This window comes from Pelodiscus sinensis, unplaced genomic scaffold (genome assembly GCF_049634645.1).
Source record: "Pelodiscus sinensis isolate JC-2024 unplaced genomic scaffold, ASM4963464v1 ctg71, whole genome shotgun sequence".
Lineage (NCBI taxonomy): Eukaryota > Metazoa > Chordata > Testudines > Trionychidae > Pelodiscus > Pelodiscus sinensis.
In genome coordinates this window covers 1-110,301 of record NW_027465980.1, presented here as the reverse complement: position 1 = coordinate 110,301, position 110,301 = coordinate 1, and the positions used below count along the sequence as shown (strand labels likewise).

Here is a 110,301-nt window from a genome sequence, read left to right as displayed (position 1 = left end):
CACTCTGAGGGAAAGAGCCCAGCGCCACCAGACGGGAGATTAGAACACAGCCCGGAGTTCATGCTGCTCCTCCGCAGCACCCAGCAGCAAGGGGCGGGGTCTCTCCTGGGGCCTGGAATCCCGCCTGCCCAGCATCTCGGCTCTGCAGGCAAGGGACAAGCTCAGCCATGAGTGCAACGTCCCATCTGCCCCATTCTCCCAGGGCAAAATGGATTCCTGGGGCTTCCCTCACGTCTGGAACGGGCCCGTTGATGGCACCTCCCTCGGGGACGCGGTCCCTCCCGCCCCTGGCAAGCGTCAGGCAAGGTGCGGACTGGCCAGCATTAAGGACACTAACCGCAAGGCCCCAGCAGACAGACAGAGGAGAGTCCTGCAGGGACAGGCCTAAACTGGGGGCTTGCTCTTCTCCTGGCAGAGACCTCCGCGGTGCGGGCCCCTTTGCCTTACCTTCCTCCCGGCCTGGCTGCGGTGGCCTCCTTTCCTCTTGCTCCTCGATCCCCAGGCGGCTCCTCGAGAGGCGTTCCTGGAGCGCGTGCGGCTCCACGCAGGAATCCAGAGGCTGCGGGAAGACAATGCTCCCTGTTACTCAGCCCATGGTCCTTGTTCTGCTGAGACCTGCCCCCTTGGCAGCTCACCCGCTTGCGGCTGATGCGCAGCAGCTCCCCACGACAGCTGCCCCCGCCGGCGGATCCCCAGAAACACGGGCTCCTGCAGTCCCGCCACTCCTGTTCGCAGCCGCAGCCAAAGACGAAGCTGGCAAGAGCGTGGCAATGTGCCACCAGGACAACAGCATGCACCAGCTCGGCCAGGGACCAGCTCTGCTCACTGGTCTTCAGCAGCATCTGCGGGGAGGTCAGCAGGCAAACAGTCCGGGTTACTGGCCGCCCGTCCGTTCCCCAGCGCTCCTCCCTCACCACTCGGAGAAACAGGCAGCCCTGGGCCCCACCCAGGCTCCCCGGGCCCCTACCTCCACGTGCTCCTTGCTGATGAGCCACGGCCGATGAGCCAGGATCTTGTTGATCTCACTGAGCCTGCGGAGCTTGGGAGGGATGAAGTCCAGGCCCCGCAGCCACTGGGGATCTCCCCCCACGCGCAGGAACTGCAGCCTGTGCAGATTCACCAGATACCAGCACTGGTGCCGAGCAGCTGCCTGCAAGAGTGAGTGTGAAATGCCGCCCTCGCCACTTCTCCAGAGCGCAGTGCTGCAGGCGCCAGCCCGGCAGAGCTCGCAACGCTCCAGCTGAGCATGGAGTCCCACGCCACCCAGCCAGGCAAGGACCAAGCACCAAGCGGTTTGCCCAGCTCCTGCTCAGTGACACAGACCCTGACCCGGCCTGAGGCCACCTGCAGGGGAGGTGACCCGACTGGCAGCGCTAACGAATGGTGACCGAGGGGGGTTCACCCTTCCCCCTCTGAGCTTTCCATGGAGACGTAGGAGCCGGACAGCGGCCGCAGGGCCAGGAAGGAGGCGTTCCTAGAAGCGAGGGCGTGGCACCTACCATGAGGGCAATGTAGTGCCTGCAGTCAAACGGCAGCGGGCCGTCCGTGTGAAGCAGGTAGTGCTGCATCTTGAGGAAGCTGGCCAGGTACTGCGGGTGGTAGCCCATCTCCTGGGTCACTGCCTCCAGGCGGCCCCAGCTGGCCAGGGCTTTCACAAACAGGAACTGCACTCGCTCCGTCTCGCTGCTGCTCATTTTCACTCCCTGGGGGAGACAGAGCCCATCAGAGTGGCCCAGCCCAGCAGGAGCTGGGGTTCACTCGGCTGCTTGGAGTCTGCTGCAAAGTGACAGGCTGAAACGGCGCTAGTCCCAGCGTCGCAGCCATGGGCCCGTTAAAAAGGCCAGCTGCTAAGAGAGCTAAGCAGCAAATGGCAAAGGGGAAGCTGGGGTTCCCCTTGTTTCGGGACAGATTTTTTCTGTGTGGTCCTCTGACCTGAGCCCACTCCACCAAAGGCCAGAGCTCTGCACCACCGCCATGCCCACGGTGGGAGGCTGCCATGCAGGGGCTGGGGTTCCAAGCCAGGCGGAAAGAGGGGGCCGACGCTGGCTGTGAAGGGGGAGCTTGTGAAACAGGCAAGACGTAACCCTCTTGTTAAGCTGGAAGCTGCCCAAGTCACATCTAGCTCCAGTCTGCCCACTGGCAGGGCCAAAGGCACCAGTGTTGGGGCTCAACTAGTGGATGGAGCTCTGGAGAACGAGTAACCTGGCGTCTGACCCACGGGGCTAGAACCAGAGGGATCCGACAGGGCTTGTCCTGGTTGCAGGCGCTGCTCCCAGCCCAGAGCACTTTCAGCCCCTTGGCAGCAGCCCCGGCCTGTCTGGCTTTCCAGGGACAGTTAGTGCCTCTGGGGCTCCCGCCTGCTTCAGGGTACTGAAGCCCTGGGGGGCCAACAATCCCATCCAAGAGCAGCGACTCAGCTCCTTCTGGACAGCCAGCTAGAGTGCTGGCTGGAGGGCCCGGCCCCTCAGAGTAGCAGCTGACAGTCCACAAGCACGTCCCAGGACCCCTGCAGGCAAACCTGGCTCCGGCCGTTTGCAGACAAGCCAGTGCCCAGCTGTGCTGTTAGTGAGGAATCCAGTTGTGCGGGAGGTCGGGTGGAGGGCAGTGCACACAAAACCCCCTATCCTCTCACAGCAAGTGCTTTTTTCACCTCAAAAAGAGATTTTGGCCTTGGAAAGGGTTCAGAAAAGGGCAACTAAAATGATTAGGGGTTTGGAACGGGTCCCATATGAGGAGAGGTTAAAGCAACTGGGACTTTCAGTTTAGAAAAGAGGAGACTGAGGGGGGATATGATAGAGATATATAAAATCGTGAATGGTGTGGAGAGGGCTGATAAAGAAAAGTTATTTATTAGATCCCATAATAGAAGAACTAGAGGACACCAAATGAAATTAATGGGTAGCAGGTTTAAAACTAATAAAAGAAAGTTCTTCTTCACACAGCATGTAGTCAACCTGTGGAACTCCTTGCCAGAGGAGGCTGTGAAGGCTAGGGCTATAATAGAGTTTAAAGAGAAGCTGGATAATTTCATGGATAGGTCCATAAAAGGCTATTAGCCAGGGGATAAAATGGCGTCCCTGGTCTCTGTCTGTCAGAGGCTGGAGAGGGATGGCAGGAGACAAATCGCTTGATCATTGTCTTCGGTCCGCCCTCTCTGGGGCACCTGGTGCTGGCCACTGTCGGCAGACAGGCTACTGGGCTAGAGGGACCTTTGGTCTGACCCAGTACGGCCGTTCTGATGCTCTTATGCTTCCGACTCGGTGCGTCTCTGCACTTTTGAGCAGAGCATCTGGGCACCTTGGCCATTCACCCCCAGCAGGCGAGAAGCGCAACTTCTACTGCGGGTGTCTGAAGAGAGTCAGCCTCTCCCCTTATCTGGGGAGCAGCAAAGCTCCCCCTGTCTCCCTCTTTGCAAGCCGCCTTGGCTACATCCCCAAACTCCCTAACTGGTTCTGTTGGAGAGGAAGGAGAGTCTCACCCAGACCCTGTCTGAGCGCTGGCTCCTTCAGCAAGACCAATACCCACAGTCTGAAGATGCAGTGAAAGTCAACACAGAGGCATTTCTCTGCCCAGCCCTCCTGCTCCGAACAGTCTCCAGCTTGTGTGAGCATCAGGGCGACTGCCGGCGGGAGGCCTGGGTCTGTGCAGGAATCCAGGCAGCTCGCACTGAGCTGCAGCAAAGCCTAGGCAGATACAAGCCTACAGGCCTGTCCGGGCCATCTAGTGCAGGGACACCGCAGTCCTGCCAGTCGCCTCTTCCCTAATCAGCTTATTCTGCTCTCTTGCTGCCCTTACCTCCCAGCTAGAGCCGAGTGGGCAGCAGCTGCTCCCCATCTGCAAACTGGTGCTGGCGGGAAGGGACAGGAAGGTTGCATTTTTCTGCCACAGTCAGTATTGCCTGCTGTAGGCCCCATGGATCAGGTGGTCAGCCCAGGGCTCTCCAGTTCCTGGTACTGCAGTGGGTGTCTGAAGTTAGCTAAGGAGCCACCGAGCTAGACGTGAACCCACCATGCCCCTGAGTACAGACCTTTCCAGCTGGCCACTGTGTTTGCGCTTTTAGCATTGGGCTAATGAGATTAAAAGCCTTACAAATTCCTTCTTTCCAGCTCCCACCTTGCTTTGTCTTCCCACCTGCACCTCCCACCCCGCTTTAGCAGCCCGTCTCAGCCAAAACCTGTGCTTGTCCAAATGCTTGGAACGTGGCTTCTAAGTGCTCTGCAAAGTTACTCTTCAACTGTCTGAGAGAGCAACACCAGGGATGGAAAAGCCAGACTGCATCAGCAGCCAGTCACCCAACTGGCCGGCTTTTTACACTGCCGCTGCACTGAGTGGATGTTCTCAGGGAACTATCCACAGTGACTCCAAGATCTCTCTTGAGTGGGTATAGCCAACGTAGTCCCCATCATGTTGTATGTGTAGTTGGGATTATTTTTTTCCAATGTGAATTACTTTCCATTTATCAACATGAATTTCATTTGCCATTTTGTTGCCCAATCACTTAGTTTGGAGAGATCAAAGCTCTTCACAGTCTGCCTGGTCTTAACTATCTTGAGCAGTTTGGGATCATCTGCAAATTTTGCCACCTCACTGTTTACTCTGTTCTCTAGATCATTTATAAATAAGTTGAATAGGACTGGCCCCAGGACAGGCCCTTGGGGGACCCCACTAGTTACCTCTTTCCATTCAGGAAAGTTTACCATTTATTTCTACCCTGTTTCTTGTCTTAGAACCAGTTCTCAATCCATGAAAGGACCTTCCCTTTTATCCCATGACAACTTGCTTTATGTAAGAGCTTTGGGTGAGGGACCTTGTCCAAGGGTTTCTGGAAATCTAAGTATACTATATCCACTGGATCCCCTTTGTCCACGTTTGTTGACCCCCTTCAAAGAACTTTAGCAGATTAGTAAGGCATGAGTTCCCTTAACAGAAACCCTGTTGACTTTCCCCCACAAATTATATTCATCTGCATGTCTGACAATTTTATTCCTTACTATAGTTTCAACTAATTTGCCCGGTACTGACGTTCGACTTACCAGCCTGTAATTACCAGGATTGCCTCTAGAGCCCTTTCTAAATACTGGCGTGACATTAGCTATCGTCCAGTCAGTAGGTACAGAAGCTGATTTAAAGGATAGTTACAAACCACAGTTAATAGTTCCACATTTGATTCTTTCTGAACTCGGGTGGATGCCGTCTGGTCCCGGTGACTTGTTGCTATTCAGTTTATCAGTTTGTTCCAAAACCTCCTCTAATGACACCTCAATCCGGGACAGTTCCTCAGCTTTCACATGGGAACCAGCCCTCTTCAGAGCTCCTTTAATAGCCACTTACCCATTGCAGCAATATGAAAAAGCAAAATCCCAGGGGAGCCACCACGATGTGCACATAACCGTGGGGGGCTGGGACACCCCTGTGGGTTGGTTCCCTCCAGCTGTGCTCTGGCCAAGTTTAGTGTCAGCCCCAGATGAGGGTGCACACAAGCACACCTGGGACAGAGGATGCATAAAAGGTAGAACCCCAGCAAGTGTTCTGGCTGCCAAATGGAACCTGCCCTGACATTCCCAGAAGAACCCTTTGACCACAGCCAGATCAGGGGACACCCCCCATTGGACTCTCCTGTGATGGGCTGAGAAGACCAGACAGTTGGCCCTAGAGCCTGGTGCTCTCACTGGGCTTGGCGTGTTAGGAATGCTAACTGACAGCTCCTGGCTGGAGCAAGCAGCACTGAATGCCAGCTGCTTTCCAGCCATATATGCTATAAGCACCTCAGGACAGGGACGGCGTTTTGTCCGGTTCCTAGATGCCACTTCATCCAAGTCCACCACATCTCTGCCTCCTGTCCCAACCTTTACATTTCCTGGGCCTGGAGTCCTGCCAAAGCAGGGGCTGCCCAACTGGAAATGCACAAAGCAGCCAAGCAACACCGGAGCTAGGCACCGCTGCCCAACCCTCTGCCAGCAGCGTGCATGCAAGGAAGAGGCAAGCCAGCTGCCGCCCAGCAAACAGCCCCAAACCCAAGAGGAACAAGAACAAGATGTCTCAAAACATCTCCCACCCCGAGACCAGAAGCGGGACTGGAGAGTCATGGGAGAGCAGCAGCTCGCACAGCCTTGAATTCCTCCATCAGAGGAGATTGTTTAACGAGTGACCTTCCGGGAGCCAGTTCCCCGGCAGTGCTGGTGGCCCCCGAAGGTGGCCAGAGGATGGAAGCTGGGGGATGCGGCGGTTGCCCCAGCCCTGGGAAGACGTGCACGTGTTCTGGCTGAAGGTGGACAGGCCAGGCCTTCCGGATCCAGTTCACCATTTACAATCTTTAAATGCTTTTGCTGCAGCTCTTTGAGAAACGCCTCTTCTCCGTTCCTGCCCAGCAGCTCTCTGGTTACCAGGGCAGTTACCCAGCTCCTCATGGCGGGATGGAGCTTCCCTCTTCCTCCCGGCTTCCCCTTTGCTGGGGAGGAGCGTTTCCTAGCTCTGGCACAAGAGAGAGCTGGCTTTGGTGGAGCCTGGTGCCAATGCTTTGCCTCCCTTCCCCGTCTCAGGGCCATTGTCCCAGAGTAGCACATGCTGCTGCAGACACTTGCTTCCTTTCTATGGGCCTGACTCCCTGCTCCTCCCCCCAGAAGTGCCCACCTGCTTTTGGCCATTTGGGAGTTGCCTAGGGCCAGCCAGACACCCCCACACGTCCCTTTGGAAGACGCCCTGGGGCCTGGTTACTGTCCATTCATCCAGCCTACAGCAGCTCCTCCGTTCCAGGAGGTCAGCGCTGAGGGCAGGTGGGGGCAGCAAGAGCAGGAGGTTTGTTCTCTTCTCCCCACACCAAGTCCTGCCAGGTGTGGGGAGCCCTCTGGTTGCTGCACTCTGCTCAGGCACGGAGGGCAGGAGTGGGGCAATAGCTCTCCAGAGACCAGGCCCAAACCACCCAACAATGCACGTTGGGGCAGATACCACGAGGCCAGGCCCTCTTCCCCCACACTGCCCTGGCAAGGGACTGAGAGCCATTGACCCAACCCCTGCCCTGGAGAGACTGGAACCCCTTCAAGCCAGCAGGGTGCAGCAGCCTGTCCGGCCTGGGCGCCAGGAGCCCCACACCATCCTCTTTCGGCTCCCTGCTGCTCTCCTGGGCATTTGGTACCCAGATGCCTGGCTCCGTGAGCCATGGAGTGGCCGGGACGGCAGTGGAGTGCACCAGACGCCCAAAGCACTGCGGAGACCACGGGGGTGCTGAAACAGCAGGCCCAGGCACAGGACCCGGCACTGCCAGACCGCCCATCCGTCCGCAGCAGGGGCCCGGGCTCGCCAATGCAGCGCTGCTCCGGGCTCCCGAGCCAGGGGAGCAGCAGAGCCCGGCCCGGCCGGCCCCATTGACCGCAGCGCCCCTGGCGGCCGGCCGGGGAGGTGCGGCAGGAAGGAGAAAAACAACTTTGATTGGCAGCGCGGGGCTGGAGCATCCCGCATCCCGGACAAAGAGCCGCGGGCGCAGAGCGGACCCGGCGCCAGGAGCCCTCGGCAGCTTCCTGCCCCAACTCCCCGGGACAGCGCCGGGGGCCGGGCCGCGCAGGGTTGCAGCGCTCTGGGGCTGCGGGGCCGCGAGCCGGAACGGAGTCACGCGCGTCTTCACTCGGCCCCGCTGCCGGGGGAAGGGGGGCGCGCTGGGGCTCACCTGGCCCCGCTGCCGGGGGGAAGGGGGGCGCGCTGGGGCTCACCTGGCCCCGCTGGCGGGGGGGAAGGGGGGCGCGCTGGGGCTCACCTGGCCCCGCTGCCGGGGGCGGGGGGAAAGGGGGCGGGGCTCACCTGGGCCCGCTGCCGGGGGAGGAGAGGGGGCGCGGGGGCTCACCTGGCCCCGCTGGCGGGGGGGAAGGGGGGCGCGCTGGGGCTCACCTGGCCCCGCTGCCGGGGGAGGAGAGGGGGCGCGGGGGCTCACCTGGCCCCGCTGGCGGGGGGGAAGGGGGGCGCGCTGGGGCTCACCTGGCCCCGCTGCCGGGGGCGGGGGGAAAGGGGGCGGGGCTCACCTGGGCCCGCTGCCGGGGGAGGAGAGGGGGCGCGGGGGCTCACCTGGCCCCGCTGCCGGGGGAGGAGAGGGGGCGCGGGGGCTCACCTGGCCCCGCTGCCGGGGGGAGGAGAGGGGGCGCGGGGGCTCACCTGGGCCCGCTGCCGGGGGAGGAGAGGGGGCGCGGGGGCTCACCTGGGCCCGCTGCCGGGGGCGGGGGGAAAGGGGGTGGCGCTCACCTGGCCCCGCTGCCGGGGGCGGGGGAAAGGGGGCGGGGCTCACCTGGCCCCGGGGGCGGGGGAAAGGGGGCGGGGCTCACCTGGGCCCGCTGCCGGGGGAGGAGAGGGGGCGCGCTGGGGCTCACCTGGCCCCGCTGCCGGGGGGAAAGGGGGTGGCGCTCACCTGGCCCCGCTGCCGGGGGCGGGGGAAAGGGGGCGGGGCTCACCTGGCCCCGGGGGCGGGGGGAAAGGGGGCGGGGCTCACCTGGGCCCGCTGGCGCTGGTTCCCGCGGGGCTGCTCCGTGCGCGGCAGACACAGGATCATGGCTGGCGGGACCTGCCGTCGGACGCGGCGCGCGGCCCGGGCTACAGCTGGAGCCCGAACGGGGCGTGCCCGGCTCACAAGAACGACCAATCTCCGTGGAGATGGGCGGGGACGGCTGTAAACCCTCAGCCAATCGGAGCCAGGGCTGAGAGTCCGGCCGGAGCACGTGGAGGAGGCGGGCCCGGGTGCCCTTGTGCCGCGCCGGTGCGAGCGGAGGGGCAGCGATTCTGCTGAACCTGCCTCCAGCGCCGCGAGCCTGGAGACCTGCCCTTCGGGGCGAGACTCGACTCTGCTGCCCCGCTAGACCTGAGTCAGGGTCCTGGAGCGTCCGTCCTGCTAGCGCAACGGGGGATCCCAAGAGCAACGGATACATTTGGATACGGTTCTACAAGTGAGTGGAATCAGAGGGGCAGCCTGTGAGTCTGAATCTGCAAAATCCTAGAACCACAGAGCTGGAGGAGCCCTCAGGAGTCATCGAGTCCAGCCCCCTGCTCTAGGCAGGACCAACCCAACTAAATCAACCCGGCCAGGGCTGTGTCAAGCCGGGACTTAAACACCTCTAGGGTTGGAGACTCCACTACTTCCCTAGGGAACCCAGCCCAGCGCTTCCCCACCCTCCTAGGGAAAGAGTTTTTCCTAATATCCAACCTGGACCTCTCCCACCACAACTTGAGCCCATTGCTCCTTGTTCTGCCATCTGCCCCCACTGAGAACAGCCTCTCTCCATCCTCTCTGGAACCTCCCTTCAGGAAGTTGAAGGCTGCTCTCAAATCCCCCCTCACTCTTCTCTTCTGCAGACTAAACAGACCCAAGTCCCTCAGCCTCTCCTCATAGGTCATGTGCTCCAGCCCCCTAATCATTTTGGTCGCCCTCCGCTGGACCCTCTCCAATGCGTCCACATCCTTTCTATAGTGGGGGGCCCAGAACTGGACACAACACTCCAGATGTGGCTTCACCAGAGCCAAATAAAGGGGAATAATCACTTCTCTGGATCTGCTGGCAATGCTCCTCTTAATGCAACCTAATATGCCATTAGCCTTCCTGGCTACAAGGGCGCCCTGTTGACTCATATCCAGCTTCTCATCCGCTGTAACCCCCAGGTCCTTTTCTGCAGAACTGCTACTTAACCATTTGGTCCCCAGCTTGTAACTATGTTTGGGATTCTTCCGTCCCAAGTGCAGGACTCTGCACTTGTCCTTGTTGAACCTCGTCAGATTTCTTGTGGCCCAATCCTCCAATTTGTCTAAGTCACTCTGGATCCTATCTCTGCCCTTAAGGGTATCTACCTCTCCCCCCAGCTTAGTGTCATCCGCAAACTTGCTGAGGGTGCAATCCATCCCGTCGTCCAGATCATTAATAAAGATGTTGAACAAAACCGGTCCTAGAACCGAACCTTGGGGCACTCCACTAGAAACCGACCGCCATCCTGACATCGAGCCATTGATCACTAGCCGCTGGGCCCGGCCTTCTAGCCATCTTTCTATCCATCTTACCGTCCATTTATCCAATCCACAATCCCTTAACTTGCTGGCAAGAATATTGTGGGAGACCGTATCAAAAGCCTTGCTAAAGTCAAAGTATATAACATCCACTGACTTCCCCATGTCCACCGAGCCAGTTACCTCAGCATAGAAGCTAATCAGATTGGTCAGGCACGACTTGCCCTTTGTGAATCCATGCTGACTATTCCTAATCACCTTCCCCTCTTCCAAGTGCCTCAATATGGATTCCTTAAGGATCCCTTCCATGATTTTTCCAGGAACCGAGGTAAGACTGACCGGCCTATAGTTCCCTGGATCATCCTTCTTCCCTTTTTTGAAGATGGGCACTACATTTGCCTTTTTCCAGTCATCCGGGATTTCGCCCGATCTCCACGACTTTTCAAAGATAATGGCCAAAGGCTCCACAATGACATTTGCCAACTCCCTCAGTACTCTTGGATGCACTAAGTCTGGACCCATGGATTTGTGTATGTTTAGCTTTTCTAAATAGTTCCTAACCTGTTCTTTACCCACCACGGGCTGTCCATCTTCATCCCACCTTGCATCACTTAGCGCAGAAGTCCAGGAGCCGACCTTGTCTGTGAATACAGAGGCAAAGAAAGCATTGAGTACTTCAGCTTTCCCCACATCATCTGTCACTAGGTTACCTCCTTCATCCAGTAGGGGCCACACACCCTCTCTGATCACCTTCTTCTTGTTAACATGCCTGTAGAAACCTTTCTTGTATCCTTCACATCCTTAGCCAGTCACAATTCCGTTTGCGCTTTCGCCTTCCTGATAACCCCCCGGCATTCTCGAGCTAGACCTTTAAACTCTTCCCTGGTCATTTGTCCAAGTTTCCACTCTTTGTAAGCTTCCTTTTTGTGCTTAAGTTCACCAAGGATTTCCCCTGTAAGCCAGTCCGGTCTCCTACCATGTTTGCCTCTCTTGCTACGCGTCGGGATGGTTTCTTTCTGTGCCTTCAATAAGGCTTCTTTAAAATACTGCCAGCTGTCCTGGACTCCTTTCCCCTTCATGTTAACATCCCAGGGAATTCTGCCCATCAGATCTCGGAGGGAGTCAAAATCTGCTTTTTTGAAGTCCAAGGTGTGTATTTTACTACTCTCTTTTCTTCCTTTGGTCAGGATCCTGAAATCTACCATCTCATGATCACTGCTTCCCAGGTTGTCACCCACCTCCACTTCCCCTATTTGTTCCTCCCTGTTTGTGAGCAGAAGGTCAAGCTGCGCACGGCCCCTGGTCGGATCCTTCAGCACCTGTGTCAAGAAGTTATCCCCAACATTCTCCAAAAATGTCCTGGATTGCCTGTGTGCTGCCGTATAGGTTTCCCAGCAGATGTCAGGGTGATTAAAGTCCCCCACGAGAACCAGGGCCTGCGATCTGGAAGCTTCGCTCAGTTGTCCGAAGAAAGCCTCATCTACCTCATCCACCTGATTCGGTGGCCTGTAGCAAACACCAACCACAACATCAAGGCTGTTGTTTGCTCCTTTAAACTTAACCCATAGAGTCTCAACAGGTTTTTCTCCCTCTTTATACTGGAGTTCAGAGCAATCGTAGTGCTCTCTTACATATAGTGCAACTCCTCCTCCTTTTCTCCCCTGCCTGTTGTTCCTGAACAGTCTATACCCTTCCATGACAGCGCTCCAGTCATGCGAGTTATCCCACCAAGTCTCTGTTATCCCAATTAAATCATATTTCTTGGTCTGGGCCAGGGCCTCCAGTTCTTCCTGTTTGTTGCCCAGGCTTCTCGCATTAGTGTACAAACACTTCAGGTAACCAGTTGATCGTCCTATCTTCTCCATTCGAAACAGGGGTCCTCCTTTCTTGCCCCTTCCTCTCTGCATTTCTTCCCGGTATCCGACTTTCCCACTCCCCTCAGGGTTTTGGTCACCGTCTCCCGACGAACCTAGTTTAAAGCCTCCTCACTAGGTTTGCAAGCCTGCCCGCGAAGATGCTCCTTCCTCTTTTGGTTAGGTGGATCCCATCTCTTCCTAACAATCCTTGCGCCCGGAACAGAGTCCCATGGTCGAAGAAACCAAAGCCCTCTCTGCGACACCATCTGCGCAACCACGCATTTACGTCCTCAATTTAACGATCCCTGCCCAGTCCTTTCCCTTCAACAGGGAGGATGGAGGAGAACACCACTTGCGCTCCAAATTCTTGGATCCTTCTTCCTAGCGCTACATAATCCGCAGTAACACGCTCAAGATCATTCTTGGCCGTATCATTAGTTCCCACGTGGAGAAGCAGGAAGGGGTAGCGATCCGAAGGTTTGATCAGCTTGGTAAGCCTCTCAGTGACATCCTGAATGCGAGCTCCTGGTAAGCAGCACGCCTCTCGAGATTCCAGGTCCGGACGGCAGAGAGATGGCTCAGTCCCTCTTAGAAGGGAGTCCCCGACCACCACCACCCGTCGTTTCCTTTTGGGCGTGGTGGCCGTGGAACCCCCATCCGTAGGACTACGCATCCCATGCCTTCCAGTAGATGGTGTTCCCTTCTGGTTTCTTCCTTGTGAGGTCCCTTCCCAACTCCCTCTCAAAACTCCCTGTTAGCACTCACCTGTTCGCAAGCTCCTTGGTCGCTTGCCCACTGCCTTATAAAGCCCCTCTCCCTACCAAGGCTCAGCCAATCAGCAGAGGCTTCTAGAATTCAAACTTTAATTAGAAGCCAACAGTTTCTACCTGCCAATCACAGCACAAACTACATCAAGGGAAGAGGAGGAAAGAGGAGAGGGGGGGAAAAAAGCCTCACTCTCAAACACAAGGAGAAAATAAATAAACAAAAAACAAAAAAGAACACACACCAAGCCTCACTCACAAACACAAGCTCAGCACACAGCAAGAAAGCCCCAAACACAACACCCACATCTTCCAAGACTCCTGTATCTGCTTCTCCTCTACCTGGAGAACTCCCTCTCTAAAGCCTCACTCAAACAGGGAAAGGAATGAATAAATAAATAAATAAATAATTTTAAAAAAAGCACCGAGGAGTCCTGGGGCACCTTATTGACTAACCGAAGCGTCGGAGCATAAGCTTTCGTGGGCAAAGTCCCACTTCGTCAGATGCAGTGGGTCTTTGCCCACGAAAGCTTATACTCCAACACTTCGGTTCGTCTATAAGGTGCCACGGGACTCCTTGCCGCTTTTACAGTTGAATAGTCACATAATAATTGTAGCATCTTAAGAGGCAAGGCCGATGCTAGATTGTTTGAAATCGAGGGTGCGGTATGTTTGACACTTTCAATTTTAATACATAATTCGTTACTATTAAAATCATTTTCATATTTCATTGCCAAATTAATGGCATATTTTGCCAATTCAGAAATATCGATTTCTTGGAGAACTGATCCAGTTAAAAATGAAAAATCATCGGCAATTTCATTTAATGCACTATATCTCCAATTTAAGTGCGTAGTCAGGGCATCAAATACTTGGTTTATCTCCATTATGTAAGCTTGATTTGAGGTTAAATTAATAGTTTCATCATCGTCAGGATCTAATCTTTTAACTTGTCTTCTTTTTGTTGGGAACTCAGGTAAAATTAGTGATTTATTGACTAGTTCAGGTGTTTCTGTTTCTAATCTATGTTAAATAGTACAATCTCTGATTCTTTTTTGAGCAGCGTCCCCGTGGGTGCTCCACTGTAAGTGTAAGGCTTGTCCCAGTGCCTCAGATCGGAGATCTTTTCCAGCTGTAGTCTGCCGGACTATGCATACGCAACGCACGTCTCACGCCTTTTGCGCCATTTGTGTGCACGCAGTCTGGCTCCCGCCAATTCCTCCTGACTGTCCTCAGTGAACGCTCTCTCGTCGCAATCCTGTCAAGATTGAGAGCCAAAATTGTTATAGTTATTAGCTAGTTAGTCAGTTATAATCATTGTTCTCATAGTCGTAGTCTTTGTTAGTTTAACCGTTCTAGTTGATACCGTTAATTTTAAAAAAATAATATATAGTTAGTGTTTCTTAGTCTGCGTGTTAGTCATTCAAATTGAAGAAAAACCTTGTCCTCTCCGCTACTTAGAGGACAAGAGATACCGACGAATCATGCTGGGCTCACCCGGTTTTAAAAAGTGTGGCGCATGCCACAAGCTGATGCCCGCCTCAGACGGGCATGCTCTATGCATACGGTGCCTCAGCGAGGGACATATTCCCCATAAATGTCCCCACTGTTCTAAGCTCATGGCGCAAGCTAGACGGGACAGAGAGATGCGGCTTAAAATGCTCTTGTTTGACAAGGCATTACAGCCACCAAAGATGGACTCCTCCTGCTCAATGGAACTGGCCAAAACTAGTAGGCACCGGCCCCCATCGCCTAAGCCTACCCACACGAGGAGGAGGCCTTCTCCCTCATGCTCCTTACCCCCGATGAGTATTAGCAGGGGGGATAAGCCAGGCACCTCAGTCACGTTCTCCACGCGTGGACCCGATAAGACCGCCACCGAATCTGCCGAATCCACCACCATCGAGGCAAGCAGCACTGAAAACGTTAACTGTCGCTCGACTAGCACCAAGCCTTGAGCTGGCACCGGCACTGATAGAGGCATCGGCACCGCCAACCATCTCAGCACCGGCACTGGCAACCACCTCGACGCTGGCACTGACTGCGCTGGCACTGGCCCTGCAACCGGCACCGCTGCGACATTCAACACCGGTACCACCAACACAGCTGGCACTGCCAACACACTCAGCACCACTGTACCAGTCGGTAGCGGCACCGCCTCTCCATGCTGTGGTGCAGCCCGCTCCTGTGAACATCTCAACCCCGAGTTCATCTTCATCCGAGCAATCTCCAGCGCTGACGAAGACTTGCCAAAAGTCCTGCAAGTTGCCAACACCTTCTCCAAGCCCAGAGCAAATTTACTTTTCTCCGGAACCACCTTCACCATCTCCGGCTCGTTCATTTTCTTCAAGGCACTCACTAGCACATCATACCACAAGGCGAAGTCATTATTCTCCATATGCCTCACCTTATCACCACCATCGGCATCGACTCTCACCGGCATCCTCCACGCACTCAAGGGGAAGATCACAATCACCCAGATCTCCTACACTCTCTAGCTATTCAGGACACCATGGGACACATAGGAGCAGATACTACTTCAGGTCCCCATATAGCACGCGGTATTACGACCGCTCTCCCAGGAATTCTCATTATGATAGTCGTTGTTCACACTCTCCTCATTGGGACACATTGTCATCACCGTCCCCCCCCTCAGTCTCCCGCTACTAACAAGAAAGCAGACAAGAACTATTTCGTTCCCCCTAAAGGGATGGAATTCCTCTTCACGCATCCACAACCAAATTCTCTTGTTGTGGATGCAGCACAACAGAGGGCGAAGGCTCCTCAGTTCAAGACCAATAGCCGCGACAAGGAGAGTAAGCACCTGGATCTTTTTGGCCGAAAAGTCTACTCTTCGGCAACATTAACCCAATGGATGGCCAACTATGCCGTGCTATTGGCCAACCATAATTTTGACAACTACTCAAAACTGGTTCCACTCATTGAACAGCGGTGTTCTCAAGGCGGTGGTACAAGAAGGGTACACAGCTTCCAGAATGGCCCTGCACATAGCCCGTGATACCGCAGACACAGCAGCGTGGACCACCACCACGTCTGTGGTCATGCGCAGGACCTCATGGCTGCAACAAGCGGCAGAACCGAAGGATCTCCTGTCAAAGGTCTAAGATCTTCCCTTTGACAGGCAGAGTCTTTTTGCAGAAAAGACGAATCAAGTTCTCCTTTCGGGCAAGAATTCGAGAACCACACTGAAGACTCTAGGCATTACTGCTGCAAAAAATATACACCCTACCAGAGGCAGAGACCGTTTTCACATCCAATGACCCAGTATAGACAGCAGGAACACCAATGCAACAGACAGAGGCAACAGAGAAGGCGACCTCAAACCAAAGCGTCCGGCCAACAGAACACCAGGCAGCAAGTTTGATGCCTCGGTTGAGGGACTGCAGACCACACTGCTAGAGACCCATCCTCGTGCCACGAATACACTGTTCCACCACCATCTAAAGCCATTCCACCACCGATGGGACCATATTACCACTGACAGATGGGTCCTACAGCTGATTGTGTTAGGTTACACCACCCCCTTTATTTCGCTTCCTCCTCGCACCCCTCCTGTCCCGTCCCTCTTCAGGACCCATCTCACAAGCCTCTCTTAAAACAAGAAATGCTTTGTCTCCTGACTAGCGGAGCAACAGAGAAGGTTCCAGACAAGTTCAGAAGCAGAGGCTTTTATTCCCACTATTTCTTGACCCAGAAAAAGTCAGGAGGTTGGAGACCCATTCTGGACCTTCGACGATTAAATCGGTACCTTCGCAAAGAATGCTTCAAGATGGTGACCCTGGTGACTATCATTCCAGCACTGCACAGCAGAGATTGGTTTACGTCCCTCGACCTACAGGACACCTACTTTCATGTGTCCATTCACCCGGCCCACAGGCGATTTCTACGTTTCCAAATAGGCACAGACCATTTCCAATGCAAGGTCCTGCCTTTCAGTCTCTCATTGGCTCCCAGGGTCTTCTCGAAGATACTTGCAGTAGTCGTGGCGTACCTACAATGACTGGGAAGTGTTATATTCCCTTACCTTGACGACTGTCTAATCAGAGCACCTTCGTTCACCGAAACGGTTCATGTGACCAACACCATGAGATCCGAATTCGAGGTGCTTGGACTCATACTCAATGTCCCAAAGTCATCCATGATACCTCAACAATCGATAGAGTTCATTGGCGCATGCCTTGATTCCACCAAGGTGCGCGCGTACTTACCTATGAACAGATTCCAGGCAATTCAGGACCTGGTACAAGTTCTCTCTACCAGTCCCAGAACACCTGCCTGCAGCTCATGGGCCATATGGTGAACACAGCATATGTCGTAGCACATGCAAGGCTACACTTCCGATGTCTTCAGCATTGGACGGCTACGATATATATCCCAAACGGCCAAGATGCCCAGAGGAGGGTTACGATACCTTCTCACGTAAGGAAATCATTGCTTTGGTGGACCATCCCCAACAATTTGATGGACGGAATGCCTTTTCATCACCCTCAACCAACAATGCAACTTTCCACCAATGCATCACTCTTAGGTTGGGGCGCTCATCTACAGGACTAACAAAGCTAAGGACTATGGTCTGCCCAAGATTCGCTACTACACATCAACCTGCTTGAGTTGCGGGCGGTCTTCAATGCATGTCGGCACTTCCTCCCTCTGATCTGTGGTCGGATCATTCGAGTCCTTACCGACAATATGACCACGGTATACTAAGTAAACAGACAGAGAAGAGCCCGTTCTTGATGCGCCGAAGCAATACGTTTATGGAATTGGTGCAACCAGCACAAAATTACGCTCATCGCAGCGTACCTTCCTGGCGAGCAGAACTCCACAGCCAATGCACTAAGCAGGCATTTCTCCACGAATTATGAATGGGAGTTGCACCCAGAGGTATTCCATACCATATTCCATCGCTGGGGGTTCCCATCAGTTGATCTTTCTGTCATGCACTGCAACGCAAAGTGCCCTCGATACTGCTCGAGAGCCGGGATCGGATGGAACTCTAGGGAGGATTCCTTCCAATACGATTGGAGTCATCATCTCCTGTATGCCTTTCCACCTACTTCACTCGTTCCCAAAGTTCTGGAGAAAATAGCGATCCAAGGAGCCACAGTAGTACTGATACCCCCCTTCTGGCCATGACAGATGTGGTTTCCTTACCTGGTTTGCATGTTGATTCACCCTCTACATCATCTGCCCAAACGCTACGACTTGACGCAGAATCACGGGCAATCAGGCATCCCCAACTCGACCACCTCACTCTGATGGCCTGGTTCCTGGTTGGTTCCAACAAACAGAGATGAATTGTTCTCAAGCTGACAAACACGTTCTGCTACATAGTAGAAAATCTAATACACGAAATACTTACCTCCATAAGTGGAGACGCTTCTCTTCATGGTGTTCTGACGCAGACTTGGACCCATTCTCAGCACCTATTCATCGCATTTTGGACTATCTTTTATATCTTAAACATTCTAGCCTCACCTGCTCCTCCCTCGAGGTGCATATAGCGGGTATCATTGCCTTTTGACACTTGGTGGATGGCTACTCCGTATTTTCCAAAGAGAATTATGAAAGGGTTGGCTAACCTTTTCCCACACTACAGGCAGCCCACGGACCCTTAGAACCTGGAGCTAGTTTTGGATGCCCTAACGCGACCCCCCTTCGAGTCTCTGGCGACGTGTGATTTACACACCCTAACAATGAAGGTGATCTTTATGTTGGCAATAACTTCAGCATGAAGGGTCGGGGAATTGTCCGCCCTCTTGGTGTTACCGCCCTACACGGTATTTACCCCTCGAGGAGTAATACTGTGTCCTCAGCCTGCCTTTCTACCGAAAGTGAATTCGGAATTCCGCATAAACAAACCAATAGTTCTTTCCACATTCTATCCCAAACCCCATTCCTCAGCACGGCAGGCACCTCCATGCCTTGGGTGTCCGTCAAGCACTAGCGTTCTACATTGATAGGACAAAATGCTTTCGGAAATCTCAGAGCCTCCTAGTGCCCACTGCGGAATGCTCTAAGGGCCGTCCCTTATCGCGCAACGTGTTTCAAGAATCATCCTCTCGTGTATAAAACGATGTTACTCCTTATAAAATAAGCCCGTTCTGCACACGCCAAAGGCTCACTCAACGCGAGCGAAGGCAATGTCAGCTGCCTTCCTCAAGGGGTTCCCTTATGAGACCTTTGCAGGGCAGCTACATGGTCCTCCAGCTTCACATTTGCTAAACATTACACTATACCTACAACCCACCCTCCTCCCCTCTTCAGAGTCTTTTTGTGATTATGTTGTTCAGACCACAGAGGATCAGGAGGAACTGGCGGGAGCCAGACCGCATGCACACAAACAGCGCAAAAGGCACGAGATGCGCATCATGCATGTGTGGTCCGGCAGACTACGGCTGGAAAAGATCTCTGATCTGTGGTGCTGGGACAAGCCCAACACCTACAGTGGAGCACCCACGGGACATGCATCTCGAAGAACCATCGTCACTGCACAAGGTGAGTAAATTCTTCTTTCTTGAATTTTGTTTTTTAAACCAGCAATTAATGTAACAGCTTAACAAACAGTCGTATCTTTCTTTTGAAGAGCTAAATTACTAAACCCTATCTGCTAGAGAATGTTATTCCAAACACATATATTACAAATACATCTATAATCTCTGTTTGACACAACTCTCAGCTGCAGACAGGGTCTAAAGAGTCTGGAAATGTTTTGCAGAGCACATTTTATTTTTGGTAGCTGATCATGCATAGATTTTATAGCCATAGATTTTGATGACCACTGAGTATAACAATGTCATTTTAAAGTAACACCTACAGAATTTGTTAAAATCTCCCAGCTAGCAGCAGAACTTGAAAAAGATACAAAACAATCTTTGGATTGTGTAATCATGTCTGTGGATACCTGGGCAGTGTGACAACAAGCTAAATTTAAGGACTGTGCCGAATGCGATATAAATTTAGCGAAATTATTTATCTCTAGTACTCTGGCCTCTACTCCCTTAGGGTATGTCTACACTACCCCGCTAGTTTGAACTAGGGGGGTAATGTAGTCATCCGCAGTTGCAAATGAAGCCCAGGATTTGAATTTCCCGGGCTTCATTTTCATGAAGCCAGCCGGCGCCATTTTTAAATGCCAGCTAGTTTGGACCCCTCGAGGCGTACAGCTAATTCGGATTAGAAGCCTAATCCGAACTAGCTAGTCCGTGCCGCGTGTAGCCGCGCGGCACGGGGTCCGAACTAGCTGGCATTTAAAAATGGCACCGGCCGGCTTCATGCAAATGAAGCCCGGGAAATTCAAATCCCGGGCTTCATTTGCAACTGCGGATGACTACATTACCCCCGCTAGTTCGAACTAGGGGGGTAGTGTAGACATACCCTTCTATAGCCCTGGCATACTGGCACCATTATCATATTACTGACCGCATGCATTTTTTATATCAAGTCCATCTTGTTAGATTTTATTTAAAGTTTCAGTTGACAAACCATGTCCAGATTTTTGATAAAATACTACAAAGCCTACAAAACTTTTGTCTATCTTAACCTTTCCTTTGCATACTTAAACGTATCTCGTAACTTGCCACATTTGTTCTTTCTGTGAACTTTTGGGAGTATGATCAAACATCAGTGAATAATACTTTGATTTTGTTATCCTATTAATGATTTCTAAATAAACTTTATTTACTAATAAAGCAATTAATTCCTTTTGAACTGCAGGGACAAAATATCTTACGGAACCTTTTTTTATATGTGTCAATATGTTTTTTCAATTCTGGGTTGTAGTGACTAATTAATTCCATTACATTTAGGAATAGGCCAGCTTGTGGGTGACCAATAGTCTCAGTTGTTCCTTTAATCGCACCAATTTTTAACCATTTTTCTAATAATTTCCTAACTAAATAACTTTTCTTATGATCACATGAATTTTCATACTCTTCCAATCTATATCAGTGTTTCCAGTCTGCAAACCCTTTTTTAGAATTAGCGATGTTTGTCATCTGTTTCCCAAATAATATACAAGAAAAACAAAAGAGGGAGTTCTGAGGTTTTGAATATATTAACCAGGTTAGCTCTGCAGACTCTCCATTTGATAGCTTTTTCTAAAACCAGTCTAGGGGAAAATGGCATCCATCTTCAGACACTAAATTTTGAAAATCAGCATCTTTCCCTTGCTCGGGACCGTGCTCGATAAGCCAACATCTTATTGACCCAGGGACAAAGGCACGTCCTGTTGCTTGCGGGAGTTACATGGATCAAAGGCAAGTGGAACCTCAGGACTCAGGGTGGCTCTCGCCCATTTCTCCATGGCTAGCTGAGGGAGCCTGCTTCTCAGGGGATTCCAGCTCACCTACTATCCCCAGGGCATGAGGGGACAGGCCCCGCCTCCTGCCCGTGCCATGTGTGACAGCAGCTGCATTCGGGGCTGGACTTTGCCCCCCCTTCGTGTTTGCAGGGAGACTGGCCCATTTAGCCCCCTATGTCCCAGTCGCTGTAGGACTGGGCTAGCCCTGGCTGCTGCGACAGAGGCGTGTGCTATGCTGGTCAGGGCAGGGTGGCCCCGGCGCCTCTGCAGGGCATTCTGGGACTGCCGGTGTGTGCGCACAGGGGCCCTTGCTGCCGGCCTCCCTCCCTGTGAACCGGGTCAGCTGGTCACACAGCAAACAGCCTCTGATCCTCTTCCAGTTCCACTGGGCTGGCCAGGGAAGGGCCCACGGCTCCTCTGCTGAGGGCTTTGTGAGCAGCGGGGGACTGGCCTGTGGCCGGAGCTACTGGCGCTGCTGGGCCGCGTCCCCGAGTGCAGAGCAAGCGCAGCCTTCCAGCCCCGGCCCGCGCCCAGCGGCTGTGTCCTGCTCCAGCCTTCCCGGCTCTGGTGCTAGAGCCTGTGGCCCACTCGGATGGGCATCGCCACAGGCCAGTCACGCGGAAGGCCGGCTCCCACGGCCCGTGTGCTGCGGCCCTCCCTCCGCCATGCCCCTAGTGTCGGCGCCCGCCGCGGCTGGACTGGCAGCTGGCCGAAGGAGCTGGGTGCGGTGCCGGGGCAGAGGATGCACGTGAGTCCTTGAAAGGGGGAGCAGCACCCTGGGGTACGCGCTGCCTCCCCCGCCCTAGCCATCCGGAGGAGCTGGGCTAGGACAGGCAGCTGCCCCAGTGGAAGGAGCCTCTCTAGGCTCAGGAGCAGCAGCTCTCAAGCGCCCGACCTGCCCGTGCCACGGCGTCCCGCACAATGCCTGCCCCCTCTCGGCCACAGGGGCGCCGCATGCAGCCGTGGCAGGGCCACGTGGCTCAAGCACCGAGCTGGGTAGGTACCGGGGCTGCGCCACGGGCAACGCGCTCTGCTGGCAGCGCTCAGGATGCCCCGAGACATGGGCTGCCACGGGGCCCAGCTGGCACACCGAGCCCGGCCCGGGCAGGGGAGTGAGGGCTTCCTGGCAGCTGCAGTTCCAGGACAGGGCAGCGTGCAGGAGCCTCCCCGTGAGCCTGGCACCAAGCATCAGGCTGTTTGTCCCTCTAGATCCCTGGGCTCGGGGGGGGGATGGGGTGTCTGGGCGGGGAAGAAGGTGGGCTCTGGGGGAGGGGATGGGGTGTTTGGGTGGGGGGGTGGCTGGGCCCTGGGGGAGGGGATGGTGTGTTTGGGTGGGGGGCCATGGCTGGGCCCTAGGGGAGGGGATGGGGTGTTTGGGTGGGGGGCCATGGCTGGGCCCTAGGGGAGGGGATGGGGTGTTTGGGTGGGGGGCCATGGCTGGGCCCTGGGGGAGGGGATGGGGTGTCGGGGGGTGCCATGGCTGGGCCCTGGGGGAGGGGATGGGGTGTCGGGGGGGGCCATGGCTGGGCCCTGGGGGAGGGGATGGGGTGTCGGGGGGTGCCATGGCTGGGCCCTGGGGGAGGGGATGGGGTGTCGGGGGGGGCCATGGCTGGGCCCTGGGGGAGGGGATGGGGTGTCGGGGGGGGCCATGGCTGGGCCCTGGGGGAGGGGATGGGGTGTCGGGGGGGGCCATGGCTGGGCCCTGGGGGAGGGGATGGGGTGTCGGGGGGGGCCATGGCTGGGCCCTGGGGGAGGGGATGGGGTGTCGGGGGGGGCCATGGCTGGGCCCTAGGGGAGGGGATGGGGTGTCGGGGGGGGCCATGGCTGGGCCTTAGGGGAGGGGATGGGGTGTCGGGGGGGCCATGGCTGGGCCCTGGGGGAGGGGATGGGGTGTCTGGGGGGGCCATGGCTGGGCCCTGGGGGAGGGGATGGGGTGTCGGGGGGGGCCATGGCTGGGCCTTAGGGGAGGGGATGGGGTGTCGGGGGGGCCATGTCTGGGCCCTGGGGGAGGGGATGCGGTGTCTGGGGGGGCCATGGCTGGGCCCTGGGGGAGGGGATGGGGTGTCTGGGTGGGGGGGCCATGGCTAGGCCCTGGGGGAGGGGATGGGGTGTCTGGGTGGGGGGGCCATGGCTAGGCCCTGGGGGAGGGGATGGGGTGTCTGGGTGGGGAGGGCATGGCTGGGCCCTGAGAGAGGGGACGGGGTGTCGGGGGGGCCATGGCTGGGCCCTAGGGGAGGGGATGGGGTGTCTGGGGGGGGCCATGGCTGGGCCCTAGGGGAGGGGATGGGGTGTCTGGGTGGGGGGCCATGGCTGGGCCCTGGGGGAGGGGATGGGGTGTCTGGGGGGGGCCATGGCTGGGCCCTAGGGGAGGGGATGGGGTGTCTGGGGGGGGCCATGGCTGGGCCCTGGGGGAGGGGATGGGGTGTCTGGGGGGGCCATGGCTAGGCCCTGGGGGAGAGGATGGGGTGTCAGGGGGGGGGCCATGGCTGGGCCCTGGGGGAGAGGATAGGGTGTCTGGGGGGGGCCATGGCTGGGCCCTGGGGGAGGGGATGGGGTGTCTGGGGGGGGCCATGGCTGGGACCTGGGGGAGAGGATGGGGTGTCTGGGGGGGGCCATGGCTGGGCCCTAGGGGAGGGGATGGGGTGTCTGGGGGGGGCCATGGCTGGGCCCTGGGGGAGGGGATGGGGTGTCGGGGGGGGCCATGGCTGGGCCCTGGGGGAGGGGATGGGGTGTCGGGGGGGGCCATGGCTGGGCCCTGGGGGAGGGGATGGGGTGTCGGGGGGGGCCATGGCTGGGCCCTGGGGGAGGGGATGGGGTGTCGGGGGGGGGCCATGGCTGGGCCCTGGGGGAGGGGATGGGGTGTCTGGGTGGGGAGGGCATGGCTGGGCCCTGAGAGAGGGGACGGGGTGTCTGGGTGGGGGGCCATGGCTGGGCCCTGGGGGAGGGGATGGGGTGTCTGGGGGGGGCCATGGCTGGGCCCTAGGGGAGGGGATGGGGTGTCTGGGTGGGGGGCCATGGCTGGGCCCTGGGGGAGGGGATGGGGTGTCTGGGGGGGGCCATGGCTGGGCCCTAGGGGAGGGGATGGGGTGTATGGGGGGGGCCATGGCTGGGCCCTGGGGGAGGGGATGGGGTGTCTGGGGGGGCCATGGCTAGGCCCTGGGGGAGAGGATGGGGTGTCAGGGGGGGGGCCATGGCTGGGCCCTGGGGGAGAGGATAGGGTGTCTGGGGGGGGCCATGGCTGGGCCCTAGGGGAGGGGATGGGGTGTCTGGGGGGGGCCATGGCTGGGACCTGGGGGAGGGGATGGGGTGTCTGGGGGGGGCCATGGCTGGGCCCTAGGGGAGGGGATGGGGTGTCTGGGGGGGGGCCATGGCTGGGCCCTGGGGGAGGGGATGGGGTGTCGGGGGGGGCCATGGCTGGGCCCTGGGGGAGGGGATGGGGTGTCGGGGGGGGCCATGGCTGGGCCCTGGGGGAGGGGATGGGGTGTCGGGGGGGGCCATGGCTGGGCCCTGGGGGAGGGGATGGGGTGTCTGGGGGGGCCATGGCTAGGCCCTGGGGGAGAGGGTGGGGTGTCGGGGGGCCATGGCTGGGCCCTGGGGGAGGGGATGGGGTGTCGGGGGGGCCATGGCTGGGCCCTGGGGGAGGGGATGGGGTGTCTGTGGGGGGCTATGGCTGGGCCCTGGGGGAGGGGATGGGGTGTCTGGGGGGGGGCCATGGCTGGGCCCTAGGGGAGGGGATGGGGTGTCTGAGGGGGCCATGGCTGGGCCCTGGGGGAGGGGATGGGGTGTCGGGGGGTGCCATGGCTGGGCCCTGGGGGAGGGGATGGGGTGTCGGGGGGGGCCATGGCTGGGCCCTGGGGGAGGGGATGGGGTGTCTGGGGGGGCCATGGCTGGGCCCTGGGGGAGGGGTTGGGGTGTCGGGGGGGCCATGGCTGGGCCCTAGGGGAGGGGATGGGGTGTCGGGGGGGCCATGGCTGGGCCCTAGGGGAGGGGATGGGGTGTCGGGGGGGGCCATGGCTGGGCCCTGGGGGAGGGGATGGGGTGTCGGGGGGGGCCATGGCTGGGCCCTGGGGGAGGGGATGGGGTGTCTGGGGGGGGCCATGGCTGGGCCCTGGGGGAGGGGATGGGGTGTCGGGGGGGGCCATGGCTGGGCCCTGGGGGAGGGGATGGGGTGTCTGGGGGGGGCCATGGCTGGGCCCTAGGGGAGGGGATGGGGTGTCGGGGGGGGGCCATGGCTGGGCCTTAGGGGAGGGGATGGGGTGTCTGGGGGGGCCATGGCTGGGCCCTGGGGGAGGGGATGGGGTGTCTGGGGGGGCCATGGCTGGGCCCTAGGGGAGGGGATGGGGTGTCTGGGCCCTAGGGGAGGGGATGGGGTGTCGGGGGGGGCCGTGGCTGGGCCCTAGGAGAGGGGATGGGGTGTCGGGGGGGGCCATGGCTGGGCCTTAGGGGAGGGGATGGGGTGTCTGGGGGGGCCATGTCTGGGCCCTGGGGGAGGGGATGGGGTGTCTGGGGGGGCCATGGCTGGGCCCTAGGGGAGGGGATGGGGTGTCGGGGGGGGCCATGGCTGGGCCCTAGGGGAGGGGATGGGGTGTCGGGGGGGGCCATGGCTGGGCCCTGGGGGAGGGGATGGGGTGTCGGGGGGGGCCATGGCTGGGCCCTGGGGGAGGGGATGGGGTGTCGGGGGGGGCCATGGCTGGGCCCTGGGGGAGGGGATGGGGTGTCGGGGGGGGCCATGGCTGGGCCCTGGGGGAGGAGATGGGGTGTCTGTGGGGGGCCATGGCTGGGACCTGGGGGAGGGGATGGGGTGTCTGGGGGGGGCCATGGCTGGGCCCTAGGGGAGGGGATGGGGTGTCGGGGGGGGCCATGGCTGGGCCCTAGGGGAGGGGATGGGGTGTCGGGGGGGGCCATGGCTGGGCCCTAGGGGAGGGGATGGGGTGTCGGGGGGGGCCATGGCTGGGCCCTAGGAGAGGGGATGGGGTGTCGGGGGGGGCCATGGCTGGGCCTTAGGGGAGGGGATGGGGTGTCGGGGGGGCCATGGCTGGGCCCTGGGGGAGGGGATGGGGTGTCGGGGGGGCCATGGCTGGGCCCTGGGGGAGGGGATGGGGTGTCTGGGGGGGCCATGGCTGGGCCCTGGGGGAGGGGATGGGGTGTCTGGGGGGGGCCATGGCTGGGCCCTAGGAGAGGGGATGGGGTGTCGGGGGGGCCATGTCTGGGCCCTGGGGGAGGGGATGCGGTGTCTGGGGGGGCCATGGCTGGGCCCTGGGGGAGGGGATGGGGTGTCTGGGTGGGGGGGCCATGGCTAGGCCCTGGGGGAGGGGATGGGGTGTCTGGGGGGGGCCATGGCTGGGCCCTAGGGGAGGGGATGGGGTGTCTGGGGGGGCCATGGCTGGGCCCTAGGGGAGGGGATGGGGTGTCGGGGGGGGCCATGGCTGGGCCCTGGGGGAGGGGATGGGGTGTCGGGGGGGGCCATGGCTGGGCCCTGGGGGAGGGGATGGGGTGTCTGTGGGGGGCTATGGCTGGGACCTGGGGGAGAGGATAGGGTGTCTGGGGGGGGGCCATGGCTGGGCCCTGGGGGAGGGAATGGGGTGTCTGAGGGGGCCATGGCTGGGCCCTGGGGGAGGGGATGGGGTGTCGGGGGGGGCCATGGCTGGGCCCTAGGAGAGGGGATGGGGTGTCGGGGGGGGCCATGGCTGGGCCCTGGGGGAGGGGATGGGGTGTCTGGGGGGGCCATGGCTGGGCCCTGGGGGAGGGGTTGGGGTGTCGGGGGGGCCATGGCTGGGCCCTGGGGCAGGGGATGGGGTGTCGGGGGGGGCCATGGCTGGGCCCTGGGGGAGGGGATGGGGTGTCGGGGGGGGCCATGGCTGGGCCCTGGGGGAGGGGATGGGGTGTCGGGGGGGGCCATGGCTGGGCCCTGGGGGAGGGGATGGGGTGTCGGGGGGGGCCATGGCTGGGCCCTGGGGGAGGGGATGGGGTGTCGGGGGGGGCCATGGCTGGGCCCTGGGGGAGGGGATGGGGTGTCGGGGGGGGCCATGGCTGGGCCCTAGGGGAGGGGATGGGGTGTCGGGGGGGGCCATGGCTGGGCCCTAGGAGAGGGGATGGGGTGTCGGGGGGGCCATGGCTGGGCCCTGGGGGAGGGGATGGGGTGTCTGGGGGGGCCATGGCTGGGCCCTGGGGGAGGGGATGGGGTGTCGGGGGGGGCCATGGCTGGGCCCTGGGGGAGGGGATGGGGTGTCGGGGGGGCCATGGCTGGGCCCTGGGGGAGGGGATGGGGTGTCGGGGGGGCCATGGCTGGGCCCTGGGGGAGGGGATGGGGTGTCTGGGGGGGCCATGGCTGGGCCCTAGGGGAGGGGATGGGGTGTCGGGGGGGGGGCCATGGCTGGGCCCTGGGGGAGGGGATAGGGTGTCTGGGGGGGGCCATGGCTGGGCCCTGGGGGAGGGGATAGGGTGTCTGGGGGGGGCCATGGCTGGGCCCTGGGGGAGGGGATGGGGTGTCTGGGGGGGCCATGGCTGGGCCCTAGGGGAGGGGATGGGGTGTCGGGGGGGGGCCATGGCTGGGCCCTAGGGGAGGGGATGGGGTGTCTGGGGGGGCCATGGCTGGGCCCTGGGGGAGAGGATGGGGTGTCGGGGGGGGGCCATGGCTGGGCCCTGGGGGAGGGGATGGGGTGTCGGGGGGGGCCATGGCTGGGCCCTAGGAGAGGGGATGGGGTGTCGGGGGGGGGCCATGGCTGGGCCTTAGGGGAGGGGATGGGGTGTCGGGGGGGGCCATGGCTGGGCCTTGGGGGAGGGGATGGGGTGTCGGGGGGGGCCATGGCTGGGCCCTGGGGGAGGGGATGGGGTGTCTGGGGGGGCCATGGCTGGGCCTTGGGGGAGGGGATGGGGTGTCGGGGGGGGCCATGGCTGGGCCTTGGGGGAGGGGATGGGGTGTCTGGGGGGGCCATGTCTGGGCCCTGGGGGAGGGGATGGGGTGTCGGGGGGGGCCATGTCTGGGCCCTGGGGGAGGGGATGGGGTGTCGGGGGGGGCCATGTCTGGGCCCTGGGGGAGGGGATGGGGTGTCGGGGGGGGCCATGGCTGGGCCCTAGGGGAGGGGAGTGGACAGCCAAAGAGGAAGCGAGTTGGCCTCGGGGGGTCGTTAACGCTGCGGGGGTGCCATGCGGGTGACTGTCGCTTGCTGCCGGGCGAGGGACGCGTGTAGGGTTCTGTTGCGTCACTTGCACAAAATGTGCAGGATTTTCAAATATTGTGCCCAGGAACTGTCATTGCTCGGGCTGTGGGGGAGGAGTGTGTGTGTGGGGTGCGTGCTCGGGCCGTGTGCGGTGGGGGAGGTGTCAGGCCATGTTGGTTGGTGTGTGTGTGCGCTTGGGCTGTGTGGGGTGGGTTGTGTGTCTCTGGCCGTATGGGTTGGGGGGGGTGTGCTCAGGCCGTGTGGGGTAGGAGATGTGTGTCAGGTCGTGTGGGTTGGAGTGTGTGTGTGTTCTTGGGCTGTGTTGGTTGGTGTGTGTGTGCGCTTGGGCTGTGTGGGGTGGGTTGTGTGTCTCTGGCCATATGGGTTGGGGGGGGGTGTGCTCAGGCCGTGTGGGGTAGGAGATGTGTGTCAGGTCGTGTGGGTTGGAGTGTGTGTGTGTGCTTGGGCTGTGTTGGTTGGTGTGTGTGTGTGCGTGCGCATGCTTGGGCCATGTGTGTTGGGGTGTGTGTGTGCTCAGACTGTGTGGGGCAGGCTGTGTGTGTCAGGCCATGTCAGTTGGGGTATGTGTGTGTTTGGGCACTGTGGGGCGGGGTGTGTATGTCAGGCTGTGTGGGTTGGGGTGTATGTGTCAGGCCTTGTAAGGCGGGGGAGGGGTGTCAGGCCATGTGAGGCGGGGCGCGTGTCAGACCGTGTAAGGTGGGGTGTGTGTGTCAGGCCATGTGTGTTGGGATGTGTGTGTGTCGGGGGGTGTGTGTGTCAGGCCGTGTAGGGTGGGGGGGTGCTAGACCGTGTAAGGCGGGGTGTGTGTGTCAAGCTGTGTCGGTTGGCGTGTGTGTGTGTCAGGCCATGTGTGTTGGGGTGTGTGTGTGCAGGCCATGTGTGTTGGGGCGTGTCAGGCCGTGTGCGTTGGGGTATGTGTGTCAGGCCATGTGGGGTGGGGGGGGTGTCAGAGCGTGTGCGTTGGGGTGTGTGTATCAGGCCGTGTGCGTTGGGGTGTCAGAGCGTGTAAGGCGATGTGTGTGTGTGTGTCAGACCATGTGGGTTGGGGTGTATGTGTGTGTCAGAGCATGTGCGTTGGGGTGTGTGTGTCAGGCCGTGTGAGGTGGGGGGTCAGAGCATGTAAGGCAGGGTGTGCGGTTCAGGCGGTGTGCGTTGGGGCATATGTGTCAGGCCATGTAGGGTAGGGGGGGTCAGAGTGTTTAAGGCGGGGTGTGTGTGTCAGGCCGTGTGGAGTGGCGTGTGTGTCAGGCCCTGTGTGTTGGGATGTGTGTGTGTCGGGGTGTGTGTGTGTGTCAGGCCGTGTGGGGTGAGGGTGGAGTGTCAGGCCGTGTAGGGCGGTGTGTGTGTGTCAGGCTGTGTGGGTTGGTGTGTGTGTCAGGTCGTGTGTGTTGGGGCGTGTGTGTCAGGCCGTGTGCGTTGGGGGTGTGTGTGTGTGTGTGTGTGTGTGTCAGGCTGTGTGCATTGGGGTGTGTGTGTCAGGCCATGTGGGGGGGTGTCAGAGCATGTGCATTGGGGTGTGTATGTCAGGCCATGTAGGGTGGAGGGGTGTCAGAGCATGTAAGGCAAGGTGTGTGTGTCAGACCATGTGGGTTGGGGTGGGTGTGTGTGTCAGAGCGTGTGCGTTGGGGTCTGTGTATCAGGCCGTGTGGGGGGGGGTCAGAGTGTGTAAGGCAGGGTGTGTGGTTCAGGCGGTGTGCGTTGGGGCGTATGTGTCAGGCCATGTGGGGTAGAGGGTGTCAGAGCGTTTAAGGCAGGGTGTGTGTGTCTGGCTGTGTGGGGTGGAGTGTGTGTGCTTGGGCCATGTGGGTTGGTGTATGTGTCAGGCCGTGTGCATTGGGGTGTGTGTAAGGCCGTGTGCGTTGGGGTGTGTGTGCTTGAGCCGTGTGCGTTGGGGTGTGTCAGGCCATGTGCGTTGGGGTGTGTGTGCTTGAGCCGTGTGCGTTGGGGTGTGTCAGGCCGTGTGTGTTGGTGTGTGTCAGGCCGTGTGCGTTGGGGTGTGTCGGGCGTGTGCGTTGCGGTGTGTGTCGGGCCGTGTGCGTTGGTGTGTGTCAGGCCGTGTGTGTTGGGGTGTGTCGGGCCGTGTGCGTTGGGGTGTGTGTCGGGCCGTGTGCGTTGGGGTGTGTCAGGCCGTGTGCGTTGGTGTGTGTCAGGCCGTGTGCGTTGGGGTGTGTGTCGGGCCGTGTGCGTTGGGGTGTGTCAGGCCGTGTGCGTTGGGGTGTGTGTCGAGCCGTGTGCATTGGGGTGTGTCAGGCCGTGTGCGTTGGGGTGTGTGTCGGGCCGTGTGCGTTGGGGTGTGTGTCGGGCCGTGTGCGTTGGGGAGTGTCGGGCCGTGTGCGTTGGGGAGTGTCGGGCCGTGTGTGTTGGGGTGTGTGTCAGGCCGTGTGCGTTGGGGTGTGTGTCGGGCCGTGTGCGTTGGGGGGTGTCGGGCCGTGTGCATTGGGGTGTGTGTCAGGCCGTGTGCGTTGGGGTGTGTCGGGCCGTGGGTGTTGGGGTGTGTCGGGCCGTGTGCGTTGGGGTGTGTGTCGGGCCGTGTGCGTTGGGCTGTGTCGGGCCGTGTGCGTTGGGGTGTGTGTCGGGCCGTGTGCGTTGGGGTGTGTGTCGGGCCGTGTGCGTTGGGGTGTGTCGGGCGTGTGCGTTGGGGTGTGTGTCGGGCCGTGTGCGTTGGTGTGTGTCGGGCCGTGTGCGTTGGGGTGTGTGTCGGGCCGTGTGCGTTGGGGTGTGTGTCGGGCCGTGTGCGTTGGGGTGTGTGTCGGGCCGTGTGCGTTGGGGTGTGTCGGGCCGTGTGCGTTGGGGTGTGTCAGGCCGTGTGCGTTGGGGTGTGTCGGGCCGTGTGCGTTGGGGTGTGTGTCAGGCCGTGTGCGTTGGGGTGTGTCGGGCCGTGTGCGTTGGGGTGTGTGTCAGGCCGTGTGCGTTGGGGTGTGTCGGGCCGTGTGCGTTGGGCTGTGTCGGGCCGTGTGCGTTGGGGGGTGTGTCGGGCCGTGTGCGTTGGGGGGTGTGTCGGGCCGTGTGCGTTGGGGTGTGTCAGGCCGTGTGCGTTGGGGAGTGTCGGGCCGTGTGCGTTGGGGAGTGTCGGGCCGTGTGCGTTGGGGTGTGTCGGGCCGTGTGCGTTGGGGTGTGTGTCGGGCCGTGTGCGTTGGGGTGTGTGTCGGGCCGTGTGCGTTGGGGGGTGTCGGGCCGTGTGCATTGGGGTGTGTGTCAGGCCGTGTGCGTTGGGGTGTGTCGGGCCGTGGGTGTTGGGGTGTGTCGGGCCGTGTGCGTTGGGGTGTGTGTCGGGCCGTGTGCGTTGGGCTGTGTCGGGCCGTGTGCGTTGGGGTGTGTGTCGGGCCGTGTGCGTTGGGGAGTGTCGGGCCGTGTGCGTTGGGGAGTGTCGGGCCGTGTGCGTTGGGGAGTGTCGGGCCGTGTGCGTTGGTGTGTGTGTCGGGCCGTGTGCGTTGGGGTGTGTGTCGGGCCGTGTGCGTTGGGGTGTGTCGGGCCGTGTGCGTTGGGGTGTGTCGGGCCGTGTGCGTTGGGGTGTGTCGGGCCGTGTGCGTTGGGGTGTGTCGGGCCGTGTGCGTTGGGGGGTGTGTCGGGCCGTGTGCGTTGGGGGGTGTGTCGGGCCGTGTGCGTTGGGGTGTGTCGGGCCGTGTGCGTTGGGGCGTGTCGGGCCGTGTGCGTTGGGGCGTGTCGGGCCGTGTGCGTTGGGGAGTGTCGGGCCGTGTGCGTTGGGGGGTGTGTCGGGCCGTGTGCGTTGGTGTGTGTGTCGGGCCGTGTGCGTTGGGGTGTGTGTCGGGCCGTGTGCGTTGGGGAGTGTCGGGCCGTGTGCGTTGGGGAGTGTCGCGCCGTGTGCGTTGGGGCGTGTCGGGCCGTGTGCGTTGGGGCGTGTCGGGCCGTGTGCGTTGGGGCGTGTCGGGCCGTGTGCGTTGGGGGTGTGTGTCGGGCCGTGTGCGTTGGGGCGTGTCGGGCCGTGTGCGTTGGTGTGTGTCGGGCCGTGTGCGTTGGGGCGTGTCGGGCCGTGTGCATTGGGGGGGTGTGTCGGGCCGTGTGCGTTGGGGTGTGTGTCGGGCCGTGTGCGTTGGTGTGTGTCGGGCCGTGTGCGTTGGGGCGTGTCGGGCCGTGTGCATTGGGGGGGTGTGTCAGGCCGTGTGCGTTGGGGCGTGTCGGGCCGTGTGCGTTGGGGCGTGTCGGGCCGTGTGCGTTGGGGCGTGTCGGGCCGTGTGCGTTGGGGAGTGTCGGGCCGTGTGCGTTGGGGCGTGTCGGGCCGTGTGCGTTGGGGTGTGTCGGGCCGTGTGCGTTGGGGGGTGTGTCAGGCCGTGTGCGTTGGGGGGTGTGTCGGGCCGTGTGCGTTGGGGTGTGTGTCGGGCCGTGTGCGTTGGGGTGTGTGTCGGGCCGTGTGCGTTGGGGCGTGTCGGGCCGTGTGCGTTGGGGTGTGTGTCGGGCCGTGTGCGTTGGGGCGTGTCGGGCCGTGTGCGTTGGGGCGTGTCGGGCCGTGTGCGTTGGGGCGTGTCGGGCCGTGTGCGTTGGGGGGTGTGTCGGGCCGTGTGCGTTGGGGAGTGTCGGGCCGTGTGCGTTGGGGAGTGTCGGGCCGTGTGCGTTGGGGTGTGTGTCGGGCCGTGTGCGTTGGGGCGTGTCGGGCCGTGTGCGTTGGGGTGTGTGTCGGGCCGTGTGCGTTGGGGCGTGTCGGGCCGTGTGCGTTGGGGCGTGTCGGGCCGTGTGCGTTGGGGTGTGTGTCGGGCCGTGTGCGTTGGGGTGTGTGTCGGGCCGTGTGCGTTGGGGCGTGTCGGGCCGTGTGCGTTGGGCTGTGTCGGGCCGTGTGCGTTGGGGTGTGTGTCGGGCCGTGTGCGTTGGGGCGTGTCGGGCCGTGTGCGTTGGGGTGTGTGTCGGGCCGTGTGCGTTGGGGGGTGTCGGGCCGTGTGCGTTGGGGCGTGTCGGGCCGTGTGCGTTGGGGCGTGTCGGGCCGTGTGCGTTGGGGCGTGTCGGGCCGTGTGCGTTGGGGCGTGTCGGGCCGTGTGCGTTGGGGCGTGTCGGGCCGTGTGGTCCCAGTCCTAGTCCCTGTCCCAGGGGAGTCGCCCGCAGGGGCTGCCAGGGCCCCCGGCTGGGCTGGGCTGGGCTGGGCTGGGCTGGGCCGGGGCAGGTGCCAGGCCTTCCCGCTCTCCCCCCCGTGCTCCCGGCCGGCAAGGCCCAGCCCTCGGCCCAGGCGCTGGCGGGTGGCCGGGGCCGGTGCCTGCAGAGGGCCCGGTGCCCGGTGCCCGGGGTGCCTGGCCTGCCTTTCGCTGCAGTGGCTCCCGGGGGAGCAGGTTTTATTGCGGCCTCAGCGATGCTTCTCCTTCTTGCTGGCCTCGCCTTTGACTTTGGGGGCTGGTCCTGCCTTTCGCGGGCCCCCCTCCTCCTCGGCAGCTGCAGCCGTGCCCGGGGCAGGCCGCCCCGGGCCCTTGCCCTGGCAGAGGAGGCGGGTTAGGCTGGTGGGGGGCTGCAGGCGGCGTGTCCCCGGTAGGCGCTGTGGGAGAGCCGGGCCTCGGAGGGGCAGGGCGCTCTCCAGCCGCTGCGCGTCTGACCCCCGGGGCGGCTGGGCTGGGCCCCCACCCCTGCCCTGCGTGGACACCCCTCCAGGAATGCTCCGCTCCGCCCAGCGCCCGGGGCCACGCTCCCCGCTGGCACTCACTGAGATCTGGGAGGGCACGATGGAGATCAGCGACTCCATGGTCTGCAGCTTCTTCCCGTCCTGCGCCCTCAGCAGCTTGAGGCGGCTCTTCTCCAGGAAGTCGCACTGCGTGCGCAAGGCGTCTGCGGAGAGGGGTCAGGAGCAGCCTCGGCCTGGCGCGGGCCCTGCCGGCTCTCTTGGGGCGTGGGCGGGGGCCGGCGCCGCCTTTGGGCACGTCAAGGGGGCTGGAGCCAGGCTGCCCAGATGGGGCTTTAGCCCCTGTGCAAGCCCCTGGCAAAGGCAGGGTGAGACGAAGGCAGGGCCTGTGCCGGGGCTTGGGGCCTGCGGCTTGTGCCAGGGCCCTGAGGCTGCAGCCCTGGAGAGGCCTGTGGGGGCAGGGCAGGTAGCTGTGCCCCCGCTTTGTCAGACCCCAGCACCCTCGTGGGATGCGGGGGGCTTATGGGAATGAGGGCCCGGCCTCCCCACGGGGCTGCAGAGCTGGGGCTGAGCCACGCTCCCTGCCCACCAGTGGCTCTGAGAGCTCCCCCGTGGCCAGGGAGTGGGCGTGGCCCTGAGTGCATCCCAGGGCACGTGGCAGGGCGGGCTGGTGCTGTTTGCTCCGTGACTCCTTTTCCCTTGGCAGCAGCCCCTGCTGGCTGGGGCCCCTGGCTCAGCAGATGCAGCTTGTGGGACGCCCCTGCTAGGCCCAGCCCCGGTGCTTGCACCAAGGGCTTGGGCAGAGCCAGGAGCCTGGGGGGCAGAGCCAGGAGCCTGGGGGGCAGAGCAGGCCTGGGGCAGGCCCGCTGCGCTGGCTCCGGGGCTTGTGCCTTGTTGGCTGAACCATAATGAGCCTGCCCCATTGGAGATGGGCAGTGGGGCCGGGGGCGTGTGGCTGCCCTGCCCAGGCCCCTGGAGTTGCCGCCAGCCCAGGTTCTGTCCAGCCAGCGGCAGCCCCCAGGAGCTGGCGTAGGCACCAGCGCGGCCCCGCAGGCTCCGGGAGGCTTGAAATGAGGCGGTTCCTGGTGGAGCCCTGGCCGCAGCGGAGGCATCAGCCAGGCCCACGGGGAGCCCCAGCCAGGCCCTTCCCAGCTGGACTGACAAAGCCGGGCTGGGCGCAGCCCCTCTCCATGAGCTCCGCTGCGGCTCCACCCGAGGGCATCCGGCGTCCTCCCCACCGCTACTGCCTCAGGCCGCCCCCGGGCTCTGGGCTGCCAAGTCCTTCCTGCAGCCTCCGGCCTCGGCCTCGGGCACAGGGTGGGGAGCAGCCGGCACCTACCCAGCAGCTCGGGCTCGGGGTCCTGGAGGACTGGGGTGAAGGCGCGGTAGGCGTTCTCCTGTTTGGTCCCTGCGGAAGGAATCCTCAGCATCACATCCCCGTGGGGGCGGAGCCACGGGCCGTGCTGCCTGCCCCCCTCTCCGCAGGGCAGCACCGAGGGGCGGGGACGTGGGCGGGCACCCCGCTCAGGGCTAGTCCCGCTGGCTGTGCTCATCGGTCTGATCTGGGACCCTGGGCGTGGGGCAGGTGGCACAAGGAGCCCCCCACCTGCCGAGATGGATCTTGCTTTGCACAGGGGAACGTGGAAAGGGTTAATAGCCTCCTTCCCTGGCCACGGGGGCGCCTGTGCCCGGGGGCTGTGCCCAGGGATTGTGCCCAGGGATTGTGCCTGGGGCCTGTGCCCGGGGGCTGTGCCACAGGGGCTGTGCCCAGGGATTGTGCCCAGGGATTGTGCCTGGGGCCTGTGCCCGGGGGCTGTGCCACAGGGGCTGTGCCCAGGGGTTGTGCCACAGGGGCTGTGCCCGGGGGTTGTGCCACAGGGGCTGTGCCCAGGGGTTGTGCCTAGGGCCTGTGCCCGGGGGCTGTGCCACAGGGGCTGTGCCCAGGGGTTGTGCCTGGGGCCTGTGCCCGGGGGCTGTGCCCAGGGGTTGTGCCTGGGGCCTGTGCCCGGGGGCTGTGCCCAGGGGTTGTGCCTGGGGCCTGTGCCCGGGGGTTGTGCCTGGGGCCTGTGCCCAGGGGTTGTGCCTGGGGCCTGTGCCCAGGGGTTGTGCCTGGGGCCTGTGCCCGGGGGTTGTGCCCAGGGGTTGTGCCTGGGGCCTGTGCCCGGGGGCTGTGCCCAGGGGTTGTGCCTAGGGCCTGTGCCCGGGGGCTGTGCCACAGGGGCTGTGCCCAGGGATTGTGCCTGGGGCCTGTGCCCAGGGGTTGTGCCCGGGGGCTGTGCCACAGGGGTTGTGCCTGGGGCCTGTGCCCGGGGGCTGTGCCACAGGGGCTGTGCCCGGGGGTTGTGCCCGGGGGCTGTGCCACAGAGGCTGTGCCTGGGGCCTGTGCCCGGGGGCTGTGCCACAGGGGCTGTGCCCAGGGATTGTGCCTGGGGCCTGTGCCCGGGGGTTGTGCCCAGGGGTTGTGCCTGGGGCCTGTGCCCGGGGGTTGTGCCCAGGGGTTGTGCCCAGGGGCCTGTGCCCGGGGGTTGTGCCCAGGGGTTGTGCCCAGGGGCCTGTGCCCGGGGGCTGTGCCCAGGGGTTGTGCCTAGGGCCTGTGCCCGGGGGCTGTGCCACAGGGGCTGTGCCCAGGGATTGTGCCTGGGGCCTGTGCCCGGGGGCTGTGCCACAGGGGCTGTGCCCAGGGGCTGTGCCCAGGGATTGTGCCACAGGGGCTGTGCCCAGGGATTGTGCCTGGGGCCTGTGCCCGGGGGCTGTGCCACAGGGGCTGTGCCCGGGGGTTGTGCCTGGGGCCTGTGCCCGGGGGCTGTGCCACAGGGGCTGTGCCTGGGGCCTGTGCCCGGGGGTTGTGCCTGGGGCCTGTGCCCGGGGGTTGTGCCACAGGGGCTGTGCCCAGGGATTGTGCCTTGGGCCTGTGCCCGGGGGGGGCTGTGCCCAGGAGTCGTGCCACGGGGGCTGTGCCCGGGGGGGGCTGTGCTAGGGGTTGTGCCTAGGGGCTTTGCCCGGGGGGGGGCTGTGCCCAGGAGTCGTGCCACGGGGGCTGTGCCCGGGGGGCTCTGCTAGGGATTGTGCCACAGGGGCTGTGCCCAGGAGTCGTGCCCAGGGGCTGTGCCCAGGAGTCGTGCCCAGGAGCTGTGCTAGGGGTTGTGCCTAGGGGCTGTGCTAGGGGTTGTGCCTAGGGGATTTGCCCGGGGGTTGTGCCACAGGGGCTGTGCCTGGGGGGGGCTGTGCTAGGGGTTGTGCCTAGGGGATTTGCCCAGGGGTTGTGCCACAGGGGCTGTGCCTGGGGGGGGCTGTGCTAGGGGTTGTGCCTAGGGGATTTGCCCGGGGGTTGTGCCACAGGGGCTGTGCCCGGGGGGGGCTGTGCTAGGGGTTGTGCCTAGGGGCTGTGCCCGGGGGGGCCGTGCCCAGGAGTCGTGCCCAGGGGCTGTGCCCGGGGGGGCTCTGCTAGGGGTTGTGCCTAGGGGATTTGCCCGGGGGTTGTGCCAAAGGGGCTGTGCCCGGGGGGGGCTGTGCTAGGGGTTGTGCCACAGGGGCTGTGCCTGGAGGGGGCCGTGCCCAGGAGTCGTGCCCAGGGGCTGTGCCCGGGGGGGCTCTGCTAGGGGTTGTGCCACAGGGGCTGTGCCTGGGGGGGGCTGTGCTAGGGGTTGTGCCTAGGGGATTTGCCCGGGGGTTGTGCCAAAGGGGCTGTGCCCGGGGGGGGCTGTGCTAGGGGTTGTGCCACAGGGGCTGTGCCCGGGGGGGGGGCTGTGCCCAGGAGTCGTGCCACGGGGGCTGTGCCCGGGGGGGGCTGTGCTAGGGGTTGTGCCTAGGGGATTTGCCCAGGGGTTGTGCCACAGGGGCTGTGCCTGGGGGGGCCGTGCCCAGGAGTCGTGCCCAGGGGCTGTGCCCGGGGGGGCTCTGCTAGGGGTTGTGCCTAGGGGCTGTGCCCGGGGGGGCCGTGCCCAGGAGTCGTGCCCAGGAGTCGTGCCCAGGGGCTGTGCTAGGGGTTGTGCCACAGGGGCTGTGCCTGGAGGGGGCTGTGCCCAGGAGTTGTGCCACGGGGGCCGTGCCCAGGGGCCGTGCCCAGGGGCTGTGCCGGGGGCTGCGAGCAGGCACCTGGGGCTCCACGCTCCACCCGACACACGTAGTAAGTCCCTCGGGGCAAGAGGAACTTGCTGGCGCTGTCGCTGGGGAGCTTGACCAGGAAGAGCAGCTTGAGGGTGCCCAGTTCATCACACAGGTCAATGGCTTCTGAAAGACAGCGCGGGGCCCGGGGTGACGTGGGACCCTCCTGCTCCGTGGCCACAGCCCTCGGGCGGACACCTGGGCCTGCTGGCCGGCCCCAGGCCATTTGCCTTCTGCTGAATGGGCAGCCCTGCGGAGATGGGTCCGGGGCTGGGAATCCAGGCATGTCTCACGGGGCCGCCCCTCGCCGTGTGCTGCCTCCCGCTGCCCAGCCTGCCCCTCAGCCCCCGTCTGCACAGCTGAGCTGCTCTAGCCCCGCCCCGCAAGTCCCTGCCCAGTGCCCGTGGCCTCTGGCCGTAGCGCTGAACTGCCAACTGGCACAGCAGCCCCTGCTTGGCTGGCTGGTGCCGCCTTGTGCTTGTCGCCTTGGCTGCTGCCTGAGCCCCGCTTCACCGCTTCCTCTTGGGGTCCCGCAGCCCCTGCTGCTATTGACAGAGCGATACCTCCCCCGTGGCCGCTTGCCACTCCGCTGTGTCCTGCCCAGCGCGGCAGCTACCCCGAGGCATCGGCCATGCCTGTTCCCAGCCCCAGGGGTTCCCTCGCCGGCCTCTGCGGGGCTGCTCCAGCTGCCTGCCCTGTTGATGCCCAGGGTCAGCTTGGCCCATCAGCCCCATCCTGCCTCCCCGCCACAGGCCCAGAGCTGTGCTCTCCAGCTCGCTCAATTGGGCCTGCAGCCTGCCCCGCTGGCACTTGCTCTTGGGCTCTGGGGGGCCGGGTGCGGGCCTGGCACAGATGCTCACCTCTTCTCCGGAGCCCTACCTTGCTCCTCAGGTAGTGCAGCAGCAGCAGGACAGAGCAGCAGGTGTTGGCCAGAAACTGCTGGTTGTCTGGAAGGGACACGGCAGGCCCTGACCCAAGGCCGGGTACGTGGCCGGGTGACTCAGGGTTAAGGCGCTGCTGTAGCATCGCTGCCCAGGCCCATCCACCCGCTGGGGCGGGAGGCTGGCTCCCCCCAGCACCCAGCAGCACTAGCGAGGGCTGGTCCTACCGACCGACCCCCGTGGCCTGAGACTGCGTGGGACTGGGGCGGGAGGCTGGCTCTCCCCAGCACCCAGCAGCACTAGCGAGGGCTGGTCCTACCGACCGACCCCCGTGGCCTGAGACTGCGTGGGACTGGGGCGGGAGGCTGGCTCCCCCCTGTACCCAGCGGCACTAGCGAGGGCTGGTCCTACCGACCGACCCCCGTGGCCTGAGACTGCGTGGGACTGGGGCGGGAGGCTGGTTCCCCCCAGCGCCAGCGGCACTAGCAAGGGCTGGTCCTACCGACCGACCCCCGTGGCCTGAGACTGCGTGGGACTGGGGCAGGAGGCTGGTTCCCCCCAGCACCCAGCAGCACTAGCGAGGGCTGGTCCTACCGACCGACCCCCGTGGCCTGAGACTGCGTGGGACTGGGGCGGGAGGCTGGTTCCCCCCAGCGCCAGCGGCACTAGCGAGGGCTGGTCCTACCGACCGACCCCCGTGGCCTGAGACTGCGTGGGACTGGGGCGGGAGGCTGGCTCCCCCCAGCACCCAGCAGCACTAGCGAGGGCTGGTCCTACCGACCGACCCCCGTGGCCTGAGACTGCGTGGGACTGGGGCGGGAGGCTGGTTCCCCCCAGCGCCAGCAGCACTAGCGAGGGCTGGTCCTACCGACCGACCCCCGTGGCCTGAGACTGCGTGGGACTGGGGCGGGAGGCTGGCTCCCCCCAGCACCCAGCAGCACTAGCGAGGGCTGGTCCTACCGACCGACCCCCGTGGCCTGAGACTGCGTGGGACTGGGGCGGGAGGCTGGTTCCCCCCAGCACCCAGCAGCACTAGCGAGGGCTGGTCCTACCGACCGACCCCCGTGGCCTGAGACTGCGTGGGACTGGGGCGGGAGGCTGGCTCCCCCCAGCACCCAGCAGCACTAGCGAGGGCTGGTCCTACCGACCGACCCCCGTGGCCTGAGACTGCGTGGGACTGGGGCGGGAGGCTGGTTCCCCCCAGCACCCAGCAGCACTAGCGAGGGCTGGTCCTACCGACCGACCCCCGTGGCCTGAGACTGCGTGGGACTGGGGCGGGAGGCTGGTTCCCCCCAGCACCCAGCAGCACTAGCGAGGGCTGGTCCTACCGACCGACCCCCGTGGCCTGAGACTGCGTGGGACTGGGGCGGGAGGCTGGTTCCCCCCAGCGCCAGCAGCACTAGCGAGGGCTGGTCCTTCCGACCGACCCCCGTGGCCTGAGACTGCGTGGGACTGGGGCGGGAGGCTGGTTCCCCCCAGCGCCAGCAGCACTAGCGAGGGCTGGTCCTACCGACCGACCCCCGTGGCCTGAGACTGCGTGGGACTGGGGCGGGAGGCTGGTTCCCCCCAGCACCCAGCAGCACTAGCGAGGGCTGGTCCTACCGACCGACCCCCGTGGCCTGAGACTGCGTGGGACTGGGGCGGGAGGCTGGTTCCCCCCAGCGCCAGCAGCACTAGCGAGGGCTGGTCCTTCCGACCGACCCCCGTGGCCTGAGACTGCGTGGGACTGCCCTAGTGCCCAGGGCGTGCCCATGCCAGCCCAGCCAGCGGCCCTGCTCCTGCCCATCCCTTTGCCCAGGTCGAGCCGTGCCCGGCTGTGTCCCTGGATCCCGAGGGGCTGTGGCAGCCCAAGGGAGAACCCCAGGGGAGAGCTTGGCCTCCGCCCCGGCAGAGCTACCAGGCTCCCTGCCCCGGCCCCTGGGGGGAGCTGCAGCACGTCCTGCTCCCCCGTCCTCACCTCCATGCTTGACACAGATGAACATGGCAGTGCCCGGGCCCAGCGGGCCTGCAGCGGGCCCCTCCCCCCCCATGACTGCAGCAGGCGATTGTGACCTCAGCCGCAGCGCAGGCGGCCTGGCTGCCGGGGAGGGGTGAGGCCTGGAGCGGCAGATGGGCCCTGGCAAGAGATGGGGGTGCCCTGCCCCTTGGCCCTGGGGCCTGCTGGGCTCTGGCTTAGCAGGCGCCCGGTCAGGCTGCAGGCGAGGGAGCTGTGCCTCTGCGTGGCTCGCTCGGGGCTCGGGCGCCCTTCCAGCCCCGGGGGCTAGGGCTCTATCTCACTGGGCCGGCCAGGCGGCCAGGGCAGGCCGTGGTGCCAGGGATGAGGGCAGGTGGCAGACACACCGGCACCGGGCTGGGGCAGAGGCTGAGGTGCAGCAGGGCAGACAAGGGCTCTCTCGGGGTGCAGGACGGGGCTTGAATCCAGGGGAGGACGCTGGCTCGGGGAGGGAGTTGGGTGGGACTGGGGCTGCAGCGTTCAAGGCTGTGGCTGAGGCTGGGGTGTGGGAAGGGGCTGGAGTTGGCACAGAGGGTCGTGGGTCCAGGTGGCACTTACCGAAGGTAGCTGCCAGGAAATGGCTGGCGGGTCCCTGGGCTCCTAGGCTCCGAGTGCTGCCCATGCCCGCGGCAGGGCCTTGCCACTCCCGCTGCTTGCAGCCGCTGGGCTATGGGAGCGGCAGTGCACAGAACCGCCCTGGGCTTTCCGGAGCCGCCCCCAGGATCCCTTTCCACGGGAGACGCGACGTGGCCATGGGCCAGTGGCAGAGCAGGGAGCAGGGGGCACAGCGAATGGGACGCACGACGGATTCTGCTCCCGCCCCACGGGCCAGACGCACGGGACGCACGACGGAGTCAAGCCGGCAGGAGTCCCCTCCCGAGTGACGCCTCGCGGAGCCCCGCAGGCGAGGGCCGGGCGGCGGGCAGGGGGTGCCCAGAGGAACACACGCTCTGGGGGAGACTCTTTATTTCTCTGAGACGCTCCAGCGGAATCAGCAGCCAGAGGCTCCGGCGGGGCCCTGCGCGGCCTCGGCCAGCAAGGGAGGGGGGCTGGCGGCTGGAGTAGAGGGGGATGCCAGAGGTACCGGGGCAGGAGGCTGGCGTGACGGGGCAGAGGTGGATAGGGAGGCACTGGGGGGGGCATGTGAGCAGACAATGGGGTCACACGCCCACGTAGCTGTTCTTGGAGGGGCTCAGCCCAGGGCCGCTGCTGGAGGGTGGGGCTGAGCGCCCGGGGGGGGCCTTCAGCTTCTCACAGCCCTCCTTGGGGGGGAGCTCGCTGACATAGCAGAAGCTCTCGCTGTAGTTAGGTCTGAAGCTCTCCATGACGTCCTTGGAGACTCCGGCCCATTCCTTCGAGAGTCAAAGGCAGGTTAGAGAGGCTCCTCCACACCAGGCACCCTGGCTGCCCAGGCCTGGCCCCTCCGAGCCGGCCCACGGGCCCCCTTCCCCGGCCCGTCAGCCCCTCTGTCCTTGTCTGAGCCTGGCCCACGGCCCCCTGGCTCCCCCGCCCTCCGTCCCTGGCTCCCCTCGGTCCCTGACCACGGCCCCCTGGCCCACGGGCCCCTCGGTCCCTGGCCCACGGCCCCCTGGCTCTCCTGCCCTCCGTCCCTGGCTCCCCTCAGTCCCTGGCCCACGGCCCCCTGGCTCCCCCGCCCTCCATCCCTGGCTCCCCTCGGTCCCTGGCCCACGGCCCCCTGGCTCCCCCGCCCTCCGTCCCTGGCTCCCCTCAGTCCCTGGCCCACGGCCCCCTGGCTCCCCCGCCCTCCGTCCCTGGCTCCCCTCGGTCCCTGACCACGGCCCCTGGCCCACGGGCCCCTCGGTCCCTGGCCCACGGCCCCCTGGCTCTCCTGCCCTCCGTCCCTGGCTCCCCTCGGTCCCTGGCCCACAGCCCCCTGGCTCCCCCGCCCTCCGTCCCTGGCTCCCCTCGGTCCCTGGCCCACGGCCCCCTGGCTCCCCCGCCCTCCGTCCCTGGCTCCCCTCGGTCCCTGGCCCACGGCCCCCTGGCTCCCCCGCCCTCCGTCCCTGGCTCCCCTCGGTCCCTGGCCCACGGCCCCCTGGCTCCCCCGCCCTCCGTCCCTGGCTCCCCTCGGTCCCTGGCCCACGGCCCCCTGGCTCCCCCGCCCTCCGTCCCTGGCTCCCCTCGGTCCCTGGCCCACGGCCCCCTGGCTCTCCCGCCCTCCGTCCCTGGCTCCCCTCGGTCCCTGGCCCACGGGCCCCTCAGTCCCTGACCACGGCCCCCTGGCCCACGGGCCCCTCGGTCCCTGGCCCACAGCCCCCTGGCTCTCCTGCCCTCCGTCCCTGGCTCCCCTCGGTCCCTGGCCCACAGCCCCCTGGCTCTCCTGCCCTCCGTCCCTGGCTCCCCTCGGTCCCTGGCCCACAGCCCCCTGGCTCTCCTGCCCTCCGTCCCTGGCTCCCCTCAGTCCCTGGCCCACGGCCTCCTGGCTCCCCCGCCCTCCGTCCCTGGCTCCCCTCGGTCCCTGGCCCACGGCCCCCTGGCCCACGGGCCCCTCGGTCCCTGGCCACGCCCCCTTGGCCCACGGGCCCCTCGGTCCCTGGCCCACGGCCCCCTGACTCCTCCACCCTCCGTCCCTGGTTCCCCTCGGTCCCTGGCCCACGGCCCCCTGGCCCACGGGTCCCTCGGTCCCTGGACATGGCCCCCTGGCCCACGGGCCCCTCAGTCCCTGGCCCACGGCCCCCTGGCTCCCCTCGGTCCCTGGCCCACGGCTCCCTGGCTCCCCCACCCTCGGTCCCTGCCCCACGGCCCCCTGGCTCCCCCGCCCTCCGTCCCTGGATCCCCTCGGTCCCTGGCTCCCCTCCCCTGCCCTCTGTCCCCGGCCCACGGGCCCCTCTGCCCCCAGCCGAGCGCTCTTACTGGGAAGTTGCCCTTGTGGGTGCTGAAGAGCTCATCGAAGTTCTTGCTGGGGTTGGGGATTCGGGGCATGAGAATGACCCAGACCCTGCAGGAGGGAAAAGGCGAGTTCAGCGAGGAGACACCAGCCCAGCCCAGCTCCCCTGGGCCCAGCCCTGGCTGCCCTGGGGGGAGGGGGAGGGCAGAAATTCACCTTTCCATTCGAATCAGCAAAACGAACAGGACCAGGAAGACCAGCAGAGAAGTGGTGGGAAGAACCACGTGGATCCAGAACCAGAGCCCCTGCTTCTCTGGCTTGCCTGGAGTGTGGCACAGGGCGAGAGACCTTACAGTTCTTACTGGTGCTATTGTGTTGTGGTCCCCGCCCTGAGCCCCCCAAACCTCAGCCCTGAGCCCCCCATTCCAGCCCCCCGCCCTGAGCCCCCCAAACCTCAGCCCTGAGCCCCCCGTTCCAGCCCCCGCCCTGAGCCCCCCATTCCAGCCCCCGCCCTGAGCCCCCCCAAACCTCAGCCCTGAGCTCCCCATTCCAGCCCCCGCCCTGAGCCCCCCAAACCTCAGCCCTGAGCCCCCCATTCCAGCCCCCGCCCTGAGCCCCCCAAACCTCAGCCCTGAGCCCCCCATTCCAGCCCCCGCCCTGAGCCCCCCAAACCTCAGCCCTGAGCCCCCCATTCCAGCCCCCGCCCTGAGCCCCCCAAACCTCAGCCCTGAGCCCCCCATTCCAGCCCCCGCCCTGAGCCCCCAAACCTCAGCCCTGAGCCCCCCATTCCAGCCCCCGCCCTGAGCCCCCCAAACCTCAGCCCTAAGCTCCCCATTCCAGCCCCTGCCCTGAGCCCCCCAAACCTCAGCTCTGAGGCCCCCATTCCAGCCCCCGCCCTGAGCCCCCCCAAACCTCAGCCCTGAGCCTCCCCATTCCAGCCTTCGCCCTGAGCCCCCCAAACCTCAGCCCTGAGCCCCCCATTCCAGCCCCCGCCCTGAGCCTCCCAAACCTCAGCCCTGAGCCCCCCATTCCAGCCCCCGCCCTGAGCCCCCCAAACCTCAGCCCTGAGCCCCCCATTCCAGCCCCCGCCCTGAGCCCCCCAAACCTCAGCCCTGAGCCCCCCATTCCAGCCCCCGCCCTGAGCCCCCTAAACCTCAGCCCTGAGCCCCCATTCCAGCCCCTGCCCTGAGCCCCCCCATTCCAGCCTCCGCCCTGAGCCCCCATTCCAGCCCCTGCCCTGAGCCCCCCCATTCCAGCCTCCGCCCTGAGCCCCCCAAACCTCAGCCCTGAGCCTCCCCATTCCAGCCTTCGCCCTGAGCCCCCCAAACCTCAGCCCTGAGCCCCACCATTCCAGCCGGGCAGCTGCCCTCGCTGGCCGCCAGGCACACAGGCCAGCGCGCCTCTGGCTCCCCCTTGGCTAGCACAGCCATCGGCCTATCTCCTCCCCACCAGCCGTGGGCGAGCCAGCTGCAGAGCCGGCTCCAGCGGGAGGCAGCCGCCATGGCCACTCGGCACGTTTTCAACCGAGCCCGTTGGCCCATCTGCTAGCAGCAGGGCCTCCCCAGAAACAGCTGCAGCGCGGCCTCAGGTCCCCTCCCAGCGTCTCTCCTGGGAGGCCTGCGGGAGCCTTGGCCAGGGCGGTGGGCACGTCCTCTCTCCCTGGGGCGTGGGCCCTGCTTACGGTGGTCTGACGCGTTCCTGCCCCACGCCGCGGGCAGGCTCCACTCGCTCCACAGCCGGGTGCTGCCGCAGTACTGGCTGATCTTGCTCCTCACGTAGAACGTGTAATGCTTCTCGAAGTCCACGCTGGGCAAGGAGAAGATCTCGTCTCTGACCACGTGCTCCTGGGGCAGACAGAAGGGCAGCACCACACACCTACGTGAGGTGTGGGCTCCCTCGGCTGGGCTCAGCACCATGAAAGCGGATCCCAGAGCTGGGCTCAGCTGCTGTCTCCCTCCCTTTCCCTGCCCACGCCTGTTCTGGCGCACCTGGCCCCTCGCTCTGCCTGCCCGGCACCCAGTTCGGGGCTGGCAGAGGGGGCCCGCGGGCAGTGCAGAGAACGGGGCTGCGGTGGGAGGAGCATGGGCCGGGGCCTGCAGCCCGAGGGGCCTTTGGGTCGGGAGAAGGCCCAGTGGAAGCGAGGGGAGGCCTGTGGTGCGGGGAAGCAGCAGCCCATGGGGCCCGGGCGCGAGCCCGCGGGGGGCTGCAGGCTGCCCGTACCGTCCAGTCAGTGTCCTTGTTGCTCTTGTATCGGACGGTGTGTTCTAGGCAGGCAGGCTTGTGGTACACGGAGGCCCAGGTCAGCTGCAGCTGGTTGTTGCTCGTGTTGCAGATGCTCAGGTTCGCTGGCGCAGCGGGTTTCACTGCAAGAGACAGGGCCTGGCTCAGGCGGCCTCCCATTGTGTGCAGCAGCAGCAGCTCCGGCCAGTCCCCATGCGGCAGGGGCAGGCGCAGGGGCAGGGCAGGGCAGGGGCAGGGGCGGGGCAGGGGGGTGCCCTGCCAGCCACTCCCCTTTCCCTAGCGCCTCTCCCTGGCAGCTGGCCAGTCCCCACGCCTCTGCCCCCGGCTCCCTGTGCCCGCCGGGGTGGGGTGGCATTTCGTGGGGTGTGCAGTGAGCCCCCTTCCGCTTTGCTGCGAACAGCTGCTGCTCGCCAGTCAGCAAATGCTGCTGGAGCAGGCGTGGCCGGTGGGACCCACCACACCAGCGCCTCCCCATGGAGCGGCTCTGGGGAATGACACAACCTGCCACTCCTCGCTCGCTTCGCCCCGCCGCCCCGGGGAGCGCGTGGCCAGAGCCCCCGGTGCACCACCGCCCCCGGGGAGCGCGTGGCCAGAGCCCCCGGTGCACCGCCGCCCCGGGGAGCGCGTGGCCAGAGCCCCCGGTGCACCGCCGCCCCGGGGAGCGCGTGGCCAGAGCCCCCGGTGCACCGCCGCCCCCGGGGAGCGCGTGGCCAGAGCCCCCGGTGCACCGCCGCCCCCGGGGAGCGCGTGGCCAGAGCCCCCGGTGCACCGCCGCCCCGGGGAGCGCGTGGCCAGAGCCCCCGGTGCACCGCCGCCCCCGGGGAGCGCGTGGCCAGAGCCCCCGGTGCACCGCCGCCCCGGGGAGCGCGTGGCCAGAGCCCCCGGTGCACCGCCGCCCCCGGGGAGCGCGTGACCAGAGCCCCCGGTGCACCGCCGCCCCCGGGGAGCGCGTGACCAGAGCCCCCGGTGCACCGCCGCCCCCGGGGAGCGCGTGGCCAGAGCCCCCGGTGCACCGCCGCCCCGGGGAGCGCGTGGCCAGAGCCCCCGGTGCACCGCCGCCCCGGGGAGCGCGTGGCCAGAGCCCCCGGTGCACCGCCGCCCCGGGGAGCGCGTGGCCAGAGCCCCCGGTGCACCGCCGCCCCGGGGAGCGCGTGGCCAGAGCCCCCGGTGCACCGCCGCCCCGGGGAGCGCGTGGCCAGAGCCCCCGGTGCACCGCCGCCCCGGGGAGCGCGTGGCCAGAGCCCCCGGTGCACCGCCGCCCCCGGGAGCGCGTGGCCAGAGCCCCCGGTGCACCGCCGCCCCCGGGAGCGCGTGGCCAGAGCCCCCGGTGCACCGCCGCCCCCGGGGAGCGCGTGGCCAGAGCCCCCGGTGCACCGCCGCCCCGGGGAGCGCGTGGCCAGAGCCCCCGGTGCACCGCCGCCCCGGGGAGCGCGTGGCCAGAGCCCCCGGTGCACCGCCGCCCCCGGGGAGCGCGTGGCCAGAGCCCCCGGTGCACCGCCGCCCCCGGGGAGCGCGTGGCCAGAGCCCCCGGTGCACCGCCGCCCCCGGGGAGCGCGTGGCCAGAGCCCCCGGTGCACCGCCGCCCCCGGGGAGCGCGTGGCCAGAGCCCCCGGAGCACCGCCGCCCCGGGGAGCGCGTGACCAGAGCCCCCGGTGCACCGCCGCCCCGGGGAGCGCGTGGCCAGAGCCCCCGGTGCACCGCCGCCCCCAGGGAGCGCGTGGCCAGAGCCCCCGGTGCACCGCCGCCCCCGGGGAGCGCGTGGCCAGAGCCCCCGGTGCACCGCCGCCCCGGGGAGCGCGTGGCCAGAGCCCCCGGTGCACCGCCGCCCCCGGGGAGCGCGTGACCAGAGCCCCCGGTGCACCGCCGCCCCGGGGAGCGCGTGGCCAGAGCCCCCGGTGCACCGCCGCCCCGGGGAGCGCGTGGCCAGAGCCCCCGGTGCACCACCGCCCCCGGGGAGCGCGTGGCCAGAGCCCCCGGTGCACCGCCGCCCCCGGGGAGCGCGTGGCCAGAGCCCCCGGTGCACCGCCGCCCCGGGGAGCGCGTGGCCAGAGCCCCCGGTGCACCGCCGCCCCCGGGGAGTGCGTGACCAGAGCCCCCGGGGCGGCGGTGCACCGGGGAGCGCGTGGCCAGAGCCCCCGGTGCACCGCCGCCCCGGGGAGCGCGTGGCCAGAGCCCCCGGTGCACCACCGCCCCCGGGGAGCGCGTGGCCAGAGCCCCCGGTGCACCGCCGCCCCCGGGGAGCGCGTGGCCAGAGCCCCCGGTGCACCGCCGCCCCGGGGAGCGCGTGGCCAGAGCCCCCGGTGCACCGCCGCCCCCGGGGAGTGCGTGACCAGAGCCCCCGGGGCGGCGGTGCACCGGGGAGCGCGTGGCCAGAGCCCCCGGTGCACCGCCGCCCCGGGGAGCGCGTGGCCAGAGCCCCCGGTGCACCGCCGCCCCCGGGCTGATCCCCTACCTAGGTCCTGCAGCTTCATGGCGCTGCTGGGGATGACGAGCTGGGAGCCCTGCTGGCTGGCGTTGACGTGGATGTGGAAGCTGCGGAACTGCAGGATCTCGCTGCGGGCGAACCAGCAGCCGGTGTTGAGGCCCTGCTCCTGGAGGTAGCGCTTGCACTCCACTGCTGACGACTGGTTTCCAGGCCTACGGCAGGAGCTCGACAATCAGCCCCAAGGCCAGGCTCTGGGGGCGCCCTCAGTGCTGTTCCTGGCGTGACTGCTGGGCACTCAAGCCCCCAGCACCCCTCTCAGGGCTCTGCCAGGGGCAGCGATGCTCAGTCCCCCAGACTAGAGCCTGGGCTGGCACGAACTCCCCAGCCATTCCAGGGTGTGCCCCAAGCTCTCCCCACCACAGACAAAGTCCCGAGAGAGATGCCCATTCCCCAATGGGTGCTGCCAGCAGCAGGACCCCCAGACCAGGCAGGGAGGGCACAGCCCCAGCACATGCGCCAGGCTGGCCCGAGGGGCTGGGCTCTGCCTGTGCCCTGGCTCCCTGCCCGAGTCCAGATGGGAGCCTCAGAGGCTGGCTCTTGGGGACCCTGCCTGCAAAGAACCCAAGAATTGCCTGCTGGGATCAGGGGTCTGCAGGGCTCTGCTCTCTGCTCCTCTCGGCCCGCAGCTTGTCCTCGTGCCTGCAGGCCCCATCGCAGACGCTCCCGCCTGAGGTCTAGTGCCACGGGGCTGCCAGACAGAGCCACTCCAGCCCTGCTGGGAGCAGGGAGCTGTCCCGGCTGCCAGGGCCCAAAGTCTGCCCCAGAGGGTCTACCCAGGTCCCTTGGGTGCCCCTGGGAGCCCCTACCCATTGCACTGGCTGCAGGCGGGCTACGGCCAGGCCAGCGAGGAGCTGCCTACCTGGGCAGCGTGTACCAGTAGTAGAGGGAGTAGTTGGCTGTCAGTGTAGCTCTGCTGCCCCACACGCAGGTCAGGTACTCGTCGTTGAAGACCACGCACTCCACGCCTGCGGGGGAAGCACATTCTGTGGCTGGCACCGGCACAGTCGGGACTGACCTCAGCCCTGCCTCCAGGCCCTGCTCTGCCCAGTCGCAGAAGCAGGGGGTGCCAGGGCAGAGCGCAAACGGCGTGCCCACCGGGGAGGGCAGGGGCAGGGCTTCGGGCTGCGCCGTGCGCATATGTGATTGGCGGAGGCTCAGGTCCAGCCTTTCAACCCTCATCTCTCAGCTCCGGCGGTTCACTGCTTTGGCGTGCCATGCCCTGCGCCCACAGCTGGGCTGGACAGTGCCTGCGGCTGTCGACCGTGGCCTGCGCCTCCCCCTTTCAGTCCTAGCAGGAAATCGGGTAGGGCTGTGGGGACCAGAACGCTGGGGCCGTGCTGAGAGGGGAGCCAGGCCCTTGGAGCAGACTGGGGGGGCTCCCCGGGGGGCGTTCTGCCCACAGCCTGGGACTTGAGCTCGCTCGTCCTTTGGCTCCCTGAGCTGTCCCGCCCCCAGGCCCTTCAACAAACTTGTCCGGCTGGACCGAGATCTTCAGCTCAACTCTGTTTCCTATGGGAAGCCAACATAGGGCGGGGAGGACAAGCAGGGGGCAGGGAAACCCGTCCCAGGCTCTGCCCTTGCCAGGCCTCCTCCGTCACGTCCTCCGCTCCGCCCCTCCCCTCGAAGGGTGCAGCCTGAGGGGTCAGCAGGGGGCCTGGAGCCAGCAGAAAGGGCTGGGCCTCCCCTGCACTCAGCAGCAGCAGTGGGAAGCAGAGTGACCTGGCCCCAGCCATGCTGCTCCACTTCCTGCTGCTGGGACATGCAGGGCTGGTTCCACGCTGCCCCCGCGGCTGGGAGAGCGGAGCAGGCTCACCCCGTGTCCTGTGTCTGCTGGCAAGTGTGGGAGTGGGCCTGAGCCTGGTGCCAGACTCCCCTCCCCCTGGGCTGCCCTGGGCCCGGCGGGACGATTGCCCCAGACCGGCCAATGGGGCGGGTGAGGGGCACCTGTGAGCCCGTGTTGCTGAATGTGCTGCCGCATTCATGGTGGGTTCTCTAGCGGCGGCGGGCCGCGTGCCACGGCTGAGTGGTGGAGAGCTTGAGACGGAGGGAGCGGCTGGGGCATGTCTCTGTGTTCAGACACACGGGGGCCCCCCGGCGTGTTGCTGGCTTGTCAGAGAAACGCACAAAACGCGGGTGCAGCTGCCGCTCTCTGCGCCCCGCAGCTCAGCCAACGTGGGCCGAGGTCTGTGCAACGCTGAGGAGTGCTGGGCGGTTGTTGCTCACGCCCAGGTATCCGACGGGCTCCTATTCCACAGGATTGCTTCTGGGTGACAGCCACAGGCTCGGCCAGCTTATTGGGAAAGGGCTGCTAAGTCACGCGATGGTGCCAATCCACCCCTGAAGAGCATGGCCGAGGGTGCTCAGAGCCCACGTGAGCAAGGGCTGCTGCCCAACAAGGGCTGGGCCAGGCATGGAGCGGTGGCCTGCTCCCGGGACACGCTGTCTTGGGCCAGAAGGAGCCTGGGATCCCTCCACACGAGCAAGGGGACAAAGCAGGCCCTGCGTGTTCCTCCAGTTTTAGCTTCAGGCCGGTCTTCATTCTGGCGAGTGTGGCGGCACGTTGGGGTTTCCCGTCTCCTGCACCCCCTTAGGGCACGGACAGACTCCCCCAGCCAGTAGAACAGAGGGAGTTTATTGCTTCTCCAGGATACAGCACAGCACAGATGTCATCTGGTTACAGGGCAGGCCTAGGATGCCTCAGCCCCCCTTGAGATGGGGAAGCCTGAGCCCCTAAATCCCAGCCCGTTGCCTAGGCTGCTTCCTCCATGATCCCAGCCAGAAACCTAACTCACTTACGGTATGTCTACACTACCACCCTAGTTCGAACTAGGGTGGTAATGTAGGAACCGGAGTTGCAAATGAAGCCCGGGAGGGGCCTGTGCCTAGCACTCTGCCTTGCCCCAAGGGGGAGTCCAGCAGCGGGGTGGCTGGTCAGGGAGCTGTGCTGGAAATCCCCAGGGCCTCCCTTGGCGCGGCCACACGGCCGTGGCCTGGCCAGCCCAGCCCACGCAGCCTCCATGGGAGCAAGGCTCCGAGTGCTGCCGTTTGCTACCGGACCTTGCTGCCTGCCGGCCATGCGGGCGCTGGGCATGTCAGCAGAGGGGGCTGCGCCCCGCCTGGGACGAGCCACGTCTCCTGTGGCAGTCCCGCGCCCTCCTGGCTTTGCCACCTCCCCCACCTGTGGGCTCACCACTGCCCCTCCTCCCTTTGCAAACCCAGTGCCCAGGCAGCCTCTTCCGTACTGCCAAGCTGTGGCTGAACCAGCTGGGCCCTGGCTCCCTGTGCGAGCCCTGCAGGGGAACGGGGCCTGGAAAGTCCCGCTGTGCCTGCCCTTCCCCCAGACAGGGCTGTGGTGAGCAGCGCTTTGTAAACAGCCACAGGAAGCCTGCATGGGCCTGTCTCCCTGGGACTGTGGTCAGTCAGCAGCTAGAAACCAGGGCAGGAAAGTGGGCCACGCCCTGATCTGGGGCTTCTGCACCTCACCCTGTCGGAGCCCCAGGTGCCCGGAGCAGGGTCCTGCCACTGCATTCAGCCTCACGGCTCAATGCTGCACAGGCTCCTCCAGGGGTACAGGACACAGCCACGTCCCCTACAGCGGGAGAGGGCCCCCGAAATTGGGAGGACCCTAGTTACGGCAGGTCTCTGACTGAGGAAGAGCCAGCAATCTGCAGCAGTTGCAGGCTGGTGTCTCTGGCGTGACTCAACAGGCGAGGCGCAGAGAACCCCACAAATGAAGCTCAAGGGTTAGCCCTTGTCTGCATTGCAGGAGACTCTTGTGTCACTCGCGGGTGGGACTAACCCAGGCCCCTGCCTGGGCACTAGTGTCCAGTGCTGACAGCTGCTGCTTCTTGTGCAGGCAGGAGCTATTAAGTGGCCAGCACGCGGCATTGGGGCCACTGGGTGAGCTGTCGTGTAGAAGCGGCTTTGGAGGAAGGTTAAAAACCAGGCATGTGTAGTCTGAGGACTGAGGGGGACACACCAGGTCTTCGGTTGTGAGAAGGGCTGTGTGTTTGGCCGGCTGAGCGTGGCTCGTTCGCCACAGCAGTAGCCACTATAGTGAACTGGCTGGACGCCACAGCTCTAGTGAATCTCTGAAATAGAATTCCCAGGACTCCTGTGGAACCCCAGCCAGGGAGGCTTTTAAGCCCTGTCAAAGGTGGCCTGTCCCAGCGCGATGACCACACGAGGGCCCTGCCAGTCCCGCATGGCTACGCTGAGGAGAAGGCATGAAAACAGCCCGAAGGCAAAGCGCCTTGGAGCTGCTGCAGTCCCAGCGGTCGGTGAGAGATGGGGGGCACATTGCACAGCACCTGCACTAGGGATGCTAAATACTGACGACTGACTCATCGAATGCATTTGGCATCGACTATTTTCTGAGTCGACAGGACGCCTCCTTCGGCTGTTGCTACAGTTGAAAGGCAAAAGTGCCACATGGAGCTGTCACGTTGTTGGATCTTGAGGGGAGCAGCCAGATCGCTGCTGCACCCCTAGGTGGGGGTGTTGGCCCCAAAAATGGTATAGAAGGGGGCCATGTGAGGTATTGAATAGAAGCTTATTATCTGCTAATCCTATGTACACTGTTCTGGTGTTTGTAGAATGTCTGTGTGTGCAATTATCAGCATGTACTCGTATGGACACTGAAGATTTCCCTGCATGTGGTTAAGCATTGGGCAGGGCCGAGCCTGTGGAACAATGGCTCTCAATGGGCTATGGACACACCCAAAGAATGGGGGCTGTCACCTGAGAGCAGCCAGCAGGAAACACAGAGATTGGCCTCTGTCCAGGTGACCTGCTACATACTAGAAGAGGCCAGGAAGGAGTATAAAGAGGCCATGTGGTCGATGCCATTTTTGTCTTCAGCTCAGCACTTCATCCCAGAGGCAGCACTGCAGGGATCGAAGAGCCTGGAAGACCTGTGAACCCATCCTGATCGTAGGATGTGCAATAAGAACTTTTAAACCAGCAGCTGCAACATCTCTGCTAGAGCCTGCATCGAGGACTGGGAGATTCGGTGCATGTAACGTACTGTACTTTAATAACCTCACTCTCAGGCTTTTCTTTCTTGTAATAATAAACCTTTAGTTGTTAGATGCTAAAGGATTGGCCCAGCGTGATTTGTGGGTAAGGTCCAAAGGATAAATTGGCCAGAGATCTGTGGCTGGTTTCCTGGAACCGGACAGAACTTGTTCGGGGTAGGTGGGATTGGGTGCTAGCACCCCCCCACCTGTGTATGAGGCCCGGGGCCATCTGGGGCACGGATATTGCTGGGGTGTCGGAGGGGTTTTGCTCATGAGGCTTCAGGCAGGCAGCTGAAGCGCTCTGTGGGACTGGTTTGTGGCCTGTTTGGAGAGGTCACCAGTCTGGGGGCTGTAAGGAGCCCCGGATTTGAGCAATTCGTCCTGAGCGGACGCCCTCAGCTGTGCCCAGACACGGCCCGGTCCGTCACAGTGGCGTAGTCGGCAGGATCCACAGATCTTGGTCAATTGAGCTTTGGGATCAGGACCCCACGCTGTCTAAATTTGATTTTTAGTACTGAGAGTTTGGTTGGGTAAAGGGCAGCCGAAATGAGTCAGTGCCAGTATGAGAGCCGAAGTAGAGAGGCTCTGAAGGATTTGTGCTCGGGGAGAGGCATTGCCTTTAGGAAAAGGGCCTCTAAACTAGATCTGGTAGTGTTGTTATTAACCAGAGATGTGGATGAAAAGGAGCAGAAGCAAGCCAAGGAAGCTGCTGAAAGAAGGCGGAAGGCAGATGAAGAAATTGCTAAGAGAAAGCAGGAGATGGATCGGGAACTTGAGATGAGAAAAGCAGAACATGCAGAGAGAAGGGCAGAGCATGCAAAGAAGATGGCCCTAGCCAAGGAGGAACATGCTAAACTTGACCTCCAGCTTAAGAGACTAAGAGAACGAGAGAGACTGTATTCTCCTGAAGGTTCAATGTATAACTCTGTGGGTATGCGGTGTGCTTATGATATGGCAGACGTATTTTGCCCACCTGATGTGATGACCCAACCCCAAAGCATGTGTGAATGCAAACCTTTTGTGTTACCTGTAGCTAGCAGGGAGGTTTGGGAAGGGGGTGCATGTGGGTATGGAAAGTTTCCTGGAGCTGGTCAGTCTCCCTGTAACCAAGGGGAAAGTGTCTCTATATGTGAGCCTGTGGCAGATAGCTGTGTGTCTGTGCAGGGGGGCAGTGAGCCTGTGGGTGAGGGCCCGTCTGACGCCTCAGAGGTGAGGCTGGAATCAGACCCAGGGCAGGAAGAGCCCAGAAGTCAGGGAAATGTTTCTCTGGGGCAGCCTGGAGTGGCTGGCCAGAGTGAAGTTTTAGTTGAGGAGTTGGTGGCTGGTGAGGTTTGTGGAATTGAACCTGCACAAGCTGAAATTGAGTTGTGTGAAGCACAGTGTGTGCAAGCTGGCAATTTGGCTGGTGGAAGTAGCAGTGGGGCAGTAAAGGAAGCTGTCCCAGTGGCTAGCTGTATGCCTGAGATTAGCCAGGGGTGTGGGGACAAGGGAGAAGCTGTCTCTGGTTGTCTGTCCGTGTGTGGGGAAGAGTTTCTTCCTATGTCTGAGGAAGGTGCCCCACAGGCTGTGATGGCTGAGAGCAGTGCTGTTGTCCCAGAGTTGGGTCTGGATATGGCTAAGGCCCAGGAAGGGGGTGGCCCAAGGTTTGTGTCTGCTGGGGAGAGGGATGAGGTGACTCAGGTAGAGTCAGTCAGTGTTTTACCAGAACCCCAGAGATCAGACAGTGGTGACCCTGATATTGTGCCTGATGCTGCTGTGTTGCTGGCAGAGGGGGGAGCGACTCTGTGGGAGCAGGGAGACCCCTTAGCCCGGGCACAAGGAGAGAATGAGGGTGTGTTAACTCTGGTGCCTAATGATGGTGTGGACGTTTACAGCCATCTAGAGAGCTGCACAGGGAGTGAAGATGCCTCTGACCCTGTCTCTTGTGAGTCTGTCTATGTGCCTGAAAGGGGATTGTCTGTGAATCCACCTGAGGGGCCAGAGATAACTCAGGGAGTAAGGGAATTGCGGGAGGAGTTGGTTGTGGCTCAGCAGGGCAAGGCTACTGCAGAACCAGAGAAGGGTGAACTGCTGCTTAAGGAAGCTCAGAGAGAGGAGAGTCCTGGCAGTGCTTGTAGCAAGCAGTTTGCAGTAACTGAGAGAGGTGACAGGGCCTGGCTTGGAGAAGGCATTCAGGAGAAAGCTCTGCCTGTAAAAGGCAGCAGCTTGTTGTGTGAGGCACTTGTTGCAGTGCCTGAGGGACAGAATTTGTCCATTAACAGTGACTCCACTGACTTGGATATAGCCAAATCCAGTGTGGATGGTTGTGAAGTCTCGGAGGGACTGAGGGTTGTTCCAGATGAGGCAGGAACAGCCAGAGAACTGGAGCAGGCTGCTAACCCAGTGACTGTGGGTGACCAGCTTGCTGGGAAGTCAGTGTGTGTGGGACAGGATTGTTCCCAGTTGAAGGAGGAGAGTGGGAACTTAGTGTCTCAGATTCAGGAGAAGGGCTGGGTAGCCACGTATGCAGAGCAGAACAGCTGTGTGGTCACTCTCCCTAGGATGCAGGAGATGGCAATTAAGCTCCCATCTCTGGACACGGTGGACACTCATAATCAATCAGGGAAGTTGATATCTGGTTCCATGTGGAAACAGAGGTTGGGGGTGGACAGAGGAGAGACTTGCAGCTCACTCCTGTTACCCCACTGAGTGGGGGAAGGGGGAGAATTCCAGGGCCATTGTGAGCCAGGGAGTCACGCCCAGCCAGCCCTTTGTCTTGGTCAGGCCAGAGGTTTCAGGCCTGGAGCCCACAGGACAAGGGGGAGGGGCAGGACTTGCTTTGGCAAAGAAGATTTGCAGGTTGAACCTGAAGGGCCAAAACTGCAATGGTGTGGGGCCAGAGAAGGGGCCTGACGGAGAATTTCAATATACACCTGGTATAGGATTGTTCTTGTTACTGATGTTAATTCCTGTAACCAATGTATTATTGTTGCAGAGAATTGTAACGGTATACAGTGTGCATGAGCTTATGAAAATACCATGTAATCTGTCTGGAGATGTACCAAACGACAGACGGTATGTAAGGGGACATTGTGATGTTGCTATTTCGTGGTTAACACTTGTAACTGGTCTTGGAACTTCTTACAGCACAAAAAGGGTTCCCGCCAGAAGGTCCTGTGTGAGAAGGGAAACTGAGGCACGCCGCCATTTTGTTTGGGGAGGCCTGTGATGCCCTCAGTGATGTTACTGGCATCACTTCCTGCATCAGTTTTGTGTTGGGGGTGTCACGTGCCTGGATCTTGAGGGGAGCAGCCAGATCGCTGCTGCACCCCTAGGTGGGGGTGTTGGCCCCAAAAATGGTATAGAAGGGGGCCATGTGAGGTATTGAATAGAAGCTTATTATCTGCTAATCCTATGTACGCTGTTCTGGTGTTAGTAGAATGTCTGTGTGTGCAATTATTAGCATGTACTCGTATGGACACTGAAGATTTCCCTGCATGTGGTTAAGCATTGGGCAGGGCCGAGCCTGTGGAACAATGGCTCTCAATGGGCTATGGACACACCCAAAGAATGGGTGCTGTCACCTGAGAGGAGCCAGCAGGGAACATAGAGATTGGCCTCTGTCCAGGTGACCTGCTACATACTAGAAGAGGCCAGGAAGGAGGTATAAAGAGGCCATGTGGTCGATGCCATTTTTGTCTTCAGCTCAGCACTTCATCCCAGAGGCAGCACTGCAGGGATCGAAGAGCCCGGAAGACCTGTGAACCCATCCTGATCGTAGGATGTGCAATAAGAACTTTTAAACCAGCAGCTGCAACATCTCTGCTAGAGCCTGCATCGAGAACTGGGAGATTCGGTGCATGTAACGTACTGTACTTTAATAACCTTACTCTCAGGCTTTTCTTTCTTGTGTTAATAAACCTTTAGTTGTTAGATGCGTGATTTGTGGGTAAGGTCTAAAGGATAAATTGGCCAGAGATCTGTGGCTGGTTTCCTGGAACCGGACAGAACTTGTTCGGGGTAAGTGGGATTGGGTGCTAGGACCCCCCACCTGTGTATGAGGCCCGGGGCCATCTGGGGCATGGATATTGCTGGGGTGTCGGAGGGGTTTTGCTCGGGAGGCTTCAGGCAGGCAGCTGAAGCGCTCTGTGGGACTGGTTTGTGGCCTGTTTGGAGAGGTCACCAGTCTGGGGGCTGTAAGGAGCCCCGGATTTGAGCAATTCGCCCTGAGCAGGCGCCCTCAGCTGTGCCCAGACACGGCCCGGTCCGTCACAGGAGCCTAGGGTCGGCCGGGGGCTCCGGGCTCCCCACGGCGTGTCAAAGCGGCAGCGCTGTGTGGAGCCTCAGGGCTGGCCCCCGGCTCGCCGTGGCACGACCACTTTGAAGTAGCCCTCCTCACCCACAGCTGCCTCTTTCTGACTAGCCCTGCGCATCGCTGACCTGCACTCACCCGGCCAGAACACGGATTCCGGCCTGAGGCGGCTGAGGTCTCAGAGGTGCCAGGCAAAGGATCTCTCGCCCTTCTCGGCAGTTGGGGATGTTTCCTGTCTTGCTCCTCCTCTGTGGCGCTGCTGGGAAGCCTGCGGTGGGTTCTCCAGGCGTGCTCAGGGAATGATGGAACAGGAGCGACGGGTGACACCGGCAGAGTCCCGAGCACTCCATGCTAGTGATGAACAGCAGGGCTGGGAGAGAGCCTGGGCCCTGGGTGCCCGTCCAGGGAGGAGCCCCCTTTCTCCGGAGGTTCTCGCACTAGGGACACGAGGGCTGCCAGCCTCCTTGCTGACGTCAGAGCAGACGAACCCAGAGACGGGAGCTGATACACATCTGAACTGAGAGAGGCCCACGCTTCGGTGCAGATACTCACATCCTGCTGCTAAATGCCATGCAGAGGGAGGAACACGAGCAGCACTGGTAATGCATTGCCGGCAGGCAGCACTGCAGGAAAATGCTGCGTCCTTCGTTCCAGGTACACGTCACACGCCAGTGACTCCTTCCCTCGCCCGTGGCCCACAGCTGACTTCCAGGTCCCTCTCCGAAGACCGTGGATTTGAGCAGCCTCTGCCTCCTGCCCCCACTGTTGGAACAGGGCTGGCCCTAGGCGGTGCAGGGCCCAGGGCAACTCCGCCCACCACCACTCTACCTCCTGAGCAACGCGAGCCAGGGGCCCTGGTGCGGGCGGGAGCAGGGGTCCATGGGGTGTAACGCCGTGTCAGGGTTTGTCTTTAAACAGTGGCGAGGGGCAGGTCAAATAGTGCTCTTGAGCCATGGGCAGAGCATCAGGCCAAACACCTGTCGCCACCCCGTCTCCCCACTGGCATCCAGCATCGGCGCCTGCTTCGCCAGCGTGGTCCCCTGCAGGGGACACCCTCGCTCAGGGCAGACCAGGACCATTCTCTGCACGAAGGACAGTCCATCCCCCGGCACTCCAGGGACTGGAACCAAGCCCCAGCCAAAGCAACAACTGACAACTTGAGGGGTGTTGGGGAAATTCAGGGAGGGGGGTTCCTCACCCTAAGGGTGTCTGGGGAAATCCCAGGGAAGCAGCAATACTTCCCCAATTCCTGCAGCTAGTAGCAGTGGTGCTGCCAGGCTGCTGGGAGAACGCAAAAGAGAACAGATGTCACCTACAGCCCTATGGCCAGCCATTGGCCCGCAGCTGCCAACCTGACCGTACCACGTACCGCTCTGCACCCAGAAGTCATCCCCCAGCTGTCGCCCCGACAGGTCCCACGTACTGTCCTGAGACTATCCGCCACCCCGACAGGTCCCACGTACTGCCCTGCGGCCAGCCGCCACCCCGACAGGTCCCACGTACTGCCCTGCGGCCAGCCGCCACCCCGACAGGTCCCACGTACTGTCCTGAGACCAACCGTCACCCCGACAGGTCCCATGTACTGTCCTGAGACGATCCGCCACCCCGACAGGTCCCACGTACTGTCCTGAGACCAACCGTCACCCCGACAGGTCCCACGTATTGTCCTGAGACGATCCGCCACCCCGACAGGTCCCACGTACTGCCCTGTGGCCAGCCGCCACCCCGACAGGTCCCACGTACTGTCCTTTGACCAGCCACCATCCCGACAGGTCCCACGTACTGCCCTGCGGCCAGCCGCCACCCCGACAGGTCCCACGTACTGTCCTGAGACCAACCGTCACCCCGACAGGTCCCACGTACTGCCCTGCGGCCAGCCGCCACCCCGACAGGTCCCACGTACTGCCCTGCGGCCAGCCGCCACCCCGACAGGTCCCACGTACTGTCCTGAGACCAACCGTCACCCCGACAGGTCCCATGTACTGTCCTGAGACGATCCGCCACCCCGACAGGTCCCACGTACTGTCCTGAGACCAACCGTCACCCCGACAGGTCCCACGTATTGTCCTGAGACGATCCGCCACCCCGACAGGTCCCACGTACTGCCCTGTGGCCAGCCGCCACCCCGACAGGTCCCACGTACTGTCCTTTGACCAGCCACCATCCCGACAGGTCCCACGTACTGCCCTGCGGCCAGCCGCCACCCCGACAGGTCCCACGTACTGTCCTGAGACCAACCGTCACCCCGACAGGTCCCATGTGCTGTCCTGAGACTATCCGCCACCCCGACAGGTCCCACATACTGTCCTGAGACCAGCCGCCACCCCGACAGGTCCCACGTACTGCCCTGAGGCCAGCCGCCACCCCGACAGGTCCCACGTACTGTCCTGAGACCAACCGTCACCCCGACAGGTCCCACGTATTGTCCTGAGACGATCCGCCACCCCGACAGGTCCCACGTACTGCCCTGTGGCCAGCCGCCACTCCGACAGGTCCCACGTACTGTCCTGAGACCAACCGTGACCCCGACAGGTCCCACGTATTGTCCTGAGACTATCCACCACCCCGACAGGTCCCACATACTGTCCTGAGACCAGCCGCCACCCCGACAGGTCCCACATACTGCCCTGCGGCCAGCCGCCACCCCGACAGGTCCCACATACTGTCCTGAGACCAGCTGCCACCCCGACAGGTCCCACGTACTGTCCTGCAGCCAGTCGCCACCCCAACAGGTCCCATTTACTGTCCTGTGGCCAGCCGCCACCTTGACAGGTGCCATGTAATGCCCTGTGGCCAACCGTCACCCTGACATGTACTGCCCGGCAGCCAGCTGCCACCCCCAACAGGTACCACGTATTGTCCCGTGACCAGCCATCACCTTGACAGGTGCCACGTAATGCCCCGTGGCCAACCACAACCCCGACACGTACTGCCCTGTGGCCAGCCCTCACCCCCATGGATACCACGGAGCATCCCTCCATGGATACCACCTCATGCCCCTGCAGACACATATCCTGACAGACACCATGCACTGCCCAATGGCTAGATGTCATCCCTCGAGCAACATCTTCACCCTTCATTGCTATTTCACTTGTGCCAAGGTATTTTCCAGCGCATCAGCACAACAAGGTACCCGGCAGCAGCATCCTCGGGCAACGGAGGAGTTACGGCTCAAGCCTCTTCCCTGCCCCTGCCCCCAGCCCTGGGACTAAGCGGGAGAAGTGAATTCAGCCTCCATGGATGATTCAGGCCTAACCCTTGAAACGAAGAACAAATGGGTCAGTTTGTGCCAACAGTGGGGCCCTGTGCCACAGAGAAAGCACCATCAGGAAGTGATCTGTTTTACAAATGCTTCCCAAAGGCCCCTCTGTGGTGTCCATGGGGGTGCTGGGTCAAGTCCTTCTAAGCTGGGATGGCTCTGAGCCCACAGGGCAAAGGCCTCCAGCCAATGCCGAACCTCCAGAGCCAGCATGGCCCCCCCTCGCCCCTCTCAGCATCATGCTGAGGTGCGCCTGCCTTGCCTGCTCCCCAACCCACAAAGCTGACCTGCAGGACACGGGGAATGAGGGATCGAGGGCTGCCAGGAGGCTGGGAGAGAAGCGTGAGCATTACCTTGTGGGCCCTGGGCGGCTGTGGCTCGCTGGCTGTGCCTGGACAGCAGCAGGAGCAGAGTCAGGAACATCCCAGCTTCCGTGGTGGCGGAGGGGAGAGTAAGAGAGGAATCCATGGGCCTGGGCTGCCACCTGTTCTCAGGGCCCCAGGGCCAGGCGGGCGGCGGAGCTGGCTGTGTCACAGCTCCTTGTGGCTTGAGCACTCGCTGTGAAAGGAGGATACCACGCAGCTTGCTCTCAGCTTCCGCACACATTGCTGCTTCCTGTGCTAGCCCTCAACCCCAGTTCTTGCAGGCGGGCCAATGCTAGGTCGCAGCAACCCTGGGGGCTAGGCACAGCATGTGCTTCCTTCTACAGCCAAGGGAAACTCCCTGTGAGCTGCAGCCCAGCCTGCGAACATCGCCTGGGCTGGGCTAGCTGTGACGGCGCGTTGGGGGTTCCCCGTCTCCTGCACCCCGAAATGGCACAAACAGACTGCACCAGCCAGTGCAATTGAGGGTGGTTTATTGCTCCTCCAGCACAGCGCAGCACAGATGTAATCTGGTCACAGAGCTGGGCTAGGATGCCTCAGGCCCCCTTGAGATGGGGAGACTGGGCCCCTAAACTCCAGCCCCTTCCCCTAGGCTCTCCTCCATGCCCTCCGACAGCCAGCCACCAACTCACTAACTTCCAGCCCTGCCCCCCAGCCAGGGCAGCATCCACCTTCCTTTGTTCCTCTCCATGGGGGGTGTCTGGCCACTGGTTCAACAAGTTTGGCATCACCTCTGCCTAGTGAGGTTTTCCCTGCTGGGTCTTGCTCCAGACAGCAGGGGTCACCACAGCCCAGCAAGTACCCCCACTACGTCACACTAGCCAGGCCCCAGCACGGCAGGGCGTTCACACCGGGGGGCGGCCTGGGCAGCTTGGGGCACCCCAAACTGCTGCCCCTCTGACAGCAGGACTGGAAAGGCACCAGCTGCAGCATCCCCTCTCAGCAAGGGGGTGCTGGCATCACAGCCCTGACTATGGGGTCACAGTGGGCTGGGCCTGCAGGGCTCAGGCGTGATGGGGACCCTGGGGCTGGAGTTTGGGATGGAGCTCAAGGAGCCTTGGGGCCAGAGCCTGGGATGAAGGGGAGCTTGGCATGGAGACTGGGGTGTCCTGGTGCTGGAGCTCGAGGTGCCCCACGGCTGGAGCTGAGGCTGGAGCCCGGCGTGGAAAAGAAAAGAGGAGACTGAGGGGGATATGATAGAGGTCTATAAAATCATGAGTGGTGTGGAGAGGGCGAATAAAGAAAAGTTATTTATTAGTTCCCATAATAGAAGAACTAGAGGACACCAAATGAAATTAATGGGGAGCAGGTTTAAAACTAAGAAAAGAAAGTTCTTCTTCACACAGCGTGTAGTCAACCTGTGGAACTCCTTGCCAGAGGAGGCTGTGAAGGCTAGGACTAGAACAGAGTTTAAAGAGAAGCTGGATAATTTCATGGAGGTTAGGTCCATAAAAGGCTATTAGCCAGGGGATAAAATGGTGTCCTTGGCCTCTGTCTGTCAGAGGCTGGAGAGAGATGGCAGGAGACAAATCGCTTGATCATTGTCTTCGGCCCACCCCCTCTGGGATGGGCAGGCAGGATACTGGGCTAGAGGGACCTTTGGTCTGACCCAGCACGGCCGTTCTCATGTTCTGATGTGGAGCCTGGGGTGCCAGACCGAGCCTGCTCCAGGGTGCGCACGACGGGAATCCTCAGCGCTCGCGTTGCTGGGCGGGCAGGGGGCCAAGGCCTGGGGTGGCTGCCCAGGTGCTGGAGCCCCGGCAGGATGGGCCATCCGGGGGACGCTGGGAGCACCACACGGACTTTGGGCCGGAGCTGCCATCAGGGCCCCTGCCCCCCAACTGCCCTTTGCCCCCTGCCCCCCCAACTGCCCCCTGCCCCCCAACTGCCCTTTGCCCCTACCCCCCCAACTACCCCCTGCCCCCCAACTGCCCTTTGCCCCCTGCCCCCCAACTGCCCCCTGCCCCCCAACTGCCCTTTGCCCCTGCCCCCCAACTGCCCTTTGCCCCCTGCCCCCCCAATTGCCCCCTGCCCCCCAACTGCCCTTTGCCCCCTGCCCAGAGGCTGCCTGGGGGGGTCTCCCGGGGGCAGTGGTAGAGGCGGGGGGGCGCTTCCCCCTCAGGCCTGGCTCAGGGCTGGGAACTGGCGCTGGGCCCCTCGGCCCTTTCCGTGCACGCGGGGGCGGGCTCGGGGATCCCCGGCAGCGCTCGGCAATTTCCGTGAGATCCGGGAGGGGCGGGGGGGCGGGCTCGGGGATCCCCGGCAGCGCTCGGCAATTTCCGTGAGATCCGCGAGGGGCGGGGGGGCGGGCTCGGCCAGTTGGGGGGCCCACGGCCTATCTCCTCCCCACCAGCCGTGGGCGAGCCAGCTGCAGAGCCGGCTCCAGCGGGAGGCAGCCGCCATGGCCACTCGGCACGTTTTCAACCGAGCCCGTTGGCCCATCTGCTAGCAGCAGGGCCTCCCCAGAAACAGCTGCAGCGCGGCCTCAGGTCCCCTCCCAGCGTCTCTCCTGGGAGGCCTGCGGGAGCCTTGGCCAGGGCGGTGGGCACGTCCTCTCTCCCTGGGGCGTGGGCCCTGCTTACGGTGGTCTGACGCGTTCCTGCCCCACGCCGCGGGCAGGCTCCACTCGCTCCACAGCCGGGTGCTGCCGCAGTACTGGCTGATCTTGCTCCTCACGTAGAACGTGTAATGCTTCTCGAAGTCCACGCTGGGCAAGGAGAAGATCTCGTCTCTGACCACGTGCTCCTGGGGCAGACAGAAGGGCAGCACCACACACCTACGTGAGGTGTGGGCTCCCTCGGCTGGGCTCAGCACCATGAAAGCGGATCCCAGAGCTGGGCTCAGCTGCTGTCTCCCTCCCTTTCCCTGCCCACGCCTGTTCTGGCGCACCTGGCCCCTCGCTCTGCCTGCCCGGCACCCAGTTCGGGGCTGGCAGAGGGGGCCCGCGGGCAGTGCAGAGAACGGGGCTGCGGTGGGAGGAGCATGGGCCGGGGCCTGCAGCCCGAGGGGCCTTTGGGTCGGGAGAAGGCCCAGTGGAAGCGAGGGGAGGCCTGTGGTGCGGGGAAGCAGCAGCCCATGGGGCCCGGGCGCGAGCCCGCGGGGGGCTGCAGGCTGCCCGTACCGTCCAGTCAGTGTCCTTGTTGCTCTTGTATCGGACGGTGTGTTCTAGGCAGGCAGGCTTGTGGTACACGGAGGCCCAGGTCAGCTGCAGCTGGTTGTTGCTCGTGTTGCAGATGCTCAGGTTCGCTGGCGCAGCGGGTTTCACTGCAAGAGACAGGGCCTGGCTCAGGCGGCCTCCCATTGTGTGCAGCAGCAGCTCCAGCCAGTCCCCATGCGGCAGGGGCAGGCGCAGGGGCAGGGCAGGGCAGGGCAGGGGCGGGGCAGGGGGGTGCCCTGCCAGCCACTCCCCTTTCCCTAGCGCCTCTCCCTGGCAGCTGGCCAGTCCCCACGCCTCTGCCCCCGGCTCCCTGAGCCCGCCGGGGTGGGGTGGCATTTCGTGGGGTGTGCAGTGAGCCCCCTTCCGCTTTGCTGCGAACAGCTGCTGCTCGCCAGTCAGCAAATGCTGCTGGAGCAGGCGTGGCCGGTGGGACCCACCACACCAGCGCCTCCCCATGGAGCGGCTCTGGGGAATGACACAACCTGCCACTCCTCGCTCGCTTCGCCCCGCCGCCCCGGGGAGCGCGTGGCCAGAGCCCCCGGTGCACCACCGCCCCCGGGGAGCGCGTGGCCAGAGCCCCCGGTGCACCGCCGCCCCGGGGAGCGCGTGGCCAGAGCCCCCGGTGCACCGCCGCCCCCGGGGAGCACGTGGCCAGAGCCCCCGGTGCACCGCCGCCCCCGGGGAGCGCGTGGCCAGAGCCCCCGGTGCACCGCCGCCCCCGGGGAGCGCGTGGCCAGAGCCCCCGGTGCACCGCCGCCCCGGGGAGCGCGTGGCCAGAGCCCCCGGTGCACCGCCGCCCCGGGGAGCGCGTGGCCAGAGCCCCCGGTGCACCGCCGCCCCGGGGAGCGCGTGGCCAGAGCCCCCGGTGCACCGCCGCCCCGGGGAGCGCGTGGCCAGAGCCCCCGGTGCACCGCCGCCCCCGGGGAGCGCGTGGCCAGAGCCCCCGGTGCACCGCCGCCCCCGGGGAGCGCGTGGCCAGAGCCCCCGGTGCACCGCCGCCCCGGGGAGCGCGTGGCCAGAGCCCCCGGTGCACCGCCGCCCCCGGGGAGCGCGTGGCCAGAGCCCCCGGTGCACCGCCGCCCCCGGGCTGATCCCCTACCTAGGTCCTGCAGCTTCATGGCGCTGCTGGGGATGACGAGCTGGGAGCCCTGCTGGCTGGCGTTGACGTGGATGTGGAAGCTGCGGAACTGCAGGATCTCGCTGCGGGCGAACCAGCAGCCGGTGTTGAGGCCCTGCTCCTGGAGGTAGCGCTTGCACTCCACTGCTGACGACTGGTTTCCAGGCCTACGGCAGGAGCTCGACAATCAGCCCCAAGGCCAGGCTCTGGGGGCGCCCTCAGTGCTGTTCCTGGCGTGACTGCTGGGCACTCAAGCCCCCAGCACCCCTCTCAGGGCTCTGCCAGGGGCAGCGATGCTCAGTCCCCCAGACTAGAGCCTGGGCTGGCACGAACTCCCCAGCCATTCCAGGGTGTGCCCCAAGCTCTCCCCACCACAGACAAAGTCCCGAGAGAGATGCCCATTCCCCAATGGGTGCTGCCAGCAGCAGGACCCCCAGACCAGGCAGGGAGGGCACAGCCCCAGCACATGCGCCAGGCTGGCCCGAGGGGCTGGGCTCTGCCTGTGCCCTGGCTCCCTGCCCGAGTCCAGATGGGAGCCTCAGAGGCTGGCTCTTGGGGACCCTGCCTGCAAAGAACCCAAGAATTGCCTGCTGGGATCAGGGGTCTGCAGGGCTCTGCTCTCTGCTCCTCTCGGCCCGCAGCTTGTCCTCGTGCCTGCAGGCCCCATCGCAGACGCTCCCGCCTGAGGTCTAGTGCCACGGGGCTGCCAGACAGAGCCACTCCAGCCCTGCTGGGAGCAGGGAGCTGTCCCGGCTGCCAGGGCCCAAAGTCTGCCCCAGAGGGTCTACCCAGGTCCCTTGGGTGCCCCTGGGAGCCCCTACCCATTGCACTGGCTGCAGGCGGGCTACGGCCAGGCCAGCGAGGAGCTGCCTACCTGGGCAGCGTGTACCAGTAGTAGAGGGAGTAGTTGGCTGTCAGTGTAGCTCTGCTGCCCCACACGCAGGTCAGGTACTCGTCGTTGAAGACCACGCACTCCACGCCTGCGGGGGAAGCACATTCTGTGGCTGGCACCGGCACAGTCGGGACTGACCTCAGCCCTGCCTCCAGGCCCTGCTCTGCCCAGTCGCAGAAGCAGGGGGTGCCAGGGCAGAGCGCAAACGGCGTGCCCACCGGGGAGGGCAGGGGCAGGGCTTCGGGCTGCGCCGTGCGCATATGTGATTGGCGGAGGCTCAGGTCCAGCCTTTCAACCCTCATCTCTCAGCTCCGGCGGTTCACTGCTTTGGCGTGCCATGCCCTGCGCCCACAGCTGGGCTGGACAGTGCCTGCGGCTGTCGACCGTGGCCTGCGCCTCCCCCTTTCAGTCCTAGCAGGAAATCGGGTAGGGCTGTGGGGACCAGAACGCTGGGGCCGTGCTGAGAGGGGAGCCAGGCCCTTGGAGCAGACTGGGGGGGCTCCCCGGGGGGCGTTCTGCCCACAGCCTGGGACTTGAGCTCGCTCGTCCTTTGGCTCCCTGAGCTGTCCCGCCCCCAGGCCCTTCAACAAACTTGTCCGGCTGGACCGAGATCTTCAGCTCAACTCTGTTTCCTATGGGAAGCCAACATAGGGCGGGGAGGACAAGCAGGGGGCAGGGAAACCCGTCCCAGGCTCTGCCCTTGCCAGGCCTCCTCCGTCACGCCCTCCGCTCCGCCCCTCCCCTCGAAGGGTGCAGCCTGAGGGGTCAGCAGGGGGCCTGGAGCCAGCAGAAAGGGCTGGGCCTCCCCTGCACTCAGCAGCAGCAGTGGGAAGCAGAGTGACCTGGCCCCAGCCATGCTGCTCCACTTCCTGCTGCTGGGACATGCAGGGCTGGTTCCACGCTGCCCCCGCGGCTGGGAGAGCGGAGCAGGCTCACCCCGTGTCCTGTGTCTGCTGGCAAGTGTGGGAGTGGGCCTGAGCCTGGTGCCAGACTCCCCTCCCCCTGGGCTGCCCTGGGCCCGGCGGGACGATTGCCCCAGACCGGCCAATGGGGCGGGTGAGGGGCACCTGTGAGCCCGTGTTGCTGAATGTGCTGCCGCATTCATGGTGGGTTCTCTAGCGGCGGCGGGCCGCGTGCCACGGCTGAGTGGTGGAGAGCTTGAGACGGAGGGAGCGGCTGGGGCATGTCTCTGTGTTCAGACACACGGGGGCCCCCCGGCGTGTTGCTGGCTTGTCAGAGAAACGCACAAAACGCGGGTGCAGCTGCCACTCTCTGCGCCCCGCAGCTCAGCCAACGTGGGCCGAGGTCTGTGCAACGCTGAGGAGTGCTGGGCGGTTGTTGCTCACGCCCAGGTATCCGACGGGCTCCTTCCTATTCCACAGGATTGCTTCTGGGTGACAGCCACAGGCTCGGCCAGCTTATTGGGAAAGGGCTGCTAAGTCACGCGATGGTGCCAATCCACCCCTGAAGAGCATGGCCGAGGGTGCTCAGAGCCCACGTGAGCAAGGGCTGCTGCCCAACAAGGGCTGGGCCAGGCATGGAGCGGTGGCCTGCTCCCGGGACACGCTGTCTTGGGCCAGAAGGAGCCTGGGATCCCTCCACACGAGCAAGGGGACAAAGCAGGCCCTGCGTGTTCCTCCAGTTTTAGCTTCAGGCCGGTCTTCATTCTGGCGAGTGTGGCGGCGCGTTGGGGTTTCCCGTCTCCTGCACCCCCTTAGGGCACGGACAGACTCCCCCAGCCAGTAGAACAGAGGGAGTTTATTGCTTCTCCAGGATGCAGCACAGCACAGATGTCATCTGGTTACAGGGCAGGCCTAGGATGCCTCAGCCCCCCTTGAGATGGGGAAGCCTGAGCCCCTAAATCCCAGCCCGTTGCCTAGGCTGCTTCCTCCATGATCCCAGACAGAAACCTAACTCACTTACGGTATGTCTACACTACCACCCTAGTTCGAACTAGGGTAGTAATGTAGGAACCGGAGTTGCAAATGAAGCCCGGGATTGGAATTTCCCGGGCTTCATTTGCATGTTTCCGGGCGCCGCCATTTTTAAATGTCCGCTAGTGTGGACTCCATGCCATGCGGCACGGACTAGGACTAGGGGGGAGGGGCCCGCTGCAGGCCCGCTGGGCCCGGGCACTGCCATGTTCATCTGTGTCAAGCATGGAGGTGAGGTCGGGGGAGCAGGACGTGCTGCAGTTCCCCCCAGGGGCCGGGGCAGGGAGCCTGGTAGCTCTGCCGGGGCGGAGGCCAAGCTCTCCCCTGGGGTTCTCCCTTGGGCTGCCACAGCCCCTCGGAATCCAGGGACACAGCCGGGCACGGCTCGACCTGGGCAAAGGGATGGGCAGGAGCAGGGCCGCTGGCTGGGCTGGCATGGGCACGCCCTGGGCACTAGGGCAGTCCCACGCAGTCTCAGGCCACGGGGGTTGGTCGGAAGGACCAGCCCTCGCTAGTGCTGCTGGCGCTGGGGGGAACCAGCCTCCCGCCCCAGTCCCACGCAGTCTCAGGCCACGGGGGTCGGTCGGTAGGACCAGCCCTCGCTAGTGCTGCTGGCGCTGGGGGGAACCAGCCTCCCGCCCCAGTCCCACGCAGTCTCAGGCCACGGGGGTCGGTCGGTAGGACCAGCCCTAGCTAGTGCTGCTGGGTGCTGGGGGGAGCCAGCCTCCCGCCCCAGTCCCACGCAGTCTCAGGCCACGGGGGTCGGTCGGTAGGACCAGCCCTCGCTAGTGCCGCTGGCGCTGGGGGGAACCAGCCTCCCGCCCCAGTCCCACGCAGTCTCATGCCACGGGGGTCGGTCGGTAGGACCAGCCCTCGCTAGTGCTGCTGGGTGCTGGGGGGAGCCAGCCTCCCGCCCCAGTCCCACGCAGTCTCAGGCCACGGGGGTCGGTCGGTAGGACCAGCCCTCGCTAGTGCTGCTGGGTGCTGGGGAGAGCCAGCCTCCCGCCCCAGTCCCACGCAGTCTCAGGCCACGGGGGTCGGTCGGTAGGACCAGCCCTAGTGCCGCTGGCGCTGGGGGGAACCAGCCTCCCGCCCCAGTCCCACGCAGTCTCAGGCCACGGGGGTCGGTCGGTAGGACCAGCCCTAGCTAGTGCCGCTGGCGCTGGGGGGAACCAGCCTCCCGCCCCAGTCCCACGCAGTCTCAGGCCACGGGGGTCGGTCGGTAGGACCAGCCCTCGCTAGTGCTGCTGGGTGCTGGGGGGAGCCAGCCTCCCGCCCCAGTCCCACGCAGTCTCAGGCCACGGGGGTCGGTCGGTAGGACCAGCCCTCGCTAGTGCTGCTGGCGCTGGGGGGAACCAGCCTCCCGCCCCAGTCCCACGCAGTCTCAGGCCACGGGGGTCGGTCGGTAGGACCAGCCCTCGCTAGTGCTGCTGGGTGCTGGGGGGAGCCAGCCTCCCGCCCCAGTCCCACGCAGTCTCAGGCCACGGGGGTCGGTCGGTAGGACCAGCCCTCGCTAGTGCCGCTGGCGCTGGGGGGAACCAGCCTCCCGCCCCAGTCCCACGCAGTCTCAGGCCACGGGGGTCGGTCGGTAGGACCAGCCCTAGCTAGTGCTGCTGGGTGCTGGGGGGAGCCAGCCTCCCGCCCCAGTCCCATGCAGTCTCAGGCCACGGGGGTCGGTCGGTAGGACCAGCCCTAGCTAGTGCTGCTGGCGCTGGGGGGAACCAGCCTCCCGCCCCAGTCCCACGCAGTCTCAGGCCACGGGGGTCGGTCGGTAGGACCAGCCCTAGCTAGTGCTGCTGGCGCTGGGGGGAACCAGCCTCCCGCCCCAGTCCCACGCAGTCTCAGGCCACGGGGGTCGGTCGGTAGGACCAGCCCTCGCTAGTGCCGCTGGCGCTGGGGGGAACCAGCCTCCCGCCCCAGTCCCACGCAGTCTCAGGCCACGGGGGTCGGTCGGTAGGACCAGCCCTCGCTAGTGCTGCTGGGTGCTGGGGGGAGCCAGCCTCCCGCCCCAGCGGGTGGATGGGCCTGGGCAGCGATGCTACAGCAGCGCCTTAACCCCCCATTCCAGCCCCCGCCCTGAGCCCCCCAAACCTCAGCCCTGAGCCCCGCCATTCCAGCCTCCGTCCTGAGCCCCCCAAACCTCAGCCCTGAGCCCCGCCATTCCAGCCTCCGCCCTGAGCCCCCCAAACCTCAGCCCTGAGCCCCCCATTCCAGCCTCCGTCCTGAGCCCCCCAAACCTCAGCCCTGAGCCCCGCCATTCCAGCCTCTGCCCTGAGCCCCCCAAACCTCAGCCCTGAGCCCCCCATTCCAGCCCCTGCCCTGAGCCCCCCCATTCCAGCCCCCGCCCTGAGCCCCCCAAACCTCAGCCCTGAGCCTCCCCATTCCAGCCCCCGCCCTGAGCCCCCCAAACCTCAGCCCTGAGCCCCCCATTCCAGCCCCTGCCCTGAGTCCCCCCATTCCAGCCCCCGCCCTGAGCCCCCCAAACCTCAGCCCTGAGCCTCCCCATTCCTGCCTTCGCCCTGAGCCCCCCAAACCTCAGCCCTGAGCCCCACCATTCCAGCCCCCGCCCTGAGCCCCCGAAACCTCAGCCCTGAGCCGCCCCATTGCAGCCCCCGCCCTGAGCCCCCCAAACCTCAGCCCTGAGCTCCCCCATTCCAGCCCCCACCCTGAGCCCCCCAAACCTCAGCCCCGAGCCCCCCATTCCAGCCCCCAACCTGAGCCCCCCAAACCTCAGGGCAGGGGGGCTGGGGTGTGGGAGGACACAGGGCGGGGATACGTGGGGACACAGGACAGGGGGGCTGGGGTGTGGGAGGACACAGGGCAGGGGGTACGTGGGGACACAGGGCAGGGGGGCTGGGGTGTGAGAGGACACAGGGCAGGGGATACGTGGGGACACAGGGCGGGGGGGCTGGGGTGTGGGAGGATACAGGGCAGGGGTACGTGGGGACACAGGGCGGGGGGGCTGGGGTGTGGGAGGATACAGGGCGGGGGTACGTGGGGACACAGGGCGGGGGGGCTGGGGTGTGGGAGGACACAGGGCGGGGGTACATGGGGACACAGGGCGGGGGGGTTGGGGTGTGGGAGGACACAGGGCGGGGATACATGGGGACACAGGGCGGGGGGTTGGGGTGTGGGAGGACACAGGGCGGGGGTACATGGGGACACAGGGCGGGGGGGCTGGGGTGTGGGAGGACACAGGGCGGGGGTACGTGGGGACACAGGGCGGGGGGTTGGGGTGTGGGAGGACACAGGGCGGGGATACATGGGGACACAGGGCGGGGGGTTGGGGTGTGGGAGGACACAGGGCGGGGGTACATGGGGACACAGGGCGGGGGGGTTGGGGTGTGGGAGGACACAGGGCGGGGGTACGTGGGGACACAGGGCGGGGGGGTTGGGGTGTGGTAGGACACAGGGCGGGGGTACGTGGGGACACAGGGCAGGAGGGCTGGGGGGGGCAGGGCCAGGGATGCAGGGGGCTCAGGGCTCACCGGGGGCAGCCCTGGTTGCTGGCCCCCTGGGGATCCCTGCCGAGGGAGCCGTGGCTACGGGGTGCACCCCCGGCCTGCAGGCAGACAGCCACTGCGTGTAGCCCCGGCCTGTTGCTTTCCTCCCCTGCCCGCCGTCCGGCCAGCGTGGTGAGTGGGAGACAGGACAGGCTGCCCCCGCGGGCCACGCACCCCCAGCCGCCTCTTTCACGTGCCTGCTGCTTAGCGTGGCGGGGCCAGCCTAGGAGGGGGAGGCGCATGCGCCGCGCCCGCCCGTCTTACCGGGGCAGTGCCCCCCCTGCTCTCCGCGGGAGCTGCCCTGTGGCGGGGAGGGCCTGGGGCTGGGGCTGGGGCTGGGCCAGGCTGGCAGGCGCGCCACGCAGCTGTGAATCTTAGCCACTCCCTCAGGAGACAGCCGTGTCTCCTCTCCCCGCCTGCCACGCCTCGCCCGGCTCCCCGTCGCCTCTGGCTCCCCCTTGGCTAGCACAGCCATCGGCCTATCTCCTCTCCCCGCCTGCCACGCCTCGCCCGGCTCCCCGTCGCCTCTGGCTCCCCCTTGGCTAGCACAGCCATCGGCCTATCTCCTCTCCCCGCCTGCCACGCCTCGCCCGGCTCCCCGTCACCTCTGGCTCCCCCGTGGCAGCTGCCCTCGCTGGCCGCCAGGCACACAGGCCAGCGCGCCTCTGGCTCCCCCTTGGCTAGCACAGCCATCGGCCTATCTCCTCCCCACCAGCCGTGGGCGAGCCAGCTGCAGAGCCGGCTCCAGCGGGAGGCAGCCGCCATGGCCACTCGGCACGTTTTCAACCGAGCCCGTTGGCCCATCTGCTAGCAGCAGGGCCTCCCCAGAAACAGCTGCAGCGCGGCCTCAGGTCCCCTCCCAGCGTCTCTCCTGGGAGGCCTGCGGGAGCCTTGGCCAGGGCGGTGGGCACGTCCTCTCTCCCTGGGGCGTGGGCCCTGCTTACGGTGGTCTGACGCGTTCCTGCCCCACGCCGCGGGCAGGCTCCACTCGCTCCACAGCCGGGTGCTGCCGCAGTACTGGCTGATCTTGCTCCTCACGTAGAACGTGTAATGCTTCTCGAAGTCCACGCTGGGCAAGGAGAAGATCTCGTCTCTGACCACGTGCTCCTGGGGCAGACAGAAGGGCAGCACCACACACCTACGTGAGGTGTGGGCTCCCTCGGCTGGGCTCAGCACCATGAAAGCGGATCCCAGAGCTGGGCTCAGCTGCTGTCTCCCTCCCTTTCCCTGCCCACGCCTGTTCTGGCGCACCTGGCCCCTCGCTCTGCCTGCCCGGCACCCAGTTCGGGGCTGGCAGAGGGGGCCCGCGGGCAGTGCAGAGAACGGGGCTGCGGTGGGAGGAGCATGGGCCGGGGCCTGCAGCCCGAGGGGCCTTTGGGTCGGGAGAAGGCCCAGTGGAAGCGAGGGGAGGCCTGTGGTGCGGGGAAGCAGCAGCCCATGGGGCCCGGGCGCGAGCCCGCGGGGGGCTGCAGGCTGCCCGTACCGTCCAGTCAGTGTCCTTGTTGCTCTTGTATCGGACGGTGTGTTCTAGGCAGGCAGGCTTGTGGTACACGGAGGCCCAGGTCAGCTGCAGCTGGTTGTTGCTCGTGTTGCAGATGCTCAGGTTCGCTGGCGCAGCGGGTTTCACTGCAAGAGACAGGGCCTGGCTCAGGCGGCCTCCCATTGTGTGCAGCAGCAGCAGCTCCGGCCAGTCCCCATGCGGCAGGGGCAGGCGCAGGGGCAGGGCAGGGCAGGGGCAGGGGCGGGGCAGGGGGGTGCCCTGCCAGCCACTCCCCTTTCCCTAGCGCCTCTCCCTGGCAGCTGGCCAGTCCCCACGCCTCTGCCCCCGGCTCCCTGAGCCCGCCGGGGTGGGGTGGCATTTCGTGGGGTGTGCAGTGAGCCCCCTTCCGCTTTGCTGCGAACAGCTGCTGCTCGCCAGTCAGCAAATGCTGCTGGAGCAGGCGTGGCCGGTGGGACCCACCACACCAGCGCCTCCCCATGGAGCGGCTCTGGGGAATGACACAACCTGCCACTCCTCGCTCGCTTCGCCCCGCCGCCCCGGGGAGCGCGTGGCCAGAGCCCCCGGTGCACCACCGCCCCCGGGGAGCACGTGGCCAGAGCCCCCGGTGCACCGCCGCCCCGGGGAGCGCGTGGCCAGAGCCCCCGGTGCACCGCCGCCCCCGGGGAGCGCGTGGCCAGAGCCCCCGGTGCACCGCCGCCCCGGGGAGCGCGTGGCCAGAGCCCCCGGTGCACCGCCGCCCCGGGGAGCGCGTGGCCAGAGCCCCCGGTGCACCGCCGCCCCGGGGAGCGCGTGGCCAGAGCCCCCGGTGCACCGCCGCCCCGGGGAGCACGTGGCCAGAGCCCCCGGTGCACCGCCGCCCCGGGGAGCGCGTGGCCAGAGCCCCCGGTGCACCGCCGCCCCCGGGGAGCGCGTGGCCAGAGCCCCCGGTGCACCGCCGCCCCGGGGAGCGCGTGGCCAGAGCCCCCGGTGCACCGCCGCCCCGGGGAGCGCGTGGCCAGAGCCCCCGGTGCACCGCCGCCCCGGGGAGCGCGTGGCCAGAGCCCCCGGTGCACCGCCACCCCGGGGAGCGCGTGGCCAGAGCCCCCGGTGCACCGCCGCCCCCGGGGAGCGCGTGGCCAGAGCCCCCGGTGCACCGCCGCCCCGGGGAGCGCGTGGCCAGAGCCCCCGGTGCACCGCCGCCCCGGGGAGCGCGTGGCCAGAGCCCCCGGTGCACCGCCGCCCCCGGGGAGCGCGTGGCCAGAGCCCCCGGTGCACCGCCGCCCCCGGGGAGCGCGTGGCCAGAGCCCCCGGTGCACCGCCGCCCCGGGGAGCGCGTGGCCAGAGCCCCCGGTGCACCGCCGCCCCGGGGAGCGCGTGGCCAGAGCCCCCGGTGCACCGCCGCCCCCGGGGAGCGCGTGGCCAGAGCCCCCGGTGCACCGCCGCCCCCGGGGAGCGCGTGGCCAGAGCCCCCGGTGCACCGCCGCCCCCGGGGAGCGCGTGGCCAGAGCCCCCGGTGCACCGCCGCCCCGGGGAGCGCGTGGCCAGAGCCCCCGGTGCACCGCCGCCCCGGGGAGCGCGTGGCCAGAGCCCCCGGTGCACCGCCGCCCCGGGGAGCGCGTGGCCAGAGCCCCCGGTGCACCGCCGCCCCCGGGGAGCGCGTGGCCAGAGCCCCCGGTGCACCGCCGCCCCCGGGCTGATCCCCTACCTAGGTCCTGCAGCTTCATGGCGCTGCTGGGGATGACGAGCTGGGAGCCCTGCTGGCTGGCGTTGACGTGGATGTGGAAGCTGCGGAACTGCAGGATCTCGCTGCGGGCGAACCAGCAGCCGGTGTTGAGGCCCTGCTCCTGGAGGTAGCGCTTGCACTCCACTGCTGACGACTGGTTTCCAGGCCTACGGCAGGAGCTCGACAATCAGCCCCAAGGCCAGGCTCTGGGGGCGCCCTCAGTGCTGTTCCTGGCGTGACTGCTGGGCACTCAAGCCCCCAGCACCCCTCTCAGGGCTCTGCCAGGGGCAGCGATGCTCAGTCCCCCAGACTAGAGCCTGGGCTGGCACGAACTCCCCAGCCATTCCAGGGTGTGCCCCAAGCTCTCCCCACCACAGACAAAGTCCCGAGAGAGATGCCCATTCCCCAATGGGTGCTGCCAGCAGCAGGACCCCCAGACCAGGCAGGGAGGGCACAGCCCCAGCACATGCGCCAGGCTGGCCCGAGGGGCTGGGCTCTGCCTGTGCCCTGGCTCCCTGCCCGAGTCCAGATGGGAGCCTCAGAGGCTGGCTCTTGGGGACCCTGCCTGCAAAGAACCCAAGAATTGCCTGCTGGGATCAGGGGTCTGCAGGGCTCTGCTCTCTGCTCCTCTCGGCCCGCAGCTTGTCCTCGTGCCTGCAGGCCCCATCGCAGACGCTCCCGCCTGAGGTCTAGTGCCACGGGGCTGCCAGACAGAGCCACTCCAGCCCTGCTGGGAGCAGGGAGCTGTCCCGGCTGCCAGGGCCCAAAGTTTGCCCCAGAGGGTCTACCCAGGTCCCTTGGGTGCCCCTGGGAGCCCCTACCCATTGCACTGGCTGCAGGCGGGCTACGGCCAGGCCAGCGAGGAGCTGCCTACCTGGGCAGCGTGTACCAGTAGTAGAGGGAGTAGTTGGCTGTCAGTGTAGCTCTGCTGCCCCACACGCAGGTCAGGTACTCGTCGTTGAAGACCACGCACTCCACGCCTGCGGGGGAAGCACATTCTGTGGCTGGCACCGGCACAGTCGGGACTGACCTCAGCCCTGCCTCCAGGCCCTGCTCTGCCCAGTCGCAGAAGCAGGGGGTGCCAGGGCAGAGCGCAAACGGCGTGCCCACCGGGGAGGGCAGGGGCAGGGCTTCGGGCTGCGCCGTGCGCATATGTGATTGGCGGAGGCTCAGGTCCAGCCTTTCAACCCTCATCTCTCAGCTCCGGCGGTTCACTGCTTTGGCGTGCCATGCCCTGCGCCCACAGCTGGGCTGGACAGTGCCTGCGGCTGTCGACCGTGGCCTGCGCCTCCCCCTTTCAGTCCTAGCAGGAAATCGGGTAGGGCTGTGGGGACCAGAACGCTGGGGCCGTGCTGAGAGGGGAGCCAGGCCCTTGGAGCAGACTGGGGGGGCTCCCCGGGGGGCGTTCTGCCCACAGCCTGGGACTTGAGCTCGCTCGTCCTTTGGCTCCCTGAGCTGTCCCGCCCCCAGGCCCTTCAACAAACTTGTCCGGCTGGACCGAGATCTTCAGCTCAACTCTGTTTCCTATGGGAAGCCAACATAGGGCGGGGAGGACAAGCAGGGGGCAGGGAAACCCGTCCCAGGCTCTGCCCTTGCCAGGCCTCCTCCGTCACGCCCTCCGCTCCGCCCCTCCCCTCGAAGGGTGCAGCCTGAGGGGTCAGCAGGGGGCCTGGAGCCAGCAGAAAGGGCTGGGCCTCCCCTGCACTCAGCAGCAGCAGTGGGAAGCAGAGTGACCTGGCCCCAGCCATGCTGCTCCACTTCCTGCTGCTGGGACATGCAGGGCTGGTTCCACGCTGCCCCCGCGGCTGGGAGAGCGGAGCAGGCTCACCCCGTGTCCTGTGTCTGCTGGCAAGTGTGGGAGTGGGCCTGAGCCTGGTGCCAGACTCCCCTCCCCCTGGGCTGCCCTGGGCCCGGCGGGACGATTGCCCCAGACCGGCCAATGGGGCGGGTGAGGGGCACCTGTGAGCCCGTGTTGCTGAATGTGCTGCCGCATTCATGGTGGGTTCTCTAGCGGCGGCGGGCCGCGTGCCACGGCTGAGTGGTGGAGAGCTTGAGACGGAGGGAGCGGCTGGGGCATGTCTCTGTGTTCAGACACACGGGGGCCCCCCGGCGTGTTGCTGGCTTGTCAGAGAAACGCACAAAACGCGGGTGCAGCTGCCGCTCTCTGCGCCCCGCAGCTCAGCCAACGTGGGCCGAGGTCTGTGCAACGCTGAGGAGTGCTGGGCGGTTGTTGCTCACGCCCAGGTATCCGACGGGCTCCTTCCTATTCCACAGGATTGCTTCTGGGTGACAGCCACAGGCTCGGCCAGCTTATTGGGAAAGGGCTGCTAAGTCACGCGATGGTGCCAATCCACCCCTGAAGAGCATGGCCGAGGGTGCTCAGAGCCCACGTGAGCAAGGGCTGCTGCCCAACAAGGGCTGGGCCAGGCATGGAGCGGTGGCCTGCTCCCGGGACACGCTGTCTTGGGCCAGAAGGAGCCTGGGATCCCTCCACACGAGCAAGGGGACAAAGCAGGCCCTGCGTGTTCCTCCAGTTTTAGCTTCAGGCCGGTCTTCATTCTGGCGAGTGTGGCGGCACGTTGGGGTTTCCCGTCTCCTGCACCCCCTTAGGGCACGGACAGACTCCCCCAGCCAGTAGAACAGAGGGAGTTTATTGCTTCTCCAGGATGCAGCACAGCACAGATGTCATCTGGTTACAGGGCAGGCCTAGGATGCCTCAGCCCCCCTTGAGATGGGGAAGCCTGAGCCCCTAAATCCCAGCCCGTTGCCTAGGCTGCTTCCTCCATGATCCCAGCCAGAAACCTAACTCACTTACGGTATGTCTACACTACCACCCTAGTTCGAACTAGGGTGGTAATGTAGGAACCGGAGTTGCAAATGAAGCCCGGGAGGGGCCTGTGCCTAGCACTCTGCCTTGCCCCAAGGGGGAGTCCAGCAGCGGGGTGGCTGGTCAGGGAGCTGTGCTGGAAATCCCCAGGGCCTCCCTTGGCGCGGCCACACGGCCGTGGCCTGGCCAGCCCAGCCCACGCAGCCTCCATGGGAGCAAGGCTCCGAGTGCTGCCGTTTGCTACCGGACCTTGCTGCCTGCCGGCCATGCGGGCGCTGGGCATGTCAGCAGAGGGGGCTGCGCCCCGCCTGGGACGAGCCACGTCTCCTGTGGCAGTCCCGCGCCCTCCTGGCTTTGCCACCTCCCCCACCTGTGGGCTCACCACTGCCCCTCCTCCCTTTGCAAACCCAGTGCCCAGGCAGCCTCTTCCGTACTGCCAAGCTGTGGCTGAACCAGCTGGGCCCTGGCTCCCTGTGCGAGCCCTGCAGGGGAACGGGGCCTGGAAAGTCCCGCTGTGCCTGCCCTTCCCCCAGACAGGGCTGTGGTGAGCAGCGCTTTGTAAACAGCCACAGGAAGCCTGCATGGGCCTGTCTCCCTGGGACTGTGGTCAGTCAGCAGCTAGAAACCAGGGCAGGAAAGTGGGCCACGCCCTGATCTGGGGCTTCTGCACCTCACCCTGTCGGAGCCCCAGGCGCCCGGAGCAGGGTCCTGCCACTGCATTCAGCCTCACGGCTCAATGCTGCACAGGCTCCTCCAGGGGTACAGGACACAGCCACGTCCCCTACAGCGGGAGAGGGCCCCCGAAATTGGGAGGACCCTAGTTACGGCAGGTCTCTGACTGAGGAAGAGCCAGCAATCTGCAGCAGTTGCAGGCTGGTGTCTCTGGCGTGACTCAACAGGCGAGGCGCAGAGAACCCCACAAATGAAGCTCAAGGGTTAGCCCTTGTCTGCATTGCAGGAGACTCTTGTGTCACTCGCGGGTGGGACTAACCCAGGCCCCTGCCTGGGCACTAGTGTCCAGTGCTGACAGCTGCTGCTTCTTGTGCAGGCAGGAGCTATTAAGTGGCCAGCACGCGGCATTGGGGCCACTGGGTGAGCTGTCGTGTAGAAGCGGCTTTGGAGGAAGGTTAAAAACCAGGCATGTGTAGTCTGAGGACTGAGGGGGACACACCAGGTCTTCGGTTGTGAGAAGGGCTGTGTGTTTGGCCGGCTGAGCGTGGCTCGTTCGCCACAGCAGTAGCCACTATAGTGAACTGGCTGGACGCCACAGCTCTAGTGAATCTCTGAAATAGAATTCCCAGGACTCCTGTGGAACCCCAGCCAGGGAGGCTTTTAAGCCCTGTCAAAGGTGGCCTGTCCCAGCGCGATGACCACACGAGGGCCCTGCCAGTCCCGCATGGCTACGCTGAGGAGAAGGCATGAAAACAGCCCGAAGGCAAAGCGCCTTGGAGCTGCTGCAGTCCCAGCGGTCGGTGAGAGATGGGGGGCACATTGCACAGCACCTGCACTAGGGATGCTAAATACTGACGACTGACTCATCGAATGCATTTGGCATCGACTATTTTCTGAGTCGACAGGACGCCTCCTTCGGCTGTTGCTACAGTTGAAAGGCAAAAGTGCCACATGGAGCTGTCACGTTGTTGGATCTTGAGGGGAGCAGCCAGATCGCTGCTGCACCCCTAGGTGGGGGTGTTGGCCCCAAAAATGGTATAGAAGGGGGCCATGTGAGGTATTGAATAGAAGCTTATTATCTGCTAATCCTATGTACACTGTTCTGGTGTTTGTAGAATGTCTGTGTGTGCAATTATCAGCATGTACTCGTATGGACACTGAAGATTTCCCTGCATGTGGTTAAGCATTGGGCAGGGCCGAGCCTGTGGAACAATGGCTCTCAATGGGCTATGGACACACCCAAAGAATGGGGGCTGTCACCTGAGAGCAGCCAGCAGGAAACACAGAGATTGGCCTCTGTCCAGGTGACCTGCTACATACTAGAAGAGGCCAGGAAGGAGTATAAAGAGGCCATGTGGTCGATGCCATTTTTGTCTTCAGCTCAGCACTTCATCCCAGAGGCAGCACTGCAGGGATCGAAGAGCCTGGAAGACCTGTGAACCCATCCTGATCGTAGGATGTGCAATAAGAACTTTTAAACCAGCAGCTGCAACATCTCTGCTAGAGCCTGCATCGAGGACTGGGAGATTCGGTGCATGTAACGTACTGTACTTTAATAACCTCACTCTCAGGCTTTTCTTTCTTGTAATAATAAACCTTTAGTTGTTAGATGCTAAAGGATTGGCCCAGCGTGATTTGTGGGTAAGGTCCAAAGGATAAATTGGCCAGAGATCTGTGGCTGGTTTCCTGGAACCGGACAGAACTTGTTCGGGGTAGGTGGGATTGGGTGCTAGCACCCCCCCACCTGTGTATGAGGCCCGGGGCCATCTGGGGCACGGATATTGCTGGGGTGTCGGAGGGGTTTTGCTCATGAGGCTTCAGGCAGGCAGCTGAAGCGCTCTGTGGGACTGGTTTGTGGCCTGTTTGGAGAGGTCACCAGTCTGGGGGCTGTAAGGAGCCCCGGATTTGAGCAATTCGTCCTGAGCGGACGCCCTCAGCTGTGCCCAGACACGGCCCGGTCCGTCACAGTGGCGTAGTCGGCAGGATCCACAGATCTTGGTCAATTGAGCTTTGGGATCAGGACCCCACGCTGTCTAAATTTGATTTTTAGTACTGAGAGTTTGGTTGGGTAAAGGGCAGCCGAAATGAGTCAGTGCCAGTATGAGAGCCGAAGTAGAGAGGCTCTGAAGGATTTGTGCTCGGGGAGAGGCATTGCCTTTAGGAAAAGGGCCTCTAAACTAGATCTGGTAGTGTTGTTATTAACCAGAGATGTGGATGAAAAGGAGCAGAAGCAAGCCAAGGAAGCTGCTGAAAGAAGGCGGAAGGCAGATGAAGAAATTGCTAAGAGAAAGCAGGAGATGGATCGGGAACTTGAGATGAGAAAAGCAGAACATGCAGAGAGAAGGGCAGAGCATGCAAAGAAGATGGCCCTAGCCAAGGAGGAACATGCTAAACTTGACCTCCAGCTTAAGAGACTAAGAGAACGAGAGAGACTGTATTCTCCTGAAGGTTCAATGTATAACTCTGTGGGTATGCGGTGTGCTTATGATATGGCAGACGTATTTTGCCCACCTGATGTGATGACCCAACCCCAAAGCATGTGTGAATGCAAACCTTTTGTGTTACCTGTAGCTAGCAGGGAGGTTTGGGAAGGGGGTGCATGTGGGTATGGAAAGTTTCCTGGAGCTGGTCAGTCTCCCTGTAACCAAGGGGAAAGTGTCTCTATATGTGAGCCTGTGGCAGATAGCTGTGTGTCTGTGCAGGGGGGCAGTGAGCCTGTGGGTGAGGGCCCGTCTGACGCCTCAGAGGTGAGGCTGGAATCAGACCCAGGGCAGGAAGAGCCCAGAAGTCAGGGAAATGTTTCTCTGGGGCAGCCTGGAGTGGCTGGCCAGAGTGAAGTTTTAGTTGAGGAGTTGGTGGCTGGTGAGGTTTGTGGAATTGAACCTGCACAAGCTGAAATTGAGTTGTGTGAAGCACAGTGTGTGCAAGCTGGCAATTTGGCTGGTGGAAGTAGCAGTGGGGCAGTAAAGGAAGCTGTCCCAGTGGCTAGCTGTATGCCTGAGATTAGCCAGGGGTGTGGGGACAAGGGAGAAGCTGTCTCTGGTTGTCTGTCCGTGTGTGGGGAAGAGTTTCTTCCTATGTCTGAGGAAGGTGCCCCACAGCCTGTGAAGGCTGAGAGCAGTGCTGTTGTCCCAGAGTTGGGTCTGGATATGGCTAAGGCCCAGGAAGGGGGTGGCCCAAGGTTTGTGTCTGCTGGGGAGAGGGATGAGGTGACTCAGGTAGAGTCAGTCAGTGTTTTACCAGAACCCCAGAGATCAGACAGTGGTGACCCTGATATTGTGCCTGATGCTGCTGTGTTGCTGGCAGAGGGGGGAGCGACTCTGTGGGAGCAGGGAGACCCCTTAGCCCGGGCACAAGGAGAGAATGAGGGTGTGTTAACTCTGGTGCCTAATGATGGTGTGGACGTTTACAGCCATCTAGAGAGCTGCACAGGGAGTGAAGATGCCTCTGACCCTGTCTCTTGTGAGTCTGTCTATGTGCCTGAAAGGGGATTGTCTGTGAATCCACCTGAGGGGCCAGAGATAACTCAGGGAGTAAGGGAATTGCGGGAGGAGTTGGTTGTGGCTCAGCAGGGCAAGGCTACTGCAGAACCAGAGAAGGGTGAACTGCTGCTTAAGGAAGCTCAGAGAGAGGAGAGTCCTGGCAGTGCTTGTAGCAAGCAGTTTGCAGTAACTGAGAGAGGTGACAGGGCCTGGCTTGGAGAAGGCATTCAGGAGAAAGCTCTGCCTGTAAAAGGCAGCAGCTTGTTGTGTGAGGCACTTGTTGCAGTGCCTGAGGGACAGAATTTGTCCATTAACAGTGACTCCACTGACTTGGATATAGCCAAATCCAGTGTGGATGGTTGTGAAGTCTCGGAGGGACTGAGGGTTGTTCCAGATGAGGCAGGAACAGCCAGAGAACTGGAGCAGGCTGCTAACCCAGTGACTGTGGGTGACCAGCTTGCTGGGAAGTCATTGCGTGTGGGACAGGATTGTTCCCAGGTGAAGGAGGAGAGTGGGAACTTAGTGTCTCAGATTCAGGAGAAGGGCTGGGTAGGTAAGTATGCAGAGCAGAACAGCTGTGAGGTCACTCTCCCTAGGATGCAGGAGATGGCAATTAAGCTCCCATCTCTGGACACTGTGGACACTCATAATCAATCAGGGAAGTTGATATCTGGTTCCATGTGGAAACAGAGGTTGGGGGTGGACAGAGGAGAGACTTGCAGCTCACTCCTGTTACCCCACTGAGTGGGGGAAGGGGGAGAATTCCAGGGCCATTGTGAGCCAGGGAGTCACGCCCAGCCAGCCCTTTGTCTTGGTCAGGCCAGAGGTTTCAGGCCTGGAGCCCACAGGACAAGGGGGAGGGGCAGGACTTGCTTTGGCAAAGAAGATTTGCAGGTTGAACCTGAAGGGCCAAAACTGCAATGGTGTGGGGCCAGAGAAGGGGCCTGACGGAGAATTTCAATATACACCTGGTATAGGATTGTTCTTGTTACTGATGTTAATTCTTGTAACCAATGTATTATTGTTGCAGAGAATTGTAACGGTATACAGTGTGCATGAGCTTATGAAAATACCATGTAATCTGTCTGGAGATGTACCAAACGACAGACGGTATGTAAGGGGACATTGTGATGTTGCTATTTCGTGGTTAACACTTGTAACTGGTCTTGGAACTTCTTACAGGACAAAAAGGGTTCCCGCCAGAAGGTCCTGTGTGAGAAGGGAAACTGAGGCACGCCGCCATTTTGTTTGGGGAGGCCTGTGATGCCCTCAGTGATGTTACTGGCATCACTTCCTGCATCAGTTTTGTGTTGGGGGTGTCACGTGCCTGGATCTTGAGGGGAGCAGCCAGATCGCTGCTGCACCCCTAGGTGGGGGTGTTGGCCCCAAAAATGGTATAGAAGGGGGCCATGTGAGGTATTGAATAGAAGCTTATTATCTGCTAATCCTATGTACGCTGTTCTGGTGTTAGTAGAATGTCTGTGTGTGCAATTATTAGCATGTACTCGTATGGACACTGAAGATTTCCCTGCATGTGGTTAAGCATTGGGCAGGGCCGAGCCTGTGGAACAATGGCTCTCAATGGGCTATGGACACACCCAAAGAATGGGTGCTGTCACCTGAGAGGAGCCAGCAGGGAACATAGAGATTGGCCTCTGTCCAGGTGACCTGCTACATACTAGAAGAGGCCAGGAAGGAGGTATAAAGAGGCCATGTGGTCGATGCCATTTTTGTCTTCAGCTCAGCACTTCATCCCAGAGGCAGCACTGCAGGGATCGAAGAGCCCGGAAGACCTGTGAACCCATCCTGATCGTAGGATGTGCAATAAGAACTTTTAAACCAGCAGCTGCAACATCTCTGCTAGAGCCTGCATCGAGAACTGGGAGATTCGGTGCATGTAACGTACTGTACTTTAATAACCTTACTCTCAGGCTTTTCTTTCTTGTGTTAATAAACCTTTAGTTGTTAGATGCGTGATTTGTGGGTAAGGTCTAAAGGATAAATTAGCCAGAGATCTGTGGCTGGTTTCCTGGAACCGGACAGAACTTGTTCGGGGTAGGTGGGATTGGGTGCTAGGACCCCCCACCTGTGTATGAGGCCCGGGGCCATCTGGGGCATGGATATTGCTGGGGTGTCGGAGGGGTTTTGCTCGGGAGGCTTCAGGCAGGCAGCTGAAGCGCTCTGTGGGACTGGTTTGTGGCCTGTTTGGAGAGGTCACCAGTCTGGGGGCTGTAAGGAGCCCCGGATTTGAGCAATTCGCCCTGAGCAGGCGCCCTCAGCTGTGCCCAGACACGGCCCGGTCCGTCACAGGAGCCTAGGGTCGGCCGGGGGCTCCGGGCTCCCCACGGCGTGTCAAAGCGGCAGCGCTGTGTGGAGCCTCAGGGCTGGCCCCCGGCTCGCCGTGGCACGACCACTTTGAAGTAGCCCTCCTCGCCCACAGCTGCCTCTTTCTGACTAGCCCTGCGCATCGCTGACCTGCACTCACCCGGCCAGAACACGGATTCCGGCCTGAGGCGGCTGAGATCTCAGAGGTGCCAGGCAAAGGATCTCTCGCCCTTCTCGGCAGTTGGGGATGTTTCCCAGTCTGCAGCCATTTCCACAGATGCTGGCAGCCTGTCTTGCTCCTCCTCTGTGGCGCTGCTGGGAAGCCTGCGGTGGGTTCTCCAGGCGTGCTCAGGGAATGATGGAACAGGAGCGACGGGTGACACCGGCAGAGTCCCGAGCACTCCATGCTAGTGATGAACAGCAGGGCTGGGAGAGAGCCTGGGCCCTGGGTGCCCGTCCAGGGAGGAGCCCCCTTTCTCCGGAGGTTCTCGCACTAGGGACACGAGGGCTGCCAGCCTCCTTGCTGACGTCAGAGCAGACGAACCCAGAGACGGGAGCTGATACACATCTGAACTGAGAGAGGCCCACGCTTCGGTGCAGATACTCACATCCTGCTGCTAAATGCCATGCAGAGGGAGGAACACGAGCAGCACTGGTAATGCATTGCCGGCAGGCAGCACTGCAGGAAAATGCTGCGTCCTTCGTTCCAGGTACACGTCACACGCCAGTGACTCCTTCCCTCGCCCGTGGCCCACAGCTGACTTCCAGGTCCCTCTCCGAAGACCGTGGATTTGAGCAGCCTCTGCCTCCTGCCCCCACTGTTGGAACAGGGCTGGCCCTAGGCGGTGCAGGGCCCAGGGCAACTCCGCCCACCACCACTCTACCTCCTGAGCAACGCGAGCCAGGGGCCCTGGTGCGGGCGGGAGCAGGGGTCCATGGGGTGTAACGCCGTGTCAGGGTTTGTCTTTAAACAGTGGCGAGGGGCAGGTCAAATAGTGCTCGTGAGCCATGGGCAGAGCATCAGGCCAAACACCTGTCGCCACCCCGTCTCCCCACTGGCATCCAGCATCGGCGCCTGCTTCGCCAGCGTGGTCCCCTGCAGGGGACACCCTCGCTCAGGGCAGACCAGGACCATTCTCTGCACGAAGGACAGTCCATCCCCCGGCACTCCAGGGACTGGAACCAAGCCCCAGCCAAAGCAACAACTGACAACTTGAGGGGTGTTGGGGAAATTCAGGGAGGGGGGTTCCTCACCCTAAGGGTGTCTGGGGAAATCCCAGGGAAGCAGCAATACTTCCCCAATTCCTGCAGCTAGTAGCAGTGGTGCTGCCAGGCTGCTGGGAGAACGCAAAAGAGAACAGATGTCACCTACAGCCCTATGGCCAGCCATTGGCCCGCAGCTGCCAACCTGACCGTACCACGTACCGCTCTGCACCCAGAAGTCATCCCCCAGCTGTCGCCCCGACAGGTCCCACGTACTGTCCTGAGACTATCCGCCACCCCGACAGGTCCCACGTACTGCCCTGCGGCCAGCCGCCACCCCGACAGGTCCCACGTACTGCCCTGCGGCCAGCCGCCACCCCGACAGGTCCCACGTACTGTCCTGAGACCAACCGTCACCCCGACAGGTCCCATGTACTGTCCTGAGACGATCCGCCACCCCGACAGGTCCCACGTACTGTCCTGAGACCAACCGTCACCCCGACAGGTCCCACGTATTGTCCTGAGACGATCCGCCACCCCGACAGGTCCCACGTACTGCCCTGTGGCCAGCCGCCACCCCGACAGGTCCCACGTACTGTCCTTTGACCAGCCACCATCCCGACAGGTCCCACGTACTGCCCTGCGGCCAGCCGCCACCCCGACAGGTCCCACGTACTGTCCTGAGACCAACCGTCACCCCGACAGGTCCCATGTGCTGTCCTGAGACTATCCGCCACCCCGACAGGTCCCACATACTGTCCTGAGACCAGCCGCCACCCCGACAGGTCCCACGTACTGCCCTGAGGCCAGCCGCCACCCCGACAGGTCCCACGTACTGTCCTGAGACCAACCGTCACCCCGACAGGTCCCACGTATTGTCCTGAGACGATCCGCCACCCCGACAGGTCCCACGTACTGCCCTGTGGCCAGCCGCCACTCCGACAGGTCCCACGTACTGTCCTGAGACCAACCGTGACCCCGACAGGTCCCACGTATTGTCCTGAGACTATCCACCACCCCGACAGGTCCCACATACTGTCCTGAGACCAGCCGCCACCCCGACAGGTCCCACATACTGCCCTGCGGCCAGCCGCCACCCCGACAGGTCCCACATACTGTCCTGAGACCAGCTGCCACCCCGACAGGTCCCACGTACTGTCCTGCAGCCAGTCGCCACCCCAACAGGTCCCATTTACTGTCCTGTGGCCAACCGTCACCCTGACATGTACTGCCCGGCAGCCAGCTGCCACCCCCAACAGGTACCACGTATTGTCCCGTGACCAGCCATCACCTTGACAGGTGCCACGTAATGCCCCGTGGCCAACCACAACCCCGACACGTACTGCCCTGTGGCCAGCCCTCACCCCCATGGATACCACGGAGCATCCCTCCATGGATACCACCTCATGCCCCTGCAGACACATATCCTGACAGACACCATGCACTGCCCAATGGCTAGATGTCATCCCTCGAGCAACATCTTCACCCTTCATTGCTATTTCACTTGTGCCAAGGTATTTTCCAGCGCATCAGCACAACAAGGTACCCGGCAGCAGCATCCTCGGGCAACGGAGGAGTTACGGCTCAAGCCTCTTCCCTGCCCCTGCCCCCAGCCCTGGGACTAAGCGGGAGAAGTGAATTCAGCCTCCATGGATGATTCAGGCCTAACCCTTGAAACGAAGAACAAATGGGTCAGTTTGTGCCAACAGTGGGGCCCTGTGCCACAGAGAAAGCACCATCAGGAAGTGATCTGTTTTACAAATGCTTCCCAAAGGCCCCTCTGTGGTGTCCATGGGGGTGCTGGGTCAAGTCCTTCTAAGCTGGGATGGCTCTGAGCCCACAGGGCAAAGGCCTCCAGCCAATGCCGAACCTCCAGAGCCAGCATGGCCCCCCCTCGCCCCTCTCAGCATCATGCTGAGGTGCGCCTGCCTTGCCTGCTCCCCAACCCACAAAGCTGACCTGCAGGACACGGGGAATGAGGGATCGAGGGCTGCCAGGAGGCTGGGAGAGAAGCGTGAGCATTACCTTGTGGGCCCTGGGCGGCTGTGGCTCGCTGGCTGTGCCTGGACAGCAGCAGGAGCAGAGTCAGGAACATCCCAGCTTCCGTGGTGGCGGAGGGGAGAGTAAGAGAGGAATCCATGGGCCTGGGCTGCCACCTGTTCTCAGGGCCCCAGGGCCAGGCGGGCGGCGGAGCTGGCTGTGTCACAGCTCCTTGTGGCTTGAGCACTCGCTGTGAAAGGAGGATACCACGCAGCTTGCTCTCAGCTTCCGCACACATTGCTGCTTCCTGTGCTAGCCCTCAACCCCAGTTCTTGCAGGCGGGCCAATGCTAGGTCGCAGCAACCCTGGGGGCTAGGCACAGCATGTGCTTCCTTCTACAGCCAAGGGAAACTCCCTGTGAGCTGCAGCCCAGCCTGCGAACATCGCCTGGGCTGGGCTAGCTGTGACGGCGCGTTGGGGGTTCCCCGTCTCCTGCACCCCGAAATGGCACAAACAGACTGCACCAGCCAGTGCAATTGAGGGTGGTTTATTGCTCCTCCAGCACAGCGCAGCACAGATGTAATCTGGTCACAGAGCTGGGCTAGGATGCCTCAGGCCCCCTTGAGATGGGGAGACTGGGCCCCTAAACTCCAGCCCCTTCCCCTAGGCTCTCCTCCATGCCCTCCGACAGCCAGCCACCAACTCACTAACTTCCAGCCCTGCCCCCCAGCCAGGGCAGCATCCACCTTCCTTTGTTCCTCTCCATGGGGGGTGTCTGGCCACTGGTTCAACAAGTTTGGCATCACCTCTGCCTAGTGAGGTTTTCCCTGCTGGGTCTTGCTCCAGACAGCAGGGGTCACCACAGCCCAGCAAGTACCCCCACTACGTCACACTAGCCAGGCCCCAGCACGGCAGGGCGTTCACACCGGGGGGCGGCCTGGGCAGCTTGGGGCACCCCAAACTGCTGCCCCTCTGACAGCAGGACTGGAAAGGCACCAGCTGCAGCATCCCCTCTCAGCAAGGGGGTGCTGGCATCACAGCCCTGACTATGGGGTCACAGTGGGCTGGGCCTGCGGGGCTCAGGCGTGATGGGGACCCTGGGGCTGGAGTTTGGGATGGAGCTCAAGGAGCCTTGGGGCCAGAGCCTGGGATGAAGGGGAGCTTGGCATGGAGACTGGGGTGTCCTGGTGCTGGAGCTCGAGGTGCCCCACGGCTGGAGCTGAGGCTGGAGCCCGGCGTGGAAAAGAAAAGAGGAGACTGAGGGGGATATGCTAGAGGTCTATAAAATCATGAGTGGTGTGGAGAGGGTGAATAAAGAAAAGTTATTTATTAGTTCCCATAATAGAAGAACTAGAGGACACCAAATGAAATTAATGGGGAGCAGGTTTAAAACTAAGAAAAGAAAGTTCTTCTTCACACAGCGTGTAGTCAACCTGTGGAACTCCTTGCCAGAGGAGGCTGTGAAGGCTAGGACTAGAACAGAGTTTAAAGAGAAGCTGGATAATTTCCTGGAGGTTACGTCCATAAAAGGCTATTCGCCAGGGGATACAATGGTGTCCCTGGCCTGTTTGTCAGAGGCTGGAGAGGGACGGCAGGAGACAAATCGCTTGATCATTGTCTTCGGTCCACCCCCTCTGGGATGGGCAGGCAGGATACTGGGCTAGAGGGACCTTTGGTCTGACCCAGCACGGCCGTTCTCATGTTCTGATGTGGAGCCTGGGGTGCCAGACCGAGCCTGCTCCAGGGTGCGCACGACGGGAATCCTCAGCGCTCGCGTTGCTGGGCGGGCAGGGGGCCAAGGCCTGGGGTGGCTGCCCAGGTGCTGGAGCCCCGGCAGGATGGGCCATCCGGGGGACGCTGGGAGCACCACACGGACTTTGGGCCGGAGCTGCCATCAGGGCCCCTGCCCCCCAACTGCCCTTTGCCCCCTGCCCCCCCAACTGCCCCCTGCCCCCCAACTGCCCTTTCCCCCTGCCCCCCCAACTGCCCCCTGCCCCCCAACTGCCCTTTGCCTCCTGCCCCCCCAACTGCCCCCTGCCCCCCAACTGCCCTTTCCCCCTGCCCCCCAACTGCCCCCTGCCCCCCAACTGCCCCTGCCCCCTGCCCCCCCAACTGCCCCCTGCCCCCCAACTGCCCTTTGCCGCTGCCCCCCCAACTGCCCCCTGCCCCCCAACTGCCCTTTGCCCCCTGCCCCCCCAACTGCCCCCTGCCCCCCAACTGCCCTTTGCCTCCTGCCCCCCCAACTGCCCCCTGCCCCCCAACTGCCCTTTCCCCCTGCCCCCCCAACTGCCCCCTGCCCCCCAACTGCCCTTTGCCCCTGCCCCCCCAACTGCCCCCTGCCCCCCAACTGCCCTTTGCCCCCTGCCCCCCCAACTGCCCCCTGCCCCCCAACTGCCCTTTCCCCCTGCCCCCCCCAACTGCCCCCTGCCCCCCAACTGCCCTTTGCCCCCTGCCCCCCCAACTGCCCCCTGCCCCCCAACTGCCCTTTGCCCCCTGCCCCCCCAACTGCCCCCTGCCCCCCAACTGCCCTTTGCCCCCTGCCCCCCCAACTGCCCCCTGTCCCCCAACTGCCCTTTGCCCCTGCCCCAACTGCCCCCTGCCCCCCAACTGCCCCCTGCCCCCCAACTGCCCTTTGCCCCTGCCCCCCCAACTGCCCCCTACCCCCCAACTGCACTTTGCCCCTGCCCCCCCAACTGCCCCCTGCCCCCCAACTGCCCTTTGCCCCTGCCCCCCCAACTGCTCCCTGCCCCCCAACTGCCCTTTCCCCCTGCCCCCCCAACTGCCCCCTGCCCCCCAACTGCCCTTTGCCCCTGCCCCCCAACTGCCCCCTGCCCCCCAACTGCCCTTTGCCCCTGCCCCCCCAACTGCCCCCTACCCCCCAACTGCCCTTTGCCCCCTGCCCCCCCAACTGCCCCCTGCCCCCCAACTGCCCTTTGCCCCCTGCCCAGAGGCTGCCTGGGGGGGTCTCCCGGGGGCAGTGGTAGAGGCGGGGGGGCGCTTCCCCCTCAGGCCTGGCTCAGGGCTGGGAACTGGCGCTGGGCCCCTCGGCCTTTTCCGTGCGCGCGGGGCGGGCTCGGGGATCCCCGGCAGCGCTCGGCAATTTCCGTGAGATCCGCGAGGGGCGGGGGGGCGGGCTCGGGGATCCCCGGCAGCGCTCGGCAATTTCCGTGAGATCCGCGAGGGGCGGGGGGGGGGGCGGGCTCGGGGATCCCCGGCAGCGCTCGGCAATTTCCGTGAGAGCCGGGAGGGGCGGGGGGGCGGGCTCGGGGATCCCCGGCAGCGCTCGGCAATTTCCGTGAGAGCCGGGAGAGGCGGGGGGCGGGCTCGGGTATCCCCGGCTGCGCTCGGCAATTTCCGTGAGATCCGGGAGGGGCGGGGGGGCGGGCTCGGGGATCCCCGGCAGCGCTCGGCAATTTCCGTGAGAGCCGGGGCGGGAGGGGCGGGCTCGGGGATCCCCGGCAGCGCTCGGCAATTTCCGTGAGAGCCGGGAGGGGCGGGGGGGCGGGCTCGGGGATCCCCGGCAGCGCTCGGCAATTTCCGTGAGATCCGGGAGGGGCGGGGGGCGGGCTCGGGGATCCCCGGCAGCGCTCGGCAATTTCCGTGAGAGCCGGGAGGGGCGGGGGGGCGGGCTCGGGGATCCCCGGCAGCGCTCGGCAATTTCCGTGAGATCCGCGAGGGGCGGGGGGGCGGGCTCGGGTATCCCCGGCAGCGCTCGGCAATTTCCGTGAGATCCGGGAGGGGCGGGGGGGCGGGCTCGGGGATCCCCGGCAGCGCTCGGCAATTTCCGTGAGATCCGGGAGGGGCGGGGGGCGGGCTCGGGGATCCCCGGCAGCGCTCGGCAATTTCCGTGAGATCCGGGAGGGGCGGGGGGCGGGCTCGGGGATCCCCGGCAGCGCTCGGCAATTTCCGTGAGAGCCGCGAGGGGCGGGGGGCGGGCTCGGGGATCCCCGGCAGCGCTCGGCAATTCCCGTGAGAGCCGGGAGGGGCGGGGGGGGGCGGGCTCGGGGATCCCCGGCAGCGCTCGGCAGTTTCCGTGAGAGCCGGGGCGGGCTCGGCTGGCTCCGCCGTCCCTTGTTGTGCCCGGCGGCTCCCCCGGCTGCCGGCCCCGCCGCCCCTCCCCCCGCCATGGCGGCCTTCGGGATCCTGAGCTACGAGCACCGGCCCCTCAAGCGCCCGCGCCTCGGCCCGCCCGACGTCTACCCGCAGGACCCCAAGCAGAAGGAGGTGGGGCCGGCGCGAGCCCATCGCCGGGGGGGGGAGCCCAAAGCCGGGGGGGCTGTCGGGGGGGGAGCCCTGTCGCTGGGGGGGCTGTCGGGGGGGGCCCATCGCCGGGGGGGCTGCCGGGGGGGAGCCCTGTCGCTGGGGGGGCTGTCGGGGGGGGAGCCCATCGCCGGGGGACTGTCGGGGGGGAGCCCTGTCGCTGGGGGACTGTCGGGGGGGGGGGAGCCCTGTCGCTGGGGGGGGGAGCCCTGTCGCTGGGGGGCTGTCGCGGGGGGGGGAGCCCTGTCGCTGGGGGGGGGAGCCCTGTCGCTGGGGGGCTGTCGCGGGGGGGAGCCCTGTCGCTGGGGGGCTGTCGCGGGGGGGGGAGCCCTGTCGCTGGGGGGCTGTCGCGGGGGGGAGCCCTGTCGCTGGGGGGCTGTCGCGGGGGGATGAGCCCTGTCGCTGGGGGATTGTCGGGGGGGAGGGGAGTCCATCGCTGGGGGGCTGTCGCGGGGGGGAGCCCTGTCGCTGGGGGGCTGTCGCGGGGGGGAGCCCTGTCGCTGGGGGGCTGTCGCGGGGGGGAGCCCTGTCGCTGGGGGGCTGTCGCGGGGGGGAGCCCTGTCGCTGGGGGGCTGTCGCGGGGGGATGAGCCCTGTCGCTGGGGGATTGTCGGGGGGGAGGGGAGTCCATCGCTGGGGGGCTGTCGCGGGGGGGGAGCCCCGTCGCTGGGGGGCTGTCCGAGGGGGGGGGGGTGAGCCCCGCCGCTGGGGGGCAGTTGGGGGGGAGCCCCATTGCTGGGCGGGTTGAGGAGTGAGCCCTGTTGCTGGGGGGCTGTCCCAGGGGGTGGGGGCTGAGCCCTTTTGCTGGGGGTTTGGGGAGTGAGCCCCGTTGCTGGCGGGAGCGGCCCCAGAGGGGTCAAAGGCTGAGTTCCGGTGCCTAAGCTCCGTGCAGGCTGTTGCCCGGGGGCCCGCGGGAGGCCGGCGGGGGAGGCTGGGCGGTTGCCCGGGGCCCGCGGGAGGCCGGCGGGGGAGGCTGGGCGGTTGCCCGGGGCCCGCGGGAGGCCGGCGGGGGAGGCTGGGCGGTTGCCCGGGGCCCGCGGGAGGCCGGCGGGGGAGGCTGGGCGGTTGCCCGGGGGCTCGCGGGAGGCCGGCGGGGGAGGCTGGGCGGTTGCCCGGGGCCCGCGGGAGGCCGGCGGGTGAGGCTGGGCGGTTGCCCGGGGCCCGCGGGAGGCCGGCGGGGGAGGCTGGGCGGTTGCCCGGGGCCCGCGGGAGGCCGGTGGGGGAGGCTGGGCGGTTGCCCGGGGGCCCCGCGGGAGGCCGGCGGGTGAGGCTGGGCGGTTGCCCGGGGGCCCGCGGGAGGCCGGCGGGGGAGGCTGGGCGGTTGCCCGGGGCCCGCGGGAGGCCGGCGGGGGAGGCTGGGCGGTTGCCCGGGGCCCGCGGGAGGCCGGCGGGGGAGGCTGGGCGGTTGCCCGGGGGCCTGCGAGAGGCTGGCGGGGGAGGCTGGGCGGTTGCCCGGGGGCCTGCGAGAGGCTGGCGGGTGAGGCTGGGCGGTTGCCCGGGGGCCCGCGAGAGGCTGGCGGGTGAGGCTGGGCGGTTGCCCGGGGCCCGCGGGAGGCCGGCGGGGGAGGCTGGGCGGTTGCCCGGGGCCCGCGGGAGGCCGGCAGGGGAGGCTGGGCGGTTGCCCGGGGCCCGCGGGAGGCTGGCGGGTGAGGCTGGGCGGTTGCCCGGGGCCCGCGGGAGGCTGGCGGGTGAGGCTGGGCGGTTGCCCGGGGGCCCGCGAGAGGCTGGCGGGTGAGGCTGGGCGGTTGCCCGGGGCCCGCGGGAGGCCGGCGGGGGAGGCTGGGCGGTTGCCCGGGGGCCCGCGAGAGGCTGGCGGGTGAGGCTGGGCGGTTGCCCGGGGCCCGCGGGAGGCCGGCGGGGGAGGCTGGGCGGTTGCCCGGGGCCCGCGGGAGGCTGGCGGGTGAGGCTGGGCGGTTGCCCGGGGCCCGCGGGAGGCCGGCGGGGGAGGCTGGGCGGTTGCCCCGGGCCCGCGGGAGGCCGGCGGGGGAGGCTGGGCGGTTGCCCGGGGCCCGCGGGAGGCCGGCGGGGGAGGCTGGGCGGTTGCCCGGGGCCCGCGGGAGGCTGGCGGGTGAGGCTGGGCGGTTGCCCGGGGGCCCTGCGGGAGGCCGGCGGGGGAGGCTGGGCGGTTGCCCGGGGCCCGCGGGAGGCCGGCGGGGGAGGCTGGGCGGTTGCCCGGGGCCCGCGGGAGGCCGGCGGGTGAGGCTGGGCGGTTGCCCGGGGCCCGCGGGAGGCCGGCGGGGGAGGCTGGGCGGTTGTCTGCCCTCCCTCGGTGGTGGCTGCCTTGCAGAGCCGGGTCCCCTCTCTCGCGCAGGACGAGCTCACCGCTCTGAACGTGAAGCAGGGTTTTAACAATCAGCCGGCAGTCTCGGGGGACGAACATGGCACGGCCAAAAACGTCAACTTCAATCCAGCCAAGGTGAGTTCCCAGCGGGAGGCCTGGTCCTGAATGGCGGGATTGCTCCAGGGGCTGTGGGCTAGGGGTGCAGGGTGCCCGAGGCCGTGCTCTAGGAGCGTCTCTCCCCCTCGTGGCGGTGGGCCCCGTGTTCCCAGCTTGGGGGCAGACGAAGCTGCCCAGCTGCTGAGCCAAGGTGTAGGTGTCTGGACGCCCCCGCTCCCAGATCTCCGGGGCCCACACGGGAGCTGCGTGTCCAGGTTAGAAGCTGAGTGTTGGCTTGCTGCAGGACCACTGGGGGTGGATAGCTTTGGCCTGGTGTCCAGTGCAGTGCGCCTCGGGCCTCCCTCCTCAGGCGGAAGGGCAGACAGGAAGTGCCAGGAAGGAGAGACGCCCAGGCTGTAGTGTTCAGTGAGGGGGCTCCCCCGGGCCGGCTGCCGATGCTCTTCTTGTTGCTTGCAGCAAAGGGAGCCATTGGCTGGGGGGGGGGTGAAAGTTACTGCTAAGGAGACTCTTGGGATAACAGCAAATGTCTGTCAGTCAGGGTGAAGCCAGGCCTCTCCCGGAGACTGGCCCGTGGGTAGAGGCTTCCCACCTCTGTCTCTTTCAGATCAGCTCCAATTTTAGCAGCATTATCGCAGAGAAGCTGCGCTGCAACACGCTGCCGGACACGGGAAGACGGAAACCTCAGGTGAACCAGAAGGATAACTTCTGGCTGGTGACCGCGCGCTCGCAGAGTGCCATAAACAACTGGTTCACAGATCTGTCTGGGACCAAGCCCCTCACCCACCTGGCCAAGAAGGTATGTTGCAGGGCAGGCTGCCAGAAGGGGCAGATCAGGCCCTCTCTGAGCTCTCCCGGGGCTGAGGAGTGCAGTGGAGGGTTGCCAGACTGGTAACGGTTCCCCGTGTGTGTCCAGGTCTCAGCGTGGGCTGCCTGTGTCCCCAGCTTCCCAACCACTCACACAAGGCTAAACTTTGTGTCTTGGCTTGTGGAGCTTGAATGTTTCCTTTCAGTCTTGACTGCTTCCCTCTCCCGGCTGCCTGCTCCACTGAGGGGAGACCATGCTGCTGCGTGTTTCCAAGGGTTGTCTAGCTCTGCCCTCCTGTGTGACTTCGCACACTCCTGCGGCTGTGGCAGCCTTCTCCTAGGGAAGGGCTCTGTGCATTGGCCTAGTGTGAGCAGTTCGCGTCTGTGCTCCAGCAGCTAGGCCTTGGTACTGGTGTAGCAGAACTGGGCTAGGAATTCTCCCGGGGTAGGATGGGGAAAGAAGGCTCTGTCTTCTGGAGGGGGGGTTCTGTGAGCAGGGGGCTGGCACAGCTTGGCAGTGGGAAGTTCAGTGCCTACTGTAGCAGCTGAGCATATTATGGAGAAGTTAGTTTCCCAGGCCAGTGTTCACAGGCTGTCGGTGTGACCTGTCGCTTTGTCCCTTGCACGCGTCTCAGCGTCGTCCCTCTCTGCAGTTTCCTGCTGCATTTCCCGGGGTGTTGCACTGCTGCCCAGGGCCATGGTCCTGTGTGGTAAGCGTCCCGACAGACTGGCGCAGGTGTGAGAGTGGATGTTACTCTGGGGCGTGTCCTTTCTGGGTTCTCAGACGCTAGCTCTTCTCTTCTGCTCCTCGAGGTGCCCATCTTCAGTAAGAAGGAGGAGGTCTTTGGTTATTTGGCAAAATACACTGTCCCAGTGATGAGAGCAGCCTGGCTGATCAAAATGACTTGTGCCTACTATGCCGCCATCACAGAAACCAAGGTGAAAAAACGGCACGTCATCGATCCCTTTATCGGTAAGTGCCCGGGTAGAGCCGTGGCCCTCTGCCTGCCAGGCCTGCCGCTGGGCTTGCACCTCCTCCCTGGCATAGCACTTGAGCCTCCTTGAACTGGGACGCCTGCATGGCTCGAAGTGGGAGCCCAGAGCCTTGTGGGCCAGATCGAGGCAGGGGCAGGGGCAGGAGGAAGCATCTCAGCTCCTCCCACCTGGGGAACTCCAGGAAGTGCTTGTCTGCAGGCTTTTCCCCGCTGCTCCCATTGGCCACAATTCATGGCCAATGGGCGCGGCGGAGGGCGGTGCCTGGGAGCAGTGCGGGGGAGGTGCGGGGCACCGAGTTAGTGCCCCATCCCAACCCCTCACGCGCAGGCCCTTCACCTGCATCCCGCACACACCCCCTCCCTGACCTCTCAAACCCACCCCATGCTACTCCTGCCCCTGCCCTCTCATAGCCCCCTCCTCCCCCGGAAGAGTGTAACTGGAGAGCAGGGAGGGTTCTCTTCCGGCGCGCCGTACCCGTACAGTGCTCTAGGATAGCTTGTACGCACAGAAGCTTTAGTCAGAGATGCTGTTTGTCCCTCGTCCCATAGTCCGGCGTCGCCTAGTTCCCCAGCTTGCTGCATTGAGGAGGGCTGAGCGTAGTTGTTAAGGATGGCAGAGCCCTGTCTGGGAGGGCATAGGCCCAGCTGTCAGAGACCCAAGGGGGGTGAGGCGACATGAACGAGAGCTCTCTCTGGCTCCAAAGCTTGTCTCTCTGGGCGCGGTAACGGCGTTCCCTCCCCTGCCTCCTCTTTCTAACAAGAGGGGCAGCGCAGGGTTGTTCCTGCTGGATCGCGCCCGCTGCTGTTGTCCTGGTGACGCCCCAGGACCACAGACAAACGTGGCTGGCCGAGCGTGACCTGTTCCCTGTCACTAGGCACCCTCGGGCCTCCTCCGCCCACCTGCGTGTTCCTTCCGTTCTCCCCTCGGTGCTTCTGCTGGGAACACGTTTGCAGGCTCTCGCGCCCGCCCTTAGGCGTGTCTTAGCCGAGCTAGACTGGAGCGTGTGAGGAGAAATAGCCCTGCACTTACAAGCTGCCTTCCCCTCGGCTTGCTATTCCCTGCATGGCTCTAGCCTTGCTGGCCTGTGGAGCCAGGTTCTGGCCTCTGTGGCATCCCAGCACCCTTGCAGTTGGCCAGCGCTGGGAAAAGGTGCGTCTGGCGGAGCGCTGCTGCCCAGCGCGTGCCGTGTGGCAGGACACGGGGCGGCCGGTCGGGGCGTTTGTGTACAGCGCTTTGCTTTGCTTTGATCTCAGCCCCGCCAGGAGTGTTTTATTCCCTACTCTCATGCGCCTTGTCCTAGGCTTTGTCATCGGGAGCCTCCCAGAGGCACCTAAATATTTGGCAGTTCATAGAAGGGAACGTGGGCTTTAGTGTAGCTGGGCCGTCCGTGAGTCGTTGCTCCGAGAAGCAACACCAAGTCCGTGAGCAGGCATCTGAAACTGGCTGGGAGCCATTGAGAGACCTGGGAATGTCCCTAGCATGCTGCTGTCCTCATCTCTCCGATCCGTCGTGGGGATGCTACGTCAGGCTGTCCTGCCCCGTCCCCTCCTAGTCCTGCTCTTGCTGGCTCTTCCACAAACGCTTTTAAGGAATCTTGTGTGCTAAAAGCCTGTTTTAAAACGCAATTGAGAATTCCTGCCCCTTGGTCTCCAACTTCCCCTGCAACCCACAGGCCTCTTTCCTGGAGGTTTTTCCTCCAGCCCAAGAACTCTTTGGCTCCTCCTTCCTCTGGCTGGATCAGCCTTCTCCCCGCAGGACCAACAGACTTGCCCGGCCCCTGGGCAATGGGGGCGGGGAGGGCTGGTGCCGCAGGGACAGGGCTGAAGGGTTGGGGCAGGGCAGTCAGCCCTTAGCATCGTTTGGAGCACACCATGCTGGCCTCCTGCCCCTAGCCAGCCCTGAGAGCTGTCTGCATGGCACCGGGCTGCACTCCAGTGGCAATGGAAAAGGGCCACGGCTCACAGGGATGTCAGCGGCCGGAGTCCTGGGCCCTTTGGAATCACTGGGTCCCAGGGCAGCCGCCTCTTTTCCTCCCCCCCGTCGGCAGGCCCGCTCTCCAGTGCCCCTTCTTGCTTGTCTTGGTTCCAGAGTGGACACAGATCATCACCAAGTACCTGTCAGAGCAGCTGCAGAAGATTTCCGAGTTCTATAGGCAGCTCTCCGGGCAGGGCTGTGGCTCGCCGGCTGGGCCGATGCCACAGGAGGTGGAGCATGCTTTGAAACAGTGGGACTACAATGAGAAACTGGCCATGTTCATGTTCCAGGTGAGCTGCTGGCTGAGCGGGGTACTCGAGGCTCAGAGCAATGTGTGGTTGCAGAATGTCGTCTGCCCTGGCGCCCTGTGGGGCCAGCAGAGAGAGAAGGGTAGAATAACTCCAGAACGCGTCTTTGGGTTTTCCACAACGGGGCCTGCGCCCCAAAACGGCAGATGAAATTCAGTGCTGATAACCGCAAAGGACCGTGTGCTGGGCAGCGTCATTCCAGCGATGCACCCAAAACGATGGGGGCCGTTACCACGCGGGAGAGATCTTGGAGTCGTGGAGAGTTCTCTGAAAGCAGCCGCTCAGTGCCCAGCGGCAGTCACACAACAGACAGAGTGTGGGGAGTCATCCAGACAGGGATAGAAAACGAGGCAGAGAATCTCTCATTGCCGCTCTAGAAAACCATGGGACACCCACATCTGGAACGCTGTGGGCAGATGTGGGCACCTCCTCTCAAAAAAGACGTATTGGCATTTCAAAAAGTTCAGAAAAGGGCAACAAAAATGATTCGGGGTTTGGAATGGCTTCCCTAGGAGGAGAGATTAAAAAGACTGGGACTTTTCAGCTTGGAAAAGAGGAGACTAAGGGGATAGTAGAGGTCTATGAAATCCCGAGTGGGAAAAGTGAATAAGGAAGAGTTATTTACTGCTTGCCATAACACAAGAACTAGGGGTCCCCAAATGGCATGAATAGGCGCAGGTTTAAAACAAACACCTGCCGAGCACAGTCAGCCGGCGGAACCCCTCGCCAGAGGATGTGGTGAAGGCCAGGACTTGAACAGGGTTCAGAACATTACAGAAGTTCACGGAGGACTATTGGCCAGGCTGGGCAGGGCGGGGGTCCCTGGCCTCTGTCAGGAGCTGGGAATGGGCGACGGGAGGGAGGGTTCCCTGGGGCACCCGGCACTGGCCACGGTCGTGAGACGGGACGCTGGGCGAGACGGACCTTGCTCTGCCCCCACCTGGCCGCTCTGCCGCTTCTCACCCTGTCTGTGTCTCAGGACGGGACGCTGGGCGAGACGGACCTTGCTCTGCCCCCGCCTGGCCGCTCTGCCGCTTCTCACCCTGTCTGTGTCTCAGGACGGGACGCTGGGCGAGACGGACCTTGCTCTGCCCCTGCCTGGCCGCTCTGCCGCTTCTCACCCTGTCTGTGTCTCAGGACGGGACGCTGGGCGAGACGGACCTTGCTCTGCCCCTGCCTGGCCGCTCTGCCGCTTCTCACCCTGTCTGTGTCTCAGGACGGGACGCTGGGCGAGACGGACCTTGCTCTGCCCCCGCCTGGCCGCTCTGCCGCTTCTCACCCTGTCTGTGTCTCAGGACGGGACGCTGGGCGAGACGGACCTTGCTCTGCCCCCCGCCTGGCCGCTCTGCCGCTTCTCACCCTGTCTGTGTCTCAGGACGGGACGCTGGGCGAGACGGACCTTGCTCTGCCCCCTGCCTGGCCGCTCTGCCGCTTCTCACCCTGTCTGTGTCTCAGGACGGGACGCTGGGCGAGACGGACCTTGCTCTGCCCCCGCCTGGCCGCTCTGCCGCTTCTCACCCTGTCTGTGTCTCAGGACGGGACGCTGGGCGAGACGGACCTTGCTCTGCCCCTGCCTGGCCGCTCTGCCGCTTCTCACCCTGTCTGTGTCTCAGGACGGGACGCTGGGCGAGACGGACCTTGCTCTGCCCCCAGCGTGGCCGCTCTGCCGCTTCTCACCCTGTCTGTGTCTCAGGACGGGACGCTGGGCGAGACGGACCTTGCTCTGCCCCTGCCTGGCCGCTCTGCCGCTTCTCACCCTGTCTGTGTCTCAGGACGGGATGCTGGACAGACACGAGTTCCTGACCTGGGTGCTGGAGTGCTTTGAGAAGATCCGGCCGGGGAGAGGATGAGCTGTTGAAGCTTGCTCTTGCCCCTGCTGCTTGCGGGTGAGCCTGCAGGAGAGAAGTGCCTGGTCCGGCCGGCTCTGGCGAGCGCGAGCCAAGTGCCCCTCCCTACGTTGGCAGAAGCCACTGCTGCATAGCCCGGCGCGCCGCCTTCTGCTGGGGCTGCTCCGGTGCCCGTCCCTTGCCTTGCCTGTGGCTGCTGGACTTGGCCGTGCGGAGTTCCTTAGATGGAACAGAGGGAGAAAGGGCCTTTCTCTAAGCTCCCGGCCGGGTTCCGCTGAGCAGGCTGGGACGGGGCGCACTGAGGTCTGTGCCTCTCACTGGTGCTTGAATGCCATTGGGGGGCCGTTTTCCCCCGGCTGCCTCGGCCTGGGCCCTGCCTGCACGGCTGGAAGGGTTTCTCTTCTTCCCCCACAGTACTCGGGAGAATTTGTGCAGTCCGCCTACCTGTCCAGGCGCCTGGCCTACTTCTGTACCCGCAGGCTTGCCATGCAGCTGGATGGCAGTGGGGGGCACCTGCCCCACATCCTCACCACACAGACAGGACCTGCCCTCCCTTCCACACCTGCCCCTCAGCCAGCCGCAGGAAATCCGCCCCCCCAGTCCCTTCAGCGACCTGCTGCTCTGTCCCCAGCACCGCCCGGTGGTGTTCGGGCTCAGCTGCATTCTGCAGGTAGGGCTGGGCTGGGTTTTCACACCCGCGGGGAGGGGGGGTGATGCGAGTGGCTGGCGGCCGGAATAGGGGACTTGCCGGGGGGAGGGGAGAGAGCCAGCACTTCTAGGCAGGGTCGCCCGGGCTCAGTTCTTGGCCCAGCACTCGCCGGTCTTACGGGGATCATGCCTGGGAAGGGGGCGGCTAGCAGCCAGGCTGAGATGGCCAGTGAGGACGCGGGGCCCTGGGCACGATATGCAGTGGAAAACGGCAAAGCAGGGGCCTCCCCTCTAGGCATGAGTGCAGGTGTGGGGAGGCGGTGGGATCCCTGGCCAGCCCACGCGGAGCAGCTGCAAGTGGTTCGGAAGCACGCCCGCCCGCGGAGTGGTGGGCGTGGCCTCGCCGCCGCGAGTGGGCGTGGCCGCCGCCGCGAGTGGGCGTGGCCGCCGGTGGCAGGGAGCGGCTGGAGGGCAGGGTGTTCGTTCTGACGAGGGCCGTGTCTGCCAGGGTCCCTGCGCCGGGCGGCTTGGCAGCAGATGGCTCTTTCATCTGGCAGACAATGCAGAGGCTGGAAGCGGTGCCACGGGCCTGGCCGGCCCTTGTTACCCAGTGGGGCAGCGAGCGAGGCTTGTGCTGGGCTGTTGCCTTTCTACAGACCTGCTGAGTCCGATGCCCTGGGCTCGGGGCGCTGCCTGCAGGCCTGTGTGAGAAGCCCTGGCACTGCCGGAGGCGGCTGCCCGCTGCCCCGGCACATGGCCCCTTTGTGCTGGGGAGCCCTCGGCCCAGGCCGCAGGGGAATTCGCGGGGTGCTGTCCTGGGTCACTGGCCTACAGTGCCGGGTTTGGTCTTGGCCATGGAAATGCATCGAGGGCTGCGAGGCCGGTGCAGCCGCCTGCTGGGAGGGGGGCCCCTCTGGACCCCCAGCATACGCCAGCCGCTTTCGGGGGGGAGCCCTTTCCCCAGGGCGGGGAGGGCTGAGGCTGATCTGCTCAGCGTGCCCCTTGGCTGTCTGCTGCAGAGCATCACGCTGTGCTGCCCGAGCGCGCTGGTCTGGCATTACTCCCTGACGGACACCCGGATAAAGACCGGCTCCCCCCTGGATCATCTGCCCATCGCCCCCCCTCACAGCCTGCCCATGCCTGGAGGCACCTCGGCCTTCACCCAGCAGGTGAGCAGCTTGCGAAGGGGCGTGTCTCTGAGCCGGCGCAGCGCCGGGGGCAGGCGGTCTCTCCCTGGCCCCTGGGCTCTGTGGGCAGCTCACTGCGTGTGTCCACGGGCTCCTCTGCCTTCAGGTGCGGGCGAAGCTCCGGGAGATTGAGCAGCAGATAAAGGAGCGGGGGCCAGGCCGTCGAGGTCCGCTGGTCGTTTGACAAGTGCCAGGAAACCACGGCAGGTAACTTCCTGCAGGTCTGCAGCCCCTCCCCTGCCCCTGGCACTGGAGCCAGCTCCGTGGCCGTCCGCACCCTCTGGCTGGTCCCTTGGCCCCCATCGCCCTGAGCACTCATGCACTCCCCTCTCCTTCCGGTGGCGCCCCAGGGTTCACTATTGGCCGGGTGCTGCACACGCTGGAGGTGCTGGACAGTCACAGCTTCGAGAGGTCTGACTTCAGCAACTCCTTGGATTCCTTGTACAACAGGATCTTTGGGCTGGGGCCAAGCAAGGGACAGTCACGAGGTGGGTGTTGCGGTGGACGTGGGTGCTGGGCTGGGGAGCTGTGCCCAGCAGGCACCGGAGGGGACCAGCTCCACGGGTGCCCAGAGCAGTGGCCCATTGCAGGCCCTGGAGGGGGGGCACAGCCTGTGTGGGGCGGGCGAGGCCTGGCTGTCCTGTGCCCTCCGGGACACGGGAATCGCAGCCACTAGGAGCAGCAGGAGGTGGTGCCTGGAAGCAGTGGAGGACAGAGAAGCCAAGGGCATCCCCAGGGAGCTGTGCCAGGTAATCACCCGCCACCAACCCAGCCCCACGCCCTGCTCCTGCCCAGACCCCCCCTCCCCAGCTGCCTGCCCTCCTCCCCCTGCTCCTCCCCCACCCCCCCTCCTGCCCCCACCTCCTGCCCCAGACCCCCCTCCCCCCCTGCCCCCTCCACCCTGCTCCTCGCCCCACCCCCTCCTGCCCCCATCCTGCCCAGACCCCCCTCCCCAGCCTGCCCCTCCCACCCTGCTCCTCCCCCCACCCCCTCCTGCCCCCCTCCTGCCCAGACCCCCCTCCCCAGCCTGCCCCTGTAGCCCCCCTCCCACCCTGCCCCTCCCCCACCTCCCTCCTGCCCCCCCTCCTGCCCAGACCCCTCTCCCCAGCCTGCCCCTCCACCCTGCTCCTCCCCCCATCCCCCCTCCTGTCCCCCCCTCCCCAGCCTGCCCCTGTAGCCCCCCCTCCCACCCTGCCCCTCCCCCACCTCCTGCCCCCCCTCCTGCCCAGACCCCTCTCCCCAGCCTGCCCCTCCACCCTGCTCCTCCCCTACCCCCTCCTGCCCCCCCTCCTGCCCAGACCCCACTCCCCAGCCTGCCCCTGTAGCCCCCCTCCCCCCCTGCCCCTCCACCCTGCTGCTCCCCCACCCCCTCCTGCCCCCCTCCTGCCCAGACCCCCACTCCCCAGCCTGCCCCTGTAGTCCCCTCCCACCCTGTGGCCCCTCCCAGCCTGCTCCTCCCCCACCTGCTCCTCCATCCTCCTCTTGTCCAGACCCCACTCCCCAGCCCATTCCTGCACCCTACTACCCCTCTGAGATCCAGCAAGCTACAACCCCCTCCCGCACCCCGCCCTCCTGCCCACACTCCCTTCCTGGCAGCCCCCTTGCAGACACTGAACCCTCTATTTTTGGCCCCACCCCAGGGCCATGGGGGCCCCACGAAGTCTCCTAGCCCGGGCCCCTCGGCTCTGGCTGGGCGATGCTGGGAGCGTCTTTCTCCTCAGCCAGGGGCCAGTCAGCGACGGGGGCTTTGCTTCTCTCTTTCCACGGCCCGGGCGGATCTGAACGTGGGTCGGAGGCCCAGACCCCCAGAAAGGCTCCCACCCCCTCTGGAGGGGCCCGTGAGCTCGTCCTCGAGCCTGACCCTGAAAAGGGGGCTCCCGTGCGGAGAGCCCTGCCTGGGGTTCCCGGGCCCGTGTCGGAGCCAGCGCGGAGCCCCCAGCGTCGGGCGCTGGGAAGACAGGAGCAGAGCAGCTTTCGGGCAGGGTCTGGGGCGTGGCCTGGGCTCAGCGCTGCGCCCCCCGCCCCGTGTCCTCGGCAGATCTCCCCGGACGACGACGCCCGTGGTGGGCCTTGCTGGTGCGAATGGGGCTGTGAGCTGCAAGCGCTCTCGGGCCGCCACCACGGGGCCATGGTCGTGGCTAAACTGCTGGAAGAAAGCGCCAGGCGGAGATCGAGGCGGAGGTGGGTCTTGGAAGAGCAGTGGCCCGGCCTGCTGGGCCGTGAGCAGGGCTCTGCAGAGCCACGAGCTGAGCGCGGGCACCAAGGCCCCGGGGGCTGGAGCTGGAGCATTTGGCCCAGAGAGCCGCCCTCGCTTCCGAGTGGGTTGGGGGCGGGCCGGGGTTTTCTCCTCCCGGCAGCGGCCTGGACTCGTGTCTCTCTCGCAGCGATGTGGGGGACTCTGAAGTCGTGGATGAGAAAGGCTCCATCTCCTCCGGCTCCCTGTCCGCAGCCAGCACGCCCGTCTTCCAGGACGTCCTCATGCAGTTCCTCTCGACACCCAGGCTCCTGTGCTGAGTACGCGCCGAGAACCCGGGGCTGGGAGGGATGCTGCCGAGCCTGGCTCTGGGCCGTGGGCCCCCCGCCGTGGGCGGCGGAGGAGGCCAGGCTCAGGAGCTGTCGCTGTGCCCCCTTGCAGCGGAGCCGGGGCAACGAGAGCGAGAAGGTGGAGTTTCTTCAACCTGGTGCTGCTGTTCTGCGAGCTGATCCGGCACGACGTCTTCTCGCACAACATCTACATGTGCACAGCTCATACTCCGCGGTGCGACCTGGGCCAATGGACGCGCAGGGGGCCCCGCCCCCCCTCGCCCTTCGACGACCCCGCCGAGGAGCCGGACAGGGAAGGAGGGGATGGGCAGCAGCAGCATCAAGTTGGAGGTGAGGGCCCCTTCCTGCGGGCCCTTGGCGTCCCTGCAAAGCACACCCGCCGTTGCCCCCTCGCCCCCGGGCCCCAGCCCTGCCGGCGGGCCGGAGCGTGGCGGTGGCTGGCCCGGCTCTGCGTTGCGCTGCTGGAGGGGCTTCCCACCTGCCACACTCAGGTAATGGCTGTCCCGCTTGTCCCCCCAGGACGCAGGCCTCTCGGAGTCCATGGATATCGACCCCAGCTCCAGCGCGCTGTTTGATGACATGGAGAAGACGGATTTCTCGGTGGGTCCCTGGTGCCCAGTGAGTAGCCGGCTGGGAGGGATTGCCGGGGCCCGGCCTGAAAGGGCTGGTGCACGCGTGGCTGGTTGGGGCTGTCGGCAGGCTAGGACCCCAGCTGGCCCCCAGATGTGCCATCCCTTGGGCTGCCTCCTTCTCAGGGGCGTGGCCGGTGCTGCTCCCTTGGCAAAGGCGGCGAGGCGAGGGAAGCAGGGGGGGCCACAGGGAAGTGGGCCAGCGGGGGGCAGGTGACTCGCTCGTGTGCTGCTGGGCCCCGGGACGGGGGCTTCTCCAGCCAGCGCGTCTCAGGTGTGCAACGCTGGGCCCCATGCAGGGCCTTGCGTCTTTGGGAGAGCGCTCTCCTGCAGTGCGCCTGCAGTGGGGCAGGAGGCTGCACTGGGTGCGGCCGGGTGCCTGGGCTGGGGGCTGTCCCTGCTCACTCGCCTCCTTCGCCGTGAGCGTCTTTGGGAACCCCGGCAAGCCTGTCTCCTCCCCTAGATGTTTCTCTCCTCCCCATGCACTGCGAGTCCAAGGCCAGCCCCTCCCCGGAGAAGGCAGACCCTGAGAAGGATGCCAAGCCGCTGCCGAAGGAGAAGGCCAGCAGAAGGAACACTAGCATCCCTGTACGAGCAGCCCCCGGCACATCCAGTATGCCACGCACTTCCCTATCCCGCAGGTAGGAGAGCTGGGCCCATCCTGAGACCTGCTGCGTGTGCCTTGGATGCTGGGCGGGGCCTTGGGCTTTTGAGGGGGCTTCCTCATTGCCCAGGTCGCTTCCCGGGCCACCTGCCTTCTCTGAGAGAGCCAGGGGTGGCGAAGGGACTGATGCCGCTGTCCCCTGGGTTCCCAGGAGGAGTCCTGCAGCCACGAGTGTAACCAGCGGCTGGTGGTTCTCTTCGGGGGTCGGGAAGCAGCGGGACGACGCCCGCCACGCCATCAAGAAGATCACCAAAGACATTCTGAAGGTGTTGAACAGGAAGAGCACGGCGGAGACAGGTGGGTGCCGCCTGCGCTGGGTGCATCTTGCTCCCCTGCGTGGGCTGCAAGGCACGTGAGACGTGGGGGGTGACTGTTTCTGCCTTGGGCAGGCGGAGAGGAAGGCCAGAAGAGGAAGAGGAGCAAGCCAGAGGCATTCCCAACCGCTGAGGATATCTTCGCTAAATTCCAGCACCTCTCGCACTTCGATCAGCACCAGGTCACCTCTCAGGTATGGTCTCCTGGCCAGCCCAGGCCCGGTCCGTCCCTGGCGCCAGCGCGGAGACGGGAGAGGAACCTGGATCTGCGAGGGGCTGACCCCTGTGCCTCCCCTGCCCGCAGGTCTCTCGCAATGTCTTGGGAACAGATCACTCAGCTTTGCCTTAGGGATGTCCTATCCACCTGCCCCCTGGTGCAGCACGTGCAGATTCATCTTCGACCTGATGGAGTATTCGCTCAACATCAGCGGCCTCATGGACTTTGCCATCCAGGTGAGCCCTGGGCTCCGAGAGTGCTCCCCAGTTAAACCGGACTGAGGGGGGCTCTTGCTCAGCCACAGGGTCCCGGGTTGGAGGCAGGAGCCGCTGGCCTGTGTCTTCTTGCAGGGGGCCGGGGGGCACAGAGTGTAGCCCTCCTGTGGGGCTCGGGCTCGGAGGGTCCTCTCTGGACGTGTTTGGGGCTGGGCGGCAGTGCTGCCTGGCAGTGAGCGCCAGGGGCAGCCCCTGCCTGGTTCCCCTGCGGTGCAGGCTGTGGCTAGTGGCAGGCTCGGCCCAGGAGTGCCCCAGAGATTTGCTACGTGGAGGCGCAGCTGGGGTGGTCCCCGGCCCCCGCTAGCGGATGATCAGTCCTGGGGACGGAAAGTCAGAGCCATAGGGAGGAAGCCAGTGCCCTGCTTGTGTGCAGCCAGCAGGCTCCGGCGCGGCGTGCTACCGCTGCAGACGGCTGAGCTGCCGGCTCGCCCGGAGCCGGCAGGCCGTCGTTCGCCCAGCGTGCAGGCTCAGGCCGAGGGAGCGCTGGCTGGCTGGGGGTGCTGAGGGGCTTTGTCTGTCATGGTGCAGCTACTGAACGAGCTGAGCGTGGTGGAGGCAGAGCTGCTGCTGAAATCTTCTGACCTCGTTGGCAAGCTACACCACCAGCCTGTGCCTGTGCATCGTGGCTGTGCTCCGGCACTACCACTCCTGCCTTATCCTCAACCCAAGACCAGATGGCCCCAGGTCTTCGAAGGGTAAGAGAGCCTGGGCTTGGGGCTTTGCCCAGACGGGTGGGAGACCAGGGGCCTTCTGCCATGGCACGCCGGGGGCCCGCCCGCCGCCCAGCCGGCTGTGACTCTCAGGAATCCCCACGGAGTAGAAAGGGTTATTGGCTCCATGTTCCTCTCGGGCCCCTGAAGCCCCTGTCCTGGACTTAGTCTGCTCGCCCAGCTCTCCCCGGGCCCTGCCCCCTGCCAGGCGGCGTCTCCACCTCCTTCCCTTCCTCTGCTCAGGCCGGGCCTGGGTGTCTGGGGTGAGTCAGCGGGAATCCGCCACGTGGGCAGAGGGCCCCTCTGGCTGGGGCTTGGTCCTGTGGGAGGAGGGGAGGGGGTCTGCTCCTGTGCCCGGTGCGGGGGGCTCCCAGCGGGTCCCTGGCGCGCTGCTGCAGCATCTCTTCTTCTCTCGCAGCCTGTGCGGGGTGGGTGAAGCACGGCATGAACCCGCTCCGACGGCACCTCCGCCGAGCGCTGCATCCATGGCCTACCTCTACGACCTGTACACCTCCTGCAGCCACCTCAAGAGCAAATTCGGGGAGCTCTTCAGGTGCGTCAGGCAGGCTGGGGGCGCGTGGGCCCTGGCCTCAACCTTGCGGCTGCAGGCGCGAGCCCCTCCTGCTGTGCTTTGCTCGTGGCCGGAGCTCGGCCTGGCTCTAGGGGGCCAGCCCTGCCCACGGGACGCGGCCGTTCCAAAGGGCCCAGGGCTCCTGCCTGCTGTGGGGGCGACTGTGTGCCCCGGCCCTTCAGATCGCCGCCGGAGCCCCAGCAATGCGCCCCAGGCAGCGGCAAGGGCTGACTGGGGAGGTGCCTGCGGGCTGCTGAGGGCTGACTGGGGAGGTGCCTGGGGGGCTGCTGAGGGCTGACTGGGGAGGTGCCTGGGGGCTGCTGAGGGCTGACTGGGGAGGTGCCTGGGGGCTGCTGAGGGGCTGACTGGGGAGAGGTGCCTGGGGGCTGCTGAGGGCTGACTGGGGAGGTGCCTGGGGGCTGCTGAGGGCTGACTGGGGAGGTGCCTGGGGGCTGCTGAGGGCTGGCTGGGGAGGTGCCTGGGGGCTGCTGAGGGCTGACTGGGGAGGTGCCTGGGGGGGCTGCAGAGGGCTGACTGGGGAGGTGCCTGGGGGGCTGCTGAGGGCTGGCTGGGGAGGTGCCTGGGGGCTGCTGAGGGCTGGCCGGGGAGGTGCCGGTGGCCTGGGGGCTGCTGAGGGCTGACTGGGGAGGTGCCTGGGGGCTGCAGAGGGCTGGCTGGGGAGGTGCCGGTGGCCTGGGGGCTGCTGAGGGCTGGCTGGGGAGGTGCCTGGGGGGCTGCTGAGGGCTGGCTGGGGCGCTGTGCCAGTGGCCTGGGGGGCTGCTGAGGGCTGACTGAGGGCGGTGCCGGTGGCCTGGGGGCTGCAGAGGGCTGACTGGGGCGGTGCCTGGGGGCTGCTGAGGGCTGGCTGGGGCGGTGCCGGGTGGCCTGGGGGGCTGCTGAGGGCTGGCCGGGGAGGTGCCGGTGCCTGGGGGCTGCTGAGGGCTGACTGGGGCGGTGCCTGGGGGCTGCTGAGGGCTGGCTGGGGAGGTGCCGGTGGCCTGGGGGCTGCTGAGGGCTGACTGGGGGCGATGCCGGTGGCCTGGGGGCTGCTGAGGGGCTGACTGGGGCGGTGCTGGTGGCCTGGGGGCTGCTGAGGGCTGGCTGGGGAGGTGCCTGGGGGCTGCAGAGAGCTGGCTGGGGAGGTGCCGGTGCCTGGGGGCTGCTGAGGGCTGACTGGGGCGGTGCCTGGGGGCTGCTGAGGGCTGGCTGGGGAGGTGCCGGTGGCCCTGGGGGCTGCTGAGGGGCTGACTGGGGGCGGTTGCCGGTGGCCTGGGGGCTGCTGAGGGCTGGCTGGGGAGGTGCCTGGGGGCTGCAGAGGGCTGGCTGGGGAGGTGCCTGGGGGCTGCAGAGGGCTGACTGGGGCGGTGCTGGTGTGCCTGGGGGCTGCTGAGTGGCTGGCTGGGGAGGTGCCTGGGGGCTGCAGAGGGCTGGCTGGGGGAGGTGCCGGTGGCCTGGGGGGCTGCTGAGGGCTGGCTGGGGGCGGTGCCGGTGGCCTGGGGGGCTGCAGAGGGCTGACTGGGGCGGTGCCGGTGGCCTGGGGGCTGCTGAGGGCTGGCTGGGGCGGTGCGACTGCCCCCTGCCCTGCCTTTTGTGCCTGAGGCTCCGTCCCGTCCCGCAGTGCGGGGCCACCCGTAGCTTTGCCCAGGGGACCCGGGCACGCAGGGGGTCGTGGTACTGCCCCGGGGGCTGCAGGCCGGCTGAGGGGCGAGCGCTGGGGAGTCCATGGCCCAGGAGGAAGCGAGCCGCCCCCGCGCGTGGTCTCTGCCCCCCTCCAGCAATTCCCGGGGGATTCCACCGAGGCGGAAACGTGGCCCTTGCGCAGGCTGCTTGGGCTGCGCCCCTCCCCCGTCAGCTGGGTGGTGGGGGGGGGCCGGCCTCTGCAGTGCTTGGAGGGGCCCGGGCGGCGTGTCTGCCGAGGCCCAACCCCCCTTCCCGCCCTCCCCGCCAGCGACTTCTGCTCCAAGGTGAAGAACAGCATCTACTGCAACGTGGAGCCGTCCGACTCCAACATGCTGTGGGGAGCCCGAGTTCATGATCGACACCCATCGAGAACCCGTCCGCCCACAACTTCACCTACACCACCCTGGGCAAGAGCCTCAGCGACAACCCGGCCAACCGCTACAGCTTCGTGTGCAACGCCCTCATGCACGTGTGCGTGGGCCACCACGACCCCGACCGGTGTAGCCGCAGGGCAGCCCGGGAGGCCCTGGAGCCGCAGGGGCACCGATCCAGCCCCTGCAATCCCCGGCCTCTCCCTCGGCGAAGGACTCCACCCTGCAGCGCAGGCCAGCGCCTAGGAGGCAGCTGGACTCCGGCATGCAGGTCCCTCATCTCAGATGGAGAAGTGACGGGGGCCTGGCCTGTGCCTGGGATGCCACCTCTCCTCCTCCTCCCAAACGGCACTTGTGTGTCCGGCGGCTGGCCCTCCGCGGGGCCTGGCCTGTGCCTGGGATGCCACCTCTCTCCTCCTCCTCCCAAACGGCACTTGTGTGTCCGGCGGCTGGCCCTCCG

The 110,301-nt window shown here is 64.7% G+C and overlaps 4 protein-coding genes across 9 annotated transcripts; 1 reads left to right on the top strand and 3 right to left on the bottom strand.

The window, feature by feature from the left end:
- Positions 1-33,343: 33,343 nt before the first annotated feature.
- On the bottom strand, positions 33,344-41,440 carry CUNHXorf65 (chromosome unknown CXorf65 homolog). Of its 6 annotated transcripts, none has more exons than XM_075917658.1 (6): positions 41,184-41,440; positions 38,612-38,698; positions 37,743-37,877; positions 34,987-35,055; positions 33,732-33,853; positions 33,344-33,506 (listed from the first exon to the last, which is right to left on the bottom strand). In XM_075917658.1, the coding sequence occupies exons 1-6, from the start codon at positions 41,245-41,247 to the stop codon at positions 33,381-33,383; spliced, it is 603 nt and encodes a 200-aa protein (XP_075773773.1). In that variant the 5' UTR covers positions 41,248-41,440; the 3' UTR covers positions 33,344-33,380. The 6 variants fall into 6 exon arrangements, with proteins under 6 accessions (XP_075773773.1, XP_075773771.1, XP_075773772.1 ...); XM_075917656.1 differs by lacking the exon at positions 41,184-41,440 and adding an exon at positions 40,590-40,671 and having other exon boundaries at positions 38,612-38,719; XM_075917657.1 differs by lacking the exon at positions 41,184-41,440 and adding an exon at positions 40,590-40,671.
- A 345-nt stretch (positions 41,441-41,785) lies between these two features.
- On the bottom strand, positions 41,786-87,745 carry IL2RG (interleukin 2 receptor subunit gamma). The gene is made up of 16 exons (XM_075917654.1): positions 87,491-87,745; positions 75,831-75,936; positions 74,939-75,123; positions 73,237-73,379; positions 72,698-72,860; positions 66,299-66,404; positions 65,407-65,591; positions 64,272-64,414; positions 63,733-63,895; positions 49,059-49,164; positions 48,167-48,351; positions 45,694-45,836; positions 45,155-45,317; positions 43,690-43,795; positions 43,500-43,584; positions 41,786-41,977 (listed from the first exon to the last, which is right to left on the bottom strand). The coding sequence occupies exons 1-16, from the start codon at positions 87,741-87,743 to the stop codon at positions 41,786-41,788; spliced, it is 2,427 nt and encodes an 808-aa protein (XP_075773769.1). The 5' UTR covers positions 87,744-87,745.
- On the bottom strand, positions 41,984-43,362 carry LOC142825631 (uncharacterized). The gene is made up of 2 exons (XM_075917644.1): positions 42,850-43,362; positions 41,984-42,504 (listed from the first exon to the last, which is right to left on the bottom strand). Exons 1-2 carry the CDS (start codon positions 43,277-43,279, stop codon positions 42,083-42,085), a joined length of 852 nt encoding a protein of 283 aa, XP_075773759.1. The 5' UTR covers positions 43,280-43,362; the 3' UTR covers positions 41,984-42,082.
- Positions 87,746-91,491: 3,746 nt separating the features above from the next.
- Positions 91,492-110,027, top strand: MED12 (mediator complex subunit 12; the record flags this gene model as incomplete). The annotated part of the gene is given in 40 exon segments (XM_075917665.1): positions 91,492-91,669; positions 94,016-94,120; positions 94,707-94,898; positions 95,720-95,879; positions 97,991-98,166; positions 99,957-100,070; positions 100,446-100,622; positions 100,624-100,701; positions 101,699-101,848; positions 101,973-102,017; positions 102,019-102,073; positions 102,217-102,341; positions 102,343-102,354; positions 103,905-104,018; positions 104,021-104,047; positions 104,251-104,256; positions 104,258-104,353; positions 104,356-104,384; positions 104,507-104,534; positions 104,536-104,703; positions 104,705-104,740; positions 104,930-105,014; positions 105,503-105,603; positions 105,605-105,637; positions 105,639-105,680; positions 105,855-105,902; positions 105,904-106,000; positions 106,093-106,211; positions 106,322-106,339; positions 106,342-106,470; positions 107,038-107,100; positions 107,102-107,173; positions 107,176-107,204; positions 107,638-107,650; positions 107,652-107,669; positions 107,671-107,703; positions 107,705-107,772; positions 109,739-109,808; positions 109,810-109,833; positions 109,835-110,027. Coding segments are annotated over 40 exon segments (3,247 nt in total), but the record flags the coding sequence as incomplete, so codon positions are not given.
- Between the last annotated feature and the right edge of the window lie 274 nt (positions 110,028-110,301).

What these genes read in the sequence shown, in the direction of transcription:
- LOC142825631 (XM_075917644.1), bottom strand. Translation starts at nt 43,279, where the DNA reads ATGTCCAGGGACCGAGGGACCCGTGGGCCAGGGGGCCGTGGGCCAGGG. An exon ending in CCAGGGGGCCGTGGTCAGGG is followed by an intron (nt 42,505 to 42,849) that starts ACTGAGGGGCCC and finishes GCTGTGGGCCAG; the next exon opens with GGACCGAGGGGAGCCAGGGA.
- IL2RG (XM_075917654.1), bottom strand. Translation starts at nt 87,743, where the DNA reads ATGTGTGCGGAAGCTGAGAGCAAGCTGCGTGGTATCCTCCTTTCACAG. An exon ending in AGCCGCCCAGGGCCCACAAG is followed by an intron (nt 75,937 to 87,490) that starts GTAATGCTCACG and finishes CTTCCCCCGCAG; the next exon opens with GCGTGGAGTGCGTGGTCTTC. An exon ending in CAGGAACGCGTCAGACCACC is followed by an intron (nt 43,796 to 45,154) that starts GTAAGCAGGGCC and finishes GCCACACTCCAG; the next exon opens with GCAAGCCAGAGAAGCAGGGG.
- CUNHXorf65 (XM_075917656.1), bottom strand. Translation starts at nt 40,662, where the DNA reads ATGGGGGGGGAGGGGCCCGCTGCAGGCCCGCTGGGCCCGGGCACTGCC. An exon ending in CATCTGTGTCAAGCATGGAG is followed by an intron (nt 38,720 to 40,589) that starts GTGAGGACGGGG and finishes GCCTTGGGTCAG; the next exon opens with GGCCTGCCGTGTCCCTTCCA. An exon ending in GGTGGAGCGTGGAGCCCCAG is followed by an intron (nt 35,056 to 37,742) that starts GTGCCTGCTCGC and finishes TTCCTTCCGCAG; the next exon opens with GGACCAAACAGGAGAACGCC.